This window comes from Ipomoea nil, unplaced genomic scaffold (assembly GCF_001879475.1).
Source record: "Ipomoea nil cultivar Tokyo-kokei standard unplaced genomic scaffold, Asagao_1.1 scaffold0268, whole genome shotgun sequence".
NCBI lineage: Eukaryota > Viridiplantae > Streptophyta > Magnoliopsida > Solanales > Convolvulaceae > Ipomoea > Ipomoea nil.
This window is the reverse complement of record NW_017616696.1, coordinates 2,677,141-2,821,319: the sequence shown is the minus strand read 5'-3', so window position 1 is coordinate 2,821,319 and position 144,179 is coordinate 2,677,141. Positions and strand designations below refer to the sequence as shown.

Below are 144,179 nucleotides of genomic sequence, written 5' to 3'. Positions count from 1 at the left end.
TTTTTACCAAACAGAACCAAAATTATTAATTTAAACTAAAATTGTTGGATTTTTCTCCCTAAAGAGAAACACCCTGAAAAAATTAGAGTATGTCATTTCATTGTGTGATATAGAGCCATCCAATGAAAAGAGTTAGGTAAAGACGAAGAAAGTTGTTGTTGCTCCTCAAAACCATCAACCAGCTGCCCAGATGTTCCAATTCTAGTTGCAGATGCTCCAGTTCTTCCAACTGATCCAAATGAAGGAAAAGAAGATGATAGTTGTTTAGCAGATATGGATATTGTTGAACTATCTCCTAATTGCCATTGATTGTAACGAACACACGGTATGCCATTGATTGAGCCGAGTCCTTTATCCCCGGTCAGAGACGAAGACCAGGCTGCCGGAGACGAAGATTGGTTCTACGTCTCCGGCGGCAAACCTTTTTTTTTTTTAATTTTGTTATTTTAAATTATTATAATAAAATAAAAAAATTATTATTTTAAAGGATAACCTCCACATCAGCAAGTTAACAAGTAAACAAGTTGATGGGGTGAGGACCCCGGCCCAAGAGATAGGGGCCCAAAGAAAATAGATAGGAGAAGTGGGCCAGCGTCGAGAGGAGCCCGAAGAGCAATTGGGCCGAGTCCGGGAGTCGGCCCAGGCCCAAGCACGGGGCCCAGTTCCGAGCTGCTAAGAGGAGTCCAGTAGGAGCTTAGGCCGAGACAAGGAGTCGACCGAGGCCCAAGCCCAGGAAAGGACTCGGCTCAAGGAGCCGTTGAGAGCATTGAAGAGGTTCGTTTAAAAGGGAGCCGTTAAGACATTGAAAGCAGGACTCGGTCGGGCCGTTACAAGCCTGGGAGAGCCGTTGGTCGACCGAGTAATGGCGTCCAACGGCTCCGTATCTTAATTAGCCTTGAAGTCGGCCATTAAAGGCCTTCAAGTCGGTAGAGGAGGAGCCACTATATAAAGGCTCCTCCATTCTTGTAAAAGGACAGACGATTGAACACCCAGAGGGGGAAAATACCAAAAAGATTCCGAGTACTCGCCTTATCTCTGAGACAGGCATACATTTTACTGAAAGGTGCACCCACCAGCCAAAGGTTGTGTTGGACCTCCTTGGGCCCATTGTGTTTACCGACCGAGATTTACCAGCCGGTGAAACACCGCATCGAGATGCGTTGGTTATAGCTATGGACATCAATGTCGTTGTCGTTCGACGAATCCTGGTAGACACCGGAAGCAGCGTCAATGTGCTGTACCTAGAAACCCTCATCAAAATGGGAATGACTCGGGAACAGCTGAGTCCTGTCAAAACTCCCCTCGCCGGTTTCACAGGGGACTTGGTGGAGGCGGAAGGATCGATCACACTTCCAGTTGAGATCGGCAGTTACCCAGACATACAGAGACTCAGCATGAAGTTCATTGTGGTGAATCTGGCATGTTCACATAACGTTATCGACTACTTCACCAAGTGGGTCGAGGCGGAACCACTGGCCACCATCACCGAGTACCAATGCCGACGCTTTTTGTGGAAAAGGGTAATTTGCCGCTTCGGCCTGCCCGAGCACATCGTTAGCGACAACGGACGACAGTTCGATTGCCAGGCATTCACTGACTTCTGCCGCCGAAATGAAATTCGCCACACTAAGGTGTCGGTAGCATACCCACAAGCCAATGGACAAGTCGAGAATGTGAACCGAACGCTAGTGGATGGAATTCGGAAGAAATTGGAAGACATTCGAGGGAATTGGGCGGATGAGCTTGACCGAGTCCTATGGGCTTATCGCACCACCCAACGACGAGCAACGGGAGAGAGTCCGTTCTCCCTCGCGTATGGCTTTGAGGCCAAGGTTCCAATTGAGGTGGTCGAGCCCACTCACCGGGTCCGTACCTATTCAGACACGGAGAACGAAGAGAGTGTTCGAATTGAGAAAAATTTCTTAGAAGAAAAGAGGGAAGCCGCGAGTGCGCGACTGGCTGAATACCAACAGGCGGTGAAAAGATATTGCGATCGGCGGATTCGTCCGCGAGCCTTCCAGGTCGGCGACCTCGTGCTACGGGATCGACAGGCCAGTCAACCCACAGAAGGGGGTAAGCTTGCGATCAAGTGGGAGAGACCATACCGCATCGCCGCGGTTGTCCGAGCGGGGACCTACAAACTGGAAACCATGGAGGGCAAGCCCGTGGATCGAATTTGGAACGTTATCCACCTGAAGAAGTTTTATCAATAGAAAGGGACAAAACATGTATGGGCCCGCGGGTCCTGAAAGACTTGAATAAAAGTACGAGTTACGTTTAACCACTCTAGGGACTCGGCGAGAAAGAGTTAGGAAACAAGGGCCCAGACCCATAGTCGTTTCCGTGAAAAAGCCAAAGAGGAGTCGCCTCGATTGAGGGACTCGGCGAGTATATAAAGAAACAATGGGGCACTGACCCTGAAACGTTTCTGAGAAAGTAAAAGCCTAATGAGTCGCCTCGACTGAGGGACTCGACGAGAAAGAGTTAGGAAACAAGGGCCCAGACCCTTAGTCGTTTTCGTGAAAAAGCCAAAGAGGAGTCGCCTCGATTGAGGGACTCGGCGAGTATATAAAGAAACAATGGGGCACTGACCATGAAATGTTTCTGAGAAAGTAAAAGCCTAATGAGTCGCCTCGACTAAGGGACTCGGCGAGAAAGAGTTAGGAAACAAGGGCCCAGACCCTTAGTCGTTTCCGTGAAAAAGCCAAAGAGGAGTCGCCTCGACTGATGGACTCGGCGAGAAAGAGTTAGGAAACAATGGCCCAGACCCTTAGTCGTTTCCGTTAAAAAGCCAAAGAGGAGTCGCCTCGATTGAGGGACTCGGCGAGTATATAAAGAAACAATGGGGCACTGACCCTGAAACGTTTCTGAGAAAGTAAAAGCCTAATGAGTCGCCTCGACTGAGGGACTCGGGGAGAAAGAGTTAGGAAACAAGGGCCCAGACCCTTAGTCGTTTCCGTGAAAAAGCCAAAGAGGAGTCGCCTCGATTGAGGGACTCGGCGAGTATATGAAGAAACAATGGGGCACTGACCCTGAAACGTTTCTGAGAAAGTAAAAGCCTAATGAGTCGCCTCGACTGAGGGACTCGGCGAGAAAGAGTTAGGAAACAAGGGCCCAGACCCTTAGTCGTTTCCGTGAAAAAGCCAAAGAGGAGTCGCCTCGATTGAGGGACTCGGCGAGTATATAAAGAAACAATGGGGCACTGACCCTGAAACGTTTCTGAGAAAGTAAAAGCCTAATGAGTCGCCTCAACTGAGGGACTCGGCGAGAAAGAGTTAGGAAACAAGGGCCCAGACCCTTAGTCATTTCCGTGAAAAAGCCAAAGAGGAGTCGCCTCGATTGAGGGACTCGGCGAGTATTTAAAGAAACTACGGGGCACTGACCCTAAACGTTTCTAAGAAAGAAAAAGCCTAAGGGGTCGCCTCAACTGAGGGACTTGGCGAGAAAGAGTTAGGAAACGAGGGGCCAGACCCTTAGTCGTTTCCGTGGAAAAAGCCATGAAGAGTCGCCTCGACTGAAGGGACTCGGTGAGCAATTAAAGAAACAAGGTAAAAGAAAAGGTGTCGAGCCCAAGATAATACGCAAAGGAAGAGAAAACGGGAATTTTATTAAAGTTAAAAAAGGCCCGAGAAGGAGGCCATCCTTTACAAAAGGGACTATCCCAAAAGAATAGCCCTAAACTACTGGGGAGGGGGTGTCGACATCAATCCCTTCGACTTGAGTCCCTGCCGTTGGTCCAGTCAGGGGAACAGAAGAAGGGTCCTCGGCCTGAAGAGAGGACTCGGCGAGCTCGGGAGGTGTTGCTGAAGGAAGAGTCGTCGGATCAGGGGCTGCCGGAAGAGCTGTCGGGTCCACAGTCGCCGACTGTCCTTCAGCCGCCGGAAGAGCGTCTATCACGGGCTTGAGACCCCAGCTCTCGGGGGTGAAAGAGGAGTCGCGGACCAGCAAGGCGGAATGGATCTCTGTCTGCGCCTCGCGAAAGCCGAGGCGATAGTCACGCTCGCCCAAGTCCAGGAGGAACTCGTCACCGTTCGGCGTCGACAGCCAGTCCTTAACAATTTCCTTTTGGCGAGCCTCTATCACCGCCTTCACTTCCGCTTCAAAGGCGGCCGACTTCTTGTACTCCTCAACAGAGGTCGCCGCAATTGTCGCCACCTTGTCCCGCTCCTCCTCCCACTGACGGGTGACCCGCAGCATCTCGGAATTGTGCACCTCCACCGCCTTGAGGTGCTTCGCCTGCTCTTCCAAAAAGGCCTCCTCCGTCTGACGCAGCTTGAGGGCCATAGACCGCATTTCGGCCATGTAGTTCTGCAGCCGCTTACTCATCTCCATCTGGAAGGTGAGGTTCTGCGAAACGGCCACGAGTCAGATAATAAAAGGAAAGAACGAATGAGAGGAATTAGACGGGAAACACTTACGCGGTACGACTGGCGCAGCGAGGCCTCGATGATGTACGCATCCCCCAGAGCATGAGTCGCTTCCACGTCCTTAGGCAGGAGGACGTTAGCACACCACTTACGGACGGAGGAGGCGCCTATCCAGATTTGGGCATCCTCCTCTACCTCATGGCACAGCCGGATTCTTTTTGGAGCCGGCTCATCAGTTTGACCGGCCGGGCGCTTAGAGCTGGGGCTCTCTGTTTGAGGAGGAGGCGGCTGCCGAGTGGGCGACACCACTGGCAACGGAGTCAAATCCACCACATTTCGAGGTGGTGGGGGAGTCGGCCTGGGGGCAGGAGACGGTTGGGATGAAGAGGCAGCAGCAGTGCCGGAAGTGCGCTGGGTCAGCCGACGCCTCATCTTTTCGGCTCTATCCGCCATCTCGGGAGTCGGTTCAGCCAGCCGCTTCGTCGGGGCTAGAGGAGTCGGAGTCGTACGGCCCTGCGAAAAGGGGAGAAAAACCATGAGGTATTCCGAGTCGGAATGTGGCAAGATGAGAAAAGAAGAGGAACGAGGGGTAACGAAGACTACCTACGGTGGTCGCACCCTCCGGTAGCAAGCCACGCTTAGCCATGGCCCGGACTCGGGACCAGTACTTGACGGAGTACGGCCCAAAGCCCTTCAAGAACTCGCCGCCCAGGACCGCATCATCGGAAGGAACGGCACGCGAGAGCAAGGCTTGAATAGAGCGGCCGGCCACAAGGTCGGAAAGGTGAAGGAAGAAAAAGCAGGGCGGACGAAGAAATAGAGGAGCTTCCAGTCCTTAATGGAATCGGACAGCCCCTCGAAAAGCTGTCGCCCCGGGCAAGCGGCGACTTGAACGAAGCCCGGCGAGTGCGAGCCGACCTTGTTCACGGTGAAAAGATACCGGAACAGGTTTAGGTCCGGCTCGCACAACCACCAGTGGCAGAGGTTGACGAAGCAAGTGAGAAGTCGGTGAGAATTGGGCACTAGTTGGCCCGGAACTAAGTTGTAATGGCGGTAAAAAAGGGAAAGAAAAGGACACGGAGGAACCCGGAAGCCAAAGGCAACCGAGTGCAAGTGAATACCGACACAACCCTCGGGTGGGTCGTAAATTTGCCGGCCTTCCGGGGCGAGGACTACGGCCGAGGGCCCAAGAAGGTACTGGGCCATTTCCAGGTCCGCCGCAGTAGCAACGGACGGTGGCCCGGAAGGGCGGACGATGGAATCGAACTTGCCCCACGGCCGTCCGATGCCACCCGGCAGAGCCGCCACCGTCGTTAGAGGAGCGGGGCTCAGCGGAGTAACCGCCCCCGAAGAAGAGGGGGTCGGTGGAAGAGAAGATGTCGAGGGAACGTCCGCCGGAAGTTCCATACGACGAAGAGAGGACGTCGATGGAATGTCCGCCGGAAGTTCCATACGACGGGGAGGAGAAGAAGAAGACGAAGAAGGAGAAGAAGAAGAGGGAGAGGTCGCCTCAAGGTTATCAACCGAGTAACGACGAGAAGAAGAAGAATGTGAGGAAGAAGACATTACCTAAGTCAGGAGAGAGATCGGAGGAAGTACAGAGTGGCCGGAGAAGCTCAAAGTTGAAGCTGAGAAGAAAGACTGGAGAAGAGAATGGAAAGGGAGACGAAGTGGCTATTTAAAGGGGAGGAATTTCAAAGGACGGCCACGTGCCACCTTCTCGTTGGAGGAAGTGGAGGTGACGAGACGTGAAGGGACGCCGCATTTAATGCCTCAAAAGGTGGGGCGACGGTTCAGGTCTAGGGTTAGCCCACAGACGGCGCGTCTGTCCTAGGCTAGGGTCGAACGTCAAGTGACCCGACCTGCTAAGCCGGAAGCCCATAGTGGGCCATGGCCTCTGGCCCATGAGATACGAGCTGGAAGCTTCTAGAACGACCCGGTAGAACCCGGTTCATCGAATGATATCAGCCGAGTTCCCGAAGAGACTCCGGTAACAAGGTCGGCAATCAAACTCGGCGACTCCCTCACCAGGGGGGTCTCGCCATAGCGAGACTAAGAATTAGTCCCATAGACCAGAGGTCGGACGACAAAATACTAAAAAGATGTGGGGTCGGACAGAAAAACACACAATTTATTTAATTAGCACGAAGATTACAAGGCCCAGCACTCGGCCGATGCAAATTACAAGAGAAAAAACGAGTCAAGGCTTGGCTTCTTTCTCTTACGACGGGCTAGCGGTCGGAGGGCCTTCCAGGAGGTACTGAGAACGGAAAGGCAGAAGACTCGGCTCAGGCTCAGGCATTTCGTCCAGATACACGGCGGGCTTCCCGTCATCGATCATTTGCAAGGGCCTCTCCAGAGCGCTCGGCGACATGGCCACACCGAAGAGGGGAGGAGCCTCCCACTTCTCTTCCACCATTGGTTCGGGATCCTCCACCACAGGCTCCATCTCCACCCCAGGTTCCGTCTCCACGTCGATGGGCTCTCTACACATCAGGTCCAGCATGTCTGGAGGCACCACGATGGGGTCTGAGGCCGAGTCGCCCACCAAACGACCTCCGTTAGCCAACCTCTTCTGCCTCAGTTGCTCCAGACGAGCATGCTCCTTGTTACGAATGGACCAGCGGCGATCACCGTCCCTATAACTCATAGCGCCGTACCTTCGCAAAGTGGAGAATGTTGCGATTTGCATCAACTGTAAAGGGCCTTTATATAGCCCAGCGAAGGCAAATACCTAGGCGATAATCGCGGAGGAGATTATAACTGACATAACTGAGCCGGATTAGACGGATGACGCGAATCTCTGTCAGAGATTAGTTCCATCAGATTCGCTCGAGAAGAGCGAGATTCGCACGCCAACGCAGAAAAATTGGATTCGCCCAAGATATGGGGAATCTTGCAGGTGTCAGACCAAAAAGATTCTGATGACGTGACCGACCCCTTGACCAGTCGTCCAGATGAGTACGTAGTAGAACAGGACAAAACATAAGGCAAGGATAGCATTTATTATTATTGCAAAAAGGAGGATACAAATGGCAAGGAGCTTATTACAATAAGGAATATGAAAATGCTCCTAAAAGAAATTCCTCCGAACTATGGCCGACTCCGGTACATACGATCACTCGCCAGGCGAGGAGGAGTCGCCCCCAAAGAACCCCCCCGATGGTCCAGGCGGGGATGGACAGAACGAGTCCCAGAAAGCTGGCATGAGTGGTGGCGCAATTGGCTCCTCGTCATCCGGATACACCTCCAGGTAGCGGGCGTAATCCTCATCATTCATCAGGCCCGTAACCGGCCCGTCCAGGTCGTCCAGCGGAATCGAGAAGGTCATTCTGAAAGTAAGTTGCTCTGGAACCGCCACCTCAACAAGGGACCCATCTTGAGAAGTCACTCAGGCAGTCGTGGGAGTAGGCGGATGGCGTGACGGCGGAGCGACCTCGCGTCGAGAAGGAGTCGGCGGCTGAGAAGCTGAGGACATAGCGCCGGCGGGAGACCTCTGAGGGGCTGGGCGAGGAGTCTTCTTCTTGTGTTCCCGTTCAGGCCGAGTCCGCTTGGAGGGCAGCGGACGCCAAGGAGACCCGAAGTCAATCCGTTTTCCTTTCAGAGGAGAACGACCCATGATAGACTTGAGAAGGTGAAAGAGAAGGAAGGACGCCATTTATAGGTGCCAAGCTTAGACGGAAGAATCCAAACGGCCCCGCGAGATCCGGAGGGAATGGCTGAGGATCCGGACGTTATCGAAAGCTATTCAAGGCGAAGATACGGTGATTGAGGGGGATGGACAGTTGCTACTTTTCCAAACCCAGGCTAGCGGACCGGGTATGGAAAAGTGAGGGACTAGTTGATGGGGTGAGGACCCCGGCCCTAGAGATAGGGGCCCAAAGAAAATAAATAGGAGAAGTGGGCCAGTGTCGAGAGGAGCCCGAAGAGCAATTGGGCCGAGTCCGGGAGTCGGCCCAGGCCCAAGCACGGGGCCCAGTTCCGAGCTGCTAAGAGGAGTCCAGTAGGAGCTTAGGCCGAGACAAGGAGTCGACCGAGGCCCAAGCCCAGGAAAGGACTCGGCTCAAGGAGCCGTTGAGAGCATTGAAGAGGTTCGTTTAAAAGGGAGCCGTTAAGACATTGAAAGCAGGACTCGGTCGGGCCGTTACAAGCCTGGGAGAGCCGTTGGTCGACCGAGTAATGGCGTCCAACGGCTTCGTATCTTAATTAGCCTTGAAGTCGGCCATTAAAGGCCTTCAAGTCGGTAGAGGAGGAGCCACTATATAAAGGTTCCTCCATTCTTGTAAAAGGACAGACGATTGAACACCCAGAGGGGGAAAATACCAAAAAGATTCCGAGTACTCGCCTTATCTCTGAGACAAGCATACATTTTACTGAAAGGTGCACCCACCAGCCAAAGGTTGTGTTGGACCTCCTTGGGCCCGAAAACCCTAAAACCATCACAAGTCATTTTTGGTTGAATTGCAATATTTTGCGTTGTTCAGTGGCCCAATTGCATTCTTTTTGAGTTCAGTGGCCTAATTGCATTTACTTGTGTAGTTCGATGGCCTATTTGACCCTTATTCCTTAATAATAATATACATATTAAATATTTGAGTTATATGTTAATTGTTACATAAATATAAATATCAAATTTATAAAAATGATTTACATTATTATTATTATTTAGAATAATTTAAATATCTAAAATTTAAATAAATTTAAAATTTTAATATAATGTATTAATATTGGGCACCTATTTTGCGCATCGCGCATAAAAAATACTTGTATATATATATATATATATATATATATATATATATATATATATATATATATATATATATATATATATATATATATATATATATATATATATAAGTTCAATTCAGACCCTCTAAACTGGCTAAAATATTCAATTGAGTTCACAATTAACCTGTTTAGCAAGTTAGTGAATCTCAGATTGACAAGTATGTTTGAATAGATACTACAATGTAATACATCCACTGGATGTCGACTATCTTCAACAGTCGATGGCTATCTCCTTCCACAAATAGAAGTGGTTATCTCGTGACAACCATGTCTATCCTATAGATCTGGACCATTTGAAACTATGTATACTGACGGTTGCTTCATAAAAAACATTCTTACTTAGGGAGTCATTTAGGAAGGCATTGTGAACATCAAGTTGACAAATTGACCAGTTTTTTTGTTATGACAAGAAATAAGAGAAGTCTAACTTATTTATAGTTGGCTTGACCACTGGACTAAAAGTGTCAAAGTAATCTTCTCCTTTAACTTGATTGAACCATTTGGCAACAAGTTCACCCTTGTAACGTTCAATTTACATCATTGTCTCCTTGTATCCTTTTCAATTTACATCATTGTCTCTTTGTATCCTTCAAATGACTTTTTGTATCATTTTAAATACATCCCTTCATCATTTACTTTACATTATCATGAATTTATCAATAATAATATCATTCTCAGAACTATTGTTCTCATATAGACATATAGTATCAGAAGACTAAACGATCCATGGCTAAAAACACTACAAAAAAAAAAAAAAAAAAAAAAAAAAAAAAAAAAAAAACCACGACCGCCGCCACTAAACCCCCGTCGCGCCGCTGCCGGCCGGTGACACCATATCCTCTTCACACATCTTCGATATTTTATATCCAACCACAGCCCCGATAAATACCATACAAACAACCCAACACTTTATCTACATTAAACATACTTTCTCAAAGTATCTGTTTTGGAAGACTCAACTTGTTCCCTTTCTTCGTTGTTAAAATCACAGTGGATACGTTGAAGACACGTTTCTGTGTCCGACTTCATTTATTAAGGCTTCGAATGAGTGTCATGTTGTAGTTGCGCTCCGGATGAGTGTTCTGTTGTAGTTGTGCTCCGGATGAGTGTTCCGTTGTAGCTGCGCTCCGGATGAGTGTTCCGTTGTAGCTGCATTCCAGATGAGTGTTCCATTGTAGCTACGCTCCGGATGAGTTTTTCGTTGTAGCTACGCTCCGAATGAGTTTTTCATTGTAGCTCCTCTCTGGATACGTGTTCCGTTGTAGCCGATCCTGAGGCCGAAAGTTTGGTCCGTCATGATTCTTTTATTTTGTTCATGACAAAGTAGCATCAAAGGTGTTCCAAGGAAACTCTTATCTCTACAACAAAACAAAGCATCCTCACCAAGTCACTAACCACCTAAATGATGTAAAGGACAAGTTCAATATTCTCTCTAGAAAACCGTAAGTTTGAAGGGCGTATTACGACTCTGTATTCTAGACACTAAAATTCATTATTCCACGCCTTATATAAATATTACCCTTACCATTCATATCCTGACTTGACTTTTTGTATCCTTTTTACTTTACATCATCATAGATTGATCAATAATATAATAATACGGAGTATCATTCACAGAACTATTATTCTCATAAACTGAGAGCCACTTCTCATTTCATCAAACTGCAAAAAAAGCCACTGACACAATGTTGTCAAGGAATCAACAAAAGTTTGAAGATAACTAGAAAAGTTTTGCTTCTTTAAATTGCCTTTCCCTCAACAACTACAAATGATATATGTCTGAATCACAATTGCAGCTACCTACTCATGATAATGAAGAGAGCACATCTCTGTGCCAGCCAGTAGAAAAGAAATTTTAGTAACTCTAAAAATTCCATTAAATACTACAAGTACAATATGATATAAACTTCAGAGTTACAAATCAAGTTGTTCTAATTGCATTGTCTTACACACCTATCAATACAAGATAGCTTCACCATAATCAGTTTTTACAGCATTGTATCTTGTTGGAGGAAAAACAGTGGTTGCCCAGACAAAGGGTTGCCATCAGATTTTGCATGTATATCAGACAGACGCCATGAACTGGCTCCAACACTTGTTCAGAACTTTTCTTGCCTGCTAATCTTTTTATAGATCACAAGAAAATGGAAAAGCAACTATAAGAAATGGAAAAGCAACTGTGCAATGCTTGCTTCTTGGAGGGGCTGGGAAATTCAATCATAATAAAGCTCTTCACAACGCATGGCTGTGTAAAAACCTGATTGAGCAATATATACAGACAAATGGGCAGTAAATTAAATGGAGCTTTAAATATTAAATATTATACTCAAAACACAATTATTACCTGCTAAAAAGCAGGAATGAATAGAGAACTCCATACTCAACAAGAGAGCTGAATAATAGAATTGATAAACCAGAAAATTTTTTCATTAAACTACTATTATTGCCGGGTGTTTAGGAGTAAACACCCTCCAAAAATTAGAGTATGCCATTGATTGTAACAAACACACAGTATTCTTTAGTAAAAGGCGAAAGAATAGTTCGCTTTGTGTTCATTACATGGCTGCTTGAATTTGTTGTGAGATTCAGTACTTGGATTTATAAGAGACCTGGCCACCAATGTTTCGGTTGACTGTTCGATGTGGGACTGGTAACGTGTTTGCTCGCAAAGTCTTAATCACCTGCTGCATTTCTCCTTAAGCTCCCCTTATATAAAAACACATCCACAACGGAACACAGCACATCAAAGACGTATTTAGAATCTACTGGAAAATTTAACAGTTGATATCGTGTTTGCAAGCAAAGTCTTAATCACCTGCCTTTCTCCTTAACTCCCCTTTATAAAACATATCCACAATGGAACACAGCACATCAAAGACGTCTTTAGAATCAACTGGAAAATTTAACAGTTGATATATCAGGAAAGGTAATTTCCATCTCGCACATTTAGAAACATTGAACATTACATTAAAACTAGACTTGTTGGGCTTCTCCCTCAGGAGAAACACCAGGGCTTTCTCCCTCAGGAGAAACACCCTCAAAATATCGTTGGGCTTCTCCCTCAGGAGAAACACCCTCAAAAGTAGTTCGCTGAGTTTGTTGTGGCATTCTATACTTGTTTTTATAGGAGACCTGCCACTAATGTTTCTGCTGTTATTTCGATGTGGGACTCGTGTTTGTTCGCCCTGTGTTCATCACATTTCAATACGCCTATCTCCGTAAGCTCCCTTATATATAACATTATCCACAATGATACACAGCAAATCAAAGATGAATTTGGAATTGACTGAGAAATTCAGCTGTGAATTTAACAGGAACTATAATTTCCACATCGCACACTCAGAAACAATGAAATTGAAATTGACAACGAAATCAAAATTAAACCATTAATTATTAATTATTAAAACTAGATTTGTTGGGCTTCTCCCTAAGGAGAAACACCATCAAAAAATTGGAGTATGCCATTCATTGCAATGCACACACGGTATTCTTTAGTAAAAGGCGAAAGAATAGTTCGCTTTGTGTTCACTGCATGGCTGCTTGAGTAAAGCATTGTTGTGGCATCTGTTTATAAGGAGCCTGGCTACTAGTGTTATATGTTGTTTCTCCGATGTGGGATCCGTCAAATGACTCGAGGATTTTATATTGCACGCTGTTTGGAGTTGAGTAGAAAATCAGTTAATTTTTAAAAATTAATTTCTGTTATTTCTTTTGGATTGCTTGTTAATAACTAGTGGGAAAATGGGAAATTAGCATAACCCTCTGTTGGGTAATAAATTGTAAATAGTGCATAAGCAACTGAGCAAAGGGGCTGCTGGTGAATATTGGGAGGCAATCTGATAAGTAAAGTTTTTAACTAGAAAATTAACAACAGCAATCATGATAACAACATTTTTTTCATCGAACACAAAGCTCGACCTTTTCTCTAAACCTAAAGTTAAGATAGCAAATATTGTGATTACAGGAGCTACTGAGCTAATGATATAAAAGACACGAATAATATTAGAAGCGAAATGAAGAAGAAAAGGCATCATCCCTCTCTTCTTCATTCTTTTGGGCTTGCAACTGATGCTGCTCTAACGGAACAAACGTAAGGCCCTAGCTTTCTTATTCTATTGCGTCACTCCTCCTCGTCGTAATCTTCCTCTTCCTCCTCGACATTTGAGTTGAACTGCGCAACATGGAGCGGGTCAACAGCCATTCTATCAATCTCGGTCAGCACAGGAGGCTCATCGGTAACGTTAACAGGCGCTGCTGGTGGTGCAGCTGCAGCAGCTACAGGGGTGGTGACAGATTTATCAGCAGTCTCATCTAAGTTGGCATTCAAGTTAACATCCTTCACCGAAGGTTTGTCACCATCTGTCGCATTGGCATCTGGTCTAGGAGAGTCCTTCGACTCAATACAGTTTTCCTTCGAAATGCCAAGGTCCGGGTTTTGAATGGTGGTATGCTCAGAAGATACACTGGAATCAAATTCAACATCAGTATGTCGATGATCTCTATCAGCACGAGCTCCCCGTCCACGCCCTCGTCCTCTTCCCCTACCTCTTCCTCTACCACTGCCACTTGGATGAGACATCTCCTGCACCAGTAAACATGCTATTTTCAGAGCAAGTCAGCTTCACAATATCGTAAAGATTTTTTAAATCTCCATCTGCTGTATCTAGTATTGCATATTCCCTACAAGGAAATACATAACTAATCCAATCAAAACTATGAACAATATCCAAGTAATCAGAATCCTAATAATATTAAGTCTTTAATTTTATGGCAAAAGCAATATAGTTGGTATCTTGTCTGCATAATACACCATCTACGGTTCTGAGTCTAGTCTGAGGCAAAACATGGCTAACGGTCTACCGTTAAGAGACAACACAACAGGAACATCAATTGTGGCTGGAGATCAACACGGCTATCGCTTCCGCTCATACGAGGTCAGATCTCTCGTATACTAATATTCAGTATAGTTAGACTATTTAGATCTAACATTTGACACAACATACAACTAAAACTTTTTCTTAGCGAAACACTTCCTATTTGATATACAACTGCCTATAAAAGAGTGTATTACCATCCTGCTCCTTTTGCATTCATCATCACTGTCATTAAGTTCATCCGTTGCGATCTTCCTGACAAAGCGACAGAATATTGACGGCTAAGTTGAATACATGCAATGTTATCAAACTTAACAGAAGTAACCAACTGCAGTGGAATAATAAACTATGACAGTCTAAAGGAAATAATTTGCACCTCCTTTTTGGCACCTCAGCACCAGTATCAGAATGGCCATAGTCAGGAACCTTGCTAACCACTTCCCTCAGAAAGTCAAACACATTGTAGCTTTGTATACAGTGTTTTCTGCATACACAAACAAATAGCTAAACACACAGTATAGCTAGAGCAAATCAGACTTTTAGAGATTCCTACTTACTACATTCTAATTTCTATACACAAATAAAACAGCTGCCCCACCTCCATTCCCTGTCCCTCTTGCCGAAAAAGAACGAAAGTACAGATGAACCCATGTAAGAGTTCTTTCCATGTCCCAACTAAACATATCCAATATTTAAATATGAGGAGAAAAAGACCCGTAAACATAAACTGAAGCAACAAATTTAAAACACTTAGTTCGCTTTACTTTTATCCATTAGCAGTCAAAAAGATAAAAATTACTCAGACACAATGCATTACTGGACAGAATTGACAATGGAAGTAAAAGCAACAGTGCAGGACACACTCCTTAACATTTCACCTCAGATAATTCTACCAGGCACACTATCAAAGTGTTCCAAAGGTGAGGATATTCTAGCAAAGCCCCTACAGTTCCATACTTAGATTACCATATAACTTGCAAAAGTAAGTATCAAAGATGTAAGTAGTCCAAATGTATCCAGAAATAAATAAATAAATAAATTATCAGGTGAATGGAAAATGAAAAATTCACTCACAAATGCAATGAATTAACAGTCTTTGCTCCTCTACTAAGAGTTATGTCATATGTCCGATCACAGAGATCTTGCAAAAATAACTCCAAGGCTTTAGCTGCATTGATGATACAAAGAGTAAACGTTGAGAAGGAAACTAGATTACAAAATCAAACACAAAAGGCAAAGTGGTCAACAGTGACTTACATACTAAAACAGGCACTGCCATCGCAATTTTACCAACATCCTCATCAGCTTGCATAATCTTCTTGATTCGGGCCTAAGCATTTTTTTTCATGAAGATAACCATAACTAAGATCTTCAGAAGATCAACTCAAAAACATAACATATAAGATTGCACATAATAGAGGCAACTGCTGCACTTCATACATTAGTGCATTAATTTTCAGCTCTCATGTAGTCTGTAACAGATAACTCTCCTGCAAATAATGGACTTTCAATTGCTTTTACAACTTCACATAGAAGATTCAACCTGATTTTAAAGAAACTATATATCCATCATGTAGAAAGCATGCAATCTACCACTCACAGCCCACAAAGACAATAACAAGAAGAGATTTTTTTTCCCTTTAAAATCAGACTGAATATTGTTCCCCCTGAACACATGTTTAATTGTTTATACAGGGCTGGAAGTCTGGAGCCTATGTTTTGGATCAAGTTGACAGATTTGCAAAGCAGATCTATGATGTTATGATGCCTTTGTACAGTTAAAAACACAGCTTGTATTAATATGGAACGGATGGCAAAAGTCATAAACAGGATTTAAATGAGATGGGTGAGAATGTTTAATTCAAAACTCAACAAAAAATGTTCAAGCCAAATCAGTCCTTGTAGGGCCCAAATTTGTGGAGCTTATCTACTCTAAAAAGTAAAATTTAGGCCAAAGAGTAAAAGCATGATAAAGTCTTTAGATCAGATAAATGGAGAAAATCTCACTCCCAAGAAACTCCAAATCAAAGCTTTTCAGAAAAGCCAGTTTTTTGGAGAAGCAATTAGCTAGGCTAAATGAGCACTTAATCATAAAATCGCAGGTTGACTAGAATATTCTACTTCGTTGATAGCTAATGTTGTTGATGATGGTGATTTCAGTAGTCACTACAAACAGGTCAAGTGGGGCAAATAATTACTCAAACAAAATCAGAGCTTTTTTCCTATTCCTTATACATCTGTAGCACCAAAACTGCCAATCCTTCCACTTTTCTCCTCCCGGTCGGCCGGTCCCGGAGACTATATCACTTAATGCAATCACATTTATCATCCAAGTGCATCTTCACTTGTACAAATGTGCATAGTTAGAACTAACCACAACTTAAGGAAGTATTCTCAAACAAAAGATGGTGAGGTCAATATTTCTTTCCCACTTACTGAAAGTAATAAGCATAAATATAATTATTTTACACACAAACAAAGGAGATCCTGCCTCTTCTTAATCAGTTAGTAATTTTAGCTTCATTCTAAGAACTCTTGAGACCAATTTCCTCAAATTCAGAATAAAAATGCACACACACCCCCAAAAAAAAAAAAAAAAAAAAAATCAACTTTTTTTTAAAACAAAAAAAAAAAAAAATCAACTTTAGATATTAAAAATAAGAACAATAAACAAAGCTCATCTCCTTCGTGCTTAAATGCCAACAGATATCAATAATAGAATAAAATTACAAAATAAAATCGAAAGAGATTATTACTTCCAAAGCACTACTATAGGTTACTGGGACAAAGACTCGAACTTTCCCAATTCTGAAACTAGACAACACGTACGATGAAATGGAAATTCACTTCAGGAAATGAGGGCTTACCGCAGGGAAGCGGGTATCAAGTTTCTTCCTCATGGTATGATTCCACGATTATGACGATATCATCGAATTGGACACACAGATTGCAAACCGGAGCGAGAGAGAGAGAGAGAGAGAGAGAGAGAGAGAGAGAGAAACACCGAGCGACGCAAACCGGAGCAGCCTTGGATCCGATCCGGTGAGTTTTCACGGAAACGAATCTTTGAATTCGCAATAGCGAAAGTGGAGAAAATCGCCCCTCAGCTTTGGATAATACTATTTCTACCCCACACTTTTATATTATAATAATTGAAGTCACCCCTGCACTCTGTTACTCTATGCGATTTCCTCCTAATCCATTTTAAAGGTAAATAATAACATTTAATTCATTTAAAATTAATTTTATTTAAATATTATAATGTTATTTTTTTATTATACATCAAAATTAATTTTATGAATAATTTATTTAATAAATTATTACAAGATTATAACAAGTTAAAATAGATTATCATCAAAATAGTTTGTATTTTAGTAATTTTTATTATATTCAATATAATTCACAATTAAATGCAAAAACAAAAGTCCAATTTTTTCTTTAAACTCATTAAAATTGTCCATATTGCACATGATATCATTTTAGTCTCATGTTTGCATTGGTTTCAATTTAACCTCTTTGATAAATTGTTTAGCAATATTATCATTAGCAATTGTATTTTTCTTAATTAAGCAAATTTCAATTTGAGATAATGAGGTGTTTGGTAAATAATCGTTAGCTGATTGGATTAGTGGGTTTGATTAGTTGATAGCATTAGCTGATTGTAGAAAAGTGTTTAGTAAATTAGTTGTTAGCTAATATATGATTACATGTAAAATGACTTTCACAAAACAAAAAATTAATTGAAAAAACTACTCAAATAAGCTTTTTGAATTTTCATTTTTGAGCAATAAGATGTTACAAAAAGCTAGTTAATCAAACACTCATATTGATTATTTAACCAAATCAAACAGCTAACAGTGATCAAATAAACTAAAATTGACTGATAAGCTAACTATATTACCAAACAAGGTCAATATCTAAAACAATCCATTAACTATGACATAATTCTCAAAAATACTCCTCGAGTACCAATTCACCTAAAATAACTCCCATCAACTATGAAAAAGTTTACTAAATTTAGTCATTACTAGTAATATTGAATTACTAAAATAAGTAAAATCGTGCATAGGCAAATGACCAATTTAAGAATTATGAAATAGTCAATGAACCATTTTATGTATTAACTCTTTCAATTTTAATTATCAATTTTTATGGTATTGACACATTTAGTCATACTATCTTAATTTTGTAGCATTATATCATTGATTTTTATTTATTTGTCATAACTAATTATTCATTTAAATTTCATATATAATAAATATAACTTGCATGTAATTTCATCATGGTCCAAAAAACATGGTTTTGCATACTGTATAGGTAAATGCTCTCCACAAGAAGCAGAGGCATGGTCCCTGCTAAAAGACATTCAACTTGCAGCCTGCTTAGGCTTTAAGAAGGTGATATTGGAAACGAATTGAATGCCATGGAGGTTGCGAGCTTCTTCATCAACAATGCCTTACCACCTTCGTCTGTGGCTCATAATATTCTATTTGCATGTAAAAAAAAGGGAGCTTCGATGCTTTGAAATTTGGCATCTAGAGGCGATTAACAGGGAACATATTTGTGCAGTGGATTTCATGGCTCGATTGTCTAGAGTTACCGTTTCTTTTCATTAATGGCCTGTTTGGTTCACGGAATAGGCCGGGAATGGCATAACATTCCCAGTAATAGGCATATTCCTTTGTTTGGTAATCGTTTCTATTACCGGGAATAATATTCCCGGTAATACCTCATTCCCCCAGATAAGGTAATAGTTATTACCAGGGCCCCCCGGTATTAGGCTATTACTGAGTTCTCAGGAATAGTCTAAAATTTATACTTCCTATTTTACCTCCGTCACCACCACCAGCACCACCACCCCAACACTCCCACCGCCACCAGCACCACCACCCTACCCCACCAACATCACCAGCACCGTCGTCGCCACCACCACCCCCATTGCCACCACCACCACTATCGCCACCACCATCACCACCATCGCTACCAGCATTGCCGCCGCCACCAGCACCACCACCACCACCACCACCGCCGCCGCCACTACCACCACTGCTACCACCGCCACCAGCACCACCACCCCACCAACACCATCAGCATCGCCACCACCGTCGCTACCACCACCACCACCACCGTCGCCGCCGCCACCACCGCTGCCACCATCACCAGCACCACCACCCCACCAACACCACCAACAGCACCGCCACCACCCGCCGCTACCACCGCCGCCGCCGCCACCACCACCACCGGCACTACTACCGCTACCACCACCGCCGCCGTCGCCGCCGCCACTACCACCACCAACAACACCGCCACCATCGACACCACCACATATTTTTATAAGGGTATTTATGTCTTTCAAAACATATTTCATTTCTATTCCTTAAACCAACCAAACACGGTAATATAATTCCTAAAGTCTATTCCTTCCGCGAATCAAACAATAGAATACAATTCTTATTCTATTCCTTGCCTATTCCATTCTTTATTGAATAGCATTCCTATTACCTCAAAATTCATTCCGTGAACCAAACGTGCTGTAAAAGAAAAACAACACCGTTTTTATGCCTATGGATTCCCAAACGGCGCGTGACGTAGTTTTCCCGACAGCCAGGTGCATGACTTCATCGGAAAGCGATGAAATCAGCAAGGAGAGTAGCGTCTGGTCTTGCTTCACCCACGCCCGGTATTCGGGATTCGGAACCGGCGCAGCAGTGGTGGCGGCGGACGTGGATCCATCGGAGACCGGAGCTGCTGGCACTGTCGGTGGAGGGCAAGGAGTCTCGCCGTCGACGTACCCAAAAAGTTCTTGGCCACGGAGGAAAGGCACCAGTTGCGTTCGCCAAAACAAGTAGTTGCGATACGTCAACTTGATGGAGACAAAATGGTGCGCTCCTGACAGGGAATTTGCAGTGGGGTGAGGGGGGGTAGGATCGCCGGCGGATACTGTTCTCTCGGAAGAGTTAGTAGACATGGTGTATCGCCGTCGACTTTTGGGGGAGGAGTTGTCGATCGGAATTGATCGAAGAATGATTGAGAGGAGAGAGAAATCCAACCTGGCTCTGATACTAGATGAGATAAGGATTGCAGTTTCAATTCCAACACAATAGAGATTACAGAACAGTATTCTAAATACACAGCGTGAACTAATCCTATTAACTAGGAAAGCCATAATTAACTAATCTAATACAAAGAATAGTCAACATAATTAATAGAAATAATAACATAAATAATAACATCTCTAGCAATAATACATTATGGACCACGGTCCAGTATAATTTGCCTTTGTTGGAGATAAAGCACATTTACAAGGAGCTTAATAAGACTATGGTTTGGCCAAATCCTCTATGTTGGCTCCAAATATATGCTTGAGCTTGGCGTCCCACTAGTTTGGGTGGAGGCTTTATTTTTTTGTTAGAAGATCGGCAAGGTTTTCCTTGTCAAAGAAGCTCCCATAGGCGCTTTGCATTCCCAGTGTAAATGCCGGCACAAATTATTCTGTGGACTCTGACCCGGATTCAAATGTTGTTTACAATTTACATATTAAATATTTACAATTTATCTTTTAAATACTGCAGTCACACAGTATTAGCAGATTAAGATTTAATGACCCTGACAACTGTTATGTATTTTGACTTAAAAACACAATTTATATTCTAAAAGTTTACAATTTCAATACTAAAAATACACAATTTATACGTCGTTTAGGACCAGAGTCCACCACTTCACCTTGCAAGGTGGACCTTGGCCCATAGTTTAACAACTCAAATCCCGGGTTTCCCCCGCCAATCTATACTTCTATACTATCTATACTATTAATAATAATAATAAAAATCCTTAATTTTAACTTCCTATAGTATTAAGGTTTGCGTAATATTGTAAAATACTGTAATACAATTCCTAATACAATATATTGTTTATTACTTTCCTATCCGTACTATAATTCTACATTAAAATTCATATTTGTACTACAATACAAGAATATTAAAATTCCTATTCCTATTCAACAATATTATTCCGTCGCTACTCCAATTCATATAAGATATCATGAGTTTAATATTAAATAGATTGTTGATATTGTAAAATATTGCAATAAGTACAATTCCTAATACAATATATTGCTTCCTACTTTATTATTCGTACTACAATTCTAAATTAAAATTCCTATTCATAATACAATACAACAATATTAAAATTCATATTTCTATTCAACAATATTATTCAGTCAGTACATACTCCAATTCGTATAAGATAGAATGAGTTTAATATTAAATATATTGCACAATATAATATTAAAACAACTAATATATTAAAATTTTAATGAGTTTAATTAAGAAATTAATTACACCGATAATTATTATGTTAAATAAGATAATAATTACACAAATATTAGTATAATTACAATTAAACATGGACCATTGAATTTTTTTATAATTACAATTATTTTTTTGATTATACACACACACACGCTCATATTTAGGTATAATAATATGAGAACAAAATAAATTATCATTATCATTATTTCGTGTAATTTATACGGTAATTTTACGTTAATCTCTATATATATTTTTTATATTCATAAGGTGTTATTGTCAAAGATAAGGAGTCGCGGTGTATTGTTCTAAATGTTGTTTCCAGCGGAATAACATCTTTGGTCTTGCCGGGAGGCAAGACGACGCATTCCATATTTGCCATACCACTCTCTTTGAATGAAGATTCCACGTGCAATATATCGCAATGTAGTGACCTTGATGTGCTTATAATAAGGAGCAAATTGATAATAAGATATGAAGCATTGATGACGCACAAACACTGTTTTGAGGATTTGGACAAACCATGAGGGGTCTATTGAGGTTCGCCATACCGGATAGTGCTAAAAAGACTTTTGGTGGAAAGACAGTAGTTTTGGTTGGCGATTTTAGACAGATCCTACCTATTATTCTGAAAGCAACAAGACCAATAGTTGTCTGAACAACTATTAATTCTTCATAAATATGGACAAATTGCAAGGTATTAAGGCTCACCAAGAACATGATACTACGGATCTTAGCTTCAGAGGAAGATAAATATACGCTTGATTGGTTTTCAAAATAGATTGCAGGGGTTGTAAACGGTGGTTCATTTGAGATCGATATTCCGGCACGGTTTTTGTTGAAGTGTGAGCACGATCTCATAGCAACTATAGTGGAAAGCACCTTCCCAAGCTCGAGATATAGCATGCTTGATGAGTCGCAGCTAGAAGGTCGAGTGATCCTCTCGCCGACTTTTGATGTCGTTGATCAAATTAATCAATACATGTGCGACATGAATACTGCAGGAGGACGAACATATTTAAGTTGTGGCTCTTTGTATAAGGCAGAATCAGACAGTGAAAATCTATCAGAAGTACACACTCCTGAATTCTTAATTAAATAGTTTGAGATTGTTGGGTCTTCCTAATCATTCATTGACATTAAATGTCAGTGCACATGGTATGTTATTGCGGAACATAGACCATTCTCTTTGTCTTTATAACGGGACACGGCTCATCATCACAAGATTAGAAGATCACATTGTCGAAACAAGAATAGTTAATGGGACATGTGAAGGAACCAAAGTTCTTATCCCCCCCTCCCCCCCGAAATGTCTCTCACTCCTTTTGATACGAGATTGTCCTTCAAGTTCCAGAGTAAACAATTATTGTTGATGCTTGCATATGCCATGACTATCAACAAAAGCTAAGGTCAAACACTAACTCACCTTGTATGTAGCTTTCTCACGAGTCACCCATTTTGATGGCCTGAAGGTGTTAGCTCTAGACGAAGATGGACAATATTGTGTTGTGACTATCAATATCATTTACAAAGAGATTTTCAATAATGTATAAATACAATCGATGATATTATATATTTTTTTCAAAATGACAAAATTGTTATATATCTAGACAAAAATATATACTCTATACAAATGAATTAGAATAGCAATTGATTACTATAACTAAGTTATTAGAGAACGAGCACATTTGCCCAATTTATAAAAATAATAAACAATGATATATAAAATCTCTAAAATTACAACACAACATGTGTACATCTACACATTAACTATTAATTTGAGCAATATTTGCTCGAATTCAAGCAATGATAACATCAATATAAACAATCCAAACCATATCTTCAATTGTCCTATATAATATTTGATGTTATAATTTAAATAATTATATATAAATTCAAATATTCTTAATATATTATAACAAATCCATTCCGTACATAACACATGTGAAAATACTAGTTGATGTTAAAAAAAAAATAATAATATTAAAAAAAAAAACTCTTGATGTTGGACCAAATCCCATAATCGTTGTTATAGGCCCAGTAATAACTGAAACCCGGCCCATGAATATTGCTCACGGTATCAACTCGTATAAATTCATCGTTGTTAAATAACAAAATTTACCAAATCCTTCTTTTCTTGCGCACTTTGGTTTTCATTCCCTCCTGACTTACGTACTGCTGAATAAAAACCCTAGCAAGCTAGCACCGCACTTTCTGCGGCCGCAACTCTCTCGGATCAGACAACGGAGCCACCGTCTTCCTCCTTGCTCAACGCTGACGGGAGGATCGGCAATTAGATTCAAAGCCTAATTTGATGGTGAAAGGAGAGGTGAATCATCCGGTTCCTTTCTCTTTTTCGTTTTCTTTTGTTTTGTTTGTTGGTTTGAATTCGGTTTCTTATAAAGGACGACAAGATAAAGAATCGTTTTGAACTCAGTAAAATTTCAAAATCGGATTTCTTTGTTTTTTTTCCCTGGGAGAGAAAAAGGAAAAAGAAACGCACACACACATTGAAAAGCATTTAACGAGAGTTAGTTTCATGTTTCTTTCTCATGTTATATCCATTTAGATGCGGTTGATACCGATTTTAGTCGTAAGCATAGGTTTGGCAGACAATATTGAGCTGTTGAATTTGGTAAGGCGCAGTGTGATGAGGGAAGTGGAGGTGATTCAGCGCCCTTTAGTATTAACATGTTGTACCCTAAAGATTATGGTAGATTGCTAGTAACTTGCCCTGGTTCTCTCTGTTAACATTGCATGTTATTTGTTAGTGGTTTGAAAATGTCTCCTGCCTCCTCTGTAGGTTTTTAGGCTTCAACACTTGTTACCTGTTTTCTTATTCATGATTGTACATCAGTCTTATAAGTATAATAAAGTACTAATTACTTGTGATTATTTGTGAATTATGTTTGCATGATGCATTGGTAGCCTATTCTATTTTAACTTTTTCATCATCCATCCTGATTGATGCTTTTTGATGAATTGCAGACTGGGATTTGCTGAGTCTGCTTTTTGAAGTCTCAGTCAAGTTTAAGCTGTTGCTGGGTTTATTGGCACTTATCTTCCAGAAGAGTTTGAGGGCTTGTGTCTCCTTCATTGAAACTTAATGGCTATTAGGGATACTTTGCGTCTGATTTCCTATGAGAAAGAAATTGTAAATGGTGAACCAATCTTTGTTTCCTCAAACTGCCTTCCCATTAAAGCTGGCAGATTTGAGCCTGCGGGGCATTCTTTTCACTCTGCTGCACTCAGGCTGATTGGCTGTTTTGAGGAGGAAAACATTGAAGATAGTAATCAGGATGTGCCTACGGACAAGGAGGAGTCTAACTTCTATTCTTCTGAATCATATAGTAGTAAGAGTAAAAAGAAATCTTCTGCTGAGGCAAAGGAGCAGGATCATTATGCATTGCTGGGGCTGAGCCATTTGAGATATCTTGCTACTGAGGATCAAATAAGAAAGAGCTATCGGGAAGCTGCATTGAAGCATCACCCTGACAAGCAGGCTATTCTTCTTCTTGCTGAAGAAACTGAGGCTGCAAAGCAGGCAAAGAAAGAAGAAATAGAGAACCACTTTAAAGCTATCCAAGAGGCGTATGAAGTTTTGATTGACCCTATTAGAAGAAGAGTTTTTGACTCCACCGATGAATTTGATGATGAAATCCCAACAGAATGTGCCCCACAGGATTTCTTTAAGGTTTTTGGACCTGCATTTTTAAGGAATGGTCGCTGGTCTGTCAGCCAACCTGTCCCCCTGTTAGGGAATGACAATACCCCATTTAAAGAAGTGGATAGCTTTTATGACTTTTGGTATAGCTTCAAAAGCTGGAGGGAGTTTCCCCATGCCGATGAGTTTGACCTTGAACAAGCTGAATCTCGTGATCATAAAAGATGGATGGAAAGGCAGAATGCAAAGTTGACAGAGAAGGCTAGGAAGGAAGAATATGCAAGGATACGTATGCTTGTTGATAATGCTTATAAAAGAGACCCCAGAATTGTGAGAAGAAAAGAGGAGGAAAAAGCTGAGAAGCAGAGGAAAAAGGAGGCCAAAGTTTTGGCAAAGAAATTGCAAGAGGAAGAAGCAGCCAGAATTGCCGAAGAGGAGAGGCGTAGAAAAGAGGAAGAGGAAAAACGTGCTGCTGAAGCTGCTTTGCAGCAAAAGAAATTGAAAGAGAAAGAGAAGAAACTATTGCGCAAAGAGCGAACCCGTTTGCGTACAATTTCAGCACCTTTGTTGTCTGAGAACTTACTTGGCCTCACAAATGATGATGTGGAACATCTATGTACTGCTTTAAATATTGATCAGCTGAAGAATTTGTGTGATGGGATTGAGGGAAGGGTAGGGATTGCAAAAGCAGAGCTTCTCAGGGAGGCACTTGGACGTGATGACAACTCAAAGGATGAGAAACTGAATGAGAAGAAAAATGTTAAACATGAGAAGAAAAATGTTCAACAAAATGGTAGTTCAGCAGCTAATGGACAGAACCCATTCAGCAGCAATGAGAAAAAGGAGAGAGAGTGGACGAAAGAAGAAATTGATCTTTTGAGAAAGGGAGTGCAGAAATATCCTAAAGGAACGTCTCGGAGATGGGAAGTTATCTCGGAGTACATTGGTACTGGAAGGACAGTTGAGGAGATTCTAAAGGCCACAAAAACTGTTCTTCTTCAGAAACCAGACTCTGCTAAAGCTTTCGACTCTTTCCTTGAGAAGAGAAAGCCAGCACAAACAATTGCATCCCCTCTTACAACGAGGGAGGAAGTGGAGGGAACATCAAATGCCAACAAAACTGAAAACAATTCTGGCAGTAAGGTGCCAAATTCACAGAGCTCTCCCAGCCAAAGTTCAAGCTGCCAAAACCCCCCTACTGATGACCTTGCTGCAAATGTGGCTGAAGGAGATGCATGGTCTGTAGTTCAAGAAAGGGCACTGGTTCAAGCTCTCAAAACCTTTCCAAAGGAAGTCAGCCAACGCTGGGAACGGGTTGCAGCTGCTGTTCCTGGGAAAACCGTGAACCAGTGTAAAAAGAAATTTACACTACTAAAAGAGAGCTTCAGGAACAAGAAAAATGCAGCATAATATGTTCTCTTCTATGCTGGATTGGATTCCAGTTTTCTGTCCCATTCTTTTTGCTTGATTTTGCAGAAGCTACGCTAGAATTCATTGTTATCCCTTTACAGTTATTATTATTATTATTATGAGCTATAAAATTTACTTATTCAAATAGCACATCCGTGTGGAACACAAGTATAGTGGAAGAGTTTTGATTTGAGGAAAACCTTGCCCGGATTTACTTTTTCAATCAAATTTTGATTCAGTTGTTATGCACTCCTAATCTCTAAACTGGTGTTCTAGGAATAATCTAATTGATCCATTGTGCCCCTTTTGGCTCTGATTTGCTTACACACCAACCTTTTAATCTGCTTGGATTTTTATCTCTTGAGTCCGAGAATGAAGATTTTTTTGAAATCTATCCAATGTTGCAAAAATCAAATCTTGCCTAGGCACTAAGTGTTCCTAGACGATAAGTATTTTAATATTGGTGTTCATTTATGCAGCCGATTATGTTAACCCTCGCTTAGTTAGATGGTTGGATTTTATTATGTAACTTTTACTTGCAGTTTGAAGTAATCAATTCATTACTCACTGTTGTTGGAGTTGTAGAGAGATGATAATACTTTATAGGAAGAATATGAAACTGGTTTTTAGTTTTTAAAGAATTTAGATTTAAATTAGACTTTTAAATTTTGGAATAAAATTAAATTTTAATGTTTGATTTTTTTAAAAGGCAGATAAAATATTATTATTATTTTTTTTATTAAAGTACGTAGCCTAGCGGCTTTTAGAACCTTGAATCTATTCTTGAATCAGCAGGAAAAATAGTTCCTCGAATGCAGACAAAGTTGAAGCCGAATAAAGAATGGTATAGTGATCTTGTATAGTGCAGAATGCAGGCCAATAAATGAATTTGTATTTTTAAAAAATAAAAAAGAAGAAGAATGCCATTTTGTTCTTGTATGGTATGTCCCTTTCAAAGAAGCGTCAGCCCAGCTTAGGAACTTCTGTCAAGTGACAATTTCAAGAATTTGAGCTGTCAATATATAAACGCGGAATGCCTTAAATCTTTAGGCCAGTTGACCCACTAAAAGGAAGTATTTACAATTCAACAAAGGAATTAATCATTGTGTCCAACGATAAAAATTCTGAGACACACACACAAAAAAAACTAATGAAATACACCTTTCACGGTGACAATTCAAAATTATTAAATTTTAATTTTAATTCTCTTTTTAGAAAGGAAATTTTCATGTCTACCAATTTCATTGGCAAAGTCCCTATTGTATATTTGACTTTGAGAGTTTGATTTCTTTAGGACTCTTTATTTAGAATTTAGAATCTATCACGAGGTAAGGAAAGAAATGTTAAATTTTTTAAGAAAAATTAAAAACTCACCAACAAAAGATGAGAATTCACAATTTAAAATTTTCTTTATCTAAAAATTAAATATGCATTAATAGTAGCTTAGTTAAACTCAAAATTAAAACTAATCTAGAATCAAGCACAACTATAGAATATGGATTTTACTATGCAGTTTTTACAATGAATTTTAAAAAATCGCCATCTAAACATATATTAATATGAGCATTTTGTACCTGTGCAAAAATTCATTTCCAATATTAAAATACTACTAAATAAAAATAATTCAAATTATAATTTACAATTTCTTAAACTCAAAAATTTTAATTATCCTATTTGAGTAATATAGAGAAAAAAAGAGAAAGAATTAATATTTTTGTTTAATAATAATGTACACACTTTTCATAAAATTTATATTTACAAACAAATTTTTTTTTGAAAATATCTATAATACTAAGCTAACACCTACATATATTGGTATATATAGACAAATAATATATGTACTATATACACATATGATTTTACATTTATATATATTTAATTAAAATATAATCTACCATTAAATTAATTTTTATATGATGATTGAGTTAATTTCATTTTTAGTCCTAGATTTATAGGTGACAATCCATTTTTAATTCTTTTTTATTAAAACATCCCCATTTAGCTATAGTATTATTGTGACATTACCATTTTTAGTCATCCATCAACAAAATCGTTGAAATGTCGTTAAATACAAAGATATTTTGATCTTTTTTATACAAAGTAAGTTATTTGTTATATTTTTTTTTAAAAAAAATCCATAACTGAAGACGAAGAAGCCCTTGTATTTAGTGATATTTAAATTGTTTTGTCGATAAAGGACCAAATTAAAAATGGTCATGCCCAAGGTTGCAAAAATCGCTAGGCGCCTGGGGACCGCCTAGGGCTCCTAGAGCGCCTAGGCGGGCGCCTAGAGCGATTAATCGGCGCCTAGAGCGCCTAGGCGGGCGCCTAGGTGGCCGACCGCCTAGGCGCGATTTTTGCAACACTGGTCATGCCACAATAATTGTAGGACCAAAAATGGTTGTTATGATAAAAAAGACTTAGGCCCTATTTGGTAAAAAGTTAGCTTATAGGCCAATTTTGGCTTATTTGACCACTATTAATTGTTTGATTTAGTTAAAATATCAATATAAATGTTTGGTTAATTAGCTTTTTACAATTCCAAAAGGCTAAAATTGAAAAAGCTACCCAAACAACTTTTTCAATTAGCTTTTTGAGAAAAGAAATTATACCAAACAGCTAACAGCTAACAGCTAATTTACCAAACAGTTTTCTACAATCAGCTAATGTTATCAACTATTTATACGCTCTAATTAACACAATCAGCTAACCACTAACAACTATCAGCTAACAGCCATTTTACCAAACAGGGCCTTAAACTCTTAAAGTGGATTGCTACCTGTAAATTTAAGACTAAAGATGGAACTAACTCTATGATGATTTTAATAAAATAATAATTAAAGAATAGAAAAGATATGATAGATGTATGTGTGGTTATTATGGTAATAGTGATAGAATTATTAAATAGTAATAGAGTTATAATGGTATAAGTGTAATTTTGTCTAACAAAAATACACTAAAATTAAAATAATTTTGTCAAATAAAATGTACATACAATATTTAAAGTAAAATGTATAATTTAAAAAAGCTGACAAAAATCTTAGACATAACTTGAATTAAAACACATTATATTTTCAGAGATAACATTCAATTCGAATATAACTTCTTCTTTTTTACGTAATAATAAAAAAAAAAATGTCCCAATCCATTCACACTGATGAATCTCTTGCCGTTTGCAATCGACAAATGAGTTGGGAACAAATTAAAGGCATAGAAATCATCAAAATTTCTTTAATATTCATCATAGATTACTTTATATATAGCAGCACTTAGAGGGTATGATAGAGAATCTGAATCCTTTGCAACATATATACATTCTTAATTTACCTCTTCTACCAAAGTTATTTCCCCTCAAATTCCCCGAATTGAATATTCTCGAGTTTAGACGTAACATATTGAAAAAGAATATAATGGAGGGAGGGCAGATGATGCAGAAGGTGATGGTGATCCATGATGTGTCAAAACAAAGTTGTTGGAGTGCAATAAGATGGGTTGTTAATGAGGGTTTGTGTTTAAACCCTGGGGATGAGCTTATACTTCTGGGAGTTGTTCACCATCTCAATGATCCTGCTACCTTGGATTTCTTGGCAGCTGCTAAACAATGTAAGCCTGCCCCCCCCCCCTTTTTTTTTTTCAAACTTCTTTTTCTTTTTCTTTGAGAAAATGACATTTGGTCCGACCCATATAGAATTAGGGTCGCCAAGACTTTGTGATCTAATAATGGCACCAAGACTGGACTGAGGTTGTTGCTTCAAGACCTGATAGAAGTCAGTATTGACTATTTGTATTTCAGTAGGTTGAGAAATTAATTATGAACATATACTACATTGAAAAAAGACATAACAATTGAATCTATACCGGTTACTCATGAATCAAATATATTTATATTTTAAAAATTTGGTACCATATTCTTGATTTAAAAAAAAATAATAAAAAATCTGCTTATGCAGTGGGATATGAGACGACAATGACGATTTCAAATGATATGAGAGAAGAAGAAATGGATCATGGGGATAAGGAACAGAACCGGCCCTGTACATATGCGGAGATGCTTGCCCTCTCTAAACAATGCCAACTTCAAAAGGTCAATTCTCCATAAATGAAGAATATTTTTTATTTTAATTAAAAGTTGATAATTAGATTATATATATAGAGATCAGAGGAGTGCACTCATGTGAGAATTGTTGTTCATAAAAGAACTCAGTCCAAAATTATTATTACACACAAATTTTTCCCATTAATTATATGTGAAGTTAATTACATTTTTAGTCCACCACTAACAAATTATGTTAATTAATATTAATAAGGGAAAAGGTATAAGCCCTAAATTTTATCTAAAAAGTCAATTAGCCCCTTAAACTTATAAAAAAAATGTAATTACACCTTTTAACATGTTATGTTTAGGTAATAAAGTTCAAAAACTGATAAACGACATGCTATTACAAGTCATTATTAAGAATCTAACATCAATTTTATCCATTTCTGATGACAATCCGGCGGCCGGCAAAATCACAGAATTGTCGCCGGTCGCTGTCTACAAGAGAAGGTGACCAACTGGTCACCCATGTTAGAGAAGGAAACACGGAGATAAAGAAACGCAGAGATAACTTAAACTTTTAATTGCAAGTAACATCACTATAAAGTGCAACATTTAACAGTATATATATAGAGTGCAAGTAAGTAATTACATTTCACAACGGTACAAATAATGATAATGTTACCCGCATTTAATATTTGTTGGGCATGTACGTGTACTATTATATTGTTGCACTCTAATCTATGATATTAATGCACTCCATAGTATTATTACTTGTAATTAAAGTTCTAGCTAGTTATTTACGAAAATATAACCAATTTTTTCTTCCCTCACTGCTTTAATTTAAAGCAGTTAAATAATCTTTTGAGATGGACGGCTTTCATTGATCCCTAATTCTCTTCTGCGTCCCTTCTTATTTAATCCAAATCCTATATATATACATTCAATATATACACATAGTAATTATAGTACGTATATGTGTGTGTATATACTATTATATTTAAATTATAACATAGATGTGCATTATTATATTATTATTATCAGGTTAAGCTTTGGGTAGACGTACGTGTTGGGGTTTCAAGAAAAGTGGTTGCGGTGGAAAGCGCCAAGGATTTGGAGGCTACTTGGATAGTTTTAGACAGGGAGATGAAGAAAGAGAGAAAGTACTTCATGAAGAAGTTAAGTTGCGGCATATGGAAGGTGAAGAGTGATAATACGGCGGAGCAAGTGAGAGCACCGCCGCTACCCACCCAAAAAACATCCCCCACAACCGCCGCCGCCGCGCCCACCACCACAAGCGCCGCCGCCCAAATGTCGTACAATGAAATGATACCATCCTCCCGAGGAAAACTCTCTTCTTCTTCTCGACAAAGTACGTATGCTAATTCACTCATTTCAATATTAAATTCTACCAAACAGATCGAGTCAATATATATTAAATTCATTTTGATTATATTGCCAGAATCATCACTAAATGACCCATCAAAACCAGTCGCCACAGCTTCAATCTCCAGTAGCGTTGACAGCAAGAAAGATGGGTCTGAAAACAACAACAACAAAGTTGAAGAAATGGAGGAGAATGTGGAAGAGACGACATTATTATTTTCGAATTCGGTTTGCTCATTGTGCCAGAACAAGAGGCCGGCGGCTAAGCCAGGAGGAGGGAAGAAAGACTTCACATATGCAGAGCTTGAGGAGGCGACGGGTGGGTTTTTGGGAGAGAACTATTTATCAGAAGGCGGGTTTGGTTGCGTTTACAAAGGGAAGTTGAAGAATGGGGTGAAAATAGCTGTGAAGCAGCACAAGAACATGATGAGCCTTCAGGGGGAGAGAGAGTTCAAATCAGAGGTTGATGTTCTGAGCAGAGCCACACATGAGAATCTGGTAATGCTGTTAGGTTCATGTTCTGAAGGGACTCATAGGTTGCTGGTTTATGAATATGTCTGCAATGGCTCCCTAAATGAACATCTCTCAAGTAAGCTCCCAATTCAATATATCATTTTTTGCTGGTTATTTTGTGGTATAGGCCTGTTTGGTAAATGGCGGTTAGTTGTTAGCTGATTGCGTTAATTAGAGAGTATAACTAGTTGATAACATTAGTTGGTGTAGAAAAGTGTTTGGTAAATTAGTTGTTAGCTGGTAGCTGTTTGATATAATTTCTTTTGTGAAAAAGCTAATTGAAAAAATTGTTTGGAGTAGTTTTTTGAATTTTAGCATTTTGGAGTTGCAAAAAGCTAATTAAACAAACACTTACAGGGCATTTGGTTGGAGATGGGGAATTACGTAGGAAAGGAATTGCAATTCCATGGAAGATGAATTACTGGGAATAAAGTGGGAATTTCAATTCCAGTGTTTGGTTTACAGGAATAGAATTATTGGGAATTTCAATTCCAATGTTTGGTATACATGGGAATTGAAAGGGTATAAGTAGTATAAAGTCAAAAATGTCCATTGTTGTTGTTAAGCATTAATTTTAGGTTAAAAAAGAAAGGGGCAATTTTGACTCATCACTATCTTTTTTTCTTCCTAATATCCCAGGAATTAAAATCCCGGGGGACATGGGATTTTAATTCCATGAAAATGGGAGAATTGCAATTCCTTTCAACCAAACAAAGAGAATTTTGTGGCCTTTAAAATTATGTGGGAAGAGAATTTAAATTCTTTTCAACCAAACGCCCTGTTATATTGATATTTTAAGTAAATCAAACAATTAATAGTGGTCAAATAAGTCAAAATTAGCCTATAGGCCAATTTTTTACCAAACAAGGCCATAATAATTTTCTGTATATATGGTCCACTTCTGATCTGATTTGAGTCAGGTTAAAGTGGATTCGAGTTCTCTTGAGTGAGAAGTTAATTTGTTATGTTATATGTACAAAATGGATAATGGATAAATGAAAAATTAATTCGAATAGGAAAAATAGAATTAGGAAAGCTTAAGCTTTTGTCCGACATTAGAAAATGGATGTATGTTTGTATTACTAGTTGAATGAAGGATATTTAGTTTTAATTTATTGTTATGTTTTGAAATTATATTGCAGGTGATGCTATGATACCTCTAAACTGGGAGCAGAGATTGAAGATAGCAGTGGGAGCTGCTAAAGGTTTAGAGTATTTGCATGCACAAAAAATCATACACAGAGATATTAGACCTAACAATATTCTCATCACCCATGATCATCAATCTCTGGTAGGTATATATATATATATATGCTATATATAATTAATTTTATGATTCAATTCATGTATGAAAATATAATCTTTATATATGTATGTATGCAGCTAGGAGATTTTGGACTTGCAAGAGCAAGGAGCAATAATGATGAGTCAAATAATAATGAGTTCTCAAATGAGAGTGTAGTTGGGGCACTGGGATATATTGCCCCTGAATATGCAGAGACTGGCAAATTCTCAACAAAAACAGATGTTTATTCTTTCGGACTCGTCTTATTGCAGCTTATAACTGGACTCAACAATACTGACGAGCGTCTCAAAGGCAGGAGCCTTGTTGAATGGGTACCTATATTTCTACTATAATCATCAACTCAACTCTTCATTCTATAATATATACTGTCCATTTAACGGTTCAGATGTGCCCGACTAATCCTCATTCACTCTGGGCTAAGGGGAATCGAACCCAGATTTTCCCCAAACTCATTTGCCACTTGAGCTACCCCATTAGGTTACAGTACAGTTTATGATCCGCTGCACAAAATAGAATCAAGAATTCAATGTTGAAATACATACATACAATATAATAATACTGCAGGCAGTCCCAGTTTTGGAGCAGAAGAATTACCCACGTCTTATTGACACAAGGATTGTTGATTCTCATGACGTCCACCAACTCTTTGGTATGGTGCAACTGGTTGAGGAATGCTTGAGGAAGGATCCCAACAAGAGGCCACCCATGAAATGTGTAAGTCTATCTTACCACTCGACCAATTGCAAATTTGTATGTATATATATGCTATTACGGGCGTTTGGTTGAAAGCTAATTAAGGCAAATGAATTAAGGCGACGGGGAAAATGAATTGTAATTACTGGGAATTGAAAATGAATAAATAAATAAATAAAAACAAAAATGATCTTGGAAAGTCCGCCCAACTGCAGGGCGTTTTAGGGCTGTCCTGTGGGTTTAGGCCTACTTTGACACCCCTAGTTAGAGGGAATTGCAATTTTGTGCTAAATAATGAAATTTTTGGGAGGTAAACTATTTTTTTTATCTAAACTCTTCTTATTAGGGTTTGGCAGAGTGAGTAGAGCCGTCAAAACGTCTCGCGGGGCGAAACGGGCCAAAACACACCAAAGCCCGTCCTCGTAGCGGGACGGGCTAAAAAACCCGCCTCTTAGCGGGCTTGGAATGTGATCGGCCCGTCCCGCCATGCCAAAGCCCGCTGGCGGGGCGGGCTAGCCCGCCAATCAATTTTTTCACTGTGTTAATTTTTTTTTTTTAAAAAAAAATCATTGTACAATATCCTTCAAAAAAAAAAAAAAAGAATCACTGTACAGACATACAGTAACACTACCTAGTATTGTATTCCTATAAATCTATAATCCTATAAGTTATAACACACTAACACAATTACACAAACCAAAATAACACAAAAAATAATATGTATTAAATACTAAATATATATACAAAATATATATGTATTAGCAGGTCGCGGGCTAAACCCGTGACCCGCCTGACCCGCCCCGCCTGGACTCGTGACCCAGGCGGGGCGGGCTAAATGCCCGCCTCCTGGCGGATCAAAATTTGAAGAACACGTCCCCTACCTACGGCGGTACGGGACGGGTCGACCCGGCGGGTAAAACCCATTTTTGACAACTCTAAGAGTGAGTACCCAAAAATACCAGATTTGTTGACATATATATATATATCTAACAAAATATTGTGTATGTTTGAGAGTCGGGTAAAGTATTTTCCTATTTAATAAAATCTATCTTACTAGGGTTTGAGAGTATCGAATAGATACCCAATTACCCAAAGATACAAGACTTGTTGACATTTCTAATCTTTATTGATCCTACCTAGCTAATTTGAATAAATATTGACATATATGTTTTTTTGGTAATAACAATAATGCAGGTGGTTGACGCCTTATCGGACATTATAGAAGGACAGGCAATCAGGCAATGCTCTCAGCAGTCTAAAACATATTCGTTTAGCAATGCATTAATCGATGGCATTCAACCCCAAAAAGACAATAATAAAGTCAAAGATAATAATCAAAATTTAATTAATAACAACAAATGTAAATCAGAAAAAGCTGCATCAACCCTCGTCAAAGAAAGCGAAAGAAAACAATGTTCGGAGCGTGGCATAGAGGTTAGAAGGGTTGGGTTTAAAAGCAGTGGAACAATAAAATCTATGTGCAGAAAAAAGGTACTTTATGATGAGATGATTCTTTAACATACATTCTACACTTCAATTGTCTTTTCATGTTTTCAAAGTCAGAGGCTCGTTATGCTCATAAGCAAATATTTAGCCTCTGTGTTCAGCTGAATTACCATGATTTATATCCTCCAAAATGCTTTGTTGAGTCGGAAAGTGGAGGAGCATTGGAGTTGGGGATTCAACCTTCTAGGAACAACAATGTTTTGTATCATAAAGAAGCCTAAATTTGTTTGAAAATTTTATGTAAAATATATATGAAGCCCAGTTTACCAAAATAGATGAGTTTGGCGCCACATTTATGAAACAAATGAGATTATTAAAAAATAATATATTGGAACCTACCAGTTAAAAGTTTAAAGATAATTTAAAAAACATAATTTCTTTGATATTATTTTGAGATATATTAGAAAGAAGAGTAATGCAAACGAAATGGTAGAAAGGAGTAGTAAGGTAGTGTTTGATTGTACACTTGACAAACGAGATACAAATATATAGAGTTACTGCCAGCCAAGGTCCCTTGACTTTGGTGATTCCGTCAGCTATTGTCATTTATATATAACTTTAATAAGTCTCAATGTAGTCATTTGACTTTTGTAATTTTAACCTCCAGCCGTTCTCCCGTTAGTATCTCACGTTTGCATAGTTAATTTCATGGGTAAAATAGTAATTTCTCGTTATTTATTGATTTTTAAAGTTAGAAACACATATTTAGAGTAGTTCTTTGGGCTGCAATTAGGGGTGGGCGTCGGTTGGGTTCATGTGACACCTTAATTTTATTTCGAATATCCGAAAATTTTGAGTGATGCTTTTGACACCTGATATCCTAACCAAATTTAATTTGGATATATTTGGTTCGAGTGAAATTATTTCGGGTTAGTTTGGATATACCCAAAATTTTATTTTTATCAATTTTAAATTTTATAACGGTTTTATTATTTTTGTATTTATACTTTTTCATATAATATTCGGATATACTAAATTTTAAAATATTCAAATCGATAACTATTCAGATTCACCCGAAATTTAAAATTCAATTTGGGTTTCGGGTGGTAGCTCGGTGCAAATTACGCTCACCCCTAGGTGCAATAAATTGAGAAAGTATACCTGAACAACACAAACTCAGACAATTTAACCCAAAATTACTTGTTTACCTGGTCTTATCAAATTTAAAAATTATTTTTTAAAATAATTTTAAATAAAATAAATATTTTAAATTTAAAAAAACAAAAAAAAAAAAAAAAAAAAAAAAAAAAAACAAACAACTGACGAAGAAGTCTTCGTCTCCGACAGGGTCCCTTCGTCTCCTGGCCAGAGACGAAGAGGTTCGTCTCCGGCCATGGAGACCAAGGGACCTTCGTCTCCGACCAGGAGACGAAGAGACCCTGCCGGCGGGTGTTCTATTTTTTTTTTTTAAATATTATTATTATTATTATTTAATAATTAAATATTTATTTTATCTTTTAAAAATCAATAACTAATGAGAAATGACCATTTTACCCTTAAAATTAAGGGTGCAAACGTGAGATACTAACTGGAGGACCGTTGGAGGTCAAAATTACAAAGTCGGATGGCTACACTAAGACATATTAAAATTAAGGACGATAGTTGGCGGAACCACCAAAATCGAGGGACCTGGGCTGGCATTAACTCCAAATATATATGAGCAAAATGACTACTGAACATATTTTTAATATCAAACAAAATTAGATTATCAAAAGAAGAATTTCCAACAACATATATATGATTTAAGTCTTGAATGATGAGTAGAGCCTAAAATTCTTGTAGGGTAAGAGCCTAATTTTTTTTTTTTTTTTTTTTTTTTTTAGTTTCCAGTCAATAAAAAAAGGAATAAAGTTCAAATTGGCCACTGAACGTAACCTGAAAATGCAATTAGGTCACTAAACGAAAAAAAAAGATGCAATTAGACCACTGAACACCCAAAAACGTGCAATTAGGCCACTGAACACTCAAAATGTATGCAATTTCACCGGATAGCAGGTTACCTGCTTACGTGGCGGCTGAGTTGGCATTTTTAATAACTTTTAATAATACATTTTTAAAAAAAAAATTGAATTTTTTTTTAAATAAATAAATTTGTTTTAAATTAATTTTTTTTAAACTTTATTAAAAATTATTAAAAATGCCAACTCAGCTGCCACGTAAGCAGGTAACCTGCTAAAAATGATGGTAACCTATCAGGTGAAATTGCATACATTTGGAGTGTTTAGTGACCTAATTGCACTTTTTTTTTTTTTTTTTTCATTCAGTGACCTAATTGCATTTTCAGGTTACGTTCAGTGACCAATTTAAACCTTATTCCATAAAAAAAATTACCTAATTGTTCTTTTCTCTTAAGAGTGACATCTCTCAGACTCAACTCACAAGTTAAAACCACACATCTTTTGTAATAAAAAAAAAAAAAATCGTGTGCTGTATTATTAATTACATTACATTCATTGTATCAAGTGGTATATCAACAGTTGCATAATGTTTCTGACAAAAACCAAGAGTAAATGAAATTTGAAGAACAGATGGAAAGAAAATGCAAGTGTTAGCAAATGAAGTTTCAAGAACAAAAACCAATTTAGTTTCATAATTGGGTAACTTTTGAAAAGTATTTTTCACATAAGTTAAACTTGACTAAAGCCAGCAAGAAATTTTGTATACATTGCACAATATTACTTCAAACTCAATCAAGCAGTACTTCAAAAGTCTAAGCAGATCATCGAGAATGGATAGCAAAAACCATATTTGATCTTACTTTTGAGTAAGTAATATTTAAAAAACAAAAAATGTATAACAGTCTTTCAAAATCCTTTTGATCACACTAGGAAACTGATATTGATTCTCAATAAATACAACATGCAACAGATCTCATAATATGAGCATTCAAACACAACTTTGGAACTGACCCTTTCTCTCCTTTTCAAATCTGCTTCCCAAGTTTGATACAACATCAGACTCAACTGGTATATAAACAGTGGGAGAAGACTGTGTAAAGATCCAACAATAGCTGCACACACATTTATTGGTGTTACGAAAGGAAAGAGAGAGTTTCTAATATGCTGTCGTATATTGTCTCAAACTGTCATTTAGAAAAGATCGATAATACAAAGCCCTATATATAAATAGGTACTTAGAAGACTACGAATTGGAAACAAGTTTCCATATGTCCTACCTACCTAAATTCCTAAAACTGCCTAATATATAGAGATTCTATATATCAAAATTATATATTCCATAACAATTGGAAAGTGAAAATGCACACATTTCCTTTGGAGTGGGAGAAGACTGTGTAACACACACACACACACAAAAACAAACAAACCTTCATGGCACTCAATCTTTCCTTATGCACACATTTCATAATATATATATATATAGGGTACTTACAAGACCAGAAATCCAATGAGAAGACCAGAAAGCAATTATCACAATCAGCAAAGTGAACAAAACCATATCTACTCTGATCTTTTCATGCCCAGCTTTAGCTGGTGGTAGATCACAACAACTTTAGTAATCTTCCCATGATGTTCAAATACATTTTTCAACTCATCTTCAGTGATATTTCTGTGCAAGTTCTTTACATATACAGCTTTAACCTGTAGATTGGTAAAATAGCAATCCTCGAGCATGCATGCATGCATGCTGCCATGCTCTTCTCTTAAAAATAAAAATAAAAAATCCTGTGCTGTATTATTAGTTACATTACATTCATTGTATCAAGTGGTATATCAACAGTGGCATCATGTTTCTTACCAAAACCAAGAGTGTTTAGAATTCAAAATAAAAGTTATATATTCTTATACATGTCATTCAAATGATCGAATATATCCAAAAAAAAAAAAAAATTTTAAATATTAGCTCAAAAAATATTATTATTATCTAAACTAAATTTTAGGTGAAAACAGAAAATAGAGAACAATTTTCTGTTAGTAAACAAGTTTTCTAAATAGAAAACAGAAAATGAAAACTGAAAAATTAGAAAATAGAAAACAGAGAATAGTTTTTTGTTGGTAAACGGAGCAATTTAAGGTTTGCAAATTAAAGGTCTTGTAGAAGTGACAGCATAGCATCAGTAGAATCTAGCAGTCCTGAATTAGTGAACATAGATTCCCAATACTCTGCAGCAGGGGGGGGGGTAAATAGGGGCAGATTGTTATTCAAAGCAGCAGTGGGGTATTGAAGCCTGGCTTTCTTCCTCACCTCAACTTCCCCACACTCTTCAGCAGCTGTGGCTGTGGCTGTGGCTGTGGGGGGTAAAGCAGTGAAAGAATTTTGCAGTGGATAACAGGCTTCAAATCTAACACCACATGCAGCTTGGAGGGTACCTGAATCCATTGTAGCAATTTCTTTGGCCTTCAATGTTGCAGAATTATTGGCACCATTGTTTTGTGGATTCTTGTGTTCTTCTTCTACAAATTTAAAGAAGAAGTCAAGATCATCAAAAAGCTCAATCTCTTTGCCCTCAGCATATGCAGATGCAGGTGGTGCTGAATTGTCACCAAACTCGTCTTTCCTTTTCTTGCTTCTCACCACAGTCTCTTTGCCCTTAAAGAACTCCACCCTCTGGTTCAAAAGCTGCAGTTTTGAAACCAAAATCTCCCTGTGACAAGTCTCAGGATTATCTCCTTTCCTTTTCTCGTTCTTAACCCTAGTCCTTTCCTTGCCGGCCTCGAGCAAAACCTTGACTTCGTTGAGTTCCGGGGGCCAACTCTCCAGTTTGCCGTCAGGGCCGAGGATAACAACACCTATTTTCAAACCGCACAATATTCCCAGCTCCTTGCTTTTCTTGATGATGCACGCTGCCCTCCTCTCATAACACATTTTCTGAGCTTTTTCGGCCATGGCAACGCTACTTTTTCTTGGAGAAGAAGGTTGTCTGGAATCTGGGGTTTTAATGTCTTAATGTCGAGGATTCCTATGACACTCTCCCTTATTTAATTTCAATATTGCTAACGGCCTAAACCATATTTGGAACCTTTCTTTAAATTGCATTAAAAAGCCTTTTTAGTTAGTTAACTAATTTTTTAAGAAACTCTTCAAAGCTAATCATTGTTCTTGTTTATTCCAAATATATCATTCTTCCCAAAATTTTCCCTGTAAGTAACTGAGCTGCACATGTAAACTTATTCCAAATATATCATATATTACCTACTAAAACGCCATAGGTAAAGGCATTCAAAGATTTGGTTTGATATCAAATTAATACCAAACCAAAAATAAATAAATAAATAAAATTGTTAACCTATCTGTATTATAATTTATAAGTTCAACATGATATTCTTGATTGAAATAGGACTTAAACTTGTGATCTTCCGTTTGAAATAGTCATGCACAGTAATATCATCAAACAACATGATACTTGGCAACCAATTTATTTATTTATTATTATTATTATTATTTTTTTTTTTTGCAACTAAAATTGATGATTCCAGCTCGACCAAACCCGTCTGGGACGAGCGTTTCATCGTCTCTCTCATGCAATCGCCATAGGAATTTGCAGATCGTCGAAAATTGCAAAGATCCGCAACCTACAGATCCACCGTAAACGCCTTCTTTGATCAAATGACGGAGCTGAAACACCTCCTCGATCGCCTTCTTGACACCAATCCAGAGATTCGCATCACGGGTGGAGGAAATTAAAGTCAATCCATGGCTCCGCAAAGAGTACAACTAAACACATTCGATTTAATCTCCTTCTCCTCCCAGCATCAACTTGTTCGGTCTATTCGGTACTCACAGCGGCATCGTCGACACCGAGCGGGTTCTATCGACCGAACTGAAAGATCGATAAAATCGTCTACGGTATAGAGAGGATAGCTAGGGTGGAGGGATTGATTGCAAAACTCCATTAGGTAGAGCATCGTGTTGATAATGTGTTGTGAAACGAAGAAAAATTATAAGTGACCAAGAATAAGAAAATACAGAGAGATTATAAAGAAAAGGAGGATCATCTTATTCATCATCAGTCATTCTTCTACAAAGGTATATATATATATATATATATATATATATATATATATATATATATATATATATATATATATATATATATATATATATATACACATAAATGGTAAAAAGTATATCAATTACAACTGTTACAAAATGGATAATAATGTCCTCAATAATGTTTTGTTTATAACAAAAAGGTTAAATTGAGTTTGTAACTTGATTTATGAATTTTTTGGGTCTTAAATTTTAAGAGCATAATATGTATAATTTGTAAGTGGCTAAGAATTATGAACATTATAATGACTATTGTTTTTCATTTCTCATATGTTTTCTCCTTTTACTATTTTGGTACTTGGTGAGTTGGTGACAATAGTTTTAACAACCTGAAATATGCCCTTATTCATGGTTTTACTTGTGTTCTAATCCCATTATATATTTTATAATTTTTACACATTAATAATGACTACTTTCCATCATAAAGATCATAATATAGTTAAAATTGAAAAAGATCACGATTTTGAAATTACTACACAATTGAGTGAAAGCAATCATGATGAATTGGTGAATAATGATGAATTTTTTATTTATTTATTTTTGAATAATGATGAATTTAATATAAATGAGATTGAACAAAATATCAGTGAGAATGCGAAGAGTGATGTGAATAATGAGACAATAATAAAGTTATGTATTGGAATGGAGTTTCAATCACTAGATACTCTAATGTGTTATACTAATTATCCAAAACATAAAGGATTTGGAATTCGCAAAAGTCGCATAAAGTCTAGAAAGAATCAAATGGTTATTAGACAAGAATTTGCTTGTTCACCGTGCAATATATATATATATATATATATATATATATATATATATATATATATATATATATATATATATATATATATATATATATATATATATATATATATATATATATATATATAGCGGGGCAATAAGAAAAAACCTTCATATGATGAAACACACATGGAATGCAAAGCCATGATTTATGTAATTAGAAAATGCGAAGACAAAATGGGTAATATATAAAATGAGTAAATTTTAATTTTGGTCATGTGACTATTGTGGTTTTGTTATTTGCAATTCACGACTTTCAAAACTAACAATTGAGTACCTTAACTATTCAATTTTTATTAATTTTAGTCTATTCGACCAAATTACTGGCAAAAAGTGACCAAAAAATTTTGATAGTAAAATAATGACATTTTGGTCTTTTACTTCTACTCTGTTCTTCTTCTCCATTTTTCTCTTCAATGCCGCCAGAAAACCTCCATTCCCGTCGGAAAATTTTAATAAACGCAGCCATTACATAAACAAAGTGTTGGGTAATATGGTTGAAAATTCCCAAAAATAACAATCCTGCCAAAAACCTTTCTTCTCCCCACCCAAATTTTGTTCACTAATGATTGCCAAGGGATGATGCCAAATTGAAAGTGAAGGTGTTGGATTCGAAGGTGAAGGCTCTGATCCTCTGTCGATATTGCTAAGGACATAGGAGTTTCACTGTTCTATTTTCTACCACACATACAAAGATGAAATTGTCCCTTAGATTAAAGATTAGTTGACTAATTAAAATTTTCTGTGAAATTTTGCCAGCAATTTAATTGGAGTGACCAAAATTGAATAGTTAAGTATTAAATTAACATTTTAAAAAGTTATGGACAACAATTAACAAGATCTCAATAGTCACAGAATCAAAATTAAAATTTATTCTATATAAATTTGGGATAAAGTATAAATAAACCATTGAACTATTTGAGAAATAACAATTAAGCCACCGAACTCAAATAACCCTCAAATAAACCATTGAACCTGAAAAAAAAAAAGCAATTAACATTTTTAATAAATTAACTCAAGATTTTGCCTGACTGAATTGACAAATGTTTATTTTATTTACGTTTTTTTAATTATAATTCACCTACATAGTAATATATTTTAAAATAATTATAATCAAAATAGTTTTATCTTGTCTACATCTAATTTATTAATTTATTTATTATTATTTTTTAAACAAAAAAATCAGTGGAAAATTAGTAATAAATATATCAATCAATCAAATTTCGACAAGACAAAAATATATTGATTATAATTATTTTAAAATATATTACTATGTAAGTGGATTATAATAAAAGAAACGTAAATAAAATAAACATTTGACAATCTAGTCAACAAAAATCTAGAGTTAACCTGTTAAAAGTGTTAATTGCTCTTTTTCTGAGTTCAATGACTTATTTACTTATATGTAGATGACAGAGTAAAAGACATTTTTAGTCCTAAATTTATAGTGGCTTGGACAATTTTAGTCCTTTATAAAAAAATTTGCCATTTTATGGACAGAGTTATTGTGGCGAGGACATTTTTGGTCCTCCGTCTATATTTATGTTAGATAACCGTCTGAGAGAGGGGTAATTACGTCAATTTAGGCTATCTCCTTCTATCTATTATATCTATGTGTGTTTTGTTTTCTTCTCGGTCATAATTCGAAGGAGTCGGAGAGTCCAAGTTGCAGTTGTACGAAGAAATTGCCGGAGAATCGAAGCCGCCAAACAGGTTACTAATCAAATAGATAGAAGGAGAATCAAAGCCGCCAAACAGGTTACTAATCAAATAGATAGAAGGAGAATCGAAGCCGCCAAACACACATTGATATAATATATAGAAGGAGATAGCCTAAATTGACGTAATTGCCCCTCTCTCATACGGTTATCTAACAGAAATATAGACGGAGGACCAAAAATGTCCTCGAAATATAGATGGAGGACCAAAAATGTCCTCGCCACAATAACTCTGTCCATAAAATGGCAAATTTTTTTTTTATAAAGGACTAAAATTGTCCAAACCACTATAAGTCTAGGACCAAAAATGTCTTTTATGTTGATTTTTGGTACTGATTTAGAAAAAGTTAAGGAAACTAAGGATTTTCTTAGTTCCAGTTTCTCCATGAAAGATTTAGGAGAAGCAGAAGTTATTCTTGGAATAAGAATAATTAAACTTCAGGATGGTGTAAGTTTAACACAATCTCATTATATTCAGAAAGTGTTAAAAAGATTAAATCACTTTAGTGGTTTCCCAGTTTCTACTCCAATGGATCCTTCATTGAAGTTAATACCAAATGAAGGTGATCTGGTCCTACAATTGGAGTATTCTAAAGTGATAGGATGCCTTATGTATGCAATGACAAGTACTCGGCCTGATATTGCTTTTGCAGTAGGGAAACTGAGTAGATACACTAGTAATCCTAGTGCAGTACATTGGATGACATTAAAAAGAATTTTAAAATATTTGAATAAAACCATTAATTATGGTTTAAAATATTTAAAAGATATTTTCATCCTTGAAGGATATTCTGATGTCAGTTGGATATCAAATCAGGAAGATTATTCCTCAACTAGTGGATGGGTATTTCTGCTTGGAGGAGGTGCTATCTCCTGGGCTTCTAAAAGGCAAAGTTGTATTTCAGACTCAACTATGGCATCTGAATTTATTGCATTGGCAGCAACATGCAAAGAAGCTGATTGGCTAAGGAATTTAATTCTTGAAATTCCAGTTTGGCCAAAACCGATGTCACCTATTTTAGTACATTGTGACAGTGCTACTACACTGGTCAAAGCATATAACAGTGTTTATAATGGCAAGTCAAGACACATAGGCTTGCGACATAGCTATGTGAAAGAGCTCTTAAGTAATGGTGTTGTAGCACTAGACTTGTACGATCCCGGTTCAATTTAGCGGATTCGTTTACAAAAGTCTTGGCAAGGGACATGGTTTTAAAGACATCGGAAGGGATAGGTTTGAAACCCGTTGATAGTCAAGAGATGAAGAAAAACTCAACTCACGCCTAAGTTATCACGTTAGGCCTTGAGTTCAATGTAGATGATTACTTCATTTATTGGCGGCAAGTACTATATTAACAAGTATCCCTAAAGTAAGTACTTGGTCTGCATTGTAGTAGGGATGAGTTTTACTCTTAACTGATCTTTTGAAAAAATGCTTGGTGCAGGGCATGAAAGAAAAGATCAGCCTATGTGAGCATGAAGTGTGGCCGCTTCAACAAGTTTGGGTTTAGCTTGGAAATGCTTATGAATGGAAACGGACACAGGGCCTTTAATAGTGTCAAGTTATTTTGAGTTGTAGTAACTGTAAAGCTTGTGTGTATTATATCTACGTTTCTTCAAAGAGACTGCGTGATTCAAGGTTCGTCCATCACTGCAATCAGAATTAATGTAACGCATATAATACTATGTGAAAGTTCAATCTGTAAGACACTTTCATTTATGCATGAGTTTTGGATCTATCTTGGTACAGTGTTAATTTTTACTATATAAATGGAGGAGGAATGTTAGAAATTTATATAGTAATGGAGATTAATGTTTCAGATGGACTACCAAGAAAGCTTAAATAATATTTGGAGTTGTGGAATTATAAATATCATTTTATTTTGGTAGAAAGTAAAATGGGAAATATGTTTTTCGTATGCTTTCGGCCATTAAACTTCACTTTCGGCAAAATGAAGTTTCGACCAAATGAAACCTTTCGGCCAAATGCTTCTTTCGGCCAGATGATCGGAGCTAACGAAAGTGGACTTTCGTTAAATGAGAATTCACTTTCGGCTATGTAAGTACATACATGCACGTAAGTTCACTTTGGTTTTAATTTGGAAACTTCCGTTGATTTCCATGTTGGAGCATGCAATGTCGAACAAAAGTAATATATATATATATATATATATATATATATATATATATATATATATATATATATATATATATATTCATGATTTGGCCTTAATATATATATATATATATATATATATATATATATATATTACTTTGTTATTTTGCATGCCGTGAATGAACCTATGTAGGTCCATATCTTATGATAATGTATTAATGTATATGGTTCAGTTATTTTTTTTCCCATGCTTGATATATCAGATAAGATATATCTTATGGAAGTTAAATTTTAAATTTAAATGATTAACTTCCATGTAACTTCTCCAAACTGCTTTGTGTGCGTCTATAAATATTTAGAGAAACGTCTGAAAAAGATACATGCAATAAACTTGCAGAAGACTGAGATATTTCACAGTACTGCTTTTCTACAGGAAATTCTTAAACAAAGCAACTTAAGAATTTCATCATCTTCTTGTATCCTATAAGATTAAATCTTGAACCTTGTTGCTTCAGTTGAGGGAGATTTAAAACTTATAGGAAAGTGATTACACGCCTGAAGATCTCGTTTCCTCACTTCCCTATCATCAAACACTCCTATTTATCTAACAATTTCTTTGCCCTTCAATGTTGCAGAATTGTCACCATTGTTTTGTGGATTCTTGTGTTCTTCTTCTACAAAGTTAAAGAAGAAGTCAAGATCATCAAAAAGGTCAGTCTCTTTGCCCTCAGCAGATGCAGATGCAGATGGTGCTGAATTGGGAGAAGGATTTAAGAACATCATCTCCCTCTTCTTCAAAAGCTGGAGTTTTGAATTCAAGATTTCCGAGCACCCTTCTTCAACAAAGTCTTTCCTTTTCTTGCTTCTCACCAGAGTTTCTCCCCCTGCTGCAATCTCTTTGCCCTTAAAGAACTCCACCCTCTGGTTCAAAAGCTGCAGTTTTGAAACCAAAATCTCCCGGTGAGAAGTCTGAGGATTATCTCCTTTCCTTTTCTCGCTCTTAACCCTAGTCCTTTCCTTGCCGGCGTCGAGCAATGTTGGGTAATATGGTTGAAAAATCTCAAAAATAATAATCCTACGAAAAGATTAATATTATATGGGAAAACAAAAAATCTGGGAAGGAAAAGGTGGAGTGTTTGGATATAGGTTTAGCACGAGTTCGAACACAAAGTTCTTTTCCTTAAAACCTTATTTGCTACCTCCCACAAGTGCTAGGAGCGTTGTAGCCTAGGTTTCGCAGGATAAAACGTGCTACGATTCTTTGTTTAAGCACCTAAACAAAGAACCCGGCAAACAAAGCAAAGCAGTGAACACTAGTTGGTAAAGAAGAGAGTAGAAGCAGAGTTTTGAGAAGCTGAAAGCTACTGGAATTCCTTTCGTTTCTGTACTGTGTAAAATGCTTCTGCCCTACCTCTCTTTATATAGGGTTGTTGGAAGGGATAGCATTCAACATGGCATTTAATTGGTATTAAACCAATTGTGTAACACCTGTAACAGCCACCCACTAAGTGGGATTAAACTCAGAATTTAAAATTGGAATTAAAACAGTATTAATTCCGTAACAGATGAGTTTAATCTGTACAACAGGTTGAACTTTCGGGTTTTAGACCGTTGGGGTGCAGGTTCACATGAGAGCACACGGACCAGGCAACACGAGAGTACATCTCTCGTGCGCGCTGCGGTGCAACCCGATAGTGCACCTCTCGTGATCACTAGTGCACCACAACCTCTCTTGCTCTTTGTAGAGCGAGAAGGCCAGCCAATTTCTGGACGACATTCGTGCCTACGCACGCGAGCTCGAGCTTGAATCAAGCCTTTTCAATCTCCTCTAGTTGGATTTTGATTTGCACCCCCCCCCGCGCGAGAGAACCTCTATGCTATACAATTCTACAAGCTTCAAAAGAGCTCATGTATATAAGGGGGGCAAATCTTGTTTCCAAACCAATGTGGGGCAAAGTCCACTATTTTCCCTTCATTTCCCAACTCAAATGGGTCTACTTTGAGAATCGATATCTCATTCACCCATTATCCGTTTTGAGCGTACAATATATCAATCTCTTCGTCTTACTACGAAGAATCCGAATCCACTTTGACCCGACCCAAATCGGAAGTGGACCCCACTGATAATTGTACCACAAAATAGCCACTTAATATGCCATTTTATGCCATTTTAAGCTAATTTTTCCAACAAGCAAAAGCTTGACGTCGTTGAGTTCCGGGGGCCAACTCTCCAGTTTGCCGTCAGGGCTGAGGATAACAACACCAATTTTCAAACCGCACAATATTCCCAGCTCCTTGCTTTTTTTGATGATGCACGCTGCCCTCCTCTCATAACACATTTTCTGAGCTTTCTCTGCCATGGCAACGCTACTCTTTCTTGGAGAAGAAGGTTTTACGAGGGACTCCTCGGGGGTTTTATTAATGTCCAAATTTCGAATCACAACTCACCAGATTTGGCAAGTTTCCCTTATTTAATTCTTCCAAAATTAATTAATTGCTAACGGCTTAAACGATATTTGGAAGCTTTCTTTAAATTGCATTAAAAAGCCTTTTTAGTTAGTTAAATAATTTTTTAAGAAACTCTTCAAAGCTAATCATTATTCTTGTTCATTTATTATTAATTTTGTTTATTCCAAATATCATACTTCCCAAACTTCACCAATGTGACCAACTGAGTTGTTCATGCGGACTTATTTCAAATATCATATATTACCTACTAAAACGCCATAGTTAAAGGCATTCAAAGATTTGGTTTGATATCAAATTAATACAAAACCCAAAAAAAAAATTAATAAAAATTGTTAACCTATCTGTAGTATAATTTATAAGTTCAACATGAAAATGCTAACATTCAATCCCCTTCCGTTTGAAATAGCCACGCACACTAATGCCATCAAACAACCAGGTACTTGGCAACCATTTTTTTTTTTTTTTTTGCAACTAAAACTGATGATTCCGGCTCGACCAAACCCGTCTGGAACGAGCGTTTCATCGTCTCTCTCACGTAATCTCCATAGGAATTTGCGGATCGCCGAAAAACTCAAAGATATGCCACCTACAAATCCACCGTAAACGCCTTCTTTGATTAAATGATGGAGCTGAACACCTCATCGATCGCCTTCTCGACACCAATTCGAAGACTCGCATCATGGTGGAGGAAATTAAAGTCGATCCATGGCTCCACAAATAGTACAACTAAACGCATTCAATCTCATCGCCTTCTCCTCCAAGTATCAACTTGTTCGGTCTATTCGATACTCACAACGACATCACCGACACCGAGCGGGTTCTATCGGCCAAACCGAAGGAACGATAAAATCGTCTACGATATAGAGAGGATAGCTAGGGCAAAGGGATTGATTGCAAAACTCCATTAGGTAGAGCATCATGTTGATAACGTGTTGTGAAACGAAGAAAAATTATAAGTGAACAAGAATAAGAAAATACAGAGAGATTATAGAGAAAATGAGGATCATCTTATTCATCATCCGTTATTTTTCTATAAAGGTATATATATATATATATATATATATATATATATATATATATATATATATATATATATATATATATATATATATATATATATATTTATATATATATTATATATATATATATATATATATATATATATATATATATATATATATATATATATAGAAGAGCGCTCATATGCGGCGGGGTCTTACGGTGCGACGGTGCGGTCAAATTCCAGAATACACCAACAGTGTTAACAATATGCACCAACAGTGTAATAAAAACACACCCCAATGAAATGTAATAAAACATCACAAAATACACCACAGACTCAAAAAAACACACCATATAACTCACCACCCCCAATGGTGTATTTCCGAACAGTGTATGGTGTTTTTACTCACACCTAATGGTGTGCGTTTGGTGATGCAGGGTTCTGTTTACTCTGTTTTGTGTGGTGTATTTCTAACGTTGATGGTGCATATTTGGTGAACTATTGGTGTTGCCGCACCGTAAGAAATAACCGCACCGTAAGACAATGTCGCACCTGAACCCGCCTCTATATATATATATATATATATATATATATATATATATATATATATATATATATATATATATAAGATAATAATAAATACATATAAATGGTAATAAGTATATCAGTTACAACTGTTACAAAATGGATAATAATGTCCACAATAATGTTTTGTTTATAACAAAAAGGTTAAATTGAGTTTGTAACTTGATTTATGGATCTTTGGGTCTTAAATTTTAAGAGCATAATATGTATAATTTTGTAAGTGGCTAAGAATTATGAACGTTATAATGACTATTGTTTTTCATTTCTCATATGTCGTTTTCTCCTTTTACTATTTTGGTACTTGGTGAGTTGGTGACAATAGTCTTTAACAACCTGAAATATGCCCCTATTCATTGCTTTACTTGTGTTTTAATCCCATTATATATTTCTTTAGAGATTAATAATGACTACTTTCCATCATAAAGACTATAATATAGTTGAAATTGAAAAGATCATGATTTTGAAATTACTAAACAATTGAGTGAAAGCAATCGTGATGAATTGGTGAACAATGATGAATTTTTTTTATTTATTTTTTGAATAATGATGAATTTAATATAAGTGAGATTGAACAAAATGTCAGTGAGAATGCGAAGGGTGAAGTGAATAATGAGACAATAAAGTTATGTATTGGAATGGAGTTTCAATCACCTTCGAGGGAGGCTTACTCTGGGTAGAGTGAGCTGACCGGTCTGTCCGAAGGGAACTTGAAGTGGAATAAGTCCTAAAAGTAGTAGCAGTCTAAAGAGTTGAGCTCCTTACTTACTCCGAAGCTTAAGATAATCACCAGATGATGCTTTAATGTGTTATACTAATTATGCAAAACATGAAGGATTTGGAATTCACAAAAGTCGCATAAACTCTAGAAAGAATCAAATGGTTATTAGACAAGAATTTGTTTGTTCAAAGCAAGGTCACCGTGCATAAAAATATTTAGAGCGTGACAATAAGAAAAAACATTCGTCTGAAACACACATAGAATGCAAAGCCATGATTTATGTAACTAGAAAAGGCGAAGACAAATGGGTAATATATAAATAAGTAAATTTCGATTTTGGTCATGTGACTATTATGATTTTGTTAATTGCAATTCACGACTTTCAAAACTAATAATTGAGTACATTTTTTTTTATAGAGAAAGACGAAGAAGTATATTAATTAGGATCTGAAATCAGTACATCCGAAATAAAGGGAAAAGGGACATGAAAACTATCCAAACAGTCAGACTTGGATAGGGCTTCTTGGGCAAGTAAATGGGCTACCCTATTCGCAGACCATTTAGCAAATAAAAAGCTAACATTAGTGAAAGATTAATTGAAGTATGTGCTCCATCTCAACTAAAAGGCTAAGCTAATAGTTGGATTGCACATTAATGGCTATAGGCTCACACCGTGAACCGGTAAACCGTAGTTGCTTATGAGTGGCGCTGAGATTCGAACCCATGACATTTAGTCTGGCTCTGATACCAAATTGAAGTATATGCTCCATCTTAACTAAAATCTTAAGCTAATAGTTGGATTGCACATTAATGGCTATAGGCTCACAAGATTTAGCTAATTCCCTAATATCATGAAGGATAAGATCGAAAGAGGATATTAAGTCTTATTGTTGGATGCTCTTAGCAACCTGTAAGCAATCCATTTCTACTTGGATGTTGTCGAACTGGAGATCCTTCAACCACTTTAACGCTTCCCGGACACCAATAGCTTCAGCTTCATTAGGCTTGAAGAGGTTGAAAACTGGGAGAATTCTTGCATCAATGAAAGCACCCAGGGAGTCACGTAATACAAAACCCATGCCAATTTTTCTGTTAACCTGATTCGTAGCTGCATCGACATTCACTTTAAGAAGACCTGATGGCGATTAGTATTACAAAAGAGAGAGTATGAAGAAAAAGAGGAAATCTGATTGAACGGAGGAAGAGTACTGTTACATTGGTTCTGTCTTCATCAACTAAAAAGAAACTTTACAGATGGCCTTATATACACAGAGCTAACAGATAACAGAAAAGAGAAAAGATCCTAACTAACTTCTGAACAGAGCTTAACTGCCATCAAGGCTTAACTGCCACCTTTCTCTTCTAATACCCCCCCCCCCCCCCCCCCCCCCCCCCGCAAGCTGGAGTGTAAATGGAATGAAGCCCCAGCTTGGACACAAACTTTTGAAATAGCATTGGTTGTAGGGGTTTTGTCAGGATATCTGTTGTCTGATGTTCAGTAGGAACATGTAGTAGCTTTATGATCCCTCCTTGTATCTTTTCTCTTATCAAATGACAATCTATTTCTATATGCTTGGTTCTCTCATGGAGAATTGGATTTTCTGCCATTGCAATTGCAGACTTGCTGTCTGAGAACAGCATGGCTGACCCCTCTGTGTGTACTTCAAGAACTTTCAAGAGATAAAATAACCACTGTATTTCACAAACAGTAAGAGCAAGTGCCCTATATTCAGCTTCAGAAGATGACCTTGACACAGTGCTTTGTTTCTTGGACTTCCAGGATATCAAAGCATTACCTAGGAACACACAAAATCCAGTAACAGATTTCCTTGTGTCTGAACAGGCTGCCCAGTCTGAGTCAGCAAAGCCACTTATCTTCAAATTGGATTCTGCTGGATAGAATAGGCCCTGCCCAGGACATCCTTTTATGTACCTAAGTACTCTATGTACAGCTTGGAGGTGGAGAACAGTAGGTCCATCCAAGAACTGTGATAACTGTTGCACAGCAAAACAAATATCAGGCCTGGTGATGGTCAAATATAGAAGCTTTCCCACCAATCTTCTGTACTGAGTATGGTCTTCTAATGGTGCACTATCTCCTTTGGAAAGCTTGTTGGTTTGCACCATGGGGCACTTTGCAGGTTTACTTTCAAGGAAGCCTGCATCTTGTAAGAGATCTAAGGCATACTTTCTTTGAGTTAGAGAAATGCCTGTGTGATTCCTGGCAACCTCCAGTCCAAGAAAATATTTCAAATTTCCCAGATCTTTGATTTGAAAAGCTGAGTGTAGATGGTCTTTAATATGCTGTATTTGAGTCTTGTCACTGCTGGCTAGGATCACATCATCCACATATACCAGAAGTGCTATGAAATTATCATTAGATCCTCTAGTGAAAAGAGAATTATCACAAACAGCTTGCTTGAATCCCATGCTGATCAACTTAGAGGTTAACTTAGCATTCCACTATCTACTTGCTTGCTTTAGGCCATAGAGGGATCTTTTTAGCCTGCATACTTGTCCAGGTTGCTCAGGAAGAAACCCTGGGGGGAGGGCCATGTAAACTTCCTCATTAAGATCTCCATGCAAGAAGGCATTGTTGACATCAAGTTGATGCAACTGCCATCCTTTTGCAGCTGCAACAGCAAGCAAGGTTCTAATGGTTGTTACTTTTGCAACTGGGCTGAAAGTGTCCACATAGTCTAATCCACAGGCCTGAGTGTATCCTTTTGCAACCAGCCTGGCCTTACATCTCTCTATTGTGCCATCAGCTTTGTGTTTCACCTTATATACCCATCTGCATCCTATTGATTGTTTGGAGGGAGGAAGTGTGGTTAATTCCCATGTGTCATTGGCTTGTAGAGCATCTATTTCTGCCTGCATAGCCCTTCTCCAACAGTCATGTTTGATGGCCTCATTGTATGACTTGGGCTCATGAATGTCTAGAATGTTTGCAGCAAAGACTTTGAAAGAGGGTGATAGTTTTCTGTATGATAGAACAGCTGAGAGAGTGTGGGGAGAGGTCCTGGTAGTGGGCAAACTGTATTCATAATCTCTGAGATATGCAGGCCTGGTCATTTGCCTGCTGGACTTTCTGGTCTGGACTGGCACAGGATCATATTGTTCCAGATCAGGATCATTTTGTATAATGTCAGGTATGAGATCATTTTGTTCAGCATGGCCACTGAGATTACTTGTCTCTTCTCTTTGGACAGTCCTTTGGGGGGTAACATCCTCCATAAAACTGATATCACTTGGCAGAATGAGATTCTGGGGTGAACCTTGCTCATCAACTTGATTTGCTACCTTGTAAGGAAATATATGCTCATAGAAAACCACATCTCTTGACATAAAAACCTCCCTGGAATCTAGATCATAGAGCTTATACCCTTTAACTCCATTAGGATAACCAAGAAATAAGCATCTTCTAGCTCTAGGTGAGAACTTCCCCAGATGCCCTTTGTGCAGAACAGCATAGGCTAAGCATCCAAAAACTTTGAACTGTGAGTATTGGGGAGTCCTTTTGAACAGGACTTGATGAGGAATCTGTCATTGTAGAGCTGTTGAAGGTAATTTGTTGATGATATAAACTGCATGCAGTATGCAATCTCCCCAAAACACATCTGACAGCCCTGATTGAAATTTGAGTGCCCTTGCAATGGCCAAAATATGACCATGTTTTCTCTCTACTACACCATTCTGTTGTGGTGTATATACACAAGTTGTCTGGTGATTGATGCCTTTTTCTTGGTAGAACTTTTCCATCTTGAATTCTTGTCCATTGTCTGTTCTTATACACTTGACCATTTTTCCAAACTGAGTCATGGCAAGAGCACAGAATCCTTGGACTAGTGTTCTAACTTCATCTTTGCCTCTCATTAAGTATACCCATGTAGCTCTGCTGTAGTCATCCACAATGGTTAGAAAAAACCTGTGTCCATATATAGTGTGTGTGTGATATGGTCCCCAGATATCAATATGTACCAAGTCAAAGCACTTACTAGAGACAGTAGAGCTAGTATTAAAGGGTAATCTCCTTTGTTTGGCTAGATGACAAATGCTGCAAACATCATCTTTATTCACTTTGAAATTTACATCTATCATAGGTAACTGCTTCAGTTTTTCATAGGAACAATGCCCTAGTCTAGCATGCCAAGTATTGGCAGAATTACAAGCATTGACCCTAACTTGTGCTAGTCTATCATTAACAGGAAAGGTTGGTTTCACAAGGTAATATAGCCCCTTTTGCAAGTTAGCCAAGCCAATCATCTTCCCACATTCCTGATCCTGTATAATACACCAGTCAGAATATAATAACATTTTGCACTTGGAGGTTTTAATTAGCTCACTGATAGAGATCAGGTTATAATGAAAACCAGGCACACAGAATACATTTTGCAGGACCAGATTGTCAGCACTTACAGACCCTATATGTGTAATGTCAGCTTTGTCACCATTAGGTAGCTCAACAAACATACCTTGGACTTCCTTGGCATTAGTCAACATATCATGATGGCATACAATGTGGTGAGTAGCTCCACTATCAAGTATCCAAGCAACTTTATTTTCAGAAGAAGGTTTAGAGTAATTACCTTCAAATTGAGAATTGGGAACGAAATTGGCAGCAATCATGTTGACCTGGGGTGCCACTCCTCCAATTCCATTCAAAGGTGATTGATAGGCCATATTGTCCCTCTGCAGGAGCTGCTTGAACATCCTGTACTCATCTTGATTCAGAGTGATAGATCCAGTGCTGGTAGACCCCATGCTTTCATTAAGAGATTGTTCATCTGTTGGTAGTAACTTGGTTGGCAGAACCAGCAGGTTTATTTCTTGGTTTCCACCCAGGTGGATACCCATTTTTCTTGTAGCATTTCTCGGCAACGTGTCCAGTGAATCCACAGTATGAACAAACAGGTTTCTTGTTATTATTATTGTTGAACTTCTTAAAACCTGCCCCACTGCCTTGAGTGAGTAAAACACTGCCTGCTTCTTGAGGTTGCAAGCCTACCACTCCATTATTGAACCTTCTTTCTTGTTGTTGAATCATCATGAACGCCTCATCAACATTGGGAAGCGGCTTCGTCATCATAATCTGGGATTGAACCGATGCATAAGTATCATTCAAACCTCTCAAGAAGACTGACAGATTGTCGTTCTCCAAGTTCTGATGCAGAGTCTCTAATAATCCACAATCGCAGACTCTTTCACATTTACACACAGGAAAAGGCCTAATAACCTGGAGTTCATCCCACAGATTCTTTAATTTGGCAAAATAGGCACTCACTGTCAAATCTCCTTGCCTAATTTGATGAATTTCTGCATGTAGGTCAGAGATCCTAAAGATGTCTGCCTCGCTGAATCTTGCCTTCAACATGCTCCATATGCGTTCAGCTGATCCAACCCAGAGGATCGTAGACGCAATTTCTGGGGAAACAGCTCGCATGATCCAGGTTGCCACCATGTTGTTACATCTCCTCCAATAGGGATACTTCACTTCTCCTACATTTGGCGCAGAGATTGTGCCATCAACAAACCCTAGTTTGTTCTTGGATAGCAATGCCATCTCCATTGCCCTGGCCCAAGGGTGATAGTTCCGGCCATTGAGGACGGCGGAGACTAGAATCAACGAAGGATTCTCATTTGGATGCAGAAAATACGGACTAGCCGCGTCATTTGGATCGAAGTTTGCTACGGTAGAGTTGATCGGTGGTGCCGGCGTAGTCGCTGTAGTTCCTACTGCTGGTGGATTAATTGTGATACCAGGAGGTCTGTTTTGCGCATTCCAAGCCATTGATGCTTATGGCTCTGATACCATATTACAAAAGAGAGAGTATGAAGAAAAAGAGGAAATCTGATTGAACGGAGGAAGAGTACTGTTACATTGGTTCTGTCTTCATCAACTAAAAAGAAACTTTACAGATGGCCTTATATACACAGAGCTAACAGATAACAGAAAAGAGAAAAGATCCTAACTAACTTCTTAACAGAGCTTAACTGCCATCAAGGCTTAACTGCCACCTTTCTCTTCTAATAATTAGTCCAAGGTTCAGAAGCCATACTTCCTGAAGGCAGAATAGAAGAGGAGGATACAACAGTTTTCCATTCCTACAAGAATATTAAGACACTCTGGCAAATAGTAGGAGCTGAGAGAATTGTTTGGTTCCATATCTTTTCGTTTCGGGCATCCCAGGTTTTCCAACATATAGCAATGATACTATCAGATTTGGTGGCAAAGTAGGACTCCAACCATTCAATGAAAGAGTTACCAGAGAAATTGTCTATGCCATTCACCAAGCTCCAACAGCTTCTCGCTAAGGGACAATTGACAAATAAGTGGAGTGAGCTCTCATCATCTCCATTGCATAGCTGACATGTAATAGGGACAAAAGATCATAGGTGGGCAAGACATTTGAACATAATTGCCAAAAGAAGCATTTTATCTTAGGAGAGAGAAGCATCTTCCATATTCTTGGCCAAAAGGGAGGCTGTGTGTTGCTGAAATTCTGAACCAAACTCCTGTAACAGCTTTGGACTGAATAGACACATTTTTCCTCTTCCATCCAGATGATCTTGTCGGCGGGCATATTATCAGCAATGGGGATACTCTTGATGAGATCAACATCAGATTGGCCAAAGATTTCCTCAATAAGGGGTGCATTCCAAGTTGAATCAGCTATGTCGATCAGACTAGCCACAGAGGTAATTTGATGGTGATCTGCCATGGGAGAAAGCACAAAAGGAGAAGCGTTATTAGGAAGCCAAGGGTCAGTCCAAATATTAATAGATGCACCATTTCCAACTCTCCATCTACAGCCCCTTTTAAGAACAGTTTGTGACTCGAGAATGTTGCGCCAAATATAGGAGGGGTTACTGCCCATTTGTGCATCAAAAAAAAGTGATTCTTGGAAAATATTTGGCCTTAAACACTCTGGACAACAAGGAATTAGGATAGTGAATAAGCATCCACGCTTGTTTTCCTAACATGGAAATATTGAATTCCCAAAGCTTTTTAAACCCCATACCTCCCTAGTTCTTTGGGACACATAAGGCCTCCCAACGTATTCCCTTGCTTCTATCTCCCTCACAACCCCACCAATAAGCATTCATGACTCTTTCAATTTCCTTACACAACTCATTAGGTAAAAGGAAGACACTTATTGTGAAACACTCATTGTGAAAATTGAAATCCCATTCATTTTGTAGCTATCTGCATTTCTAATCAGATAATATTTCGATTAAAGTTACCAACGATTTTTTCGCCCACAAAGTCACCTTCTCTACCGCAGTCTCATCCTATTTCCCCCAATCCCCTCCATCCACTCCGCCACCTGAGGTCTCTCTACCGCAGTCTCACCTTATTTCCCCCTTCGACAGACCTTTGACAAATGCCCAAACCAGCAACACCCAACGCAATAACTAGGAACCGAATCATACTCCCTGCCAAAAACCTTTCTTCTCTCCCTTTTCACTTACAATTTCAACCCAAATTTTGTTCACTAATGATTGCACAAGGGATGATGCCAAATTGAAAGTGAAGGTGTTGGATTCAAAAGGAGGATTCGAAGGTGAAGGCTCTCATCCTCTGTCAATATTGCTAAGGACATCGGAGTTCCACTATTCTATTTTCGACCACACATACAAAGATGAAATTGTTCTTTCAATTAAAGATTAATTGACTAATTATTCCAAGTAAAATTTGATCGGAATAACTAAAATTTCACAATTAACAAGACCACAATAGTCACAGGACCAAAATTAAAATTTACTATATCTAAATTTTGCATACTAATACTAAACTTAATACTCTATATTATACAAAAAAAAAAAAAATTAATCAAAAATAATTTCAATCAAACTTTGTTTGTTAATCGAACTACAACACATAAAATAATAAAAATTTCCCTTCATAATAGTAATGAATATTGACACGATATTCATCTCGAACACCTTTCAAAATTATGGACTTATAATCACATCATACATTCACCCCACTAATTAGATCTCAAATTCAATCTTCATTCCCCACCGACATGCCCAAAAAAAAAAAAAAAAAGCAAAAGATTATTTGCCTAAGTGTATCAAACCTGTTACGTTACAAGCATGGTTATCAACTCAACACCATTCTCCGCACAAAAGCCAACTGCTAAACATGTGGGCATGTAGTGATGGATACATTGTATACTATACCAACAATAACTTTTTTAAAAAATAGAAAAATAAGCCTAAAAACAGCAGCAGCAAAATTTACAGGGGCTTCAGCTTGCAAACCAAAAAAAACCAAAAGTTTTTGCCATTACAAAGTGCGCTCAAGATCTGTTATGAGAGGTGAACCAGAGTATTAACATAGCTAAGAATCCCCGCGTAAAGGGGTGATGACATGTATCCATCATTTATTACTATTGGTCGAGCGACCAATAAGCCGGCACTGGTCAGGAAGTATGGATGAGATGACTGGTCCATTAACGCTAAAAAGTTCGCCATCAATACCACAGCCATTGTGTGTGTGCTTTCCCGGCTTAAGCTTAACTGATTTTACCTGCAATTCATGGAAAAGCAAATGACACTGTTTTGCAGAGACACATGGTTCAAGCACTTGGACCAATTTCAGAAACTAACAAATAATACTATGTAATTGTTTCCAAATTATTTTACTCTCTATGAAATATTTATGTTTATTATTTGGAAATGACTGTCAATAAAATATATTCATGTTCAGACAAACCTAAAATCATCACCGGGGTAAGGGAAAGAGTTTGGTTCGGCTTACCTTAACATATTCAACATATGGCAGTGAAAGGTGTCGACCCATTTGCATAAGCAAGAAAAATCTCAAAAGCTTTAGCCTCCCACTCCCATGAACCATCAATAAATCTAATGTGTTATCATCATGCTCAGCTTTGGGGGCCACAACCTGTGAACTCACACTTTGAACCGTTCTACATGAATGGTTGCATACAAGAACACCAAGAAAGTGACCTTTTGTAGTGACCCATTTCTCCTCGGGCTTTATGAACATCTCCTTCTGAGCAACATCTTCAGTGTCTTCCACTGGCCCTGGCAATTCAATAGGGTTTTCGACGTCCCAATGATTAGGTTCAGAGTCCCATCTTGGTTCTGAATCCCAAATTGGACCAGGATCCGATATTGTGGATGAAATATCCTCTTTATCATGTGTTGCAATATTCCCCCAAGAACATCTAGTGGGATCATTTGTAGCGGGCAATCCGGTCCATCCTTTATCAGTCCTAGACTTCGACCTAGTCCTGGGATAGTTTGTAGTTGCAGAAAGAGGAAGTTGCGGATGGATAACTTCTGGTTCAGTAGTTGATTGGTGGCTTCTTCCAGCAGATAACCGTTTAGATTTTGGATCTATGGCACGTACATACTCAGATGGCTCGGTGCTACTGCAGGTAGTATCCAAGTCTGCTCCAGACATTCTACTTGGAGTCATTATTGAATCAATGCTTGATAAGCTAGAGGCTCTGGGAAGGCCTTCCTTGCTTGATCTCCTCATGATGTCAGTGTACAGCTCTGACATATCAATAACTTCCTTTTCAGCCAAAGCTTTCCTGCCTTCAGTTGCTTCTTTTGACGCGGGAAGATATTCCACTTCATAGTTGTACTTTGGCAAACACAAGAATTTGAAGAAACCAGCAATGAAGTATCGCAAAGGACCAAATCGCTTCTGGTACCGGTCAGACAGTTCCAAAACTACAAGCAAATAAGTAAAGAAAAAAAGCACATTCTTCACATCTCAAATGCATTCAAAAATGAGTTTTTATCCAAAAAACTTGTATCAAATTTGGAATAGATATAATACACTTGGAATATATAGAAAGACTACCCAACACTATTATGAGATAAGATACATATAAAATAGAAGGTAAAAAGTTCGACTGCTTAGGTATGCTAAACATTGTAAGAGGAATAAGGCTGCCATCATATAGTGTTTTCACACCAATTTTGAAGACAAGCAGTTCAACGGTTGAGTCATTTCCTTTATTCTAGGGCCCAGGGGTTATGAATTTAAAATGTAAACTGAGTGATAATATGAGCATATAATACTCTTGGGTAGAAAAAGCAGTAACAAAAATTCTGATCCTCAACTATCCTTGACATCACCACTAGAACCTGAAAAATGCACAATGGACTACAACAGGAAAATGAAGCTGGAAGCCTGGAACTCAAGTGGATCATAAGAACAACACACAAAAGATAGAGCCAATGCAACCTTCTTCACAAAGAACTGATTCTTAAAAAATGTGCCGCAGGAAGACAAAGAAAGAGCCAAGATAAGACTTCATCAGCGAGAAAGAAAGTGATGTCCTTATGGAAGAAGCATCATGAAGAATAAAAAAAAACAAGACTTCATTGGTGCAGGGGTTTATGCTAAGATGTGACATCTCAAAGAAGAAAGAACTGAAAACAACTTGTTTACTGCAAAGCTAGCTCTTCAAATGCACCAAAGCCAAGCACTGCTTAATGAAGAAAAACCAAGATAGCACTTCTTCAACCAAAGACACTGTATCATAAGAAGGAACTGGAAAATGGGTGACAGCTCCCATAGCCATCACTCAAGACCTAATGAGATCTCATGAAATGGCTAAACACTGAAGTCATTCTTTTCTTTTTTACTTCCGTTTTCTTTCTTCTTTTTTTTTTTTTTTTAAAGTACACTCCACTGGTAAAAAATGATGAATGGGGTTGTGGCAATCCACTTCCTGGCAATGCAGAAGGACAAATTAGAAAATTCTAGAGAAGACGCGTGAAACTGGTCAAAATGGTAAAGCTGAATGCATAGGAAATAAGAGCAGTATTCAGGCTACTGTTAACATGAACAGTAACTTCAGCTGAAAATCTGCTGGAAAGAAGCCACTAGAAGTTGGATTTGATACTATAATGGGAAGTAATGAGGTGTAAGATCTAGCAGAAGATGGAAGCTATATACGTTAAGCAAATAGTATAATAAACTCAGTAACAATGAGAGAGGAGATATGAGAATAGACTGCATAAGTGAAAAGATTACAAGAGCGGAGCGTATTTATAAGCAATGAGAGTCTCATCACTTAAATTTTGGATATTGATTCTTCAACTAACATGACTCTTGAATTCCAGCATGAGCCAAATAAGAGAACCCAAATAGCACTTAATTTTCCAACAACAATATTAGTTTTTCAATCATACTTAAGATTATTGATAAAATGGTTTTAGATGCACCCAGGAACATTCATAAACAGATCAAAAGCATTGTCTATGGATGCATCAAAAAGTACTTACATAGTGGATAGGCAGATACATATAAGAGACTTACCATCACTAACAAAGCCAAAATAAGAAACAGTCATCCCAAAGTGAATTGCACCACTTTGAACCCACTCAACAGCAAAAACATCTGTTGCGGTAAGACCTCCCTGAAATGAAGAAAAACCAACTTATATAAGCGAAAACTATCCTTGGAAAGCAAGATAAATATTTAAGGGGATTATGTCTAGTCATTTGACTTCCTTGATACTCTAGTCATTTGAGTTCCCATTGATGTGTCTATATTCCAACACATAAATAATCCAAACCATGGGAAGAGCTCACTTTTGGGGAGCGGTATAGAGGAAAACAATTGACTTCTAGCAGAAAAAGAATCATACGATATTCATTCCAAGACTATAATCCTAGAGAAATATTTCTAGGCTGAATTGTCTGGCATTAATATACGGAGTAACTGAAACCTTTCCCTATAACTTTACAAGTACCCATTAATTTAGATTATGCAGAGTAGGATTATTTGAGAAGTTCTATCAAATGCAACCAATCTTTGAGCTTGCAGAGTAATCTATGGAGAAAAAAAAAAAAAAAAATCTAACTCATTTTATGACCGACTTTAAAAGTATCATGAACTCTTAGCTAAACTAACAAAAAAAAAAAGGTGTATTTCTCATAGGAAAGTAGGAAACAATTACTTAGCTAGTTCTTCAACTTGCTCCAACATCGAATCACATGAAAAAGTGCTACCCTTCTCATTTTAACTGAGTTGACTCTAGGATTGACTGATTATATTTATTATTTGTAACCAGAATAGGGAGCATTTATTATTACTAAAGAAGGAATAGATTTATATAACTTTTCATATGAAGTGTACATTTTTTCTTTTACATTTTCATTGATAGAAGATTCATGGGACCTGCATTCCAAAGATATACTGAAAGACTAAGCACTTGACTACTTGAATTTGAAACTGCCAGTCCATAGCAATAACAAAGGATAAAGTCCATATTGAAACGCCTCTACAAGAAAATAGGTTAGAAAGCAAGCTTTCTCCATTTAAGCCACCAAATGTACAGTCTAGTTGTATGTGAAAGGACTAAACAAAACAGATCTTGATCCAAGAACAACTGGAAAAGGTGGTTGCTCTAGGAGGCATACAAGCAAGAAACTTGTAATTTTTCATGCATCAGGGGAGGTACCTGCTATTTCATCACAGAATCGGAGGCATGGATCATGCATCCAGGAAAAGAATTTTGTGAATAATTAATACCTTGACTATGGCTATTGCAGCAGAAATGGGGTCCCTAACACCAAGAACAGTCCAAACCAAAGAATTATCTGAACCGGCAGGTATGATTCCAATTGGAATTGAAATTGCTTCTTTCTGGTCAGTCCTACAAAGTAAACCATTTAATACCTGAAATTTGCATAAGATCATGTAAGCAAGCAATTCAATCTATAAGATAAAAAACAAAGTATAATTAAGAAAAACAAAATTGTCATTATAAAAAGTATGTTTGGTTTTGTTTAATTTAGTTTAGTTTTTTTTTTTTTTAAAGTAGGGCAAAGCAAATGTGACTTCTATAACTAACATAGAAATATCAAAAACTCTCAAAAGAAAATGCATATCCAATAGTAATCTAAGATTAACAAATTGTAAGTGTGGTCACAATTAATTCCAACACAATATGATCTCTCGTCTTGAAACCAACATAACATCTTATGCCCCCGGAATTTTATTTTATTTTTTAAAAATTAAGGAAAGAGAAAGATAATAAATAAGAGGAGACACAATCTTTTCAAATGTTTGGGATGGAATCTGTGAATTGGCTGGCTCTTTTGAATTAGGGTGACTAAAGAAAAGCAACCCCCGAATTTTCTAAAATAATAAGGATCAAATGAACAAGTATGACAAAAACACTGCTGGGTATCTAACCTCATTCACTATTCCATCACCTCCAACACATATAATACCTGTAAGTTTAAATCCAACAACACAAGATAAAGAGAACATGAGGAATTTGATCAGACACAAATAACATTGAACAGAAGACTTGTTAGGAATACTAAATGCAGCACCTACCATCTGGGCAAGTACTGAAGTCAACAGTGGAAGCAAGTTTTCTAGCATGGCCTGCAGATGTTGTTTTCACTACCTCCATGTTAAATCCAGCAAGCTTTTAATTTGCAACCAACAAGAGTTAGGCATGTATCAAGAAGAGACTTGTGTGCATTATAAATACTATTGTTGTAATGAGACTTTGAATGGTATTATGGTATATGTCATAGTGTATAACAACAAAACCTAGTAGTCAATTACATAATAACGTCCAGCCGTTCTTAAGATGCCATGTAGAAAAGTCCTAACCGACAGAAACAGACGGACATTATTTGCAGCATAGAGATAAGAATACTCCATCCCTGTTTTTTTTTAATGGAAATCCCAACATATATTGAACTTCCAAATTGCTTGAATAAATACCAACAAGAAATCAATTCAAGAAGTTCCCTCTAAAAAATCTTTACGTACCAAATTTCCAGCTGTTACTTGCCACCTCTCATCTATACAAAATTTATAGGCCTACAAGCTATCTCTAACTCTCTAGTCTCTACAGATAATTAATGAATACATTGCGGTCTATTTTATTTTTATTTACATCGCTTAACAGGAAGGAGAGGTGACAATAGGTCTTTTCCATTTACAGAGGTCGTGCTTGTGCTTGTCATGAACAAAAACAGTAAGTCAACAATTCCTGTATTGATTTTAAAATATATTTGCATAATTGGTATCAATTGGCGATAGCATGGGTGGTTAATACATTCCTATAAATTGTCAGCAAAAGAGTACCTTGAGTATAGGTTCAGCCATGGCATGAAACACTTTACTTGAACGACCTCGTCCAGATCGTGGGTTTAAAATCACAAGCACTTTAGGAGGAGTTTTACATCTTATATACGATTCAGGAGGAAATTCATTTAAAACCATCTCAGTTGCCTGCTTCTTCGAAGAACCCATGGGATGTGGCAACAAATTCACAAAACATTGCTGTTCTGCAAATGCACTAACCCATTGAAGTGCTTCATCAGGAGAGGAAGCTAGAAAGCGAAAATCTTTGCGATTTCTTCGAGTTTTTAATAAACAAGAAAGACCACAAGAAGCCTTTCTAGGGGGATATGAATGAACTGTGAAATGTCGAAGGTTAGGGCAGTATGACACCTGTGGAATTCAAAATACCAAAAACAGTTCAAAGACAAAGGGGCTTGTAGATGAACATAAACCTCGCAATTAACTAAATGAAGCTTACCGAAATAACATCTTCTAAAGACAGCATTTGAGAACCCCAAACCATGGCTTTACTTGTAAGCTTAGCATCAACAGCATCCTGGCTTGCAATTTCCTTTGAGGATTCCTTATCATCATTTTTACTAGCCTTTTTCTTGTCCAATGCCAATTTCCCAGTAAAAACTTCATATCCTAGAAGGTCAGACTGCTCGTCTCCAATATCAATCTTGTGCTCCTCCCTTTTATCCTTCTTAGGATCATTGAAATCGCTAGCACCTCCAACGTCTCTGTCCGGCCGAGCCAAGTTCCTCCCTTTGTTACGCTTCTCCGGGAAGACGATCGGAGACGAATGCTGTCCAGTCGTTATCTGAGAGCAAAAACCAAGGCGACGAAGGGACTGCGGAGACGCTGCGAGCCTCAAAGAATTGTTCCTGGGAAGATTCCCACTCTTCTGCATATTAAATCCTAGCAGAACGCAGAGTGAAAATTTCCCGAGAGCCTGACAACCAGCAGCTAACACTGTAGAAAATTATCCTAGATCGAAGTCCCCAAATATCACTCCGGATCAGATTATTTCTCACAATTAACTATACTCAGGATCTAAATTCCAATTACAAACGTCCGAAAGCTAAAAGGCAGTAAAGAAATCAAGAGTATCGAACTGACCTGTAGATTAAGGGTTTTACGCCAAAAAAACAATCAGTGGAAGTAATTGTCTGAGAGATGGTCCGGTGGCGATCGGCGATGGGAAAATGACGATTCCGGCGATAATTTCATCGGAGAAGAAGCGTCAGTGGTTTATGGAAACAGTTCCGGGCGGAAAAGCCGACCACTTTTGGTCTCAGTGTTTGGTAGAGCAGAAGGAAAGAGAATGGCAGACGAAAATATTTTCCTCTCAGCTTTACGCCTTCGCCCTTCCACGAAACAGAATTAAAAGTTGTAGTCAACAAACAAACGCCCCCCTATCATATCAGAATAAAAGTTTATAATTTTTTTTTTTTAATACATCAAAACTCAGTACTTCTTTCCTTTAAAAAAAAAAAAAAAAAAAACATTCATTTTATGGTCGGCTAGATAACGAGGCGAGGAAACGGGGATGATATCCGGGAAAATGTGAGGAACTTAATGACCAAATGTAGCAGATTAGTAAAACAATCATGGAACGTTCAAGTCATCAATATTCTCGGAGAATGGGGGTGATATCTATCTATATCTATATCTAAATCTATATCTTTTTTTTTTTTGAAAACATCTAAATCTATATCTATATCCATATATCTATATCTATCTTTCTATATATCTATATCTACAAATCTAATAGAAGTCAATATTGTTAGGCTCTCAACTAAAACAAAAAAATATCTGGATAGTAATTGTTTCTTAAAAGGAATGGTTCATATTATTTTGATTTAGTATTTCTTTAATTATTTTCCTTATATACGGTCTATTATATTATTTTCTTCCTTAAATAAATAATCATAAATTTGGTATAAACTTTAGTAACAAAATATTCTGTTAATTATTTATTATTCTTAACATACTCATTAATTTATATAATAAAAGTCGTAGATTCGAACTCCATCCCAATTAAAGTTGGTATAATTGTTAAACATATATTATGAATATGTTAAAATGCATTTAAAAAATATATAATATAAAATTTAACATAAACTGTGATCAAATAATTAGCTCAACTAAATACATAGCATTCAAAGTTCAACATCAAATTTATAAATCAAGAACTTTAAAAATCATTTGGTTTTCTTGATTTTTTTTTTTTAAGACAAATTTAGGTTAAGTTTATTTTTTTAACATTTAATTAATATTCTTTGATTATTTAGAACAAAACTTAATATTTCAATTATGCTTTTGTATTATTGGAATGATTTAGGTCATTATGGTATTAATATTTTTTATATTTTTTTGTATAATGGTACAATTGTACATTACTTTACAAATATTATACTATTATTTTTTTTATCGGACAAAATTGTTCTTACATCATTGTCAGACATGCGCGGTCTAACTACAAAGTTGTTGATCATAAATACAATTACACATGAACTCTAAAACGGTATGATCATTTTTCAAATAATTGATAATGTTAACATCCTACTAACTCCAATTGAACAAGTTTACACATCAGAATTTTATCAATGCATGAAAACTTCTAAAGAAATTTGTAAGTTAATTTTTACAATATCATTATAACAATATCTATTGTAACCATATATTTTGAATTATTTATTATCATCATCTATCGACAACAATTGTAGCAATTGTCATTGACAAACTCCCAAAACAATTGTCTCACCAAGGAATGGAAATTTAAACAAAAAAAAAAATCATTGATTTCATGATTGTTGATGAAAAGTATGTACGACCACTTTATTACTTTTATTAAATTAAATAAATTAGTAGCTACAACAAAAAATAATGCATATGCATTTAATTAATTTAGAATTAGATGTGTATAATGCTTTATTTTAAAAAGAGTGAATTCCATTTTTTGTCCTACTGTTATAGGGGCGTTATCAATTTCAGTCCACTTTAATTTTTTTTTTCCACTTTACAACCATTGTTATTGAATGTGTTCCACTTTTAGTCCACCGTTAATATTTCCGTCAAGAGGCCGTATAATCAAAGGGTATTTTGGTCTTTTTATGTTTGTCTCTTCTCTTTTAATCCAGGCGCTTCGCCCTCCTCCTCCGATATTCGAAGATGGCTCTTCGAACAACGAGAATGGGAAGCCAAAGCTACATCGTTTCGTTCGTTCCAAGATGGGCCAGTGAGGTTTTTTAGGTTTTAGGTTTAATGTTCTCATTTCTTTAGTCAAACATAGTCTTGGATGAGAAGAAAGGTCAAAATACCCCTAGATTACGGCAAATTATGCCCTGGAAACGTGTTCACCGTGAATGGTGAACACAAGGCCAAACGACATCGTTTTTAGGCAAAAAAAAAAAAAAAATCGCAGATGTGGAGTTAACGGTGCGCGTTGATCAAATTATGAATTTTCTGTTATGTGATTATGAATGTAATGAAAATTCATAATCTCATAACAGAAAATTCATAATCGCATAACAGAAAATTCATAATCGCATAACAGAAAATTCATAATCTCATAACTAAAAATTCATAATCTTATAACAGAAAATTCATAATCTTATAACAGAAAATTCATAATCTCATGGTTCCAAAGTGAATGTGTAGGCATGGTTCCAAAGTGAATGTGCAGGCATGGATTCATAATTTATGAATGTCCGTGATTTCGGACGAGCAATTAATTAAGAAAAGAAAAAAGAAAAAAAAAAGAAGAAGATAACGGTGTACTAACACCGTTGGAACCGTGTTCACCATGAATGGTGAACACGGTTCCATGGCATAACGATTGCTAGATTACACGGCCTCTTGATGGAAATACTAACGGTGGGACTAAAAGTGGAACACATTCAATAATAGTGGTTATAAACTGGCAAAAAAAAAATTAAGGTGGACTAAAATTAGAAACGCCCCTATAACAGTAGGACCAAAAATGAAATTCACTCTTTAAAAAAAAATTATTCATTAAAAAAAATTAAAAGAAATATAATTTCATTAGTTATATTATCTTTATTTTCTTACAATTCAAATATTCATTGCCTTTAAATTTATTAATTTATTGTATTCACTACATTGTCCATTGTCTTCTTTTTGCATTATCTTGTAATTAAATATCAAAGTTATAATACAAAAAATATGTTCTATATATTTATTTACCAAGTATTTTATACAAATATAATAAATATTAATATATTTTTTAATACTTTCACATGATAATCGACGACACACATCTCACAACACATGAAACATGTAGGAAAAATACTACTATTACCAAATATCAATAAATGCTTGTAAGATTAAAGAGTTAATAGTACAACTAAGATCTCATCATATACACAACAAGGCAAATCTAAAGCTTCCTACACAATAATCTCATTGCATGATGAATCCATCTATACTACCATCAGTAACCCAATTGCACATGACACACTACCAAAAAAAAAAAAAGAAGACATGTACGGAAGATGAAGACAATGACAATGCTACCCAAAAGAGAATTAAGAAGAATTAGAGAAAATTAAACCAAAAGTAGTATTTATTTAGACTAGCGTTTTTAGACTAAGTATTTAGACTAGCGTTATTCCAAAGTTGCAAATATTTATTTTAGTGACAATAAAATCAATCTCTAATATATTATCTTGCATTTATATACTTTAAATTACCGATTTAAATAAACAAATTCAATATTTATTTACTTTTGTATGAACATCTCTGATATAATATTGCATTGATATACTTATTTAAAAATAATCATTGGGCATTATTTCATTTGCGGAAAGCGCGTAAAAGAACTAGTTTCTTATAAATTGTGGATACTAAATGATTCTATTCAATTTTCAATTTGTAAATATATATCTCGATTAATATTCATTCTATTTCGGCTAAACCTTATATTTTCATCTCATATTTGCAAAACCTTTTCCATCTTTAATTACAAAATTTTCCTTATAAATTGTGGATACTAAACGATTTTATTCCATTTTGCATTTTTAAATATATATATATATCTTTACATAACCATATTTCAGCAACATATATATGCAATTTTTTTTTTTGTATATTTCCAGTAACTTTATATTTTATAAAATATATAATTAAGATTAATATTCTTTCTATATACTGAGTCAGTTTGGAATCATTTTTCATTTTCAATCAATTATTAATAGTCATTTCCTATTTCAATTGGCCTAAATTTTGTGTCATTTTTATTCTCAGTTAATTATTCCTTTTTAATGCATATTAATTAATTAGTCAATTATTAATAACAGTTTTTTTTTTAATATTTCAACTAACTTTACATTTTATAAAATATATATAACCGAGATTAATATTTTTTTCCATCTCGAAAAAATGTTGAGATGCAAACTTCATTTTACATTCATATTAATACATTTTATACCAATAAGTTTTATATTTTTAGTAACTTATAAAGTATAAATATTAATTTCTTTTTCTATTGGCCTAATTTTCATGAAAATTTTTATATTTTCGGTAATTTATTAATATTCATTTTATTTTTATTTTTTAATCAAGTATTAATATATATATATTTTTTTTACATTTTAGTCAGTTTCGAATCATTTTTAATTTTTAGTCAATTATTAATAGTCATTTCCTATTTTAGTTGGTCTAAATTTCGTGTTATTTTTATTCTCAGTTAAATAATTTTTATAATATTCTTTTAAATACTATAATTTCACCTATGAACATGGTGTGGATAAACGAATAAAACAAATGAATATTCAAAGTAATGTAAAACCATTATGGCAAGTATAAAAAACAGTTTAATAAATGTATAATGTGTGAATTAATTTCTTAATTACCATAATTGTTAAGATTTTATTCAAAAGTAAGCATTAACATAATTTTATATGTGTAATAATATGTGAATTTGAATAATTTTCATAATTATATGGACGTGAATTAGGGCAATAATTTGTGAATTGAAAATTATCATAATTTTTTAAATCTTCTTTAATTGTGAACGTAATATGTGTATTATCAATTTCTTTAACTGATCAGATAAAATTTATATTACAAAAAGTATTAATTCTTTAATTGCCATATTTTTAAAGAATTTATTCAAAAGTAATCAAATGAAGTGCACGTGTAATTGATATTATTTGAAGTAATATATATATATATATATATATATATATATATATATATATATATATATATATATATAATTGTCATAAGAAGGGATTCTCATGTTTAATTACCATAATAAATTTAGAAGTTAAATACGGGTAGTAATTACCATTATTTAGATGGTAAATAGTCAGCGACGGAGCCAAAGGGGGGCGGGGGGGCAAGTACCCCCACCCCCGACCCATATATAATTTTTGTATGTATATATGTATATATAGTATAGGTTTAGTATTAGTATAAAAAAAATTAGTTAATGTTAACAAGTAAGGAGTTAGATTAGTTGGTAAAGCATGTGGTTGGTAATGGGAAAGGTCTTGTGTTCAAATCCTTGCATTAACATAGTTTTTCATATTTTGTAGTTCTTCCCCTATGGCTTCAACACAGTCACTTATTTAATATGTGTATTTTATAAAGTTTCGATGTGTTTTATTTTTCGCACATATCCAATAATATTTACAACTATATTTTTTAGGTAATGGTTATATATTAAAAAAAAAATCTTAGGTAATTTATTTATTTTTTAAAAATCATCTCTTTTGTTTTATTGGAAAAAAATTCTGAATCTATCTGTTTAAATAGACAATTGAGAACAACTGAAAAGTTGCAAATATTAAAGGCATGCATTGTAACTATAAAATAAACATAATGAGAATTGGAAATACTAATAATATTTAAAGCTAATTCAAATTTCCCAAAAAAAGTAACCACCAAACTCCATGTCCCTTAGACTTCATGCATGTGACCATTGTTCTATGATTTTCTAAATTTCTGTTCCGCATCATTCTCCCTTGGTTGAGAAGGACTCGCCCCGAGTCCTCAAAATGTAATGTTACCTCCTCGGAGTAATATAAAGTCCTTATGAGGGCTTTCAACTTTCTTTTTTTTCGAACCTTAGCTTATAATTAATACCCATATCTCTTAAAACTCAATTTGTAAAATGTTTTCGTGAACACATGATTCTTATGGATAAAGACCATAACCTTCTCACCCATTCTAAATATATTTTCTTAAGCTGTCTTTTGTTAGCCTGGGCTTTATACCTTGCATTGGTAGCATCAAGTTTAGTCATAGCTTCATCTTGAGCTTCAAGAACACACCTTTCAGATTTTACATCTCCATAATACTTTTGCAACAGCGGGATAAAGTTAATAGCATGCCTATGTTGTTTCTGATAAGCAGTAAAATAATCTATGATCACTAATTTCTTAGTGACTTCATAAATTTGACAGAATGCATGCTCATCATTTTATTTGGAAATCTCTATTTCGTCTTCACAATCATTTTCTCCCTCCTTGATATTTTCATCTCCAGGATTAATAAACCTTCGAGCCCAACCTTCATCCGAATAGTAGTCAGGTTCTTTTCTCTTCAAACATCTCTTAGTCCCGGCCTCTTGTGTGAATGGTACGGTGGAGGTTGAGATTTATGGAAGTGAATAGCCTTGAATCCATGTGTAGGTTGGCTTTTAATCTCAACAAGTGTTCTTATAGGAAGAAGGGAGTGTTTATTTGGAGTAACTTCAGTCAACAAATTTTCAGCTTGAAAGTTCATATTAAAAGATTTACCGTGTGTCCACAATGGAGCTACTGGCATTATTGGTTGTTCTTGAACCTTGATGGCAGTATGTTACTTAGGAGTTTTTTGGAGTTGTTTGTAGCATGCTAGAATTTCACATGATCTCATCTATAACATGTCCTCTGCATATCTACTAACATTATGATATTTTTGGAAGAAATGTACCTGGTAATAATCCTTGGGCAAAAACTGTTCCATCAGAAGTTTTATCATTTTCCTCCATGTTTTCACTGAGCGTTTACCTTGTCTTGTTCTGTTTTTTTGAATAGTCTTCCACCATGCCAGAGCTCTTCCACGCAGCATACTGGCAATACATTTTGCTTGCTTATTTTCAGAAACTTCAAACATGCCTATGTAGTTATCAACTTCTAAACACCAATCCAATAAGATCTCCGAATCTAAATATCCATTAAAGGTTGGTAGATTATGCTTTGGATGACACTGTCTTTGCTAGGGAAAATTTTGATATTGGGTTTCATTCTCAGAATCATCACTATTATTATTTTGAAGTGATGTATCTGCCTGCCGACGTTGCCCAAAGGAAATCGATTTGCATGATTTACAAGTGGGTCTCTTTCATGGTTGGTAGCTTGAGGAGCTCCATTACCATTTATACGAAGACTAATATCAGCAAGAAGATTGCGTATATCGAATAGCTCACGATTTACATTTTCTTCTTGCCTTAGAAAATCTGCCCAAAAGGCATCCACTCCACGATCACCGTCGTTGGATGAGTTACCATTGTTGTTGATACCGCCTTGTGCCATATTGGGTCGAGACAAGTGGAGAGGGCACTGGCGCTATCTCGGTTGTCGCCTAAGAACTCGAGACTCTGAATACCAACTGATACAGGACAAGGGAGAACATGAAGAACACAAACAATATAACTCAAACTCAAAGACTTTCAATAATATTCAAACTTGAACTTCTCAATATAAAAGTCTATTTAAATAGACAACTAAAAAAAATTGAAGAGTTGCAAATATTAAAGACATGCATTGGAACTATAAAATAAACATAATGATAATTTGGAAATACTAATAATATTCAAAGCTAATTCAAATTTCTCATAAAAAGTAGCCACCAAACTCATGTCCCTTAGACTTCATGCATGTGACCATTGTTCTATTATTTTCTCAATTCATATTCCGCACGGATTAACATATAGATCAGTATTATAAAAAGGGAAATTCTATTCACACCACATATTTTGCTATTTGCACCACCTATATAATAGGTCAAATAACTTTATAGGTGGTGCAAATAGCAAAGTGCTATTTGACCACCATTAATCAATGTGGTCAAAAAGTAATATTTATTTTTTATTTTTTAAATCAACATATTAAAAAGAAAGAAAGAAAAAAAAAAAAGATCTGTCACCTTCTCCGGTGAGAAGGCGACGGACTGCCAGGTAGGCTTCTACCTGGGTTGGCCTTCTCCGGTGTATGGTGCACACGGTTGCAAAAACGACGTCGTTTTGACTAAAAACGCGCGTTTCACTTTTTTTTTAAAAAAAAAAAAATCAGGTTCGATTCCCGGCAATAACATTTTTTTGTGCATAATTTGAATTATATATCCACAAATTCATAACTATATATCCACAAGTTCATAACTATATATCCACAGTGAATGAATAACACAAAATCCATAATGAATGAACTAAATATCCACAATGAATGAACTAAACATCCACAATGAATGAACTAAATATCCATAAATTCATAACTATATATCCTTCATAGCTATATGTTCACAAATTCATAACTATATATCCACAATAATCATGTTGAGGGGAATCGAAACTGATTTTTTTTTAAATGGGACGCGCGTTTTTAGTCAAAACGACGTCGTTTTGCAACTGTGTGCACCATGCATGGTGCACACGGTTGCACATCATAACTATTGTCTCCGGTGAGAAGGCGACCCACTAGGTTACCTTCTCACCGGAGAAGGCGACGTTTCATTGTTTTTTTTTTATTTTTGTTTTTTTTTTTATAAAAATTAATGAATTAAATTTTGAATTAATTAATTATTACTTAAATCTAATAAATGCAGTTTTACTAAGGTGGTGCAAATAGCATTTTGACCACCCATTAGGCTATTTGCACCACCTATGTATTTATTATAAATTACAATATTTTTATACTTTTAATGTACTTTATACCTCATTTTAGTCAAAGGGTGGTGCAAATAGCAACACCCTGTAAAAAGAATAGGAAGCCTTTTAGGTAAGCCATATTAGGAAAAGTAGCAATTAATTAAAATGTGATAAGAAAATTATATTAGGGAATTGATTATTAGAAACTTATATTAAGAGGTTTGGATTATTATTATTATACTAGTATTTGCGCCCGTGCGATGCACGGAATAAATTTGTTGTAATATACTAAGAATATTTGGATCGATATATAATTATTTAAATTAGAACATCAAAGATTATATAGTGCAATTGAAAGTATGGTTTGGATCATTTATGTGTTTTTATGTTATTAATTGCTCAAATTAATAGCTAATATGTAAATGTACACATGCGGTGCTGTAACTTTGGAGATTTTATTTATCATTGTTCAGTACTTTTATAAATTAATCAAATGTGCTCGTTCTCTAGCAACTCAGTTATAAAAATGAATTGATATCCTAATTTATGTGTATGGAAAATATATTTTTTGTCTAGATATATAGCAATTTTGCCATTTAAAAAAACATAATATCACAGATTGTATTTACATACTATTAAAACCTCTTTGTAGACAACATTGATAGTAACAACACAATCTTGTCTATCTTCGTCTAGAGCTAACACCTTTAGTCCCAAAGGATGAGTGACTCGGGTAAAAATATATAATGGTAGAATTTCAGTCAATTAGTAATCCTTTTATATTTTCAGTCAATTAGTAATATCAAATTCATTTTCAGTCAATTATTCTTTTTTATTTTTAGTCAATTAGAATATTAGATGTATTGATATTTTTACCTAATTTCTGTTCCAGTTTTAATTGATGATGTAGAATATTTTTATTGAAATATTTTCTTTGTATTTTTAATTTACTTTTACTATTGTTTAAAATATGTATTTACTATTGATGATGTAGAATATTATTATTGAAATATTTCCGTCCAATTTTTAATTTATGTTTCATTTTTTAATTAAAATGCAATGATCTGTCAATTTATTTTTTCATTTCAATTATGGATCATTTTTTATTTGTAGTCAATTATTAATATTCATTTCCTTTTATAATTTCAGTCAATTAGTAATATCAGATTCATTTTCAGGCAATTATTCTTTTTATTCTCAGTCAATTGGTCAATTAGAATATCAGATGCAGTGATATTTTTACCTATCCGAACCATTTTTAATTGATGATGTAGAATATTTTTATTGAAATATTTCCGTTCCATTTTTAGTTTACCTTTACTGTTGTTTAAAATATGTCTTTACTATTGATGGTGTAGAATATTATTATTGAAATATTTCCTTTTCATTTTTTATTTACTTTTACTTGATGATGTAGAATATTATTATTGAAATATTTTCGTTCCATTTTTAATTTCTGTTCCATTGCTTAAAATTGTGAAAGATTTATGATATAATTGTGTTTTGATTTATTCTACTATGTAATATTATTGTGAAAATTAAATTGCAATAATCTGACAATTTTCTTTTCAATTTTAGTCAATTATGGATCATTTTTAATTTTCATTTAATTATTAATATTCATTTCTTTTCCACTTAACCTAATTTCTGTTTCTTTTTTTCATTTTTAATTTTCAGTCAATTATTAATATTCATTTATTTTCCAATTTACCTCATTTTTGTTCCATTTTTAATTGATGATGATGTAGAGAATTATTGTGAAATATTTCTGTTCGTTTTTTAATTTACCTTTACTATTTACTATTGTTTGAGCGGGAAATCAAGTAAGGGTCCGTTTGGAAACCAGGAAAATGACTTCTGGAAAATGTTTTCTGGAAAATGAGTCATTTTCCGGAAAACATTTTCCTTTCCGGTGTTTGGTTGCATTCTGGAAAACTGTTTTTGTGTGTTTGGTTCATTTTCTGGAAAATGAGTAGAATTGTATAATTAAACATTTTAATTATTTTATTTAGAATATTACAACATGTATAATAATATATAATAATATAATATTAATTTTAAATATAATAAAAAATAGCTAAGTTTTTCAACAAAAAAAAAAAAACTAATAATATATCAAAAATATTATGGTGGTGGTGGTGGTGTAGTGGTAGTGGTGTTATTCATTATATAATAATAATAATAATAATAATAATAATAATAATAATAATAATAATAATAATAATAATAATAATAATAATAATAATTGGTGGTGGTGTGATGGTGGTGGTAGTATGACGATGGTGTGGTGGTGGTGGTGGTGGCGGCGATGGTGGTATGGTGGTGGCGGCGGCGGCGGTGGTATGGTGGTAGTGGTGGCGGCGACGGTGGTTGCGGTGGTATGGTGGTGGTAGTGGTGGTGGTGGTTGCGGTGGTATGGTGGTGGTGGTGGCGGTGGCGGCGGTGGTGGCGGTGGTATGGTGGTGGTGGCGGTGGCGGCGGTGGTGTGGTAGTGGTGGCGGTGGTATGGTGGTGGTGGCGGCGGCGGTGGTATGACGGTAGTGGTGGCGGCGACGGTGGTTGCGGTGGTATGGTGGTGGTGGCGGCGGCGGTGGTTGCGGTGGTATGGTAGTGGTGGTGGCGGTGGTGGCGGTGGCGGTGGTGTGGTGGTGGCGGCGGTGGTATGGTGGTGGTGGCGGCGGCGGTGGTATGACGGTAGTGGTGGCGGCGACGGTGGTTGCGGTGGTATGGTGGTGGTGGCGGCGGCGGTGGGTGCGATGGTATGGTGGTGGTGGGGGCGGTGGTATGGTGGTGATGGCGGCGACGGTGGTTGCGGTGGTATGGTGGTAGTGGCGGCGACGGTAGTGGTGGCGACGGTGGTTGCGGTGGTATGGTGGTAGTGGCGGCGACGGTAGTGGTGGCGACGGTGGTTGCGGTGGTATGGTGGTAGTGGTGGCGGCGACGGTGGTGTGATGGTGGTGGTGTGACAACGGTGGTATGGTGGTGGTGGTGGCGGTGGTATGGTGGAGATGGCGGCGACGGTGGTATGTTGGTAGTGGTGGTGGTGGTGGTATGGTGTTGATGATGTTGGTGTAAAAGTTGGAAAATGACTTCCCCCAAAAAAAAGGGGAAGTCATTTTCCATAAAATTGCCTTCCTTTTCCATTGACTTCCACCCCATTTTCCTTTGACCAGTCATTTTCCAATGTAACCAAACACCAAAACCCCGGAAAATGACTTCCAGAAGTCATTTTCCGGGTTTCCAAACACACCCTAAATAGAATTTTTTTTTTAATTATATTATAGATTATAGATTTTCCAGCAATCCAAACACTATGGATAAAGAAAAGTCATTTCATTAAGAAAATTAAAACTAATTAAATTAAATCTAATCATGCTATATTTATTTGTAACTGTATATTAATTTCATTTTGAAATCATTGGTTCACATATTTGAATTATTTATTTTTTCGTTAATTATTATAAACAAAAATGATACTATACTAATTAATTTATGATATTTATCAAATTGTATTTTTAAAAAAATATAAGATTTACACATGTTATGAGGGGTTAAAACATATTTTAAAATTATCTTTTATTAGTAAGTATTTTTATTTTTAAAATATTTTTCAGCAGCCCACACACTCCCTTAGTCTACCATAAAAAATTGATAAAGAAAAGTCATTTCATTAAGAAAATTAAAACTAATTAAAGTACATCTAATAATGCTATATTTATTTGTAACTATATATTAATTTTATTTTGAAATCATTGGTTCACATATTTGAATTATTTATTTTTTCTTTAATTATTATAAACAGAAATGATATTGTACTAATTAATTTATGATATTTATCAAATTGTATTTTTAAAAATATAGTGTTTTACCGGCAATTTATATCATGCACCAGGGTGCGCATTGCATCGTGCGTCCTAATGCAATACATAACTGTATAAAAAAATACACATAATTGTATAAATAAATACACATAATGATATAAACAAATACACATAATAACGTCAACCCCCTTCCGCGCCTCCCAAAACAACGTCGTTTTGGGAGGCGCGGGATGCACAGTGCTGCGCGCGTCGTGGTGCAGAGTATAACGATTGTGTTTTACCCGTGCGTTGCACGGATTTTTTTTTTTTTTATGAATTTAAAATTAAAAATAGAAAACAATGAAAATATATTATAATGTACAATATAATAATATAGTTGGATTTTTATATATTTGGTCAAGTATCTATTTTCATAACATACAAAATTTAAATTTAAATTTTGTATGGTTAATATAATCTCTAATCATGTACATATTTAGATAAATTTATTGAAAAATTCACATAATTAAGTTTATTTATTCCTAATTGTATTTCATATATATTATAATTCTAAAAATATGAATACTAACTAAGAGAATTGTACTTCGAAATCAATAAAAAAAATGTAAATTCTAAATTTTGTATGAATAAATTTAAACTCTAATCGGACGCATTTCCTTATATGATTGTATAATACATTGTATATACACATAGTATTTATTAATATGTATATAGAAAAATTCTATAATATAATTTCAATAATTATAATTTATATTGATAGATTTATAATTAAAAAATTACATTTAGAAATTTAAAATGTAGCATTTAAATATTGTATGATTATTATAGTGTATAATTGTATCTAAAATTATAAATATTCATGTTTTGTTAATTTTATACTTTCATTTCTTTAATTATATTTCATATTTTATTAATTATAACTTAATGAAATTGTCACAAATATTTTTAGGGAAGAAATATTATATTTTTTTTGTTTCAATAATTATATTAATTATAATTAATAAATATTGTGGCAATTACCAAAATAATTTCATTAATTATATTAATTTTAATATTTGTTCTCTTCCAATATTTAAACACATTACCATAAAATTATCATAATAATTACACGAAAGAAGGAAAGAAAATTATTAGAATAATTACCATTAATATTAAAAATTAATTATATATTAATATAAGTATAATTTATTTTATGTCAATAATATTATACATTAAGTATATATATATAATTATTGAAAAGAGGATATAATTTTAAAAAGTAAATTATTAATTAGATTACATAATATAACTGTCCTACTAATTGATTTCATACTACTATGTATAATTAATATATTTGAATTTTTTTAAAGCTAAATACCTATTAATTACCTTAATAATTAAGATAATTTTTAGTCAATCAATATTCAATAGTACTAAATGTATTACTTCAAATTTTTATAAATAAAATATAATATTATTAAATCAAAATAATTAAAAATAACGTGTCCATATTACAAAAGATTTTATAATAGTAATTTTTATTGCCTAATAGAATTTGTCAATTGTTAAACATTGTTTATGGTAATTATTGTATGACATTTAATACTAAGATTATCATGTATAATTTTTATAATTAAGGTATAATATTATTAAACCAAAATTATTAAAAATCATGTGTCCACAATATAAAATAAATTATACTTGTCTTAAATAATTATTTATTAATATAAATTTATAATTATAAATTTGTATCCGAAAAAACATAGCAACTGAAATTTCTGGTTAATAAAAAAATCTCTCCATTTTTTGTCACCAATTTATAGGTAGAGAATGTGAGAATTATAAATTAATATAATAATATAAGTTTCATTTTCCATTTCTTTTTCTATTCAGTCAATTAGGGATTTTTATAATTTTCAGTCCATTAATAATATACGTTTCCTTTTTCAATTTGCATAATTTCACTTTCGTTTTCCAAATCCGTGTTTCATCTGTTATTCCCATACATAATATTCACGTTACTATAAATTGATTAGCAATTAATACATTTACAATACCATAATTATGCAATATTACCAATTAATACATTTTAATTAATTTACATTAAACATATGCTTACCAAATAAGATTTATTAATTATTTGACTAAAAATATAAAATATTTAATTAATTTAGTACACGAGTTTGGACGTGAAAATGATGTAGGATGATTTTACTTTATATATATATATATATATATATATATATATATATATATATATATATATATATATATATATATATATATATATATATATATATATATATATATATATATATATATATACACGTTCATATGAAATAATATTACCATACATACTTGTTAATATTTTGATTTATTAAATTGGTTACAATTCATATTATGGTATGAATAATTCTTATGCAATATACAATTTGGCAACTCAATTAATATTAAGACTTAGCGCAATGAACATATTTCATCTTGTGTACTCATTTGACCGGAAATATGAAGGTTGGTTCAATAAATCGTAAATATTACCAATTGGTTGGTTAGAAAATAATCTTTATCAAATAAAAAGTAATTAAATTGATAAATTATACTTAAAAGGTAAATATTATGGGTAATTTTCTTATATATAAACCTTTATTGAATTATTTTATTATAAGGAGCAAAAAATTTTATACATAAATTGTTTTATAATTTATTTTGATCTTGAGGTCACACACACACATATATATACACACTGTAAATATTACAAAATACTTGATTATAGAATAAGCTTTATTAAGTTATATATAAATTAAAAATGATTAAATTGTTAAATTATACAAATTGGAAAACTCTTAACAAAAAATTAGCAAAAATGTAACCACATCCGTAAATTTGATTCTATTTCGTAAATGATTTATAAAAATCTGTGTGATTTTATTTCGAAAATTTCAAAGAATAGTGCAGAGTAGTAGTAAATTAAGGTAAATATTACCCAAAATTCTCAAAACCAAAAACATATTTGATCTTATTGAGAAGTGAGAAATGCCTATTACATAACAATAACAAAATATAAAATTATAAGTGAAGTTGAATGTTGGAATAACTATACAATCTTTAGAGCTATTAACATATCCATCATTATTTGAATCACATTCTTTCAAAGAATATGCATATGTAGAAAAGTATCATGAATTTGTAGTGTAAAAAAAAATGTTTTAAAACAACCATATGCATAAACTAAAAGTTTTGAAATACAAACTATTCAAATTACGATCATAGTACCAAAAAAAAAAAAAAAAAACACCTCTTTATCATGGACTACACACTCTATAGAGTTTATTGTTTCAAAACCTCTTGCCTCTGGAAGATGAACAACACGGAGCACTCCAACATTGATTCTATTCCAAATGAGTGTAGGATGAAGTTGACTACCAACAATTTCGTTGTGACTTCTTGCTACAACAATTAGACAATTATATTATTTTTAAAATAAATATATAAAAAAATAAAAGAGAAATAATTTTAAAAAATAAATGTAGTGTCAACTATTATATAATAATAATGCATATTACATGTAAATTTATAAATTCGTTGTAATTGCCAATGCTTAACATCATTGTAGTTTATCCAGTTATTGTGCGTACCTTCTACAACGTGGGCACACGTGGTGTTGGAAGTCATCAACTCTCCTTAATACATGTAAATAGTTGTTCAGAACCATTTCAATTGTAAAATAAATATATAAAAAAATAAAAGAAATAATTTTAAAAAATAAATGTAGTGTCAACTATTATATAATAATAATGCATATTACATGTAAATTTATAAATTCGTTGTAATTGCCAATGCTTAACATCATTGTAGTTTATCCAGTTATTGTGCGTACCTTCTACAACGTGGGCACACGTGGTGTTGGAAGTCATCAACTCTCCTTAATACATGTAAATAGTTGTTCAGAACCATTTCAATTGTCTCTATATTTATATCCTGCAATATTTGCAAAAGATGCAGAAAAGAAATAAGAACATAAATTAAGAATTATGCCATTGGAAAATGAGAGACGCAATACATAACTCACCCCAGTACAAAAAGGAAGAGTTATAATTTTTCTAGTCACTAATCCATTGTATTTATAGGTAGAGATAGAAAATATGAGAATTAATTTTTTTTTATATTTTCAATCAATTTGCCTAATTTCTATTTCCTTTTTTCATTAGAATCCTTTTATATTTTCAATCAATTAATAATATCAGTTTCCTTTTTTCAATTTATATTGACTGGATTTCACAATGGTATATTGGTATTGCATAATATTACCAATTAATTGCTTTTATAACATTTCCATTTTACATTTGCTTACCAAATAAGTTTTATTAATTTGACCAATAAAATATTTCATTAATTTGACTATAAAAGTTTGAGCGGGAAAATTACATAGGAGGATTTTACTTTTATATATATATAGATATAGATAGATATAGATAGATATAGATATATAGATATAGATATAGATATATAGATTATTATTAATATTAGAGAAATTATATTAAGAGTTTTGGATTATTATTATTACTATTATTATTATTATTATTATTATTATTATTATTATTTTGTTCATAAATAACATTATAACCAATAAACATAAACACGTAGTAAAGTAAAATTATTTAAAAGAAAAATTATTTTATAATTATTTGTTATTACATCCAATTTAAATTTCAATTGTAAATTATTCATTTTATTATGCAGCTATTATTTTGTCAATATATTAATCATATGATTTATTTTTATTAGATTTTATTTTTATTTCTATTTTTATTTACTATTTTTATCATATTATGAAAATATATATAGTTAATTAATATAATCAATGATTTTTACTGATTTTTTTTTAAAGCAATGTTACCTTATCTGATTAATTTAAAAAAAGTAAACAATATATATAATTTTTTCATTTTGTCTAAACTACTACACATCATTCCCGTCATTTCTTTTTCTAATGCTATTTTCACATCAATATTTAATAAAATATTTACCAAATGATTGCTATTTTTATCACTATGCGTGTCCATTGAACTCTTGTATTACACAAAGTATTTAATTAAAAACATAATAAGTTCCAATCCAAGTTATATTCCTGATTTTTGTCCCTTTTTTCTGTTAAATTTTTTTGTACCTTATGCTATAAAAGTTGTACTACATAATTTTTTGGACAAAAATATCCCTGCCGTTATAACTTCTGTTATCTTTCCACACTATTATTACTATGTACATGCATACACAATAATTTTTTCTTACATCCTTCAATGGTAAGTTTTAATTCATTTAGGTTTTAATTAAAATGCTACCATAGTTATATATAGTAATATAGTAATTTATCATTCTATAATTTTTACCTCAAAAATATTAATATGAATTATACAATTATATATATATATATATATATATATATATATATATATATATATATATATATATATATATATATATATATATACACACACACACACACACACACACACACACACACACAATTATTTTTTTTAAAAAAAATAATATAACTAAGATTTTAATATTTAATTTTAATATTGGGCATATATTTTTTGCGCATTGCGCATATAAAATACTAGTAAAAATAATAAAAAGCGGAATCCCAAATATTAATACCAACATATAAGTTTATAGTTGGTTGATTTGATTTGTTTGTTTTAAATTTGTAATGGTATTTTGTTGATATTGTACGAAACCTTAGTTGGTTGATTTGATTTGTTTGTTTTAAATTTGTAATGGTATTTTGTTGATATTGTACGAAACCTTCAAAATGACAATAAGCATATCCTGAAGCGATTGATTCTTGAATATCAACCCAAGAACATCCGGTATTAACTCATCCCATCATCAAACATTACAACCATCCTCCATTTTAGCTTCTAACTCTCTGCCTCAATGGGAGGAGAGACAGAGGCAGAGAGAGAGAGAGAGAGATCCAGAACAAGAACACATGATTCACTAAATGTGCTTGATTCAAACCATGATATGTTAGTCAAGGTTTCAAAAGGTGAGGCGTGTTGACAACCAAAGCTATTCTCAATTTAATTGAAAAACTAAAGGTGACTTAAACAACAAAGAAATGCAGACCATACACGTTGGTCTAAGGGGATTATAGGGGAGCCTCATATTTTTTCCCCTTAAACAAGACAATTCACTTTAATTGTCTCATATACAATGACGATTAATAAAAGCTAGGGTCAATTACTTTTTCATGTAGGTTTATTCTTAAAAAAATCTGTCTTTAGTCATGAACAATTATATGTTGCAGTTTCAAGGGTCACAACTCCAAATGGGTTGAAAATATAGATTTGTAATAATGAAAGCAACAAAAACAACTTCAACAGCAAACATTGTATACAAGGAAATTTTTCAAAATTTGTAAAAAAAAAAAAATAATTCATTATAAAATCATATCATATTTTAATATTATAGTTGTTATTAAATTTATTATCTTCTGTACTTTCTAAACCAATTTTACTAGAGTAGTAATGAAATTCGTCATGTTTTAATTTTAAGTATTTTTAATTTCAGACTATTGTGTAATTTGTGTACCTTTCAAACATATTAATTTTACAAATAAAATTTAACTAATTTGTGTACCTTTCAAACATATTAATTTTACAAATAAAATTTAACTAAATCAGTTATAGGAAAAAATACATTTTTAAATCAGGTAATTTAAAACAACTTTAAAATACAGTTTGATTCCAATTTGCTTTTCACATATTAATGCTTTTTAAAATTATTTTCCTCTTTTCACATATTTATTTTCATAATAATATAATTACATAAATCATATTACATATCAATTTTTCTAAAACATTTGTGAATAAACGAGTCATATATTATTGATACTTTTGCACTTATCTTATAATCTAAAAAAATTGTACACTTCCAAATTTTATTATTTAAATATATATATATATATATATATATATATATATATATATATATATATATACATATATATATATATATATATATATATATATATATATATATATATATATATATATATATATATATGTGTGTGTGTGTGTGTGTGTGTGTGTGTGTGCGCGCGCGCGCATCGCACAGGTAAATTACTAGTTTGAGTTGTAAAAGAAGCGATTACTATAAAATGGCAAATTATGTGGATCCGGGTCCATCTTTCAAGTTGTACCCGAGTCCAAAATACATCACTTATATTTTACATACTGAATGTTCACAATTTTATAAAAGGTAAATTGTGAACCTTTAATATGTAAATTGTGAACATTAAGTATGTAATATGAAAATTGTGTATTTTGAACTCGGGTCCACATTGCAAGGTGGGCCCGGGTCTAGGGTATAACTATTGGCAAATTACTGTGTGGACCATGGTCCACATTGTGGATCATAACAAAAAAGTACATTTTTAATATACTAAATGTACATTATTTTTGTACTGAATGTACATTATACAATATAATGTACACTCAGAACAAAAATAATGTACATCCCCTTAATACAATGTACATTATTTTTTTACTGAATATACATTATTTTACAGTAAACAAAATATGGTCCACACAACTTGTGTGGACCATGGTCCACCAATAATGATTGATAACTATTGCTATAATGTGTGTAAGTAGGGGTGGAAATAGGCCAGGCCGAGCCAGGCTTTTTAAAATTAGGCCTGGGCCTGTTAGGAAAACTTAAAGCCTGGGCCTGGGCCTAGGCCTGTATGTAGGCTTTTTTTTAGGCTCAAGTCTGAGCCTACAGTAGGCCTGGCCTGGCCTGAAGCCTTTTTAAAAGCCTATTTAGTAAAAAGGCTTTTAAAAAGGCTTCAAAATAGGTTCTAAATAGGCTTTTAGTCTATTTAAATAGGCTCAAAGCCTATTTAAAGCCTACATTTTAAATCCTTTTAAATATTATATATATATATATATGAATATACCTATAAAAAATAATTATATTATTAAGTTACAATCAAGTGAATCAACCAATATTCATAAATGACAAAACTAAGTTCATATTTTATAATAAAATGTCAAACAACACCTACAAGTTTAATAAGTACGAGTTCATAATACAAAAACCATACAAGTTTGATAACATCAAGTCTACATGTCCATAATACAAAAGTCCATCACAAATTCACAACTCACAAGTTTAACAACAACAGAAATCATAAGTTCACAATACAAACATGAAACATTAAACATAATAACAACAATAGCATTCAAACATAAAATGAAACAAGTCATGGCTTCAACATAATCTCCTGTTGTCCAGAATCTCCCTACACAATGAAAAAAATTGAGAATAAATAATGAAGTCAATTACAAGTTCAAGTTCTCATAATTAAAGTAACAAGCAGTAATATAAAATAATATAAAATATTAAAGTAACAAGTACATTCTTACCTTTTGTTTTTTCTTCAGCCCGTACTTGTTACGAAGCCAATCCCCACCACAAATAAGAGCTTCAATAGATTCCTCATTTAAGCTAGCACGATATTCATCAATGACTCTTCCCCCGGCACTAAATGTGGATTCAGATGCCACACTTGAAATAGGAACAGCTAGTATATCAGAAGCCATCTTTGATAAAACTTTAAACTTTGGACTATTATTTTTCCACCACGCCAAGGCACAAAAGGATGAAGTAGAAGAAGGAATAAAAAGATTTTCCTCAAGATAAGTCTCCAACTCTGATTTCGTAAGAGGAATTGATTGACTTTGGTAGACCATACTCAATAATTCTTGCATCCCTTTATCCATTTGTTGTCCACCATCAACCAGAGTGCTGCTTTCAACATTGACTTCACTATGTCCACTAGTAGAAGAAGCATCTTGACTATACAAGTTCACATAATCAAGATATAAATCTTCTAATGCCCTTTTCACCTTCTCCACATTCTTTTCAACATCACTTGGTGTTTTATACAATAAGGGAAAAGTTATCTTAATACCATTTAATTTCATCCTTGGATCTAAAACACATGCAATAGACATTAACAAATTACACTCCCCCCAATATTTGTCAAATTTTGCTTTCATAGGTTTTGCCATCTCACGCATGAACATGTCAAAACACTCAGCTGCATTATCAATAACCTTTTTCACCCTTTGAATTTCAGCAAGATACAAGTTAGAAGTAGGGTAATCACTACCTGAGATGACATGAGTTGCATCATTAAAAACCTCCAAAAGTTTACAAACCTTCTCAATCTTGTCCCAATCCTCAAATGATGGTGCATACTTATAATGGGGCTCTTTTTCATTGTAATCTGAAAATGCATGCTTAAATTTACTTGCAGTACACAACATCAAGAATGTGGAGTTCCATCTTGTTGGACAATCAAGAATAAGTTTCCTTTCTTTCAATCCTTTTAATTCAACAACTTCATGGAATGACTTTAGCCTTGCATCTGAAGAATTTATAAATTTCACACTTTCACGAACATTATGAATGACATCTTTAATAGTGTTAAGGCCATCTTGCACCAACAAATTCAGAATGTGAGCACAACATCTAACATGAAAAAGTTGACCATCAAGTACTAACTTACTGCTCAATGACATGTTTTCTTTCAAACTTCTAACACAAGAGTCATTGTAAGATGCATTGTCAACAGTTACTGAGAATATTTTATTCTCAATGCCCCATCCTCTCAAACACTTGAAAATAGCATTTGCTATATCTGTTCCTCGTCGAGGAGGAGGCACTTTGACAAAATTCAAAACTCTCTTCTGAAGGTTCCAACTTGCATCAACAAAATGACCTGTCACAACCATGTACTCAACTACTTGGTGACTTGACTTCCACATGTCTGTTGTAATGCTAACCTTACTCACATTATTCAAAATCCTTTTCAAAGTATTCTTTTCAGCTTCATACAATTGCAAACAATCACTTCTTGTTGTTTTACGACTGACTCTTCTAAAATTTGGATTTGCATATTCAAAAGCCCACATGAACATGTCATCCTCTACGATGCTAAATGGTCGCTCATGCACCATAATTCCACTAGCAATAATCTCTCTCATCTTTTCATTGGAGTATTTAGCATTAGGAACAATAAAGGGATTACCACCACATTCACTAGGCGGCCGAAATTGTATCGTTGTTTGTTTATTTTCTCGAGAGATATGCAACTTCCGTTGCAGGCAAATCTCTGAGTGCCTCTTAAGATGGCTAGTGCTTGCACCCTTTCCACCAGTAGAGTATTTTTCCTTACAATACAAACACACTGCTTTCTTTGTACCATTAGCAAGTTCAATTTCTTCAAAATCATTCCATACCGGAGATGTTTTTTTCCGCTTTTTTGTTAAGATTGAATCATTATCAACCCTATTGACTTCTTCAGAATTGTTACTTTCAATTGGTTGACTTGAAGAAATTGATGGAGTTGTAGTTGTAACTTGCACATTCACTTCTTCAGGAATAGATTCATTTGTATTGTTACTTGTCATCCTATATAATTTTATAATTATTCAGCCATTAAAACACATAAACAAAGTAACATCTAAGTATCTAATATTAATTATTATAAACAACTAAACTATAAACTTTATAGTAATAAACTAATTATAGTAAAAAAAAAAAAAACTAATTATGTTTAGTTGTTTATAATAATTAATATTATAACTAATCAATTTATTAGTCTGCTTAACTAATCAATAAACTGAGTAATAATTGTTTATAGTAATAAACTAATTAAATTGCTCATTGCAGACTTGCAGTTCCTTATTAGTGTATAACTAATCAATTTATTAGTGCATAAGTGCATAACATTATTTATTTAGTTATTTATTTATTTAGTTATTTGAACTAAATAATAACTACTGTCAATTACTTTGTTGACCATATACAATCACTGTGTCCTTTAATTAGCAGATTCATTACTTGATCTTTGCTTTCAATAGGTTTATTACGTGTATGGGTTCATGCTATTGGTTTTTATTATTCTGATAATTGTCAGAGTGTGTGTGATAAATTGATAATCGTGGCCACATATTTCTGCTTAAACAACACTCAGGCCTGTGTATATTAAATAACAGTCAAGGCAGTATGCATATTACTTCAATAAACAGGTGATGAAACGCAGGTCTGAGTGTCTACTTCAATAAACAATTAAACAAACAAACGTATATTAATAAAACTAACCTCCGATCGCCGGTCGCCGGTCGCCACCAAGCAGATAGCAGAAAAGCAGTCTGAGTCGTCCAACTGCGGTCGCCGCTTGTCCAACTCCGGTCGCCACCTCGCCACGCCGCCTCACCGCCCGCAGCCTCGCCGGAGTCGCGTTAGTCGATTCGAAGATTTCGATTTTTGGGGAAGAAACGAGTACAGGACAGTTTGTGTCCACAAAGCCACAAACGCAGACAGTCCTAGGGTTATCAGATATTGACTTTATACTTATATATATATATATACTGGGTTATATTGTAATTATTACAAAATATTAGTTATAAAATATAATATAAAATAATTAATATTAAATATATATTTTATATATATTATATACATAAACAGGCCAGGCCTGCAGGCTCGTAGGCCAGGCTTTCACATATAAGCCTAAGCCTATTTAACTAAATAGGCTATTAACTAGGCCTAAGCCTGGCCTTTTAACTAAACAGGCCAGGCCAGGCCAGGCCATAGGCCCCTGGTAGGGGCCTGGCCTATTCCCACCCCTATGTGTAAGTGCAACAATTATACTGTGGACCGCGCTACACAATGCATTGTGCACCGCGGCCCAAAAACGGCGCTACACAATGCATTGTGCACCGCGGTCCAAAAACGGCGCCGTTACAGTTAACGGAGCGCGCATGTTTGGTGTATTAATTACCAACTGAAACTACAGTGTATCTAAACTGACACTGCCTCACGTATTATTTTTATATTATCAATTGAAACTGTAATTGAAATGAAATGAAATGAAACTGTAGTTGTGTTGAAATGAAACTGTAGTGTATACAAAAGAAACTGAATAACAATTTCACATATTTGAGTGTATATTACCCAACAAAATTGTAGTTATATCAAAATAATATTGTAGTTGTGTTGAAATGAAACTACAGTGTATATAAAATGAAACTGAATAACATTTCACATATTTGAGTGTATATTGTGCAATGAAGTTGTAGTTATATCGAAATGATCATGTAATTGTGTTTTAATGAACTATAGTGTATATAAAATAAAATTAAATAACATTTTCACATATTTGAGTGTATAAATATCGAATGAAACATTAGTTGTGTTGAATCGAAACTGCAGTGTATACAAAATGAAACTGAATAACAGAGTTATTTTTTTGCGGAACGGCACAGGACGGCGTGAAACGGGTGCCGTTTCTTTCCATTAAACAAACGACGTCATTTAGAAACTTGGTGCATAATTCATTAGTTCGCGCATCGCACATAAGAAATACTAGTGTGTGTGTGTGTGTGTGTGTGTGTGTGTGTGTGTATATATATATATATATATATATATATATATATATATATATAAAGGTTTCAGTCTCTCATCATTTGCGCAGTCGCGACCTCTTGCTAGGGTTTCTCTCATTCTCTATTTCTCTCTAGTCTCTCCTCTCATCTTTGAGCTCTGAGTCTCTGACTTCTCTATAGTCTCCTCTCCGATTCTCTCATTTCTCTGAGAGGCTGAGACAGTGAGACTCTGAGTTCTCTCTACTATGTAGTCTGTTATCTTCTTCCACCTGCTCTGTAGCCCGGTTAGTTCTGTTCGAGTGGTGGTCAGGTGGAAGCCCTACTCGTGGAGTGGATGATATCCCATGTTTTTTGGAGTGGGTCTCATCACTCTCGTATTTTATCTGTCTTGTTTACTATTCATTTGTCAAATTCATTTTTACTTCCTTGGTTATTTTCTTTTTAATTTTTAGTTATTTTTAAATTTAAATTTGTGTGTTTTATTCTTTTATAATACTTTTCATGTAGTTTATAAATATATAAATATATAAATTTATATATTAATATTGAACTTAATGTTATGAAAATTGAATTCAAAATTACTTCAGTTAAGCCTCGTTAGCAGAACTAGACATATAAAATAGGACGGAGTGAGTAATATTTTGTTCAATACTACCACATGAGAATCAACAACACACATCTCACAACACATGAAACATGTAGGGGGAAAACTACCACTGTCAAATATCAACCGGCGCTTGCAAGATCAAGAGTTCATAGTACAACTAAGATCCCTGTCATATACACAACAAAGCAAATCCACAGTTTCCTACACTATAATCTCATTGTATGACGATGGCCTCTATGCTACCACCAATGACCTAGTTACACACGACACACTACCAATAAAAAATAAGAGGACAAGTACTAAAGACGAAGACAATGGCAATGATACCCAAAAGAAAATTAAGAAGACTTAGAGAAATCCAAAACCAAAAGTAGTATTTATTTAGAATTTAGACTATTGTTTTTAGTCTAATTATTTAGACTAGCGTTGTTACAAAGTTACAAACATTTATTTTAGTAGCAATTATAATCAATTTCTCATATATTATCGATTTAAATAAACTAATTCAACATTCAATTACCTATGCATGAACATCTCTTATATAATATTGCATTGATATAAATGAATTATTCTATATTTATTATTTCATTCATAATTTATTTATAGCTGTAAATATTGAAGAGTAGCGTGTGCATATATATATATATATATATATATATATATATATATATATATATATATATATATATATATATAATTACATTAAGGTAAAAACACTTGTTAACATATAAATCCGTGGACAATTTGGGGCCGTTGGATGGTGGGATTGGATGGTCCAGATTGAAGCTGATTATTTCGGGCGTGTGGGGGTTCTTACGTTAAGTGTTATTTTTTATTTTTTTTTTTATGTGTAGGGGTTATTTGTGGTATTTTGGTTATCTTTGAGACCTAGTCAAATTAGTCTAGCTATTCCTCTTCCACGCGCAGCAGCTCTCTGTTCTGTCCCTCCGCTTCTAGCTCTCGATCTGTACGTGCTTCACGTCTCCAGGCTTCGCGTCCATCTCGGTTTCATCTCTCGCGTTTCACTTTCACGTTGCAATGGTAGAAGGCGGGGACTGCGGCGCATCGAAGAGGCGGAGACCACCGGTCCGAGGTGTCGGCCAAGGTGCGTATTGTCGCCGTATTCTTTTTTTTTTTTTTTTTTTTTTGTTGGTTTTCTTTTTGTCCGTCGTGTTTGTCTTGTTTTGTCGGGAGGTTCCTTCATTCTACGCATGGTGTGTGTTTTGTTTGGTGGTGAAGGTGGGTTTCACCGGGTTTATGGGCGATTTTGGGGCTAGGGTTTCTGATTTTGGGATTTTTTTGTATGTATTTGCCTGTTTAATTGCTTGTTGTGGTTGATTATTATGCATCCAGTAGGTGTGAGAATGGTGTCTGTGGTTTTTTTTTTTTTTTTTTTTGTTTCCAGTGCTGGCGGTTTTTTTTTTTTTTTTTTTTCCATTCATTCTGACGTGTTCTACAACTTTACTCTGGTCCACTAGGATCTGGCACACAAGAATTAGAGAACCTAAAATTGATAGCCAATATCAACTGAGTTATGCCATGAAATAACAAATCTAATGTTAAGGAATTCAATTTGCCACACTTGACATTTTCATCAATTAAAGCAAAGTTTATGCATTCACTATTACTCTATTAGCAGTGCATTCTATATTTCCTTGTCTCTTTCAAGTTCTGCTTAGGTTAATTAAGAAACAAGAAGGAAGGTAAAACACTTTAATAGAGAAACTAGATAAACTCCTTAACATTGTATACTTGGATGCATTCTCCAGCAAACAAAATTGCTCCTATGCTAATTCCAGTGTTAATGGCTGTTTGAATGAATATTACAAAATAAAACATCTCTTCAGAACTTGCAGCTACCAACCTACCAGCAGGGGGGTGGGGGTGTTGGGGGTTGATTGGTGTGAGGAATTTTTTTTTTTTTTTTTTTTGATTTCTCTATTAATTTTTTGTGTTGTTCAATGAAATAAAAGTTATGGGTTCATTGTTCAATGAATTAAAATGCGGTGAAATATGGTGATTCTATTTAGGATATGGTTAGTGCTGCTCCCGTTGCATCCCAATCCCCCCTCTTGTTTTGTTTCCCTTATTGACTTCCCCCCTTAGTCTATAGTTTGAATGTTGTGTCAATGTTCCATTTATTTTGAATTTCAGAAGGGCATGCTATCCGAGTTCTTCAAAGATATTTCTCCTGCGGGGTCTGCAACTTGTGCTTGTGTGGAATTTAAGCGGTTGCAAATGGCCTAGCGGGATTCAAAGGGGGGCACTATGACTCTACACAAGCTCAGACTGCGTTACATGAAGAAGCTTGTGATTTCGGACCATAATGTGCACAGTCTAGACAACTTTTCTCGGGCGTACCAGTTGATATCTGCTCATCTTCCGTCCGTGTAGACATGTGGTATTTAGTTAGGTCTGTTTCGTTTTTTGGTGTGATGTGCACACGGCTACTGCACACTGTGCTCACTTTAGTTTTTTGTTTTACTACACTTGTGCGCACATCGACTTTTAATTGTGTGTGCATCATCTTGGGCACATTTTTAGTTTTTTGATGATACTGTAATGGCATACAAGCCGTTTTTAATTTATGGTAACACTTTTTTTTTTTTTTTTTTTGGGCTTTGTTATGTTTCTTGTGGTTGTCTTGGTAGTTTATATTGGTGTCAACTCTTGTTCTTACTTAATTTCACTCATTCCGGTCTCCCGTTGAGGTGTTTAGCATTTTTTGGTTATATCCTCCACCATGTTTGCACATTCGTATGGTATTGTGTGCACAATGCCATTTACTTGGTTTTTACTAATACTGAATACTAATCAATTTAGTTTGTTGTATGCAGCGTTATTTTCTACCATCCCACATTTGTGCGCGTGTATATTTTCCTGTGTGCACTGAGTTTTGGTGTTACTTATTTTCACGATTTTAGAATAGACGTTCACGTTCCTATGCATAGGTATAGTTTCGTTGATGTGTGCACCGCTATATACTACTGTGTGCGCCCATAGTCTTCATGGTGTTCAACATGTGTGCGCATATAGATTTTACTGTGTGTAGGTTACTCAATGCTGTTATTTTGTTAACAACAATTGCTGGTAATAATAAGTTTGATAATTATAAATATTTAAATACAGGTCATAAATAAAAATAAATGGCATTTTTAACTGTTTCTGGAAAAAAAAAACTTATTCTAGTATGAATCTGATGCAACTTTATCAGGATAGGTGTGTATACAATAATAAAGATCGGTCTCTGTGTCGTTGTACATATTATATATTGGTATATGTCGCGCACACCTACTGCTTAAAACATGCACACACAATATAGTGTTATGCTCGGTAGAAATCAATCCATATCTCTATTGTTTTAAATCGCTATCCTTCATATAGGGTCTTCTCATTTTGTGTTGCAGGTCTCCAGTATTTCGCACCATCATCGCCTATTTTCATAACACAGTTTTGTGCATCGTGTTCACATTGTTCTTCTCCTGTTGACCATAAAAAATAAATATTAAAATTGTGTTCCATTTTAAATGATGTGCATGAGCATTCAAAAATTATTAATCTGAATAAGATTAAAATTGTGTTCCTTTACGTGGTTCATTCACTACCCTATTATGTAAGTGCGTTATTTCAGTTAGGGTGTATTCTGGAGTGTGTGCATCACGTCGTTTTACTGTGTGCGTGGTTGTATAATCGTGTCTTTTCCACCCCCAACATAATAATAATAATCTCGTACTCATAGTTAGGATTTGTGATTCATCTTATACGCATACATGCTCACCAATAGATTATCACCCAATTCACACAATATTAATCCTGAATCATTTCCTCCTAAAATCCATACGCATACATGTTTTTCCCATAAAATCTAATTCACACAGTTCTGTAATCCATCACATAATATCGTTAGACTATCATAATCAAGTTGGAATGATTACCTGGTAGTGATGGCGACGTATACTCCATGTTCGCAAATTCCTCCGAAAATTCCTCTCTGTATTTTGTTTGCTGTACGAGTAAAATGCCGTTGCTGGGGTTGCGATTGTGTTGTTGTTTAATCCTATTATAATTAATCTTCTCTAATTTAGGTTAAATATCAAAATTACATTTTTACCGTAATTAGGCTATGCAAAATTGTCTTATATGCCCTTATAATTATTATGAACGATCTTGGCATATGTTTTTCCCCTAAAATCTAATCCATTAATCTAATCTAATCTTATGGCCCATATTTGTCCACAAGTTTATATTTTAAGGGAATTTGCATGTGAATGCAATATATATATATATATATATATATATATATATATATATATATATATATATATATATATAGCAGTATAGGTTCTATATTTTCTCAAAAATTTTCAGCTTAAAAAATCTAAGTATATGTTCTATATTTTCTCAAATTTTTTCAGCTTAAAAAATCTAAATCATATCACGGGGTTCGAACATATGACCCCCATTGAAATTAATTACCAATATATAATCATCAAGTTGATAATATTTTGTCTTTTGGTCATGACTAGATATCTAATAATAATTCCTAGTGAATTTCATTTAATGAACCATTTTTATACTCACTATTACTCCATCCGTCCCATTTTATGTGTTTGATTAGGTTATCAAAGATTGATTGAAGTTATTATTAATTCATTTTTTCATAATATTAAATTTAGTATTAGTATACAAAATTTATATATTTAGAAACTATACTAAAAGTACTATTAAACACAAAAATTTAAATTTACAAATAAGTAAAAAATACTAAAGAAAATACACAAAAAAAAGAGTTGATTTGACCTAAGTAAGACAGATAAAATGGAAAGAGGGAATATTATTTTAGTCACACCAATTTTTTTTTTTTTTAATATTATAGTTCATTTTAAGTTTGAATTAAGTTAAAGACTTAAATCCTTTAGAATAAACTCTATCCAGCTCATTATAGTTTTTTTTTTAATATTATAGTTCATTTTAAGTTCACACCTCTAATGGCGGAGGTTCTAGCGTGCAAAGAGGTTTTGTCATGGTTGAGAGATCGCGGTATAAACTCTATCCAGCTCTTCACGGATTGTTTACTACTACAACAATATCTATCATCTACGACTCGATGACCACGGTCTTATTTGGGCTATGCCATTGATAGCTGCAGGACTAGTATATTGGCTTTTGAGTACTGTTTAATTCGATATGTTCCTAGATTAGATAATTATTTAGCTCATACTTTAGCATCTATTGCCTTTACTCAGACGACTATTATGTATTCGGACTCAAGTCCACCAGCTGCTATTTCTGCATATTTTGAATAAATGCCGTATAGGCTCCTTTCAAAAAATCCTTTAGAATAACATTTGAGTTCGTAACATTATTTTAAGGAATCAAAATATTTCAATTCACAATATTTGAACATGAGATTTCACAAATTTTCTCAATATTTACCATATAAACGATTCTTTTAATATTTATTATTTTATTCATAAATTTGAATTTGTAACCTTATTTTAAGGAATTAATATTCTAATTCACAATATTTGAAGATGAGATTTCATGAATTTTCTCAATATTTACAGCTATATAAATGAAATATTCTATATTTATTATTTCATTTCATTCATAAACTTTAAATTCGTAAATCGTAACCTTGTTTTAAGGAATTAATATTCTAATTCACAATATTTGAACATGAGATTTTGTGAATTTTCTCAATATTTACAGCTATAAATGAATTATTCTATATTTATTATTTCATTCATAAACTTTATCGTAACCTTGTTTTAAGGAATTAATATTCCAATTCACAATATTTGAACATGAGATTTCGTGAATTTTCTCAATATTTACAGCTATAAATAAATTATTCTATATTTATTATTTCATTCATAAACTTTAATTAAGTTCGTAACCTTTCTCTTCAAAAAAAAAAAAAAAAAAAAAGAAGCTCGTAACCTTGTTTTAAGGAATTAATATTCCAATTCACAATATTTGAATATGAGATTTCGTGGAAATTTTCTCAATATTTACAGCTATAAATAAATTATTCTATATTCATTATTTCATTCATAAACTTTAAATTCGTAACCTTGTTTTAAGGAATCAATATTCTAATTCACCTCGCAAATTTTCTCAAAATAATGAATGAAAGTTATGAAGCCCTTTAATTCTCAAGATTTTTTTTTTTAATTTTTTTTAAATATTTAATTCTCAAGATTTGATTGACAATATAGTTGCTTTATGGACCATGTTCCATATTGTAATGTGGACTTGAATTTAAAATACACAATTTACATACTGAATGTTTACAATTTTGTAAAATATAAATTGTAAATATTAAATCTGTAAATTGTGAACATTACATATGTAAATTGTAGACATTTAATATGTAAATTGTAAACCTTTAATATGTAAATTGCGTATTTTAAATTTGAATCCACTTTACAAGGTGGACCCAAGTCCACAGAATATTTGCCTTATGAGCATATATGAAAACAAACGTATATAAAAAATATCTAAATGATACAGTATTTTCTGTGGTCGGTCTACCACCAAAAATCACGTACCCCAACTAAAACACTCGTGTCAATCGTACGGCTAATATTATAACTTTCGACTTCCTAAGTTTTTGTCACAAAAAACAAGAAAATTATCCTAAAATAATACAGAGTAACGTAAAATATGTAATAAATAAATTAAATAAAAAAATAAATATATAAACTGGAACGCCGTATATGAGTATACTGCTAAATGCCTAAATCTTTCTATCTCACCATAACCTACTCTTCCCTCTGCTCGGTGTCCAAATCACATCGCCGGGGAACAAAAAGGTAAGCCATCCACCGCCGGCGGCGTTTCCTCCTTTCTCTATCTGTATGTATATGCGTATGTATTTGTGTTGTGTTGTGGTTTCTATCTTTTTATTTTATTTTTCTCAGTTGTTTTTCGATTTCTTCGTTTTGAAGTGTAGTTGATCGGTGGGTGGGGTTTGTAGGTGTGCGAATTGGAAGAGGGATATTTGATGTACTTGCTCGCGGATCTTAACTACATACAACACCATGATCGCATTAGAACATAAAGGTACGTCCTTTGATTTCGTTCCCGATTAAGGTTTGGATTGTAATTCGGATTTGATCGTGTTTGAATTTTATACGGGGTGCATTTTTATTTATTTTTTGAATAAAGTTCCGATTAGATAAATTAGTGTGTGCAATAGTGAATTTGGATTCTGTGGTATTAATTAGGAACAATTTCTGCCATTCCTAATGGGAGTTCCCAGCACTGTGGCTTAATATCGAATTAATTAGAGGTTCTTTAGAATGCTAAAATCACTCAAGAAGAACTGTTGGAAAAAAAAGGGTTTTTTTTTTCGATTTTTTTTTTTCTCTTGGAGTTTTCCAAGCAGTATAATCTATCTTCTAGCAATGCTATATTGCTATCTGATGTTTTTTCCTGGATACTCTTAAACCCTTTAGCATTCATGTTGGTGATAAGTTACTGATGTTTCATTATCCTGTAGTCACATTTATTGACCGACCTTCAAGCTACGTACTAGTTTCTCTCTTTTAAAATCTATGCATATTTTTAAAGTTCATGTTTTTGTTTTTGTTTTGTTTTTTTGTTTTGTTTTTGTTTCTAACCACTTTTCTGGTTAATTTTTGTTTTATATTCTATTGTTTATTTTAAATAGTTCTGTTTGATTCTAAATGGATATCAAGGTGGATTTGTTTGCTTAATTTGCCAATTTGTGTTGTGGTTATGTGGTGAATTTTGCATTTATTAATTTAATTTAATAGGATAATGTAAAGATTGTGTTGTATTTATGTTTGAAAAACAATTGCTATTATGTTTTTATTTTTTTGTAAGGAGGGTAGTTTTAGGAATCAATCAATAGCCTTTTAAAAGTGCTTGAAGCTTTTCATTCTTTCAATAGTACATAGCAATTAATATAGTCAAGACTACACGTTCTAATGAGATGAAAGATAAACGTTTTACTAATTGTTTGTTAGTGTACATTGAAAAGCAAATTGCAAAATAATTTAGTATAGATTCACTTATAAATGATTATTGTGAGGCGTTCTAAATTTTAGTAAATTTGCAAAATGATTATTTTGGAATATATTAAATGGATATTAATGTATTTGATTTAGTATGGTTGGCCACTTGGCCCCCTGCACCATCCAATCCTGGCTTTGCCTTGTGTATCGGAGTCTTGGGGGGCACACTAGGTTATGATATATTTTCCTGGTACATGCTTTGAAGTTCCAGATTGCTTCTAAGTGCAGTTACATTTTCCTCAAGTTGGATGCTCATTCTTGTTTTGCTTCTGACCTACATTGCTCCACTATGTTTTTCTCTTATCATGTCTAGCATTGTATTTTTTTGGTATCCCTCACTGCTTTTATGGCTTAGTTTAGTTCAGCTGATAAGTCTGGTGCTTAGATTTTCCCTGACTTCTATAATAAACATCTCACCTACTAGGATTTATTTTCTGTATGGTGGGGAAGGGTGCTACACTTTTATCAGGTATATTCAGGTGAAATTAACTTCTTAGTATCTATACAAAAAAAAAAAAAAAACAAAAAACAAAGTTTTGAACTTTCTAGTATTTCAGGGAAGTTTTTTTTTTAGTTGAGAAAATGGAGGGCTTTGGTGTGGCTGTTGATAATGGGAAAAATAAAAGGTGCAAATCTGCATAGATCTCTGCATTAATGTTTTTAGCATTTTGTGATATAATTTCATAACATGACCTTTGATAGTGAGGAAAAGGGTGGAATTCCCATACAAGGGATTGATTCGATAATTACTCCATATTACTTGGGCGGTGCATCATATGTGGAAGAATCTATCATGTGATGATTGATGAAATTTATGCCTAGTTGTAGGCATTGGGCACATTTATCCACAGGATGTAAATGTTTGAATGTTTGATATCAATGTTCCTGTGTGCTAATACCTTTTCTCCTAGTTGGACAGTCTTTTCTATTGCCTTTGATAACTCTATTAGTGTTTCTCTCGTCATTCTCTACCTTCCAAATTTCATGTTTGGATCCTTGATTTGGTTAAAGCTTAATTGGGTGATGATTTCAATGTGATTTCATAAGATCCTTTATGAAGAGCTTTGATGTGCCTTTTGAGAGTTAGTAAAAAAAAATGATGCAAATCCCCAGTATTGGTGGTTTTTCTTGATAATTACTATCTGGATGGTGCTGTGTGTATAGAAGAATCCATTGTGTTGAGAATCTTCTTTCGTGCTTCAACTTTTATTAAGCGTCAATGTTCTAAGTGACTATCCACATTGGTATTTTAATTTATACCTGCTTTGAGAGAGTAGACTTTTAGAGTTAGTTGATAATTTGTTAATACATTTTTAATTTAATTGCAGATACTATGCAGGTGAACTGTGAGGCACCGATAAGATGCCTCCAGAACACGGGATATCCTCAACATATGCATTACAACGGGGCGGCCATAAAAAACTTTCCCGAGTTTAATGAAGGCACCTACTCTCAACCAGTTGGGGATAATATTGATTGCTCATTTAGCAGTGACCAACCAATTGACTCATCTAAAGAATCTCCAAAAAAACCCGTTCAACAGCATGCTTCTGGCTCTTGGTCCGCCTTCTACCCCGGCTCAAATAATATGCGAATGTGCGCAGTGAGTGCTTTTGAAGCCCAGTTTTATCCTTACTCAGTGGACAGCCGGTTCCATTATGGCCCATTCAATACAATCCCTCAGCGTTACCCTTACGAATTCCAATTCCAAGATTTTCAATATTTTGTTGTCATAGACTTTGAAGCTACCTGTGACAAGGAAAAGAACCCTCACCCCCAAGAAATAATCGAGTTCCCATCTGTGATTGTGAGTAGCATGACTGGCCAGCTCGAAGCCTGTTTCCAGACCTATGTGCGCCCAACATGCAATCATCTTCTCAGTGATTTTTGCAAGGATTTGACTGGCATCCAGCAAATTCAGGTGTGTTTAAAGTTTGAGATTTTATATGCTAAATATGTCCCGAATTTTATAAGCAAATTCAGGCTTGTGTTTTCAGGTGGATCGAGGAGTTACTTTAAGCGAAGCTCTACTTAGGCACGACAAATGGCTTGAGAAGAAAGGGATAAAGAATTCCAATTTTGCAGTGGTTACGTGGTCGAATTGGGATTGTAGAGTTATGTTGGAATCAGAATGCCGCTATAAGAAGATCCGAAAGCCTCCTTATTTCAACCGGTAAGCGTGAGACTTTAATACAATGTGCAATTACTATTAATGCGAGAAATTATTTCTCATGTATACTTATGATTTTATCAGGTGGATCAACTTAAAGGTTCCTTTCCATGAGGTTTTTGGAGGCGTTAGGTGCAATCTGAAAGAGGCTGTCCAGCTCGCTGGCCTGGCCTGGCAGGGTCGTGCTCACTGTGGGCTGGATGATGCCAAAAACACTGCCCGTCTACTCGCCTTATTCATGCGCAAGGGTATTAAGCTCTCGCTCACAGATTCGCTGATCTGTCAGTCCACTAATGAATCGTTTACATGGAAGCCACCCCAAGATCATCCATCCGTTTCCCCTTACCAGACCCAAAAAGCGAGAGACCCGCACTTCCCAACAATCCAGGTTCACCCGAATTGCTACTGTGGGATAAAGAGCAGCAAAGGCATGATCCAGAAACCGGGTCCAAAGCAAGGGAGCCTCTTCTTTGGTTGCGGGAACTGGACTGCTGCAAGGGGTGCCCGTTGCCATTACTTCGAATGGGCTGCTTCCCCTTGACCACTGGAACAACGAAAAAGGAAGTGATCTATTATTAATCGTCTACCCAATCGTCAGCCCCTAGTGATATTATGCTCGTCCTGTAAAAAGCGAAAAAAGTGTGTCTCTGGTTTGTGATTCTGAGGAAGCGGAATCTGCCCGTACTACTACTACTACTACTGAGGTCGGTCTCTCGCTTCCTGCAGAGTAAATATCGATATGGATATGGATAGTTTGGCTCAAGGTTGCATCTTCTCAATGCACGATAGCGTGTGCCGGAAATATGCAATGGTAGATCCAACCTGTTTAACTGACTTCTTATTGACAGATAATTGGAAAAATATGTGGAGATGGGAGGTGGTGTAGTTAGAGCAGGCGTTCACATAAACAGACTTATATTTATGTGTTAAATAAATAATTGTGAACAAATGCAGTTCAATGGGATCAATGGAGTTGTTTGCTTGCCTCACTTTCTGTCACCTTAGTTTTCCATTATCGATTTCATTCTCCTCATTAATCTAAAGCCAATGTTGTGTCGGATCAGGGAAGGCAAACTATCAATCACTATTCATGAAATATCACAAATAAAAAGTACATTATTTGAGTATTAAAATATATTATTTTGTATACTATCAAATAATGTACAATATTAAAATACATTATTTTGTATATTATCAAATAATGTATAATATTAAAATACATTATTTTGTATACTATCAAATAATGTACATTCAATATATAATTTGTATACCTTATATTCATAGAAATTAAAAATTAGAAAGTACATTATTTTGTATACTATTAAAAATGTACCTTATATTTATAGAAATTAGAAAGTACATTATTTTGTATAATGTACATTCAAAATGTACTTTTATTATGGTCTACAAAAATTAGACGCAAATTATACCATGGGTCATGGTTTTACCACTTCAGATTATATGTATGCAATTGATATATTCAAAACCAGTTCGGTGAAAGAATAGACGAATTGAAAGAATAGAAGACATAAATATCGTTATATAGAATATATATGATGTATTAAGAGTTAATTCCACCAAAGGTCCTTTATTTTGAGTGACAATTTCAAATTTAGTTCCAGACTATCGTTTTTGACATGTAACATCCCATACTATTATTTTTTGGACAATTTTAGTTTTTCTCATGACTTTTTCTATTTTTAATAAGGACATTTTTGTCTCTTTATATTTTTCTTTTGTTATTTTTCCACTTTCAGTCGGTTTAATTGGTTTAGAACTTTACTAAAAATCGATTGAAAAATATGTGATAGTACTAATTGCCACGTAATGCGGTAATTAAATAAACACAAGACCAAATAAAGCAATTAAATGTCTTTTATTGATCAAGGTGAAGTCCCTAAGTACAATCTAAGTGGTTGCTCTGAGTACCGACTGACTGCGGTCGGGATTCTCTAATAACAACCTATCGATTGTCCAAAAGTCCCCCACATTGTTGCTATTGCAGGTATTTATAGCCGCGGAGTCGGAGACACAAGTCCGGCCGTCCGGCATGTCGCCCACGTAGCAACCACATGTCGCCCTCCCGGGTGCCCTGCCTGTCAGCACGTAGCGTTGCCACGTGTCTCTTCTCAGCTCTCTCGCCTAAGGGCTACCGATCGGTGGTCGACAACTCCGGTCGGGTGCTACCCGGTCGGTTCCCGACCGGGTTCTTCTAAGAAAATCGACCTGTAACCTGCACAAATAAGAACAAAAGGACGAAGGCATGTCGGTCGGGGTATTCCCTACCAAGAGCCCCCCAGCCCGTGCCTTTTTTACCGTTCGGAAAAAACGGGGCGGGATGATGAAGCCCAAACGTCCGCCGCCAAACCGACCGGCCAGCTGTCATTCCCTTCACGCCACGTGTCGATGACTGCCGGCCTCTGCGACCGCAACGGTCACGTCGGAATCAAGAGCGGTCGCATCACGCAAGTGGACTGGTTTCCCGCCCAAACGCTCTCCTATAAATAGGCCTCTGAGGCCCTCATTTGAACTTTCCTCAACCTTCTGAATCAATCGGTATACTCAGAGAGTCCCGAGCGAAACACTTCAGCAGATTGGTCGAGCAAGTAGTTTTCAAGCTTTTCAAAGTCCCCGCACTCGGTAAGTTCTCTAATCTTTAACATTTTCCTTTTGCTTTACGCTTCTGTATAGCGGTTGGTAGGCTAAAACTGACCTCGACCCAAACGTCCCGAGTCCCACACTAATCCCGACCGGCCTTTAGGTAGACAAAATGTCAGACTCGAACAGACAAAATGCATCAGTTGCGGACTACGACAACGAGGTCGAGCAAACCAGCGAGGAAGTGGACATAATGTCCTACTTGCCGGAGGTCGTTCAACGACCACAGGTAACACCCGAGCGAGCCCCCGAGCAACGAAGGTCATCGAGCTCATCGGGAACATCGGGGTCAAGCTCAAGCGGGTCGGGGAGCTCGAGCGAAGAGAGCGGGGAGACGTCCACGAGCGGGCGAAATCTCCCGGCTGAGGGCGTTCGGGATACGCCACTAGGGTAATTGGGGATTACCCTCAGGCTGAGCCCCAAGAAGTCGATCGAGAAAATGTTGCGGAGCCGGTAGCACCGGCCGCGGACGGATTCGAATTTTTAAACAGCGAAAGCGTCGAAGGTCAGAGGAGTAAACTGACGAAGGGAGAAGCGGCCAAAATCGCCGCAACACTTAGCGGTCGGGTCAAGTTCGACACCAGTCGCCGGCTTGGGAACATCATCGAACGCCATCGGGGAAAGTGGATTGGGATGCATTATGACTCCCTGATGGCCCCGATCACTTTCCCTTTCTCGGGCCTTCTCACAGCGTTCCTGGGCTACTACCAGGTCGTCCTCGGACAAGTCTGCCCGAACGCGCATCGGATGATCGTCTGCTTTCCTCAGATATGCGCTCGGCACGACGTGGCCTGCACCATGGAGCTGTTCAACTTTGTGTACCAGGTGAAGGTCCTTGCAGCTACATACGGGGGCGGATTTCTGATGACCCAATCTCGAGCGGATATGTGTTCGATTGAGGGTCTACCCGGGAACAACCGGGGATGGAAGAATAGGATCTTCTCGGTCAAGTACGACCCGTGGATCCTCCCGGTTGAGAGGGCTTGGAGCCTACGTTTCCGAAAACAAGTCATCCCAGTCGAGACAAAAGCCCTTCGGGACACGGTCGCAAAGATCTCGGGCGAGATCTACGAGTACAAAATCTTCCGGACGGCTGAGAGCTATGAAGCAGCCCAATTGCCTGAGCCGATCTACGACCTAACCGAGAAGTATAAGCCCGAGCCAATGGGCGTAACGATCGCAAGGGCGCCCGCTCGGGGCAAGCGGAAGGGAAAAGGTCTAACACTAACCAATCCTCCCCGACCTTAACACCCCGAACGCCCTTTATTCGCGATCTAACCGTCTTCTCCTTTTTATTTGCAGAGATGGCAGGTTTTGATGAAGATGACGCCCCCCCTCCCCCCCCCCCCCCCCCGGCCCCGGTCGCCAAGATCGTACTTGGGAAGAAGAAGCCCAAGACCAAACCAGCCGGGAGAAGGAGATCCCGATCGCCCGACCGATGGGCGCCTCGACCATCACCACGCCCGAAAGTTATGTGGTCGACTCGTTCGACGTCCTAATTGCCCGGGTGGCTGTCGCCAAGGGCAAAGAGAAGGTGCCGGAGAAAGGTGTGGCGGAGAGTGGCGCCCTGAAGCGCCGTAGGGAACAGCGCAGCCCAAACCCTCGGTCGGGGGGTACTAAGGGCAGCTCATCCATTCTTGCCCGGATCGGCAACACCGGGCCGACTAAGGAAGATTTGAGCAAGCTCACCCCGACTCAGGTGGCTGAGAAGATCGGCTACGACTTGGCCGAGGTAAAACACTTCCTTTCTTTCGTTTTTATACGCAAGTAGTCCTACTCGGGCTAAACCCGATCGTACTTTTGCGATTGCAGATCTCCCGAGCGACCCAGCTCCTCCAACGCCGGGCTCTGCAGGCCAATGAGGCCGAAACCCTAAAGAAGGTCGCCGACCGGCGACTACAAGAAGTCAAGGACCTCCAGGCGGAGTTAACGAAGGCCAAGGAGGATCTGAAGAAAAGCCGGGAGGATCGGAATCTCTCCGAGAAGGTCGCTCAACAAGCGGTCGGGGAGGTCACCGAGCTGAAGGCCCGGTTGAACAATCAAGGCGAGCTGGCCCAGTTCATCTTCCGGGACAACGAGTCGGGCACGCGATTCCTCCGGGCCGTCTGGGATACAAAGGTCGGGGAGGAACTGGTCTGGACGTTCGGGCGGTGGGTGTACAAAGCCGGCCAGAGAAAGATGCGTGAAAAGACGCAGAAGATCATGGAGCAAGCGCTCGAGGGAGAAGATCTTCAGCTGGTCCTGACCATGCTTCCTCAGGATATTCCCGACCCCGGGCCACCACCATTTGACCCAAAGGAAAAGACGGGCGAGTCAAGTGGGGCTGCTGCTGCCACCCCGAGCGATGTAGATCCTTCGAAGAAGTAGATTTAATTGCTTCTTCTTTTTTTGTAAGTGAATCCGATCGGGAGCCCAGTCCCGAGTTGTACCGGGCACATTTTTAACGTTTAATGAAACTTTGCTTTGTCCAACTTGTGTGGCTCGTATTTACTTATGCTTTACTTTATCTTCGTGTATGTCGATCGTTTTAATGCCCGACCTTTCGGCCTCATGGCCTAATCGTGCATCCTCCGACCGAAACATCGACGTTTCAATGGCCTGACCACTCGGGTTTTACCCGACCTTCTGGCCTTGTCGATTTTTTGAAAACTGTTAAGCCTCTTCGCTCGGGGTGTTCCCAAGCGACGGACCTATAGCATTTCCTTCATCCTAGCCCCCACACTATTGTGCGCGAGAGGCACGAGTGAGTGCAATAGTGGAAAGAAGTTGGATGGATCGGGGAATTTTGCTGTAACCCTGACTTTCTCGATCGGTGGCGTGACCCTGGTGTCCGCCGAAGATGAGCATGTTTGACCGGTCGATATATCCGCCCGGTCAAGTTAAGTTTAGCTATTAGAGCCAAAATATTAACGGCTATTAGAGCCTAGTTGCACACCTCTATCGATAAGAACCAAGGGAGAGGTGTTCGTGGAGCGTAGAGCCCCTCTTCTATGTTGATGTTGAGCCTCGATCGGGTAGGTTACGAGCGAGGTCCGGATTACCCTAGTGTTAATCAAGGTAACGATAAAAAACCGATCGGGCCACCGTGTGCAAACGGTTGAGCAATCACCGATCGTATATACATTAAATTTTCCCGCTCGTAGGCGGTTAAATAAATATTTACAACAATAATTTACAATCAGACGACGAACGGAACCGACTCACAGGTCCAGCCCCCACTTCGTCTAAAATTACAAAAAATAGGCTAATGCCTAAATATAACGAGGTGCTCGGAATTCCAAGTCCCCTCGATCACCCGACCGGTTGTCGTCTCCAGTCGGTACGTTCCCGGCCGCACCACAGCACTGATAACGTACGACCCTTCCCAATTCTGAGCTAGCTTCCCGCCTTCCAAAGGTTGACTGGCCTCTCGTCGGCGTATGACATAATCTCCGACCTGAAAGTACCGAGGGTTGACACGGACATCCTTTGAACTCTTGACTCGCTTCTGGTACTCGGCCATACGTCGAGCGGCTTGGTCTCGCTTTTCCTCGACCCCATCGAGATCCACGACCATCGAGTGTTCATTCTCCTCTGCATTGTAAGTTCGCTCACGGGCGGTCGGGATCCATGCCTCGATCGGGAGTCGGGCTTCAACTCCATAGACAAGGGCAAACGACGTCTCCAAAGTCGCTTCTCTCGGGGTCGTCCGATAAGTGCACAAAACATATGGCAACTCATCAGCCCAACTACGACCAGCCGAGTGCAGCTTCTTTTTTAGACCTTCCAGAATGGTCCGATTGGCGTTTTCCACTTGTCAATTTCCCTGCGGGTAAGCCACCGACGATTGGACATGGGTCGTCCCGATCGTGGCCAAGAAATTCTAAAAGTACTGGCTTACAAATTGGCGGCCGTTGTCGCTGATGAGATGCACAGGCACACCAAAGTGGGAAATCACATTTCGCCATAAAAACCGAGCACACTGCTGAGAGGTGATTGTAGCTAATGGCTCGGCCTCGATCCACTTAGAGAAGTAATCGATGGCGACAATAACAAACTTTCTTCGGTCGGCAAGTTGAGGGAATGGTCCCAAAATATCCACCCCCCACCTTGCAAAAGGAATTGCAGTTGTGACCGACTGGTAAAAGGTGGCTGGTCGTCCGGGCGTCCGGGCAAACAATTGGCACGTCTCACAATCCCGAGCGAGCTTCTCACAATCCAGCTGGAGGGACGGCCAATAATACCCGATCAACATAATCCAACGAGCTAACGATCGGCCTCCTTGATGCGACGAGCAAATGACAGAGTGCAATTCCTTCATAATAAGGTCAGCCTCAAATGCGGTCAAACAACGCATAAGAGGGCCTCCATACGATCGTCTATAGAGACGACCATCCAAGACTTGGAACCTCGGGGCTCTAAGCATGGCCTTCCGAGCACGCTGAGGGTCGTCTGGGAGGCGACCGTGCTCAAGGAATTCCTTCAGATCGGTGATCCAATCATCTTCTGCCGGTTGGATGGGATTGACCGGCAATCGGTGGATACTATGTCGGGGGATCACCAAAATCCGTGCGATCTTGGACATGTGTTCCGGGGCGTCTTGAGCTAATTTGGACAAGATGTCCGCATCGGCATTATCCAGTCGAGGTATATGCCGGACGGTGTATCCCCGGAACGAAGCAAGCTTCTCCATTGCAAGGTCTCGGTATAGCTGCAGTCGCTCTCCATTAACTTCATAATCACCGAGAACCTGCCCGACCACGAGCGCGGAATCCGTTTGAGCTCGTATATATTCAGCCCCCAAGTCTCGAGCACACTGCAAGCCGTTGACAAAGGCTTCATACTCGGCTTCGTTGTTGGTCGAATGGAACTGATACATAAGGGTGAAGTAAACCTTAAATCCCTCCGGGCTCGTGACTACCACTCCTTCGCCTGCTCCTTTCTTGCTACTCGACCCATCAGTAGCCAACGACCACCACTCGGTCTCAGGGTCCGCGACCTCGTGGGGTCGGGTATCCCGAGCGGTGCACTCGACCAAGAAATCTGCAAGGGCTTGACCTTTGATGGCTAGTCTTGGTCGATATTCAATCGCGTATTGGGTCAGAATTAACGCCCACTTGACTAGGCGACCGGATGATGAAGCAGTTCGGAGGATTGGCCCGATCGGCTGATCGGTCAAAACGCGAATCACTCGACCCTGAAAGTAGGGAGCCAATTTCTTCGCGGAAATATACAAGGCGTAGACGACCTTCTCAAGCCGGGAGTACCGGAGCTCGGGACCATGTAGCGCGTGGCTTACATAGTACACCGGTCGCTGGACCCCTTCCGGATCGGTTTGGCACAATACTGCGCTTACTACTCGATCGGACACGGCGAGGTACAGGTCTAGCTCTTCCCAGAGCTCAGGCTTCGACAGCACGATTGGTGACATGAGATACTCCTTTAGCTCGTCGAAAGCCGCTCAGCACTCGTCATCCCAGACGAACCCATTGACTTTACGCAATACCTTGAAGAAAGGTAAAGCACGCTCGGTTAATTTGGAGAGGAACCGGCTGAGAGCTGCCAACCGACCGGTCAATTGCTGGACTTCCCGAACGGTTGAAGGTGGTTGCATGTCCAGAATTGCCTTGACTTTAGCCGGGTTGGGCTCGATTCCCCTCTTGGTCATCATGTAGCCGAGGAATTTTCCGGTATGAACCGCAAATGTGCACTTGGTTGGGTTCAGCCTCAATTGGTACCTCCTCATAATTTGAAAGCATTCCCAGAGGTCCCGAGTATGGTCGGATCGGTCCCGACTCTTGACCAGCATATCATCAATATATGCTTCCATCGTTCGGCCTAGCAAATCGGCGAAGAGCATATTGACCATCCTCTGATAGGTCGCTCCCGCGTTACGGAGGCCGAACGACATCACTCGGTAACAATACAGCCCGTCCGGTGTCACGAAGGCTGTTTTGCTCTCGTCTTCATGGTGCATCATTATTTGATGATATCCCTTGAATGCATTCATGAAGCTCATCAACTCGGCCCCGGCCGTCTCGTCGACCATCTGGTGGATGCTCGGTAGCAGATATGGGTCGAGCGGATAGGCCTTATTGAGGTCAGTGAAATCAATGCACATCCTCAAAGCTGGGGGCTTAGGAACAAGAACAATATTAGCCACCCACTCGGGACAAATCCCCACCGGTCGGATGTGCTCGATCGCCGCCATTTTCTTGACCTCTTCTCTGACGAACTCACGGCGATCGGATGAAAGGTGCCGGGTCTTTTGCACGACCGGCTTAGCTGCGGGATCAACGGCTAATTTGTGACAAATGACCGTTCGGTCGATCCCGGGCATATCTTCGGGCCCCCACGCAAAGATATAGGCAAACTCCCGGAGTATTGCCAAGACTTCCGCTCGGAGCTCGGGGGTGAGGGCCCGACCAATCTTTATCTTCCTGTCCGGTCGGTCCTCGGACAGGGCAACTTCCTCTATTTCCTCGGAAGGCTCGGGTTGCTCCTTCCGGTCGTGAGAAACCTCCTTGGCGATCGTGTTCACCCGGGAAGACGTACCAGCATCACGCCTATTGACCGCTCAGGTGTAACACTTCCGGGCAGATTGGACATCGCCACGGACCACACCGACCCCATTAGGGGTGGGGAATTTCATGCACAGGTGGGGCATTGAAATTATCCCACCGATCTTCATGATCGCGGGCCGGCCCAAGATGATGTTGTGGACATAGTGCAGGTTCACCACAACAAACTCCATCTCGGTTTTGATCGACTTCGGCGGGGTGCCGATCTCAACTGGGAGCGTGATTTTCCCCTCGGGGTGGATAAGAGCCCCGGTAAATCCCGACAATGGTACACCGACCGGAGTCAGCTCTCTCTTTTCGAGTCCAAGTTTCTCGAATACGTCCAAATAAAGGACGTTGACACTGCTCCCAGTGTCCACCATAACCCTCTGGACGTCCGTCCCATTGACATCGATGGTGACCACAAGAGCTTCCATGCCGTGGTCACCGCTGCTAGGTTGATCTTCAATGGTGAAGGTTATGGGCTCCATTTTTTGTCGTTTCCCGGTGTCCCGAGAATCTACGATGGCGACCGGGCAGTTTTCCCTCGGTTGAGAAGCATCGTCCAATCCACCAAAGATTACGTGGATGGTCGGCTTGCCTGCCGGTCGGCTGCTTGATGGGGGGTCAGAATCTCGTCGGTCGCTTCGACGATCATCTCCGCGGTCATTCTACGGTCCTGACCCGACCAATCGGAACGTCCATCACGATCAGAGCGATCGGAGCGGTGATGGGATCGTCGATGATCTCTCCGATCGGTATTCTTCTTTGTTTCTTCTCTCTTCCCCACACACTTGTCCAACTTTCCACGGTTAAGAAGATCCTCCAAGAGTTGGCGCAAGTGGGTACACTCCTCAGTATCATGCCCAACACATCGATGGTAAGCGCAGTGCTTACTCTTGTCAGGGCCATCTTGATCGGGATGGGGGAGTTTGATGAGATTGCAGGACTGAGCGTACTGCATGGCCTCCGACGGAGATCGGTTTAAGGCCGTAAACTTACTAGGCCTGGTGTGGGATCGGGGATGGTCGTCACCCGATCGATGGTCCGCCCGGCCGGCCGGTTTACGGGACGAAGTCCCGACCTCCTGCGAGCGTTTCACAGCGTTCGCCTCGCCAGCGTTGGCATAATCTGTGACCCTTCGAAGGGCCTCTTCATACGTGGCCGGGGGGTGGAGGATGAAATCCTGGTAGAGGTAACCGGCCCGGAGAGAAATGTGTAGCATGTGGGTGGCGGTCGCATCGTCCATCGGCTCTACTTCCCTGACCGCAGCCTTCCACTTGACAAGGAAATCAGTCAAGCTCTCCCCTTCGAGTTGCTTAGCCTTTTCCAGATACATATAGGGCTTCCTCACCACCTTGGAGGGGATGAACTTCCTCACGAACTTGATCGCCAGGGTATTAAAATCGGCAATAGACCCTAGCTGCAACGTTCGGAACCACTCCGCCGCCCGACCAGTGAGGGTGGAGTAAAAAGCCCTGCACATTACGGCGTCTGTCACGCCCTTCATCATCATATTGTCGTAGTAATCATTGACATGGACCTCAGGGTCCGTACGGCCATCGTAACTCTTCTCCCCCGGGACCTTTAGGTCGAACGGATATGGCTGGGCCATTATTTCCGCTGTGAAAGGAGTTCTCAACAAGGACGACTGGTCGACCGGGGGTCTCACAGGATGCTCGTTCCGAAATCGAGCGAATTCCGCCTGGAGGTTATAGAGCAGTCCTCGGGTCTCGTTGAGCTCGGCCGTCTGGGCTTGGGCTGACTCCCAAGCGCGTCGTCGACGGTGAGATCTCGACCCGCTGTGCCCGGATGAGGCCTCCTGCATCTGTATGTCTCCTGCTTGCCGGCTCGGGTCTTGTGGTCCCAAGCGTTGTCGCATCGCCGGTCGGAGGCGCTGAAAAGCCGCCGCCCGGTTGATCTCTTCGGGGTCCTCCGCTTGGGCCGGAACCTCCGGTTGTGCTTCTGGGGCCTGCCGTGTTACCTCTATCGCATCAGCACCCACCGACCCCAACCGTGAACGAGCTGAGCGTCGAGCCCGGGAAGTGGGCTGATGCTGCGGCTCAACCTGAGCGGTCGGGTATACTAGAGGGGCGGCGGCTGGAGCCGTGTACGCAGGCGTATATGGGGGGTAGCCGACTGGTGGTGTATAATACATGGGCTGGGCGGGCCAATACCCGTATGGAGGAGGCGGGACCGGGTAAGGGTATTACCCGGGGAACTGGGGCTGCTGACCGGGTGTTGGGTATACCGGTTGCTGCAGACCGGGTGTCGGATATCCCGGCTGGATGTAATTAACCGACTGTTGGGGGGGGGCGGATACTGAGATGCTGGATGGGGTGGCGAGAGGTTGAGGTTGAGGTCAACTGTCTGACCTTGATACTGGGTCGGCTGATGATCGGATGAGCTCGCCGCATCCGCTTGATCGTCGCCGAACAGGTTGTATGCAAAAGGATACATGGTGATGGAAAGGACGGGTGCTCGTCAAGACGTTAGCTTTTGTGCACGGGTCCCCACGGACGGCGCCAAAATGATAGTACTAATTGCCACGTAATGCGGTAATTAAATAAACACAAAACCAATTAAAGCAATTAAATGTTTTTTATTGATCAAAGTGAAGGCCCTAAGTACAATCTAAGTGGTTGCTCTAAGTACCGACTGACTGCGGTCGAGATTCTCTAATAACAACCTATCGATCGTCCAAAAGTCCCCCACACTGTTGCTATCGCGAGTATTTATAGCTGCGAAGCCGGAGACACAAGTCCGGCATGTCGCCCACGTAGCAACCACGTGTCGCCCTCCCGGGTGCCCTGCCTGTCAGCATGTAGCGTTGCCATGTGTCTCTTCTCAGCTCTCTCGCCTAAGGGCTACCGATCGGTGGTCGACAACTCCGGTCGGGTGCTACCCGGTCGGGAACCGACCGGGTTCTTCTAAGAAAACGACCTGTAACCTGCACAAATAAGAACAAAAGGACGAAGGCATGTCGGTCGGGGTATTCCCTACCAATATGGTTACTAAAAATCAGAGGTTACAAGTTATAATCCGATTAAACCTGTTGAAACCGAAAAAATAACAAAGGAAAAAATATGAAAAGACAAAAATGTCCTTACTAAAAATATGAAATGTCATGAAAAGGACTAAAAGTTCATGACAAAAAGTGTTCAAAAATAATAGTCTAAAATGTTAAATGGCAAAAATGATAGTTTTTTTTTATTATGAGGAAGGAGGATACCCTACATATACACATTACTTACCTCAAGTAAGATTTGAACTTAACACCTCCCACTTAAGGGAGCAATTAAGTACCAATGAACCACAAACCACTTGATATAAAAATGATAGTTCAATGACATATTTGTACCTTCATAATTAATTAAGTTTATGCTTCCTATTGTAGAATGCTTGTTTATTGAAGTAGCTTAAGTTCTAGATTAAGTTTGATTTCAAGCACATCAAAGTTCAACTTTCTGATTAATCTATGTATTTTGGATTTGGACTTTGTTTAAAGATTCAAAGCTTAACAATATAAATTTTTGATAATATTAATTTCTTTTTTTTTTTTCATTGGCATTATTCAAAAAACGAGGCGGGAATTTCCCGTCCCTAAAAAAATTTTGCGGAGACGGGACGAGATCGGGGAATAGGGTGATATTTCGGGGACAGGCCCCGCCTCCGCCTCGTTGCCATTCCTACTAGCAGTGTGGAAAAGAAAAAATGGTCAATGGTTAACCCTATTAATCCAAACATTGACTAGATGGTAAGTATCATAGCAGAATTGAAGGATTACAAGCAAAAATGTATTTCAAAAAGTTTACATATTGAACATGAGACTTAAGAAAGTGTTGCATTGCAGACTATGAAAAATGCGAGCTCTAAATGGCGGAGTCCGAGGTGCCAAGTTGCATATTAAGGACTTAAGGTTTAGGTTCTGATACTATGTGAATAATAAATGATTCATTGTATTTTCTATGAGTTAATACCATATGAGGTCCTCCGAGTATAGTGGTTTTGCCACGTTTAGTCTTAAACTTTCAAATTGATTATATATGGTGCTTCGACTTTCAAATTTAACCATTCGTGGTCCAAGTTAACCACCCATGGTCACTCAACTATTAAATTTTAACCAACCATGGTCCTTTCAAGAGGACCGCGGCTGGTTAAATTTCGAAAGTTGAAGGACCATGGGTGGTTAACTTGGACCAATAATGGTTAAATTTAAAAGTCGAATGACCACAGATGGTCAATTTGAAAGTTTAGGATTAAACGTGGCAAGACCACTATACTCGGATGACTTCATATGGTATTAACTCTATTCTCTATCTAGAATTGTATATATACTACTTATACAGGAATAAACTACTCCTTCCGTCCCATTTTACATGTCTTACTTTTCTTTTTAGTTTGTCCCAAAATAGTGTCATCTTTTTAAAATTGAACATAACTATCACTCTACATTTTTCAATTTACCTTTTTGACTTTTCAAATTTCTAGAGGTAAGTACAATTGTACTTTGTACAAATAACATCTATTTTTTAGGGACAAAATTGAAAAATTAGTAACATTTTTTATATTGTGTTAAAAATCGTATAAAAAGTAAATGAGACACTCAATTAGGGACGAAAAGAGTATTAACTTAATGGGCCCAGCTTTCAACAGTCTTCAAATGAAACAAAGAAATCAATTTCCCCCTTTCTTTATACTTTTCCTTACAGATTAAGGTTATTCACTCTCACACACAAGCGATGGCTCATGAATGGTGACATAAAAACAACAACCAAAAACGAATCAAAATGAGTATTATAGTAAAGCTTGAGTTTAACGAGAGAGAAGGAAGATAAAACTCGGAGTCTCGAACGGTACAATGACACAAAAAGTAATAATATACTCAGAATACTATAGAGCATATTGAATTTTTTATAGTGTTCTCAAATGTTGATTTACTTTGCGTTTTGTGATGGTTGTGTGATAAAATTCTATTCTCTTCAACCACTTCTCCTTAACTAGTAACTAGTACGATGAGAAATATATTAGAGCGAGAATAAGCTTGTTAAATTCGTGATAAAAGGCCCGGAACTTGGTTATTTCTAAGATGGAGATCCGATAGTGTCTATCAGAGTTAGTGAAACTCATGTTAGATAGCCATGGCAACGTTCTGTGGCTGTATTATTATAAAAATAAAATAAGAAAATAAAAAGTTTTTTTTTTTTTAAATGCAAAGTAAAAAAAAAAAGTCATTAAAAGAATAAAATTTTTAAAAAGAGACACATGCCCGCTTGAGAAACTCTAATTTGCTAATCATGTAAGTTTTAAACTCAATCGAACATTTTAACCAGGTTAGGAGATTTGAATAAAACTTGTTTACTTAGAGCATCTCCAAGGGGCACTAAATCGGTAAAAATCCACACCATTATGCCATCCCATCATTTTTTTTGGAGCTCCAACATGTGTTTCTTTGCGACAAATTGACATTTTTGCCATTGTTTCTTTTTTATAATTTCAAATGTATCATTTAATTGTTTTATATGTATTTTTTATTTTGTTAAATACTTATATTTAATGTTTGTATTATTAAATATAAATTATGCTATTTTAAAGATCTCATTGAGATTATCAAAACAAGACTAATATTAAATATATATTAATTAAAATTTCAAATACATCAAATGTAATTAAATGTACTAAATGTTTTGTGTTATATTATTATTGTGGAATAAACTAAATTTTTAAAAATATTATTAAATTCAATTTTTTAAATAATTAATGTCATAAAAAAAATTAATGTTAATAAAAATTATTATTGACATTTCAAGTTCTATTTTTATTAAACTAATTAAGTTGGAACTAAATTATATTAAACTAATTAAACTCGAACTAATAATTGAGAAATTAAATTATTTTAGTGTATAAATTTGATATTTTGGTGCAAATAGGTTAAAGATGTATAAAATTTGGCGTGAGAATATGTTAAGAATATTCATTTTAATATGATATTTAGTGTAAAAATTTGATGTTTTAATGTTGAGCGGCTTGAAAATGCTCTTAGGGAACTCAAATGCACACGTTTAACTTGGGAGCCAATTTAACTAATTTTTCTTAAAACTTTATTCCAATTTCTATTCATACGTTTGAACCAAATGCCCCAAGTAAAAATGGAAACTGCTAAGCGCGCCGTACTGCCGTAGAATACTGAGTGCTGGCCTATAACGAAAGAAGGGCGAATTCAGCAGAGGCCTGTCGGCGAGCTCTCGTCTCTGTTCTCCGCTCTCAAATCAGAAGCTCTTCTCAAGCATGGTAAGCGATGCATTGGATGCGACGGTTAGCCTTTCCAAATTGTTCTTCGAGATGTTGAAATTTGGGCAATTGCAAGTGTCCCCCGCTCTCTGTCTTTTAGCGCACCACGATTCACAAATATGATTTTCTTATTCTGGCTTTATGTTCAATTGCCTGTTAGTGTTGCGTGAATCAATAACTCATTTTCTATTTTTTTTTTCCGCAGGATTTATTTAGGAAGGCTATTCTTCACCCGGGACTCCCCGAAGAATTCGCTCTCCAGACTGTGCAAGAAGCTATCAAACCTCAGGTCTGTAAATTTTGCCTGCCAATGCTTCATATGCTCCGTGACATTTTCAGCTGAAGTGAATATCTAGAGATGAAACGTTTAAGGTTATAGCTTGCTAGTCCTATGCACGCTGAAGTGCTCACTGTTTCTAGAATGCAAGTATCTTATAGTGCTAGTTGAAGTTTGATTATGCAGTTCTAAAGGCATAATTTGCTATGAATTTCCTCATATGGACTTATAGTGCTAGTTGATGATTGATTATGCTGTTCTAAAAGCATAGTTCGCTAATAATTTCCTCATATATGAATTACTTATACTCTTATAGGTGAAGCTTGATTTAGTTGATTATGCATTGAATTTCCTCATATGAATAACTTATAGTGCTAGTTGAAGTTTGATTATGCAGTTCTAAAAGCATGGTTTGCTATGAATTTCTGCGTATACAAGTACTTTTCGATTTTGATAGTATGGTATGATTATTTCCAGCATTCATAATTTTTTATGTTCTTGATTTGAGGGTTGATGTGCACCAAAGTGAAATCAATAGTCTGTAAGACTATGATTACATTTGATCTCTCGGTGAAGTTATATTGTTTACATTAAGCCTACTTACCACAAGAATATATGCATAGGAATGTGATAGAAAATTTTCCTCCTTTGTCTTGTGTGCATTATGTTACCATTGGAAGATTTTGCTCTATAGGTCTATTGATTAATTTCCTTTCCTTTTGCCACCTGATAGAGGCAAACCAAATTAGTCCAGGATGAGAATCAGCTACTGGAGAATATTTTGAGATCTCTACTCCAAGAATTGGTGGTAAGTGATTTTTATGCCATTGCCAATGCTGCTATTTGGATTTTGTATTTTAGCAAAACAGATCAAGTTCCAGTTTCCTTACGAAACATAAACTAGCCATATAGTACTACATTTCCTAAGAAATAAGTGATTTTATCTTTAAAAATAAAAAATAAAAATGAAAAAGCTGTAGGAACTTCAAATCTCACATCATATGTAGTTATAAAATTGCTTAGGTAATTTTCAACAATCTCTATCAATTGCTAGGAGTTTAAGGATTGGTTGTACAAAACTCATCCTGAATTTTTGTTGTACACAACACTTTCTGTACTAATATTGGTGAACTGTTTTACTGATTACTTAATTGGTTAGTTGTTCTTATTAATAACACAAATTATATCTTGATGCAGTCTGCTGCTGTTCAGGCAGGGCAGAAAATCATGCAGTATGGGCAGTCAATTGATGATGGTGAAAGCAGTCAGGGTCAAATTCCACGACTTCTTGGTAAGATACATACTTTTTCTAGTCATGATGGCTCACAACCAATCCCCTCCTCCCTCACTCTCAACCCCTAAGGCAATTGCAACCACAAAACCACAACCACTAGCTTTATAGTGCTTCTTTGGCCCAGCTCATTTAGTAAGCTAGGCCAAATGGTCAAAATACCAAAAATAGTTTTTAAGGGCAGATAAGAAGAAAAAACCTATTTTTTGAGAAGTTCGAAATTGAGGATTTATGGAAAAGTCATCTACTTGGCTAAACAAGCACTGGCAGACAACTAATACTAGTCTTTTTATTAACAACATGCCCCTATTTTATTTGCAGTATCACAAACTTGTGTATAATTGACTACTCTTGCATTTTCCTGGACAGACATTGTACTATATCTTTGTGAGAAAGAACATATTGAAGGTGGCATGATATTTCAGCTTTTAGAAGATTTGACAGAAATGTCCACCATGAAAAATTGTGAAGATATATTTGGGTACATTGAAAGTAAACAAGATATATTGGGGAAGGTATGTAATGTTTGATTTTTCCATTCCTCTATATTTTTGACACTTAAACGGTGTGCACTTGTCTATGTATGTACATGCAGATGCATGCCATCTGTTCTAAAATGGTTTTGATGCTTTTCTTATAATATTTAGGCAGAACTATTTGCACGAGGAAAACTTGTGATGTTAAGGACATGCAATCAACTTCTTCGTCGGCTGTCAAAGGTAGACTGCTTAATCTTTATTGTACAGTGTATGTCCAGTTCCAATTATTGCTTAATTATTTACCCATGGTGTCTCATAAAAGAAAACCCTTTGCATCTGGTATTGTAGGCAAATGATGTTGTGTTCTGTGGAAGAATCATCATGTTTCTTGCTCACTTTTTTCCACTATCTGAACGCTCCGGTACTTGTTTGTGATACTGCACGCTCTGGTACTATCTGAACGCTCTGGCAAAACTTGTCGTTTCTAACTGTGCTACCTTCTGTCAACTGTTTCAGCTGTTAATATAAAGGGAGTATTCAATACATCAAATGAGACAAAGTATGAGAAGGAAGCTCCTGAAGGTAAATGCTGAACTTGTTAGATTGGTTATTAGTTTGTAAGGTCCCTATGCTTATAGTTTTATTTGTTTTGTTTGATTTCTAGGTATTTCAATTGATTTCAACTTCTACAAAACCTTTTGGAGTTTACAGGTAAGAATCTTTCTTCTTTGACCTGAGTGAATAATTTTACTCCATAATGTTATCTGGACTTACTTAGAGCATTCTATATATGTTTCTGCTGGAAAATTTTCAAGATGCCACTGGATGTTAGTAGATCTTACAATGTTTTCTTCATGTTGCATGATTTACCTTTTTAGGTTTATATCTGATGTATATTTATTTTGTTTCTCTGTTGCTTTTGGTACTCAGGAGTGCTTTTGCAACCCACCGTCTCTATCTCTTGCCCCTGCCAAGTGGCATAAATTTACTTCTAGTTTAATGGTATTGGCCCTGTTTCTAAATTTTAAATGTGGCTTTTTCGTGTGTCTTGATGTTTATGCAATTTCTGTAAATTGGGATATTCAGGTGGTTCTAAATACATTTGAGGCTCAGCCTATAAGTGATGAAGAGGGCAATGCAAATTACCTTGAGGATGAGGCAGCTGCATTCAACATAAAATATCTTACAAGCAGTAAATTAATGGGGCTTGAGGTGTGAATCATTGCTTTGCCATAAAATTTCTATAAAACTAGCAATTTTGAACTTCAATGACATCCATTTCTTACTAATTTCTTTTGTTTCACAGTTGAAGGATCCCAGTTTCCGACGTCACATTCTGGTTCAGTGCCTCATTTTATTTGATTATCTCAAGGTATCAACTGCATTTCATCTTGTGTTGCTTCATTTTCATTTGTATAAGTTTCTCATTTTTCAAGATTTGTACATAATTTTGTTTCATTCTCTTTTCTATGGAAAACATTGTGTATGTGTGCATATGGTTTAACACTTCAACACACCCTTGTATGAAGCTATACTGACATTTGGTGAAGAAGTAAACTAAGATCTAGAGACAAACAATTTGTAACTAGAAAAATAAGTAGTTAATTATTTTCTTCAAAAATCAGAAGTGTGACAGTATACAGAATTGTCTATGGATGATTACTTTCTAGACTTCCGAAAATCATACTGGTGATACATTCTAATACAGAGTATTAACTATTAAGTGTGCTACTTTCTCCAGAATATGTACACATGCAAGCTCCATTGACATTCTATTTCAAAGTTGATATCATGATGCCTCTATTTCTAACAAGTTACTGAGTCTTCAACAGGAAGTCATACCTGTTTAGCTTTCTAAAGATATTCCCTTACATGTATTTTTCTCTTACCTTGTAGGCCCCAGGAAAAAGTGATAAAGAATTGCCATCTGAAGCCATGGTTGGTACCAACATCACATTGCAGCCTGATACCTTTCCAAATAAATTTTTTATGTTTAAGTAATTGTTCTTTCCGCTCTCTGTTGCCTTACCCTGGGGCTGTCATGACTCATGATAGCAATATGGTTAAAATGCAAGGAGACCCCCTGATATAGATTGATATATTGGAGATTATGATCGTATTCCATATAAATATTTTGAAATCCCCTTACAGTATTCTTATGCAGTTTCTTATGTATATAGTGAACTGTACCATGCATTCTTGTACTGTGAAGGACGGTGCAAGTGGGTTTAATTTGTTGTTCCAGGAAAAGACATTCTGAATTTATTTGTTTGCTTAGAGGTTGTGTGGTTGAGCATGAGCTTGTTTAATCAAGTATCCATCTTTCTTATGTGTACTTTTTATGCTCGACCAATGTAGAAGGAAGAAATAAAGACTTGTGAAGAGCGGGTGAAAAAGCTACTTGAAATTACTCCACCTAAAGGAAAAGAATTTCTCCGGTCTATTGAGCATATATTACAGCGTGAAAGGAATTGGGTGCGCGCCAAATGATCTCTCTGCTGCATACATATATCTTGTTCCATGTATATCTGCCTGATGCTGCCTGTATATTTCTAGCTTTTGTCTACCTTTTATTCTGTATTGACACTGGAGATATTTTAGGTTTGGTGGAAACGTGATGGTTGCCCTCCATTTGAAAAACAACAGATTGAAAAGAAGCTAGCTCAAGGTGGACAAAAGAAACGGTATGCTATGTTGAACTTGATTATTCTAACTTGTTTGCAAGAGAATAGCTGGAGAAACCAACTAGGATAAGACTTGGTGAAAATAGCAATTCTAGAGGATGAAAAGGAAAATTACTTGGATGCCTAATAAATGTACTTGGGGCAAAAAGTTTATGCAAATACACAATAACAATATGCCATTGGCACATAATTGAGAATACTCGGCAAACATCATATAATGACACTACGAAAATATCAGGGTGTTGAACCTCAAGGTTTTTGCTTTCTTTCTTGGTAGTTGGGCTACACCCTTTCTTATTGTTCAAAAACCTATGATTACTGTAAGATTAGCTGATAGATGTTATATCATACTTCCGAGTTGATGAGATTTAATATTTGCCATCCTCTTTCTGTTAATTCTTGCAGTCGACAACGGTGGAGGCTTGGAAATAAAGAACTCTCTCAGCTATGGAAGTGGTCTGATCAGAATCCGGTTTGTTTATTTATTTATTTATTTATTTATTTTTAATAGCTTCTTATTTGCTTGCAACACCTCTGGGAAATGATAGTAATTATCAAATGTTTAATTTACAAGCGTTTTGCTGGAGACATTCAATTTCTTAAGACTTATAACTATGCGAGCAAGTGCTGATAGTACGAAATGTATGCTGGTTGTGCTAGTATGAGAATTGAACTACCTAGGGATTCTCAACTATTTATTGTCCATGTTAATTGTAAATGTTAAGGTAGACCAATGGTTGTTTTCATTTCTATATAAACATATACAGGTACTATTATGTGAACTACAAGATCATATTCAACATTACTATCTTCTCTCTTTACTTTTCCTCACATATAAGCATTCATCCCTTCAGCAGATTGTGGTTATTTGTCACCAGCTGGATCTTCAAACCCTTAGTTTAATAGAAAGGCCAATCATAAATTTGAAAAACATTGTCATCTGGGACAATAGGTTATAATATTAATATATTATATATTATATATTATATAGGTCCAAATCTTACCTAATTTTTCACCCACAGAATGCTTTAACTGATCCTCAACGTGTGCGCACTCCTGTTATCTCAGACTACTGGAAGCCCTTGGCTGAAGATGTAAGTAACAACCAATGCCTCTTGACAAATTTCAACTTAGTGAAATATTATAATATTGTCTATTTGAGTTTTTACATTTTCATAGTTGAATTTCATCCACCAAAACTATTTCCTACTATTTCTAACTCCATGTACTTGAAAAATTCTTTGTGAAATTACAGATGGACGAATCTGCTGGAATTGAAGCAGAATATCATCACAAAAATAATCGGGTCAGTTTCATCTTTTCCTATCAACTTTCTGGGTGCATTTCTTGCAACTAAAAAGAATGCCATAGGTTTGCACTTGCCCTGGGAAGGAGGGAGAGGGAAATGTAACAGAATGATCTAAATTTCACCAACCAAAAGTTAATAATAAAAAAGTAAACAATAATAACTAATGGTTCACATCTCACTGTCTCATTTGGTACAGGTTTATTGTTGGAAAGGTCTCCGGTTTTCTGCTAGACAGGATTTGGAAGGATTTTCTCGAGTATGGAAGTTTTGCTCAGAGAAGTAAATATACATAGAGGGAGAGAATATTTGTGCATGATTTCTGAAGCAAATTCTGCTTATTTTGCAGTTTACAGAACATGGTATTGAGGGTGTTGTGCCTGTGGAACTTTTGCCTCCAGAGGTGCGGTCAAAATATCAAGGTAAACCAAGTGATAGGTCCAAGCGTGCCAAGGAGGAAACAAAAACTTCAGTGCAACAAGCAGAAGAAAATCAGGTGACCAAATTTTCCAAATTCATGTTAATATTCCTTATGAGATTTAGGCAGACCCCAATGTACAAGGCTGACTTCTCTCAACTAATTTTCCTTCACTTTTGCATCCTCAAAAGCCTGTAGTAGTTAACTCTTTGTTGTGTCCTCTAGCCAATAATGTAATAGGACAGTCTTCCCAACTTATAAGTCTTTTCTATTTTTCACAACGGTATACGAAATGATTCTCGTTAATTATTGTCATTTTGCCTAGGTCGCAACACCTGCTAGTGAGGTATGCATCGAAGGCGGCAAGGCTGACCTTGAAACCTCTGCTACTCCAATGGACACAGATGCTACCGGGAACATTTCTCAAAGTGGAACTCCAACACCAGACGAAAATCAGAAGCAAAGTTCTGACACAGATGTTGGTCAGGAAGCAGGGCAGATAGAAGCTGATGCAGAAACACAGCAGATTGAAGCAGATGTAGAAGCAGAAGCAGAAGCAGAGGCAGAAGCAGAAGCAGGAACCATCGATGGAGAAACTGGTGACGCTGACGCTGATTTAGATGCAGTTGGCTGATTACTACAGGCAGAGGTAGAAGCTGTATCTCGATTTGTAATTGATTTTCTTGTGTCATGGAACTTCCGAACTTGCTCTCTTCAAAGAGATTCAGATCAAACCACGCCCTCTGGGTAAGAGAAGGCTGATCATGATATTCATGCCCATTACGCGGCCTAATTAATTCTCAATCTTGTCTGTCGCTTTTGAAGCAGTTTTGTTACTCTTCTCATGCTCCATATGTGATTATTGCATTCAAACGCTGAACAGACCTATGAATGAGATTGAAGTGTTGTACTTTTATGATAGAACTTCGTTCTGACATATGAGGAGAATGTAGATTGTAGATTTAAGATTATTTATGTTAACATTTATGATGACTCTTGATATATGAAATGCCTAATACAAACTAGTGTAAGATGGACTCGATGTATGTATATCCTAATCATTCTCAAGAATAGCATTTCCAAGTGCTTGCAAAGAAGTAAAGCCATTTACAAGCAAATTTTTTTCCGCCATACACCCCTACCCAAACAGTGAATTTAGACCCTAATACGAGTATTGAATACATGGTTGGAAATGAGAGCAAAAGAAATGAATTCATAGGTTGAAGAAGCTAACGTTGGGGCTTTTTTTTGGGATGACGAGGGAAATTGCACAACCTTTTCGGGTGTAGGTAAATCCCGCCTTTTTATCTTACCCGGCAAAGTATTACAAAGAAGTAAACCAGCCTAAGTTATCCATAATTGATTGACTCGAATCAAGGGGGTAAGGATTCAAACTCGTGACCTTGTGATTACAAGTGTGGATTTCTTGTCATTTTGAGGTTTTTATTACGAAGAAGATATGCATATGATATTTCATGAGATTAACCTTGTCAAATTAGATTTTCAAAAATTTTGTATTATCTTATCATGGTTCTATTAGTGAGGGGTTAAAGTCACTGTTTCCATAATAAAGCTAACTATTTTCATTACTAATCTTCACAAAGATTTGTTGTCACTTTTAAAGTTTTTGAATTTTCTAAATCATGCGTTGAGAGACTGAATCACTAAGGCTATGATATTTGAATAGTTATGTTTTCTCTTTTTTCTTTTTATTATGGGGTTAGTAATTGAGATGTTTTATTTGGACATATGCATGAGACGTTAGGACATCAAATTTTGAATTACATAATTAATACAAAATTTTACACTATCAAAAGTTTGAATCAATATATATATTTTATTTATAAGAAGGGATACCCAATTACATCAAATGCCTCCACTAAAGCTCAAACCTATCACCTCTCACATAAGGGAGCAACATGGTATCATTGGACTACAAGATCCTTGGTTATATATATATATATATATAGGGATGCACTCAGGTGCGAATAAGTGCCCAAGAAGGAATATGCGAACGAATCAGCGCGCGACACGTGTCCAGATCTAATAGCTTAAAAAAAAACGCGATGGCATTTTCGTAAATAATTGAACATCGAAGTGCAAGTAAAATCACTTACAAGGGAACCTACTTTCACCTATAAGTGCATGTAATTTTGTCTTGTTAGCATTCACTTCCCGCAAACATTCATGCACTTGGGTGTGCTTATAACTATAGGTGCAACTATTTATAACTATTGGTGCAATTACTTATAACTATATGTGCACCTACTTTCACCTATGAGTGCATGTAATTTTGCCTTGTTAACATTCATTGATCTGAGTTCAGCGAGTCGTAATACCCTTGAAAACCACCCGCAAACATTCATGCACCTAGGTGCAACTACTTATAACTATTTGTGCAACTACTTAGAACTATAGGTGCAACTACTTATAACTATAAGTGCACTTAGTATTGATACTCGGTGTAAATTTTTACTTGCACCTATAATACATTTGACATGCACTTGTAATACATTTTACTTGCACTTCGATGTTCAATTATTTACGAAAATGCCACCGCGATTTTTTAAAAAAATCAGTGTTTCTCATCCATTAGATCTGGACACGTTGACGGACAGAATCCATTCCTATTTCGCTCCTGGAGGAAGCATTCGCACCTGAGTGCAATTATATATATATATATATATATATATATATATATATATATATATATATATATATATATATATATATATATATATATATATATATATATATATATATATATATATATATATATATATACACACACACACCATATAATTACATGTATGTGCAAAAATTGTGAATACACATACTAATATAAAAAGTTTTTGAGCCTCAGTCAGCCCCTTTAGAGCAACCCTATTAAGAGGATTTTGCACAGGTTTTGATGTTACAATGCTTTGTTGAAAGAGAGAGAAGAGAGGATGCCCTTAGTCCTTCGTTTATCACTAGTTATTTCACTATCAACCTAAATCCTCAAATGTAGAGGGTTCTTTACTAGTGATTAATTAATTAGTAACTTATTATATGTTTTTATTAGTTATTTATATTTTTATGATGTATATTTGTTAGTTTAAAGAATTACTGGAGTTTTTAAATTGAAAAACTTAACATTGATTTTTAATTCATTATTTTAGTTTTTGTCTTCCTCCCTCATTTTGGATTTTTTTTTTTTTTTGTTATTCAATAAAATAAATATAAGTTAATTATCAAAAAAAAAAATACTCCATATTATTAACAAAAATAATCGATAATTTGTATATGATAAAACATCAATCAGAAAGATTTAAATAAATGTATTTTTTAATTGTATACATTTTGTGTTATATTATATTTTAAGGTATCAATCCGTGAGTACCCCCAGTAAAGAATCTTTCATGATTTCTGAAACAGTAAAAAATAAGGGTGTGTTTGGTTGGTGGGTTTAGCTCATAGGAATGTGTATGAAAGTGATTGTTGTTGTTTGGTTGATAGGTTTTTAGAACACTACTATGGGTTTTGATTTTTGAATATCCCATCAATTGAAAAATCCATACCCAAATAATAAAATAAGGGTTTCATTCTCTTGTTCATTTTCAAGCACTATTATTAGTAACCATTCTCATTCTACCCTACTACCAAACATGTTAAATACTTTCACCAAAACCCATTACCATTATCAAGTATTTGATACCCATTCCGATTCATATGTGCGAACCAAACACACCCTAAGTGTGTTGTTTTTTTACTAATGTGGAGTGTGATTTTTTCATGGTTTGTTCTTCTGCAAAAATGGTGTTTTGTGAGGCATGCCAAGGGAGAGAAAAGAGAAAGGAGAAGCGCATCTCTATCCGTGGCGTGCAGAGGCCGCGCCCAATTGAGCGTTCAAAAAGCGTGTAAAATGCATAGCTAATAAGGATGTTTTAATATCAATCATTCTCATACAATTATGCACTGCAATCATAATTGCACAGAATATCATTAGAAATCATAACCAATAATAACTAAGATCAATTATGTATAGTATATAATTATATATGATGATATAAAGTACATTCTATACTAGTATATTAATTCCATTTTTCCTTCTTATTTTTTCCCTCCACTTTTAATTGAACCAACTGAGGGTCTTAGACTCGTAATACGAGAGTTCCCGCCAAAAGTAGTATCGAATTTCATAAATGGAAAAAAATATTAAAGGTCGAAATATCCGCAGAATCTCCAGTCGAATTAAAGACAGACGCTCCTCACTCAATCACGCTCCGCTGTGCTCCGGTCCGGCATCGCCTCCGCTAATTTCGACGGTTTTTGTTTGGTGCCGGCGGGGAATTATTGCCGACTTCGTTTTTCTCCCCTCCTCCTCGGATCATCGGCGGCGGCATGAGGTCCGTGTCGACGGCGATTGCCGGCGCAACTAACTCCTCCTCTCAGCATTCACTGCGTACCGCTCCTGCTACCACAACTTGCGGCTCTCTTCTCCGAGAATTGCAGGCGTGTAACTAATGACTTCACTCTCGATCTTCTAAATTCAATCGTCTTTATCTGTTGATTTCTCATTTCTGGCTCCGAATCCAATCTTCGTGCATAAGAATTCAGTAGGGTTCTGTTTCAGCGGTAGGGGAATAGGGGATAAACTATAATTGTTTTTATTAGAAATTTTAATATGAAAATTTGGCTATCGCCCAATTCTCATCAATGGAAAACATTGAATGCTAATTTTTCTTTATTTCCCTCCGCTATTTTAGCTGATTAATTGTTTAGCTGCTTTTCTGGTGGATGGATTGGGCTACAGGTCTGAAATAATTGCCAACAGAAGTTTACTATTTCATACGTCATATGTGCACTCCATGTTATATGATATGAATGATACTCCGTAAGAAAATAGTGCCGGCAAAATTTGTTTGCAAGTTTCCTACACAGTACTCAACTTATTATACTAATACTTTTAGGCTGTTGTGTTAGTCATGCGTTTTGCTTCTATGTAAGGATCACGATTCACAACTCATGAGCATGTTTGTGGAGGAAAAATGACACAAAAATTCATTCTTGCCATTAATTTTGGTTCACTGATTGCACTATACTCTGGTGGTAGGGCACCAATTACTGTTGTCATTCCATGCCTTGTACTGAGTTGTGTGAATGGTTTCTTCTTTCTCTTTCATATAAGATGCCGCATCTGCACTTGCACTACAACTGATTCGATCCATGTTACCGCTTAGCAGGAGTGCCTTTTATTTGTTCTAGTTCATAAAAGCATTTCTTGTATTGTGGCATGACTTCCATTGAGATTATCCTCCATTTACATTTGAATTTTGCTAATACAAAGTGGCTATGGAGCTTGTTTCACTCACATTTGCAGTTGCCAATACCAAAAGAGCATTTCATAATTATGTTGGTTGGTTTATTATTTAATCCAACTCCAATTTTATTTTCAGTATTTTTAACAGGATATGACATGCAATTATCTTACATTTGCTTATTGTTCTAGCCATTGACATTGATATTTAGTTCTATTTGTATTAATTTGTTAGGCATTTCTATGGGGGACAATCTTCTCATTCAATTTTATTGTTTAAATTGGATATCTAGGCTTTTTTCCTTGTCCATGAACTTTAAATACTTTGGTCTATTATCCCATACATTTGGTATAGGAAGGTAAGGAAACCAATGGTGAAATTTGAACCTTCTTAATAGGTTAGTCATTAGTGTGATGTGATTTTGGATAATAAACTTCCTTCAGATCATTGGTGTCATGCTCAGAGAATTATATGAATGATTTTTTCCTTTTCAGGAAATATGGGATGAAATTGGGGAGAATGAAAGTGAGAGAGACAAGATGCTTCTTCAGCTTGAACAGGAATGCCTTGACATTTACCGAACTAAAGTGGAGAAAACTAGGAAGTATAAGGCTGACTTGCACCAGTCATTAGCCGAGTCTGAGGCTGAAATTGCTAAAATAGCTTCTGCTCTTGGAGAACAAGTTCCAAGGGTGAGTAAGCTTTTGCTTTATTGTCACTAGCCATTGCATTGTTCATTTATTGATTCTATTCCTTCTCAGTATGAGGATAAGGGCAACATAAAGGAGAAAATTTCCAACATACAACCTGTATTAGAGAACATGAGGTCAAAGAAGCAAGAAAGGATGAAAGAATTTTTGGACACAGAAATGCAGATTGCACAGATTTGTGCAGAGATAGCTGGAAATGACCAAGCTCTTAGACCTGCTAAGATTCAAGTTAATGAACTAGACTTGACAACCAAGAAAGGGCTAGAACTAAAGTTGCGCCTTCAGGATCTTCAGTCTGAAAAGGTTATTGATGGCTACATTTTACAATTAGATAGTAAGGTCTGGATGGTTATTCATTTCTGTAAAATTTTTGTGCTCCTTTTGCAGAGGCTTCGTTTGCAAAAAGTTATTGGCTACATAAGTGCAATTCATGATCTTTCAGTTGTCATGTCAGTTGAATTTGTGGCCATATTAAGTGATATTCATCCAAGTTTACATGATGATCTAAATGCTCAACCAAAGAGCATAAGCAATGAAACGCTTGCCAGATTAACCAGTGAAGTCAGTTCACTAAAGGAAATGAAAAAACAAAGGTTGCAGAAGGTGATATACTAATCAAATATTCTTCTCTGTTCCATATTAAAGATCTATTATGGGTAAAGCAATAATAATATTTAACCACTTTTTTGTTATTTAATGCATGGATATCTATTGCATTTGTCTTGCTTTATTTTTGCTTCATATTCAATTTGCAAACAAATGAATTGATGTAAAATTCCCCAGAATCAGTCTTTGAAATTTTTATGACCAAATGAAAGACTGTAGTTTCTTAATGTTGTGCCCTTTGTGTATTTTGTTCAACTAAACCATGAATAAGTGTGACATAAGTAACACAGCTAGTGAATGTTATATCAGCTGCTGTATAACTGACATATATGATGTTATGCATAGTCATTGACTTTACTGAAGTTGTGCATATTGTAGAATATTCACTTATTCACAATATTATGTCTTAATGCAGCTTCAAGATCTTGGTAGGACTCTAAAAGAGCTATGGAACCTTATGGACACACCAATTAAGGAGCAACAGAGATTTGACCATGTCATTTGCTTGATTTCTTCTTCTGTAGATGAGGTGTTGAGTCAAGGATCTCTTGCTATTGAAGTCATTGAGCTGGTAATTCAGTTCTTTCTATTCTCTTTTGGCACATATTGGTGTGTGCTACTATTCATCGCTTTGCTGAATGGATGCTTTTTTTTTTTTCCCCTCACTAAGATTCTTTTCTGTTGTTTTAGACTGAAGTTGAAGTTGAGCGTTTAAATGCTCTAAAATCTAGTAAATTGAAAGAACTGATTTTTAAGAGGCAAAATGAACTTGAGGAAATCTACAGGAGTGCTCACATGGATATAGACAGTGAGACATCACGCCAAATATTAATGAGACTTGTGGAATCTGGTATGTTCAAATTTAACAAATATTTAATGTTTTTTCTACCTTTTTTCATATATTGCATTTTGAAGTTTGTGAATATCACACCTTTTTGGTATACACCAATAAGGTGAGTGTACTGATTTTGTGTTTGATTAATAAGGTATATCTTAGCTTCAAATATTAGTTTGGAGCTTTATTCTTAAAATTGACATGTAAAGAAGAGGCAGAAGATATTATCAAGTTAATTCCAGTGGAATACCTGTTGTATCCTTTGATTAGGTCTATTGAATTGAAAATCCTGTTTAATCAAGAAACCATCAATTTTGGTGGTTTCAAAATCAGAGTTCCCTGCAGAAATTGCACATTACTAATGATCACTATCTGTTTGTTTCTTTTGATAGGTAATCTAGCTGACCTTCTTTCAAGCATGGATCAACAGATTGCTAAAGCCAAAGAGCAAGCTCTGAGCAGGAGAGATATATTGGATAAGTTGGAGAAATGGAATCATGCATCTCAAGAGGAAAATTGGCTTGATGAATATGAAAGGGTAATGCAAAAATGAATTCCATCAACAGTCTGGGCTAATTTAGCCTAACATAATCATCATGACCTGGATATTTTGTCTTGGCAGGATGAAAACCGATATAGTGCTGGGAGAGGGGCACACATTAATCTGAAACGTGCAGAGAAAGCACGTGTTCTGGTCACCAAGATACCATGTAAACTTCTAACTATTCATCTCCTGTGGTCTAAAAATGCTTTGAAACTTAAAATTTTGATGATCTGAAAAGTACAACACTTCAATTGCAGCTCTTGTAGAAAACTTAATTGGGAAAATAAAAGCTTGGGAGGTGGAGAATGGAATGCCATTTTTATATGACAAGGCAAGTCCATGCTTCTTCTATTCACAAACCGTTGTGGTTGCAGTTTAACCACAATAGCTTTTGTGCTTGCAGGCCCCCTTAGTGCGTACACTGGAGGAGTATACAGTGTTGCGGCAGGAAAAACAAGAGGAGAAGCGCAGAAACCGGGTATTTAGCTTTTATTACCGCTACTAGTTTTAATTCCATGGCACTCGTAGGACTGAGATGAAGTACCCAACCAAACCTTACTCTATCTATCTGATTATGTTAGTAACATACATATTATAGGAACAAAAACGGCTTCAAGAACAGTTTGCTGCTGAACAAGAGGCTCTTTATGGTTCAAAGTCCAGCAGTAAGAAGCCTTTGGGTCAAAGCAACACTGCACTCGGGACACCGACACCTATTAATCGCCGTGGAACACTATCAGGTCGACATGGAATATCTGCAGCAAAGGAACGGAGAGAAAGTGCCAAAGCTGGCAATATAATTCCTCTCAACTACGTAGCTCTTTCTAAAGATGAACACATTTCTCGGGGGAGTTAAGGTGGTTTAGACTTTAGAACAATGGGGTATATGCTTAGTTTGGTTTTATAATTTCCCTCACCAATTTCTAGATTGGATCTTTGGAATATTTTTTGGACAGATTAAAGGATTAAGAGTACAAGGATGATGCTCTAAACAAATTAAAGTTTACATCATTCTATTCTAACAGCTCAGTGAACTTTACAATGTAGTAAAATATAGTGTTGGCTAAGAAAGATTGCAGCAATAAGAGAAAAGATAATAATTAACAAGAAAAAAAAAATCCTAATGAAAGAACTACACAACCAAAAAATGGCAAGATTTTATACATTACATCATAAAAATATATCTTGTATTATATACTTAGACTAGATGCTCCATCTCCATCCAGCTTAAGCAATGTCAGCAGCCATAATGGTTGGTCCCAAGTTGATCCAAATCTTAAACTCATCTACTTGTCATGCCCTTTTCATTCTTTGTTCGTTAACATCCTCTCCTGGGCCAGTCTCAAGTTTACCTTGACCAACATTGCCTCGTAGTAGCAGAGAAGAGCAGGCAGTGCTCAGCTCTTCCACGACCGAGGCATGACCTCAAGGCTAAAAAAGATAACAAAATGTTTGTTTATGCAGGAGCATTAGTACAAGGCTGGGGCTCGTAAATAACAATATCAGCAGGGTCCCCAATCCAAGGTTTCCCTTCTCGCCATTGGAACTTGATCCTCAGTTTCCCATTTGCGTCTACTCCAACCACCTCACCTCTGCTTGCGTGAGTCTCCATTCCCCATCCCCACCTAGGTGCCACCAGCCCTTCTCTGATCTTCACCTTGTCCCCAACTTTAAACCGTCTAATCCTTTCCAGTTCACATGCCTTGCAAATCCATAGCCTATCCAGAAAGCAGAATGCCACCCAAACATCTCCCCCATCTTCTATCCGGTGCACTACCCCAATGCTTGAATGACTAACATCTCCCCACTGGTGTGTTGGGGTTGAAACACTTGCCCTCACCTTAACCCACTCACCAATTCGAATTTCCTCTTCCTCCACAACATCTACTTCTGAAGGATCCAGCATCCATGATTTTGACCCTGCTGGCGTATAGATTCTCAGCTTTCCATCTCCATCAATTCCTGATATACTTCCAACATTCACGTGACTATGTCCTGACCACCCAAATCTTGGCTGTTTTACACAGTTTTTTACCTTAACCCGCTGACCAACAAGGATCTTATTCACTCTTTCAATATGACTGTAATGCCCCACCCAGTGATCTTGTTCTCCACAAAAAGCCACAGATATATTTCCATCCCATTCATTTCCTTCGTAAATAATGCCTTGCACAACTCCAATGCTCCCTGGCCCAATTGATTTCCAACTCTGCACATTTTCTCTCAACTTCACCCAGTCCCCTACTTCAAAAATCTGCTCTATCTCAAGATCAACAGGATCCCCTCTCCAGAAACCCTGTAAACCAAAAAATGCGACCCTCACTTCACCATCAGCATTAACACCTGTTATCACACCCCGTGAATCTGGTTGAGTACCTCTCCAGCCCCACCTTGGCTCAACAAGTCCAGCCCGAAACCTAACATGCTGCCCAACTCGAAAACCACAAACCTTTTCAACATCAGTGTAATGAGTAATCCACCTCCCTTTCCGGAAGCAACAAGCCAGCTCTAAATAACCAGTATCCTGTACACTATGTACAACAGCTAAGCCCTCTTTCCCAATGCTGTACCAGTCATAACTGGGCCTTGCCCCCAAGCTTGGTTTTGAACGTACCCAATCACCTACTTCAAATCCTGGAAGTAATTCTGCATCTCCAGGAGACACCTTCCAGAAACTTTGTCTCCCAGCAACAGTAGCCTAAAAGGATCAACACATCAGCAATTTAAACAATTTGATCAAAATGAGGTTTGACAATCTACTCACATGGAAGATTGCAACTATATGAAGAAACTTCTCATTCCACCCCCTCCCTCTCTTTTCATGGGGAAGTAGCAAAACATCAGTATGGTCTTATTAAAATACCGAATATGCAAACAAACCGGAGGATCAACTGCAGGATTTGTTTTTAAAAAACGAACTACAAACTGGATTTAATTTAGGTGGCCTGAAAAATTCAAAGGTCACTAAAAGCAAAAGAGGAATAATTGGCTACATACTATGATAAATTGATTTAACTTTTTTTTTTATTATTATTATTGACAGTAAAATATATAATTATGTATTTTAAAAATATTTTTATATATTATTAAAAAATTTGTAGTTAAACCATTGACCCTATAGTTGAACCCAGGTAAACCAAAAATTCAATACTCACATGTTGGCCTGTGGTTCAATTTTAATAAGATTGGTTAATAGATTAAGAGGCCTTGTGTAGATCATATTTGAGACATGGGCAAAGGTTTTCCCTCCTTTACCAAGGAAACATGGCCAAGAGAGTAGTAGGCTTACATTCAAAGTACCATCCATGTCAATTCTCACAATTTTTCCTACAGTAGCCGGTGTCTCATTTGACCATCCAAGCCTTGGCTGAGTAACAGATGGCATTACACGAATCTCTTGTTCAACTTCAAAAGGAGACACCTTCTCAATGTCAGTCACTGAACAAGAGAATGGTTTGCTCCTGAAGCAAAAGGCAATTCCCACATCACCATCCTCTTCCAAGCTGTGGATTACACCAATGCTATTCCTCGTTATGTCCTCCCAACCGTACTTTGGTGAGGTTACTGAAGCCTTTACTCTGACCCAGTCACCTACCTGGTTATGTTAAGAGAACATTTGAAAATATATCTCATATGAAAAGGAAATATACTTGACATAGCACAAACCATACCTTGAAATCCTCGACCTTTTCCATGTCAGAAGGGTCAGCCTGCCATGGTATAGGCCTGTTGGGAATTTCAATAATCAATAAACCATCAGCCTCTATATCGATTACTCTTCCAACACTGTGATGTGTTTCCCCACCCCAAGCATATCTTGGTTCAGCAACAGATCGCTTCACACAGACCCGATCATGAATCTGTGGAAGAGTAGCACTCAAAGTAAACAATGATACAGGTAAACAATAAAAATAAAGTTCAAAAGTAAAACAAAAGAGGATTTGATCTTACTCTGAATGGTTCAACAGGCTCAACTTCCTCTGGCTCACAGTGCCATGGGTGAGGAAGGTAGCATAGTTCCAACAACAGACTGTTATCTGGTCGTATGCAGTATACTATACCAATGCTTCCGGGAGTTACGGATCCTAATCCATGTTTAGCTGATGTAAGATTGGGACGAATACGAACCCAATCCCCAACCTTGAATTCCTCCACCCGTTCCATTTCTGCAGGATCAGCTTTCCATCCTCTAGATGCTCCAGGAAACCCAACACGAAGAACACCATCGTCATCAACACACAATACAGTTCCGATACTGTCGCGTGCCTGGCCACGCCAACCAAATCTGCAGCACATTTGATGTATGGTAAATAATCAACATTATAATTGGCATGCCTTCACAGAATTAACCAATACCTAGTGCAGTGATGCCAGGGTTTCAGAACTTAAAGGCAATGAAGAAAAACATATCATGCAAAATTTCATCCAATTTAGAAGTGGCAAACAGCACCATTATAGTAGAGAGGTCAACCTTGGTTCTTTGACATCAGGCTTAAGCCGTACATGATGCCCCCTGTCTAGTGGAATCACTTTGACAACTTCATCTGCTAGTACTCGGGCTTCTTTGCCTTCTCCAGAGCAAAAGGAAACAATGAGATTGTCCTTATCCAGGACATTTTGCACGAAACCCACACTCTTATGTTTTGCACCTTGCCAGCCAAAGCTAGGTGTTGTGACACGTCTCTTAAATTTCACCCAGTCTCCTATATCATATCTATATACCAAATGGACCATATTCAAAGCACAAGTCAAATCCAACACGCTTGGCAACTGAAATAAAAAGATGGAAGTAGAAAAATTATCACAAAACATCTCACATTGTTGGAGACAAATAAACTCCCTTCTCCATAAGAGCCTCCATTAAATCTTCAGAAATCCATTCACGAGGCAAAGCTTCTAAGTAGTCACGTAATGTTTTGCCGCTGCAATAATTAACTAATAATGTAAAAAGCAAGTCGCAAGAATAGAACAGGCTATTATGCCCAATAAAAGATGACCCAAAAGTAGTAATAGTAGTAGAAATAACAACAACAACAAAAAAATAAATAATAATAATAATAATAAATAATAATAATAATAATAATAATAATAATAATAAGCAATACCACTGGTTGGGTATCACACTCTGACCTGTGATTTCTAGCTTCAACTGCACTATCAGGATGCCTAAGCATGATGCTAATCCACTCAAGATTCTCGCGTATCATATTTGCTGAAAAAGCTGCAATATGGAAAGCATTGTCTCCTTCATCGTCCTGATATTAACGAGAAATGAAAATTTGCATATTAGAGTGAAAAACTAGGAAGGGAGGAAAACACCATGATGCAGCTGAAATAATCAAAACTGAATGGATCATTATTGAAGGTAAAGCAACTTCATTAGGCATCTGGAATACCACAGATGGAATGGATCATGACAGAAAAAAATCAAGTGCATAATATCTAGAAGTGATTATATTATATGGATAAATCATATAACAATTTAAAATGTATTCTGATTGTTGTAGAGATCACAATATCTAATCACAGACCTGCAAGTTGCAATTTGCCCCAGCAGATAGAAGCAACCCAACACATGATTTTGCACCTCTATTCAGTGCCACATGAAGAGGTATGGTATTGTGCACATTCCTGATGTTTACATCAACTCCAGAGTCGAGAATGATCTAAAAATCATTATACGTGCTACTTAAATTAGCAAAGACATACACCAACAATTTATGAACCATTGAGCATAAGCTTTCCAGATCCTGATGGAACTGGAAGTCATTTAATTATGGTAACAAGCCTATCCATTCCAGATCTGGCCTACCTTGACCAACTCAAGATCATTGATCATAGCAGCAGTATGCAGAGCTGTTCGAAAATGCTGGGTATCTTGAGCAGTTGGATCTGCTCCAGCAGCTAAAAGTATTTTTACCAGTTCTCTCCCCTCTACAAAGAACAAATGAGATAGATTTTAAGGGACTCATAGTCCAAAAGTTCTCTAAGGTTATTAGTGATAGTAACCAATTTAGATAATAACAGTAATTTCCAATCCACGCTCTACCTGGTTCACGATCTTTCTTCAAAGCAGCAGCCATACACAATGCAGTCCCAACAGGGCTTGGAATATCAATGGCACTAACTATCTCTTCACTAGATGCAAGTTCTACCCATCTTTTGACAACAGCAACATTCCATGTTGCTATGCACAAGTGTAGTGGTCTGTTAAATAGAAGTCTTAAAAAGGTAGCACTCTCAAACTTGTAATAAGGAGAAGGAAACATAAAGTGTAAATGTTGACGCAAAGATTCATTAAACACTATATAAAAACACCATACAAGATTCTAGCCTTAACAGGTGCTTTGGCTTTGATATCTACTATCTACATCTTAGAGATGGATGTCACCCTTTTGGGTTTCTTGTGTAAACACATAAGTAGCACAAGGGAAACCAATGCAAAGAGGTTGTGGGGTGGGGGCACTAAGACACAGAACATTTGCAATATATAACAGTTTGTTGAGACCATTGGGTAGTTGGGTAGTGAGCTATTTAGATTTCCTTCAGGTTAAAAATGGTGTCTATCATTGATTTCTGTTCTTTTCCAGATCTGCCTCTTTTAAGTTCTAATATTTCACTTTAGGCATAGTTTGATAATTTCAAAACATTTAGTATATATCATAATTCAGGAAGACGGATTAGACTTGAGAAGTTAACTTCATTCATGGAACTAATCGGAAGTTATTGTTAGACAAAACAGAGAGAAAGCGGCATCTGCACTTACGTCAAACTTTTTGAGTTCATGATACCCATTGATTCACAGCCTCCATTTTCTAGAATGACAATAGCACAGTCTATGAATTTCTTAGCAACAGCTCTATGAAGCACAGATTCACCTTCGTCATCAACTGCATTTGGATCAGCTCCCGCCAGTAATAACTCCTGTTAGAATGAGAGGAAGCATTTGAACAAGGAAGAGAAATGAAGTAATACAAGCAAAATCCATGGGAAAACAATCACCAAAAGTTCTTTTTTCAAGGAGATTATGAGAATGCATATTAGGGACTTAGCTAGAGATTTCTATACCATGTTTCCTAGATTCTAGATTTCCTTCCTCAACCTCTCTATTGTTTTCACTACCACACACTCTTTACTTGTTAAAAAAAAAAAAAAAAAAAAAAAAAAACAAAACAAAACAAAACAAAAAGAAAAAGAAAAAGAAAAAGAAAAATAAAGGCTCAATTGTTTTTACATACATCATTTGTACCCAGTTTATCCCAATAAATTAGTTAAGTAACGCAAAACCAAGAAACCTACACGCATGCAATCTGGTTGTCCATGGTAGGCACAAACATGGGCAACAGATGGGCCAAGCCCTTCCCTCAATCTAGAACGGACATTAGCTTGTCTCTTGATAAGAGCACGAACACAGTCAGGCGATCCAGCTGCCAGAGCAAATACAAGTGGAGGATCACCATCTTTGTCCAGGACATCAACATTTGCCTCTGTGTATTCTAGAATAGCCTCTACAAGTTCCACACTACCCCGTCTACAAGCAAGATGGAGAGCAGTTTGGCCATCAGGGTTTTGTGCTTCAAGTAGAGAACGTACCGAGTTGCCACCTTGCCCTTTGTGAGTCTTTCCAAGCAATTCTCTGCATGCAATGGATAAGTAACAAAATGTGAAGCACAATTAAAAAAAATACTCCGTAACTTGTAGCATAGCAAAATATAGTAAGAAGACCAACCGAACTCCATTTAAATTCCCTTCAGAAACAAATCTATGCAGAAGACTGTTAACATCCAGGGAAACCTCCAAATCTGATGCCAAAGGGTGAGCCATCCCATTGGTTCCAGAATACTGATTGAAGTCGCTGCATTTTTAATAGTTAAAGTTGCTGTGACTAAGTAATCATCATTCACCAAGTCACACACACGCATCTCATAAACACAATAGAGTTTATTTAGAAATAAAGCATGTTGACATCATACTAAGTTATTTATTTTACTAGCAAGAGGTTGCAATATGAAGTTACAAAGTGATTTTGCAAATACCATACTCCGTATTAGATTCTTAACAAGAGAATACTATGACAGAATATTCTTACTTATCAGGGCTTGCGGGAGGACTACGTGGAATTCCTTGCAAGTAGCGAAGAAATATTGCCAACATTGCATTAAAGGACGGTCTTCTTGAAGCCTTGAATTGCAGACATTCACCAATCATCTTCCACAACTCTGGAGGTATACCAACACCCACTACACCTGCATACTGAGGAGGTTGTTTCCGTGCCTTCACAACAGCCTGATATACTTCTTCAGTGCTTAAGCCAGCCCACCTGCATTAAGATTGGCCATTGTATCTTCAAGCAATGATGCTACTCACAGTAAAATCGGGAAGAAGACGAGCTGAAAAACATAAAATTAAAGAAGCTAGTCCACATACGGAATTGAACCGGTGCACATTTCCACCAATGTACATCCAAAGCTCCAGGCATCCGACTCTGGAGATATTCCAATGGAACCATCCCAAAAAAGATTCAATGATTTCTTTACTGGCTCCCACGCTTCAGGAGCAGTGTAGTTTGGGCTAAGCATTGTGCAATCCATGCATGAATGGATTTTTGAAGACTCGGACTCTAATCGAGCCTTCCGGCAAGCAGGTTTCTTTAGAATTGCTGGAAGCCCATAGTCTGAAACCATTGCATGACCATTCACATCTAAGAGAAGATTGGATGGTTTTATATTCATACAAACAATACCAGCTGCATGTAGTTCAGCCACCCCACGAGCAATGTCTGCCCCATATCTGCATTAAATATCAATGATACATCAAGGCTAGGGCCTTCATAAAATACCAAATCTAGAGCATCAACCACAGCACATTAAGAATTGGTTATGTCCGATGCTAGGCTGCCTCAGAAGTGCAGTATCTAACAGACTACTGAAATAATAAACTAACATGCCACATTGAAATCATCATCATATTTTTACATTTGTCATGAAATATATAAAAATTAGGCACCTACTACCCAACTATAAAATAAATGGTTTAGTATCTATAATCATATATGACAATCATTTAACCATGTGCAAGTTAAACCTCACTTAATTCCTGTTCCTCATATTTACTTCTCTCTTTCTCATAATTTAGTTTATAGTCCATATTTGAGCCTTCTGAATGGCAGAGACATGGTATATCATTAGTACATTAGATGCTGGATAATGAGTATTCCGATAATCAAGCCTTTTAGTTCATAAAGGTGCAAGAGGGGGACAAAAGTTTCCTCTCGAGGAAGGAAACATTGGTTTACTTTACAGTTTCCAATGGCCTAAAAAGGAAAAAACACATTCATTTTTATAGGTAGGGAGTATATCAGTATATTAATGATAAATGGTTAAAACTGCAATGTCTTTAAATCTGAAAGCAGTTATCAGCCTATTGTGAAAGGAGACTGCTAAGATGGCTTTTAGGAATAAAATACTCCAGTACAATGGCATTCATAGGCTATTGACTACCAATAGTCCAATAGCAATCTCATCTCCAACTTAAGAAACTACACATCGCATTCCTAAATCAAGAACTTTTAATTGAAGAGTTGCTTGTCATTATTCCGGAAATTTATTACAATGTGGTAAATCACCACACTTCAAGGTATCTGAGTAGTAATAACTAAAAATTGAAAAAGAAATCATAATAATTCTCGCCATCGATTGATAAGAAAGCAGGCAGATCAGCTTGCCTTTTTGTTTGTTGCATCCTGTGTTACCATACTTTATGTGAGTATTTGACTACTCACACAAATGGTACCATAAAATGAGGCATAACATAACGGACAATATATTCCAAAATTTATGAGCATTTCATTTGGCAAGAAAAGATTGATTCATTAGAGGAGCACGTAAAGGAAACGATCAAAGCTGTTGTAAGCATTACATTGCCATCACCAAGGTTCTCCTTGATTTATGTGCTGTGAAATATACTCATTCAAAGAAAGGGCAACAGAACTTGAGACTAGTGCACTGTCCTTTCACCATCTCAAGAATCTACTATCAAAGTGCTAATGTACTATCTAGGAACCCTTAGATTCTCCTATTGGCGTGTGTATTCAACCTTGATTACTGAAGAGGTGAAGAGGATAGTGTTTGCATAAGAACCTCTAATAAAAAGTTGAAGAGGAAATAATATACCTGAGGATTTGCTCAAGTGTGAGGCGGCCTTCATTCCGGTGCATCTCAGTTTGGACAGAACCCTTACACCTATCCATAACCAAACACAAACTGCTGTCGATCTTTGTTACACCGTGAAAAGCACACACATTTCTACACCACATGGATCCCCTCTTCAATTTCTCCAGCTTCTCCTGTACCCAAACTAGATCCATCTCCTCTCCTATTGTCACCTTCTTAACCACAACCCTGTGACGGCACCGCTCCCGCCGACCACCACTGTGGTCGCCCAGCACCACCGCCGCCCAAATCTCCACTCCAGGCTTCTTAGTCTCCCCACTAATCCTCCTAATTAATCTCACTTCCGGGTGTGCAGTTAGCTCTATCCTCCCTCCAGCCTCAACCCCGCACCCGGAGCTCAAAGCTGAGCGGGATTTGCGTCTCCGGTCCAGCTCCCGCTCCTCCCTGCCTCCTCCATTATCACGAAGATCCTCCCCCCCATCTTCCTCCTCCTCCTCCTCCTCCTCGTCACTGGAATCCCTGGCGGAGGAGTCGCGGATTAGAGCAAGGATTGCGTAGTTCTTCTTGAGGGCAGTAACCGAGTTGCCAACAAGGGACACGTGGCGGCAGCGGGGACACGATAAGTTGGTGTCCGGAGACGCCGAGAACAATCTGGAAAGGCACTCCCGACAGTAGCCGTGGCCGCATTGGAGCAACAGCGGGCACCGCTCCTCCTCGTTGTACGAATTCTGGCACACGGAACAACTCGGGATCTTCATCGTTCAAATTTAATTCCCCAGATTTCACTCTAATTATCACTGCTACTCATCAAAATGTTGTAAAAACAAAACCACAAAACAACAAAACTTCCCTCTTCTTCCCTGCTACAACTTCCGCCCCAGCTGCGAGCTTGAAGGAAATGCAATTATGAAGTCTGATCGCTGGTTGGAGTGATTGATTGAGCTTAACTGAGCTTCAAAAGGAGATGGTAGGAAGGAATTGCAGATCCATGGAGGAAGAGGAAGAAAGAGTCTCGTCTAGTCTACAGTGTTGTTGGGGCAGTGAGGGTTTTACTTTTTGGAGAGAGACCAAATCGAGAAAGGGGAAAATGTTGTGTTAAACTAAAACTCTAATTTATTCTTCTGTTCTAACTTGCCATGGGCTTGTTATTTTACAACTTTTTCTTCTTTTTTAGGTCTAATGATAAAATATGTATTTTACCTTTAAAAAAAAAACAAAAAAAAAAAAACCATTTAGGTGCTATTACTATTAACTAGTAATAATAACCATTTATGTATTTCGGAGAAGGAGACCAGTCCTTCGCCGGAGAAGGCGACCATCTCAGGCGAAGGAGAAGGCAGACAAGTTGGTCACCTCCACCAAACGCAATTGGTGAACGTCCGATAATCGGTAATTATTGTCGAAAAGTGTAAGAAATATCTCCAGAATCTTAGGTAACGTGATCGGTAAACGTCCGATAATCGGTGATTATTGCCGAAAAGTGTAAGAAATGTCTCCATAATCTTAGGTAACGCGATCAGCGAACATCGGATAATCGGTGATTATTGCCGAAAAGTGTAGGAAATGTCGCCAAAATCTTAGCTAACCTGTAATTACAATTATCAACCGGTTTCTAGGCTTAAATGCTTCAAAATAACATGTTTATGAGTTTAATTGTAATTTTTTGAAAGTTTAAGGTAGAGCCTAATTGACTTTTTAAAGTTTATGGATCTATTTGACTTTTTTTTCTCAAAAAATACACAAAA

General features: G+C 36.8%; 11 protein-coding genes and 1 long non-coding RNA gene across 19 annotated transcripts; 6 read left to right on the top strand and 6 right to left on the bottom strand.

The window, feature by feature from the left end:
• Positions 1-12,990: 12,990 nt before the first annotated feature.
• On the bottom strand, positions 12,991-17,115 carry LOC109148566 (dr1-associated corepressor-like). 2 transcript variants are annotated; one of them, XM_019296302.1, is made up of 7 exons: positions 16,900-17,115; positions 15,290-15,362; positions 15,107-15,200; positions 14,631-14,651; positions 14,409-14,516; positions 14,230-14,287; positions 12,991-13,740 (listed from the first exon to the last, which is right to left on the bottom strand). In XM_019296302.1, exons 1-7 carry the CDS (start codon positions 16,930-16,932, stop codon positions 13,279-13,281), a joined length of 849 nt encoding a protein of 282 aa, XP_019151847.1. In that variant the 5' UTR covers positions 16,933-17,115; the 3' UTR covers positions 12,991-13,278. The 2 variants fall into 2 exon arrangements, with proteins under 2 accessions (XP_019151847.1, XP_019151855.1); XM_019296310.1 differs by lacking the exon at positions 14,631-14,651 and having other exon boundaries at positions 16,900-17,111.
• Positions 17,116-23,465: 6,350 nt separating this feature from the next.
• Positions 23,466-26,641, top strand: LOC109148556 (dnaJ homolog subfamily C member 2-like). Its single transcript, XM_019296294.1, has 2 exons — positions 23,466-23,668; positions 24,328-26,641. Exon 2 carries the CDS (start codon positions 24,446-24,448, stop codon positions 26,411-26,413), a length of 1,968 nt encoding a protein of 655 aa, XP_019151839.1. The 5' UTR covers positions 23,466-23,668; positions 24,328-24,445; the 3' UTR covers positions 26,414-26,641.
• A 3,182-nt stretch (positions 26,642-29,823) lies between these two features.
• On the top strand, positions 29,824-36,074 carry LOC109152722 (proline-rich receptor-like protein kinase PERK3). Its single transcript, XM_019300376.1, has 9 exons — positions 29,824-30,016; positions 30,364-30,497; positions 31,494-31,821; positions 31,912-32,424; positions 33,491-33,639; positions 33,732-33,965; positions 34,219-34,368; positions 35,542-35,838; positions 35,955-36,074. Exons 1-9 carry the CDS (start codon positions 29,824-29,826, stop codon positions 36,072-36,074), a joined length of 2,118 nt encoding a protein of 705 aa, XP_019155921.1.
• A 19,981-nt stretch (positions 36,075-56,055) lies between these two features.
• On the bottom strand, positions 56,056-57,063 carry LOC109152706. The gene has a single exon (XM_019300359.1). The coding sequence runs from the start codon at positions 57,061-57,063 to the stop codon at positions 56,056-56,058; it is 1,008 nt and encodes a 335-aa protein (XP_019155904.1).
• Positions 57,064-59,267: 2,204 nt separating this feature from the next.
• LOC109148539 (sphingoid long-chain bases kinase 1-like) lies at positions 59,268-66,744 on the bottom strand. Of its 2 annotated transcripts, XM_019296279.1 has the most exons (9): positions 66,481-66,744; positions 65,837-66,348; positions 65,380-65,748; positions 64,615-64,708; positions 64,468-64,505; positions 63,802-63,948; positions 62,584-62,683; positions 60,040-60,983; positions 59,268-59,808 (listed from the first exon to the last, which is right to left on the bottom strand). In XM_019296279.1, the coding sequence occupies exons 2-9, from the start codon at positions 66,269-66,271 to the stop codon at positions 59,659-59,661; spliced, it is 2,277 nt and encodes a 758-aa protein (XP_019151824.1). In that variant the 5' UTR covers positions 66,272-66,348; positions 66,481-66,744; the 3' UTR covers positions 59,268-59,658. The 2 variants fall into 2 exon arrangements, with proteins under 2 accessions (XP_019151824.1, XP_019151831.1); XM_019296286.1 differs by lacking the exons at positions 64,468-64,505; positions 64,615-64,708.
• A 20,431-nt stretch (positions 66,745-87,175) lies between these two features.
• On the bottom strand, positions 87,176-88,073 carry LOC109148521 (zinc finger BED domain-containing protein RICESLEEPER 2-like). Its single transcript, XM_019296266.1, has 2 exons — positions 87,471-88,073; positions 87,176-87,346 (listed from the first exon to the last, which is right to left on the bottom strand). The coding sequence occupies exons 1-2, from the start codon at positions 88,059-88,061 to the stop codon at positions 87,308-87,310; spliced, it is 630 nt and encodes a 209-aa protein (XP_019151811.1). The 5' UTR covers positions 88,062-88,073; the 3' UTR covers positions 87,176-87,307.
• Positions 88,074-88,155: 82 nt separating this feature from the next.
• LOC109152697 (zinc finger BED domain-containing protein RICESLEEPER 1-like) lies at positions 88,156-89,522 on the bottom strand. Its single transcript, XM_019300351.1, has 2 exons — positions 88,269-89,522; positions 88,156-88,173 (listed from the first exon to the last, which is right to left on the bottom strand). The coding sequence occupies exons 1-2, from the start codon at positions 89,520-89,522 to the stop codon at positions 88,156-88,158; spliced, it is 1,272 nt and encodes a 423-aa protein (XP_019155896.1).
• A 9,297-nt stretch (positions 89,523-98,819) lies between these two features.
• On the top strand, positions 98,820-103,313 carry LOC109148489. Of its 5 annotated transcripts, none has more exons than XM_019296241.1 (5): positions 98,820-98,926; positions 99,090-99,177; positions 101,483-102,075; positions 102,152-102,327; positions 102,409-103,313. In XM_019296241.1, exons 2-5 carry the CDS (start codon positions 99,156-99,158, stop codon positions 102,863-102,865), a joined length of 1,248 nt encoding a protein of 415 aa, XP_019151786.1. In that variant the 5' UTR covers positions 98,820-98,926; positions 99,090-99,155; the 3' UTR covers positions 102,866-103,313. The 5 variants fall into 5 exon arrangements, with proteins under 5 accessions (XP_019151786.1, XP_019151799.1, XP_019151796.1 ...); XM_019296254.1 differs by having other exon boundaries at positions 98,843-98,927; positions 99,063-99,177; XM_019296251.1 differs by having other exon boundaries at positions 98,847-98,926; positions 99,066-99,177.
• Positions 103,314-117,635: 14,322 nt separating this feature from the next.
• On the top strand, positions 117,636-125,304 carry LOC109148474 (THO complex subunit 1). 2 transcript variants are annotated; one of them, XM_019296223.1, is made up of 21 exons: positions 117,636-117,812; positions 118,018-118,101; positions 118,823-118,897; positions 119,287-119,380; positions 119,750-119,895; positions 120,028-120,099; positions 120,208-120,280; positions 120,376-120,441; positions 120,524-120,570; positions 120,790-120,861; positions 120,973-121,071; positions 121,166-121,231; positions 121,756-121,797; positions 122,218-122,334; positions 122,461-122,543; positions 122,949-123,015; positions 123,566-123,637; positions 123,799-123,849; positions 124,049-124,108; positions 124,199-124,345; positions 124,593-125,298. In XM_019296223.1, the coding sequence occupies exons 1-21, from the start codon at positions 117,810-117,812 to the stop codon at positions 124,899-124,901; spliced, it is 1,845 nt and encodes a 614-aa protein (XP_019151768.1). In that variant the 5' UTR covers positions 117,636-117,809; the 3' UTR covers positions 124,902-125,298. The 2 variants fall into 2 exon arrangements, with proteins under 2 accessions (XP_019151768.1, XP_019151773.1); XM_019296228.1 differs by having other exon boundaries at positions 117,731-117,812; positions 120,946-121,071; positions 124,593-125,304.
• On the top strand, positions 118,282-118,727 carry LOC109148531. Its single transcript, XR_002048823.1, has 2 exons — positions 118,282-118,405; positions 118,462-118,727. It is a non-coding gene; the product is annotated as an uncharacterized LOC109148531 (long non-coding RNA).
• A 3,174-nt stretch (positions 125,305-128,478) lies between the features above and the next one.
• LOC109148483 (65-kDa microtubule-associated protein 5) lies at positions 128,479-133,367 on the top strand. Its single transcript, XM_019296233.1, has 11 exons — positions 128,479-128,761; positions 130,062-130,259; positions 130,329-130,580; positions 130,665-130,880; positions 131,299-131,454; positions 131,574-131,733; positions 132,111-132,256; positions 132,341-132,428; positions 132,520-132,593; positions 132,666-132,740; positions 132,861-133,367. The coding sequence occupies exons 1-11, from the start codon at positions 128,651-128,653 to the stop codon at positions 133,116-133,118; spliced, it is 1,734 nt and encodes a 577-aa protein (XP_019151778.1). The 5' UTR covers positions 128,479-128,650; the 3' UTR covers positions 133,119-133,367.
• LOC109148466 (E3 ubiquitin-protein ligase KEG) lies at positions 133,249-143,564 on the bottom strand. The gene is made up of 16 exons (XM_019296211.1): positions 142,435-143,564; positions 140,690-141,052; positions 140,352-140,582; positions 139,992-140,117; positions 139,562-139,898; positions 139,029-139,186; positions 138,312-138,469; positions 138,075-138,196; positions 137,794-137,928; positions 137,393-137,517; positions 137,080-137,184; positions 136,734-136,976; positions 136,214-136,547; positions 135,934-136,122; positions 135,552-135,857; positions 133,249-134,960 (listed from the first exon to the last, which is right to left on the bottom strand). The coding sequence occupies exons 1-16, from the start codon at positions 143,190-143,192 to the stop codon at positions 133,719-133,721; spliced, it is 4,932 nt and encodes a 1,643-aa protein (XP_019151756.1). The 5' UTR covers positions 143,193-143,564; the 3' UTR covers positions 133,249-133,718.
• Between the last annotated feature and the right edge of the window lie 615 nt (positions 143,565-144,179).

Excerpts from the sequence above, each read along its gene's own strand:
- LOC109148483 (XM_019296233.1), top strand. The coding sequence starts at position 128,651 with ATGAGGTCCGTGTCGACGGCGATTGCCGGCGCAACTAACTCCTCCTCT. Across the intron at positions 132,429-132,519 it reads TCTGGTCACCAAGATACCAT|CTCTTGTAGAAAACTTAATT; the intron begins GTAAACTTCTAA and ends CTTCAATTGCAG. Across the intron at positions 132,741-132,860 it reads AGGAGAAGCGCAGAAACCGG|GAACAAAAACGGCTTCAAGA; the intron begins GTATTTAGCTTT and ends TACATATTATAG.
- LOC109148556 (XM_019296294.1), top strand. The coding sequence starts at position 24,446 with ATGGCTATTAGGGATACTTTGCGTCTGATTTCCTATGAGAAAGAAATT.
- LOC109152706 (XM_019300359.1), bottom strand. The coding sequence starts at position 57,063 with ATGGCTTGGAATGCGCAAAACAGACCTCCTGGTATCACAATTAATCCA.
- LOC109148466 (XM_019296211.1), bottom strand. The coding sequence starts at position 143,192 with ATGAAGATCCCGAGTTGTTCCGTGTGCCAGAATTCGTACAACGAGGAG. Across the intron at positions 140,583-140,689 it reads ATGTGCACCGGTTCAATTCC|GTGGGCTGGCTTAAGCACTG; the intron begins GTATGTGGACTA and ends ATCTTAATGCAG. Across the intron at positions 137,929-138,074 it reads ATGATCTTGAGTTGGTCAAG|ATCATTCTCGACTCTGGAGT; the intron begins GTAGGCCAGATC and ends AATGATTTTTAG.
- LOC109148539 (XM_019296279.1), bottom strand. The coding sequence starts at position 66,271 with ATGCAGAAGAGTGGGAATCTTCCCAGGAACAATTCTTTGAGGCTCGCA. Across the intron at positions 62,684-63,801 it reads CTGCAATAGCCATAGTCAAG|GGAGGTCTTACCGCAACAGA; the intron begins GTATTAATTATT and ends TCTTCATTTCAG. Across the intron at positions 59,809-60,039 it reads CATATGTTGAATATGTTAAG|GTAAAATCAGTTAAGCTTAA; the intron begins GTAAGCCGAACC and ends CATGAATTGCAG.
- LOC109148521 (XM_019296266.1), bottom strand. The coding sequence starts at position 88,061 with ATGTCTATTGCATGTGTTTTAGATCCAAGGATGAAATTAAATGGTATT. Across the intron at positions 87,347-87,470 it reads GGCTGAAGAAAAAACAAAAG|GGAGATTCTGGACAACAGGA; the intron begins GTAAGAATGTAC and ends TTCATTGTGTAG.
- LOC109148566 (XM_019296302.1), bottom strand. The coding sequence starts at position 16,932 with ATGAGGAAGAAACTTGATACCCGCTTCCCTGCG. Across the intron at positions 15,201-15,289 it reads GGCAGTGCCTGTTTTAGTAT|CTAAAGCCTTGGAGTTATTT; the intron begins GTAAGTCACTGT and ends TCATCAATGCAG. Across the intron at positions 14,288-14,408 it reads GCTGAGGTGCCAAAAAGGAG|GAAGATCGCAACGGATGAAC; the intron begins GTGCAAATTATT and ends TCGCTTTGTCAG.
- LOC109148489 (XM_019296241.1), top strand. The coding sequence starts at position 99,156 with ATGATCGCATTAGAACATAAAG. Across the intron at positions 99,178-101,482 it reads GATCGCATTAGAACATAAAG|ATACTATGCAGGTGAACTGT; the intron begins GTACGTCCTTTG and ends ATTTAATTGCAG. Across the intron at positions 102,328-102,408 it reads AAGCCTCCTTATTTCAACCG|GTGGATCAACTTAAAGGTTC; the intron begins GTAAGCGTGAGA and ends TGATTTTATCAG.
- LOC109152697 (XM_019300351.1), bottom strand. The coding sequence starts at position 89,522 with ATGACAAGTAACAATACAAATGAATCTATTCCTGAAGAAGTGAATGTG.
- LOC109148474 (XM_019296228.1), top strand. Across the intron at positions 120,100-120,207 it reads TTCTTCGTCGGCTGTCAAAG|GCAAATGATGTTGTGTTCTG; the intron begins GTAGACTGCTTA and ends CTGGTATTGTAG. Across the intron at positions 124,346-124,592 it reads AACAAGCAGAAGAAAATCAG|GTCGCAACACCTGCTAGTGA; the intron begins GTGACCAAATTT and ends CATTTTGCCTAG.
- LOC109152722 (XM_019300376.1), top strand. The coding sequence starts at position 29,824 with ATGGAGGGAGGGCAGATGATGCAGAAGGTGATGGTGATCCATGATGTG. Across the intron at positions 32,425-33,490 it reads CCTAAATGAACATCTCTCAA|GTGATGCTATGATACCTCTA; the intron begins GTAAGCTCCCAA and ends ATTATATTGCAG. Across the intron at positions 34,369-35,541 it reads AGAGGCCACCCATGAAATGT|GTGGTTGACGCCTTATCGGA; the intron begins GTAAGTCTATCT and ends ACAATAATGCAG.